The following is a 133,167-nucleotide window of genomic DNA, read 5'->3' on the forward strand; positions in this document are numbered from 1 at the left end:
TCTGATACCTGAGAACTCTTGTCTGTCTCCGAGGAGCGGATGCTGCAGGAGGTGGACAGCACCTGACATGACTATTATAAGGTAGTTGTTAAGAGATGGGGCTCAGGGGCCGGACATCTGGGTTCAGTTGTGATAGGGCAAATGATACCATGTCTCTAAGCCCCAGCAACCCTGTCTGTGAATCACGGACAATGTATGAAGCCTCTCTCAGAAGGTGGTGCTGGGGATGAAATGGAGTCATGCATTTAAAGTCCCGAGCACAGTGTCCAACACAGAGTAAAGTCTCAATGAATGCTAGTGTTTGTTGTAGTGTGGTGGGATTGCTGCTGACCTAACCACTAAGAAGAAAGGCAGGCCGCTCCCCCCAGCACTCTGGGCTCCGGGCCTGCCCCAGACCGAGGGAGTCAGCCTGGTCTCCCTGGCCAGCTCCAGGTAGGGCAGACCCCAGACCCAAGTCCCTGCTCCCCGTCCCTGCTCTGACACCTGGGACCAACAGCTCTGAGTCACTGCTATGGTCCCATGAGGGCATGTGCTAACCTGCCAGACCTTTGGACAGCATCTGCATGATCCAGGTGTGGCCAAATGGTGCCCTGCCCTTCTCAAGTGGCACCTGTGTGCCTGCCACAAGGCAGCCTCAGAAGTTCACTGAGCCCGGGCTGTGAAAATGCAGATCCAAGTAATAGCCCTAGGCACAGGCTCAGCTTCAGGAAAAGGCAGGCAGCCAGTCAGAAAGTGGAGCTAAGAGGCCAGGATGTGGATTCCGATGACTTGGGTTCTAATCACCTGCCCACTGCTTACCAGCTGGGGGTCTCGGGCATCTCCCTGAGCCTCAATGTCCTCATCTGTAAAATGTGTCTCGGGCATCTCCCTGAGCCTCAAAATGCGTGTAACAGCAGAACTCAACTCAAAGGTTTATTATAAAGATTAATCAGGCAGGTGCAGCTCGCTCTCTCTCGCTCTCTCTCCCTGTCTCTCGCCCGCTCTCCTATCTGGAGAGTGTACTTTTTGCTTTAATAAACTTTCCCCCTCGTGTTACTCATTCCCATTAAAAAAAAAAAAAAGATTAATCATGTGATACAGTAAAGCACTTAGCACAAGAACAAGTGATAGAGAAATGTGCACATGAGATAGCAATTCAGATACACATCAGGGTTCCTTCCCAGCCACCGTTCTAAGTGTGTGTGTGTGTGTGTGTGTGTGTGTGTGTTTTTAAACATTTTTTTTTAACATTTATTTATTTTTTGAGAGACAGAGAAAGACAGAGCATGAGCAGGGGAGGGGCAGAGAGAGAGAGAGGGATACACAGAAACTGAAGCAGGCTCCAGGCTCTGAGCCGTCAGCACAGAACCTGACGCGGGGCTCGAACCCACTAGCCATGAGATCATGACCTGAGCTGAAGTTGGAGGCTCAACCGACTGAGCCACCCAGGCGCCCCTAAGTGTGTGCTTTTTAAATATTGTGTTCAGAAAAACTTCTCGTTGCCTGTCTTTGCTGGCAACCTACTGTGTGCACCCACTAGGTGCTCAGAAATTGATCAAGTTGAAATCAAGTCCTCACTTGCCTCTGACTAACTGGGTGACACTGGGCAAGTCACTCCTCTCTGAGCGGACCCTTCTTCATCTGCAACACAGAGACACCATGTACCCTCACCTACCCCTCCACTCCACTGTGCAGCCTCACAGGTTGACCCGGAGAGCCTGAGCCAAGAGCGGCTCTTTGCTGTGAATGTGTTCAATCCCTCCTCAACTTCCTAGCCTTCCCTTCATGCCACACATGGCTTTGCAGAGTACAAAATTCCTTCATTGTTCTGTTCTACAGTAGAAGGGCCAGCCCAAGAACAACCCCTTGGTGTCAGAGACTCCTAGCCTCCAATGCTAGAAAGAATTTGGGACAGAAGAAACTAACTCCTCCCCAACCCAGACACCTGGGCCCCTTTCCAGGGCACACATTTGCTCTAAAGCACCCTTTCCAAGTGGCTGTTCTGCCATGGCTTGTACACCTCCAGTAATAGGAAGCTCACCTTCTTACATGGCCTCACTCCATGAGCCTAGTTGTATATGTTTCATTGAGTTGAGAGTTTCCCTGACCACTTCCACTGGGTCTGCCTTCTGAGAGCACCAGATCCTGCTTCCTGTCTCCACTGTAAGACGGCTCCTCCAGAGCTTTCCCTCAGGCTCCTCCAACCATGCCCCACTACCACCACACATAGGTATAGCCGCCAAGCCAACCTGGGTTCACATTTCAGCTCTCCCTTTCCTGGCTGTGTGACCTAAGGGAAGCCACTCTCCCCCTCTGAGCCTCAGCTTCCACATCAGGAAAATGAGGGTGGCTGTTTCCTTTCAGTCAAGTTAGTGGAGCTCCAAGATGGAACGTAATGTCTCTGGGCCCTCTAGGAACGTGACTCGATGCCACATGGCCCCTCTGGGCCCCCTGCCACTTCAGTGTTCATTCAATAGACAGGGATTGAACATTCCCTTTATGCCAGGCACTGTCCTTGGTTCTGGGCACCAGCAGAGTTGGAGGGGATCTGGGCACTCCTGCCCCCACAGAGGGATAATCTGTATGACAGCAGAATAGGCCAGGCCAAGAGGAAGGAAGGAAAGCCCAGGCAGAGGGAATAGTGTATACAAAACCCCACTCCAGAAAGAGCCCGGCCCTTTGGGGAACTGCAAGAACAAGGCTAGAACTCAGAGGCCATTTGTTCAGAAGACTGGGTTTCTTTTTTTTTTTTTAATTTTTTTTCAACGTTTTTTATTTATTTTTGGGACAGAGAGAGACAGAGCATGAACGGGGGAGGGGCAGAGAGAGAGGGAGACACAGAATCGGAAACAGGCTCCAGGCTCTGAGCCATCAGCCCAGAGCCCGACGCGGGGCTCGAACTCACGGACCGTGAGATCGTGACCTGGCTGAAGTCGGACGCTTAACCGACTGCGCCACCCAGGCGCCCCAAGACTGGGTTTCAAAAATGATTGTACATTAATACAGCGGAATACTATTCAGTGGTTTAAAGACAGCTCCATGTTCATGGCAGTACTGTTCACAGTAGCTGAGACATGGAAACAACCTAAGTGTCCATCAACGGATGAATGGATAAAGAAGATGTGGTATATCCACAGTAAATATCGTTCAGACATTAAAAAAAAAAAAAAAAAAAAAAAAAAAGGAGGGGCACCTGGGTGGCTCAGTCGGTTGAGGGACCAACTTCAGCTCTGGTCATGATCTCACGGTTCTGAGTTGAAGCCCCACCTCGGGATCTCTGCTGTCAGCACAGAGCTCGCCTCACATCCTCCGTCCCTTCTCTGCCCTCCCCCCACCTCATGCTCTCTCTCTTAAAAACAAATAAACATTGGGGCGCCCGGGTGGCTCAGTCGGTTGGGCGTCCGACTTCGGCTCAGATCATGATCTCACGGTCTGTGGGTTCAAGCCCCGCGTCGGGCTCTGTGCTGACAGCTCAGAGCCTGGAGCCGGTTTCCAATCCTGTGTCTCCCTCTCTCTCTGCCCCTCCCCCACTCTCACTTTGTCTCACTCTGTCTCTCAAAAATAAATAAATATATTTAAAAAAAATTTTTTTTAAATAAGTAAACATCAAAAAAAATTTTTAAAAGATGAGTTCTGAGATCTAATGTATAGCATGGTGACTACAGTTGACAATACTGTATCTTATCTTTGAAAGCTGCTATGAGAGTAGAGCTTTAAAGTTCTCATCCTAACAACAACAAAACGGTAATTATGTGAGGTGAAGGATGTGTCGACTAAGGTTACTATGGTAACATTTTGCAATTTATACATGTATCAAATCATCATATTGTACACCTTGAACTTACACAATGTCACATATATTTCAATAAAGCTGGCGGGTGGGGAAGGATCAGACTACTAATACATAGGACCTCAAAAATACTTTAACCTCTAAAAGGGGGCGGCATTTACAGAGCCAGTCATTCCATTAGCCTAAAGTTCTAAACACACATAACTAATCTATAGTGACAGATGAATAGTTATGTACAGAGGGAAATGATGTGGAGGGGGCAAGAGGGAACTTTCCGGAGTGATGAAAACGTTCTAGATCTTGATCAGGGTTTTAGTTATACAGAGGTATATATTTAAGAAAAATTCAATTATTGTAAGCTATACACATAAGATTTGTGCATTTTGCTGTACATCTGTAAAATATACTCTAAATTAGGCCTTAATTTAGATGCAGTTCTGAAGAAGGCAAGGGCAAGGAGAAGGGAGAAACATGTTTGTTGAAGGATGAACCAGAGTAAGGCAGAAAGCAGGCTCTAGGTGTCAGGGCTTAGTAGAGATCTTGGACCGCCTAGTAAAATCTCTTCCCCTCACTAATGCCTCAGTTTTCAAATCTATAAAAAATGGATAACTGGAAAAAAAAAAGGGGGGGGGGATAATATTTTCCCCTCACTGAGTTGGTAGACTTTAAGGAATAACCAAGTTAATTCACGTTAAGCACTTAGAATACTGCTTCGCACATGGTAACAAGTGGAAGCTTTAAAAAATTAGGTAGGCCTCCAGGCAGCAGGCAGAGGAGCAGAGACCTGGGCCGAGGTAAGAGGGCCCCCGTGGGGCAGCCTCTGAGGTCTGCAGGGACTACAACCACAGGCACGACCCAGCGTGGGGAGGGGCAAGCTGAGAGTTGTAGTTCTCGCCAGTCTAAAACAGCCACGGATGTGATGCGGGGCGACAAGGATCGGCTCCTGGGACCGGGGAATGCTGGGCCTGAGCAGGTAGCGGCCACGCTCTGCACCAGGCTGGCTGCAGAGATGGGCATATGCATCCTGTGGTCAGTGGAGTCTCCTAACGTCCCGAAAGAGGTATCAACGCTCCCAGTTCGAAGACGAGAAAATAGGCTCAGAGAATGGCCCAAAGCGGGAAACCAAGATCGGCTGACCCCAGTCTTTACTCTTTGTATACCGACCCTGCCCCCCTCAATCCGAGGCGGAAGCGAGGGTTCTTTGAACGGCCACGTTGTCGTGTTATCTTCCCCATTTCACAGACGAGGAGACAGAGTCCGTCACTCATCCAAGGTCACTCCGGCAGTAAGCGGGAGGCTGGGATGCCAGGCCTTGGGCGCTTCGCCCTTGCACGCCCTTTGCCGCCGGACGCCGAGGAGCGGGGCCTAGAGACGCCCCGCCCCCTCCCCCCTCCGCTCCCGTGCGCTTGGTGCAGTCCAGGTAGTTTCATACACGCGCGGGAGCGGGGGTGAAGCTGCGGAGCCGCCGTAGGCCCCGCGCGCGCGCGCGCGCGCGCCTGGGGGTGAGATCCGCAGACGGTTCCACTGCGCGGGGCCGGGGGGGGGGGGCGCGGCAGGCGGCTCTCGGGCCGCCGCGGGACCGGGACCCCGGGCTGCAACGGGGAGCGACTCGCCGGCCGTCGGGTTGGGGTGGAGCCCAGCCGCGGCCCAGGTAACGCCTGGCCCGGACCCTGCGCCAAGCGCCCCAGGCGCGAGGCCAGCGAGGACGGAGTGATAGGGGGCGGCCGCGGGCTGACAGAGTAGCGCAGGGACTTCCAGCGTGGCCTCTGCCTGCACCTGCAGGGCCAGAGCTCGCTACCCCGGGACCCGGAGCCAGAGCTGCTCCGCTCATCAGTCCGCCCGCTAGGTCCTAGTGTCCTAGTTTGGGGACCCCCTGGGAACTACAAGTCCCAGCGTGCCCTGCGCCCCGCACGTGACCCGATCGCCGCTCGACCCATCCCACCACCATCACCGGCGGGTTCCGGCTTCAGCGGGGGCACTGGCAGTAGGGGACGAGAGTTGAGGAGGTGCAGCAGTCCTTTGGTTTTGTAACGTCGGTCCCAAACATTTTACCAGCGCTCCTTGGGCCAGCCGCTGGGGAGCCAGAGCTTCCCTAGCCCAGCCCTAGAGCGGCTGCTTGTCCGGGGAACAGACCCACTGCAAACCCAGCGCCGTTGTTACAGCTTTCAGGATGTCAGAACGCCGAGGGGTCCAGAGAGGGTCTGTGTCTTGCCCAGGGTCACACAGCTTCCGCTGCCTGAGGATCACTAAGCTCGAATCGAGCTGGTGGGGTGGGGGCTTCGGGGCGGCAGTGTGGGCAGGACGGGGGTAGGAAGCTGGCCCTCTCAGTAGGGGAGAAATATAAGATGGAGGGAAAATGGGGAATTCGGTTGGACTCCTCTCCCTGGGTTTGCCAGGCGCCCGCACTCCTGCAGCCTCCGGTTTTCATCTCTGGACGATGTGATACTACCTGCTCCCACCTCTGCAGACCCTGGAAGTCACAGTGACCAGAAGTGCAGAGGGAAAGGAGTCAGAAAGGTGAGCCCTTTCCAACACCATACCCACAAAGCTCACACATTGAAGTGCAGACTCAGACCCAGAAAGTTGGGCGGGTACCGCGAAGATGCACACATAGAGCCACTATTGATTCACGGAGGTGCTCTCACCTCCGTTTTACACCTGGCCAAACGGAGCCTCAAAGAGGTGGTGACTTCCTCAAGCTCGAGGACCTAATAAGAGGCAGAGCCATGTTCCAAGCCCAGAGAGGCTGGCTTCACACGTATTTAACCATCAGTGTATGCCTGTCCTCCTCAGTAGCCTATAGTAGATGAATAACAGTGGTGCACACTAAGTGCTCAGTAAATGTCATCTGTCACTAGGGTCACTGTTCTGATTTTACAGGTAAGACTGAGGTGGAGAGAAGCCAAATAACTGATCCGAGTCAAAGCCAGAGCCCCAGATCCAGGAATACCTTTACAGACACCCCATCCTCCCCCCATGTCCACAAACACTTCTTTTTAGGGGAGCCAAAGCTTGGAGCTCAGATGTGAGGGCGACGTGTTCGGGCATGACCTGAGCAGAGAGGATTTGGCAGGGAGCCCATCAGTCCCCACCCTGGGTTGTGAGGCTCTGGGCTCAGATCTCTGATGCTCTGTGGTAGCTAGGAGGTCTGCATCCTGAGCCGGCTCTACCAGGCTGTGCTGTGTGTCCTTGGGTGATCCCTCAATCTCTGTGTTCTGCAAACTCCACCTGGGAAGGCTATTGGGCCCTGTGTCTGGAGGAGGATTTGAGGGGTCCTAGAAGAAAGGAGTGGGGTGCTTTCTGACCCTGAGGGAGGAATGGAAGCAGCCAGCTGTCCAAGCTCTTGGCTGGCGGGGTGGGGGGGGTCCCCTTCCGGGCCCCTCCCCACTTCTTCCTGCCAAAGTGGAATCCCTCGCATCTCAAGAGGAGGCTTGGGGGTGGAAGCTGGAATGTAACATCCAGTGTTACACTAGGCACTAGGAGGCACTAGGATTTGAATCCTCTGCTGCTCATCCACCTTTGAGCCTCCATGGTCTACTCTTGCCTTTGGACATCTGTGCTTTTGACTGTTGAGCAACCTTTGCGGACTCTGCTTTGGCATTTGTATTGGTTCTGGTGTGAGATTAGAATGTGATCGCAGGTTTGCCCCTTGATGGCTGAGGCGTATCCCCTCACCCATTTCCTCATCTGCAAAACGCTGGCACCTAGCTCTTAGGTCATTGGGAGGACCAGTGAAAAGATGATTAGGATGGGACTTGCTTAAACTGTGCAGGAGACCCTAGAACTCTAATTTCTCCACAGAACCTCACTGCAGATGCTTGGGTTAAGAGTGAGCCGCTCCCACCTGTGGCTTCTGGAGCCCACTGGGCCCCACTTCCCCAGATCTGAGGCAGGGAGAGGCACTTCTGAGCCACTTTCCTCAGCTGTGAGATGAAAACACAACGTGTCTTCAAGCGGGCAGGGGTGGAGTTGGGTGGAGTGAGGAGAATGAGGCACACAGGTGTGCAGGCCACATCACCACATTGGGATTCCAGAGCAGAGGACCTGGGGGTTAACCTGAGGGGAGATTTCACAGGAAAACGGACTCGTGGCTTCTCTGGAAAATCTGGTAAAATTGAGCCTCCTTCCCACTTCCTCCAGCGTGATTCTGCATGTGCCCAGGAAGGTATTTCAGATCAGGAGGAGATGTGTTACTGGCCTCTGGCCGTGGGGGATCCCTGAGGGGCTGTGGGGATTTGCTGAGGGCCTCTCAGGGGAGTAAGAGGGTCATCATGAGAGAAGACAGGGCAGGGTTTTCCTGGCCCTGTAGCATCAGAAGTAAGAGTCAAGCCCAGAGCCCCTTCCTTGGGCATCCACCACCCAGTGTGAGCCAGCCCCTGCTGGGGTGGGGGAGCAGCCCCATGGAGATAGTTAATGCTGTCATGATGCAATGTGGTAGCAGTCTTGCTGTGTAATAAGGAAGCCAAAGCAGCTGAGTGCCAGAAGACAGGTCAGGGGGGTTCCGAGGAGGCAGTCTTTGAGCTGAACCTCAAAGGTTGAGCAGGATTTTGCCAGAGGTAAGGGGTGATGATGTTTTAAGTAGAATGTATAGTCAGAGGTTTAGTAGCTTTAAAGTCCATGACTTGGTTGTGGGTGAATGCTTTCTCAGGGTGGAGTGGCCTCACTGTTCTCAGCGTGGCCTTGGGCAAATCATTTCACTCCTTAGGCCTCGGATCCTCACCCATAAAATGAGGCCTTCCAATGAAGACTGGATGATAGTGTATTTAAAAATTCTGGATCCCCTTAGACCAGAGGGGATTATGGAGACATGCAGCAAAATGACTGACAGGGCTGTGTGCGAATTAAATGGTATGAAGTGAAGGTTAGGGTAGGTCTAGGCCTGAGTTCAGAGATGAGGGAGTTCAGTACAAAATGGAGACCCCAGAGCTTCCTGTAAGAGGTGAGATGAGAACAGAGCCCCGAGGACAGAGAAGAAGAATAGACTGATAGAAAGGAAGAGGGAGGGCATCTCAGGCAGGGAAGGTCAGCAGGTGCACCATCATGGTTGTGGGAGAAGGACTGGGGAGAGGTGAGCCTGAAAGGGTGGGGGGAGTTTGTTAATTACAGCCCAAAAGGCAGGCAACAGGGAGCCATTGCAGGTTCTGTCCCTACAGAGGCAAGCAGGAGGGTGGTTTTAACAATGTAGCATCTTCCAATGAGGGAAAGATTTTCTAGTTGCTTTTACATAGTGGGAAAAATAAAAGGTTGGGAGGGATATAGGAGAAGGGAGAGTTGATGATAAGGAAGTGGGTTAGAGAAAGGTATCACCGTGTACTTTCCCATTCATTCTCAAGCACGCCTAGTTTTAACTGATGGATAGAGTTTGGCAGGTAACATCTATAGTACTGCATCACGAACTTGATCTCCTGTGCTTAGGCATCTGCAAACCACCCCTGGGTACCATCTTCCTTGCGTTGCTGGCTGCACATCCACAGTGCTGTAACAGATTGTTGCTGGTCTAAACAACACTTGGATAAGCATCTCTGTTCCCCAAACCAACTTCTGGATTGTTTCCATTGGATACTTTCCTGAAGGGAGATTTTCTGACTTTAAGGGAACTGATGTTTTAATCCCTTTTTTTTAAGTATGTTTTTTTAAGTTTTTAATGTTTATTTTTGAGAGAGAGTGACAGAGAGAGAATGTGAGCAGGGGAGGGGCAGACAGAGAGGAAGACAGAATTTGAAGCAGGTTCCAGGCTCTGAGCTGTCAGCACAGAGCCTGACGTGGGGCTCGAACTCAGACTGTGAGATCGTGACCTGAGCTGAAGTCAGCCGCTTAACCAACTGAGCCACCCAGGTACCCCTGTTTTAATGTTTACAAGATTTAAAACATACCTTTACAGTAATTTTCTTCACGATTTTCTATAGGGTATATTGTACATGTTTTTTTCTCTTTCTTTATTGTTATTTTTTCATCATGAAGAGTGTACTCTTTAACCCCCATACCCTATTTCACCCATCCCCCTCCCCAGATTGTACAGGGTTTTTTAAAAAGAGCAAATGTACACAAGCATATACAATACAAAGTCTGTCCTCCTGACCCCATACTCTCTTCCAGTTTTCCCTGAGGACAGTTGTTAGTTCCTGAATATCCTTCCAAAAATATTCTATGGAGATATCATATATATCCAATTTCAGAAAAATTGATACATACTGTTACATTCTGTTCAGGAAATTGCTTTCAATTTTTATTTTTAAATTTGGGATTATGAAGTACACCAAAGAAGCATAGAAAATGACACCACCACACCTCCAGTAGGCCAACACAAAGGTTTAACAAATATTAACGTTTTGCACTGGCATCTTGTTTAGGGCTGTCTTGCAGGTGGCCCTATGTCAGTGCAGCCCCATGCAGAAGAGTCCAGTTATTGGTTATTGCACACATCATTCTTTTCGGCCTGTGCCCAGCTCTGGGATAGAGTATTACTGACTTTTATTCTTAAATAATCGATGTGGAGGCAATACCCTACTTTGTATAATGTCTGCCCCAGTATTAGGCAAAGGAGAACGAAGCTCGGTTTTGGTTTTAATTCAAATATCTGTTCAGCCACACTTCCTAGCTGTGTGACCTGGGGTGAGTGACGCCCCCCCCCCCCTTGATTCTCTTTACCCATCTGTAAAATGTCGTGGTCATCCCTCCGTCTCATCGCTGCTGGGAGAAGTACAGTGGGAAACAAGACTCCACTGGGCTTAATTCCCCAATACCGTTAAAGCCCTCCGCTGGGGAGACTAAGCTCTCATAGCCACGCGCTGAAAGCACCCAGAGCTCCCGACGACTGCGGCTCAAGCTTCAAACTGTTCCCCGCCCCTTTCCCGGGCCACGCTGGGGGTGGGGCGGTTAAATGTCTCTGTGACGTCAGCGCAAGCAGGACCAATCACCCTGCCTCACAGGCGTTAGTTCGTTTGCCTGGGTTGCCCGCTATTGGTCCATTGGGCAATCCAGGCCCTCCCAGCTTTTTAAAGCTGCCGCGTAGTATAAACAAGGAGATGTAGGGCGGCCAGGCCATGATGTCATCGCGGCGCGGTAGCTCTTGGGGCTGACGTCATCTCCGGGGAGGTTGCCGACCCAAGGCTGTTAGAGCCTTCCTAACCCACTCGGGCTGGCTTAAGAGGCCGCTCCTGCCCCGTCGAAGGTCAGTCCCATTGCACTTCAGTGTCTCACGCGGCGCCCTGTCCCGGAAGAGAAGACCATGACACAGTAAGTCCGGGCTGTGGCTCTCCTAGCGGGACTCATTTCTCCGGCAGGGAAACTGAGCCTCAGAGGCGCGAATGGTTCGCGCGTTTGCATATCAAGTTCGAGTTGCAGCCGGTTGGCCTTGCCCAACCCGGGGTCTCCCATCTTTAGCTCAGGCCATGTGGCCCCGCCCCTTGCCTGTGGTGACTGCGGTCACTTTAAGTGCGAAGGTGGGGGCAAGAAGGAGGTTTTAAAAAAAATCTGGCCTCAAGATGGCGTCCTGTTAATCACGTGCCGAGTCGCCGCAAGTGATTGGCTCTCATGGCACCCGCGGGGCGGAGCTCTTGGCGGGGCTGCCGCGGGCAGCAGCCGGCTACTGTTTGCCGGAACCTCACGGCGCGCCCCCGCGAGCCCCCCTCCCGCCCAGCGCGCGACCCCGCCGCTTCGAATGTTGTGAATCAAATGTGGGGTTTGTTACATTCCGCTGCCGCCGCGGACAGTTCTTAAAGGGCCAGCGGCCCGCAGCTGCGCAAACCGGGCTGCGTCCTGCGCCGCCTCCCGCTCCCGGAGGGCCTGGGCTGAGGGAGGCAGACCGCGCGTGGGCCTCGCGAGGCAGACGCCGGCGGACCGACAACAAAGAAAGGGCCCCGGAAGGAGCTGTACTGCCCCCGGACCGGGGGGTGGGGAGGGGAGCACATTGTTCCGCAGGGCGGGGGCTCTTAAAGGGTCCAGGCAGCCCCCCTCCCCTCTGCCCAGCTTGGCCGTCCTAGATCGGGAACAAAGGAGCCAACGTGTGGCCTGGCGGCCGAAGGTGAGTAGGGGCCAGAGCCCCAACTCCCTATTTCCGCATCCCTGGAACTCCTTCCTCTCTCCCCTGGGGCTGGGGGCTGTGGTGTAGCTGGCTCTGCAGGGGTTAATCACGGGCGGTCCGGAGGGGGACGGCGAGACCTCTAGAATCAAGGAGGATTACCACCACCACCTCCCCCTCCCGCAACCTCCCAAGGCCAGGTCGAGTCTCCCTTCTCCGGAGACTGAGTGTTGCGGTTGGAGAGGAAGGAGCCGCCCCCTCCCCCTGCCACCGCCACTTCCTTTGTTGTTGCTTTTGTCTCACGCCGAGCACATGGTCCGGGATCCTCGGCTCTTAAAGTCACAGCGCGCTGGCCCCAACGCCGCAGTCTGGCCTCCCGCCCCCCCATGCCCTTCCGAGCACGGCACAAAGGAGTGAGAGGAGGACGTGGGAGACCCCTCTTCGGGCGGGTGTCTACATCTCGGGCCCCACTATCCCCGGGTAAGGGAGGCTGAGTAAGCTCCCCAGAGCCCCGCAACCCGCATCGAGTTCGCGTTGAGGAGGGGCCGGCCCCTCAGAACACTGGTTTCCCCTGCCCGCTAATGTGACCACCTGGTTTCTTGCGTCTTGTTTCTTCTGGCTTTATTTGGGCATTCTAAGAAGGGGAGATTTCCACCCCCATTTCACAGCTGTGACAACTGAGGCTCATGGAAGCAGAGAGATTTCCTTGATCAAGGTCATCTAGGGAACCTGGGCTGGCCAAGGACTCCTAGCCAGGAGCCTGATGGTCCTGCCCTCAGCTACCTCCAGGCAGCACATGTTGGGGAGCTCTGCTTGCCCACCAGGCAGTGGTGGCCTAGCCTGCCCCTTGGGGTGGAGGCGGCTTCTCATCCTGCCTGAGTCTACTCATGCTCTCAGAGGCTGGCTTTGCTTAACAGCAAAACAGCCCTTGTTCCTGCAAACATCACCCAGGGGCAAATGACTTGGCTGGGGCTCCCTAGACTAGGATTGGGATGGCTGTTTGGGGCCCTGGAAGTAGGGATTTGGCTACCTCCTGGGGGAGAGGGGTGGATGCAAAGTGTGGTTCCTGTTTCCAGGCAAGATTGGATTTAGGGATGGGACTCTCAAGACCCATTTGCCCAGACCTTAAGAGAGCACAGCACAGGACTATGGAAGGGCAGAGGAATTGATGAGGGTGGTTACCTGGCCACCCTTGCTGTTTGACCTTGAGCAAGTTGATAGCTCCATCTCTGGGCCTCACTTGCGTCACCACAATAGTGTTAGTCATGGGTGCCTGAAACAGAAAACTCTTGAGATCCCCTTTAGGGACTGGAAAAAGAGACTTGGGATAAGGTGGTTATTGGGGATACTGATGCTAATGAGAGAGTCAGGAGGTGGGGGCCTAGAGGGCTAGCCAGGCAAGACTAGTTCTGTTTCTCTGGCTTTGTGAGCTAGAGTAAGTTACTTCCTTTCTCCATGTCTCAGTTTCCTCAACTGTGAAGTGGGTGTGTCCCCTCTGTACAACTTGTGTTCTTGGTAGGACTTCCAAGAACCAGGTGCCCCTCACTTGCCAGCTGGAGTTTTCCCCTAGGGAGGCACATTTCCCAGCTAGCACTTAGAGCGCTTGAAGTGGCATCTCATTTTTGCTTGTGAGCCAGAGTCAGCTAGGAGGTCAGCCTATCTTAATTTCTGATAGTGATCATTCACACCTGAGCTTTGAAAATCACCTCTGCCCTTGAGCAGTCCTTGCCAGTCCATTGGGAAGTGGTTATTGGGCTGTTCCTATTTTATAGGTGAAGGAGCTGAGGCTCAGAGAGGGGAAGCGATGTGTCCAAGACTCTGGCCAAAAGTTGGGGTATCATGTGTAAGAATGCAAGGGTTGATGCTTTCACCTTCGGCACCATCATCTACAGCTGGAGGCCCTTCTGTCTGCTGATCTGGTTTCTCAGCTCCTTGCCACTTAACCTTTCCTGAGGAATGGGTGTTTTTGAAGGGGCTGGCCACAGAGAAGATTCCCATGTACCTGGGCCTCTGTGGCATCCACACCCCCCAGAGTTCAGCAGGGCAGCCTGGCACAAGAGAAACCATTGAAGCCACTGCCTGGATCGTGTCCCAGTGCACTCACAACTCTGGCTGACAGGCCTTGGACCTCACCTCTCTGAGCCTCAGTGTCCGTATGAGGGTTGCTATGAGGACTCAAGATGACCCATGCGAGGTGTCATAGTTATTATTGTTAATATTCCTCATCAATAGGACTGTGGGCTCCCAGGATCTCTGAGGTCCATTAGAGCACAGGTTCCCAAACCTGGCTGTGTTGTAGAAACTGCTTGTGAATTTGATAGAAAATATAGGTGTCCTTGTTCCCCAGCCTCCAAAGATTCTGATCCAGAAGGTCTGGAGTGGCCTAGGAGTTTATTGTTTCAGATATTTGGGGGGTTTTCTCTGAGTCTCTCGGCCTTTGTTTGCTAGGCTGGATTGTCAGCAAGAATCTGGAAGGCTGTGTGTGTAAGGATGTGCCCTTGGCCCACACCAGGGGTTACAAACCTAGTTACCTATGGTGGGCAGGTAGGGAATGGGCCTGGAGTGGCCTGGGGGGAAAGTTCATGCATGCTCTGAGTGAGGGCGCCAAGCAGAAATGAGGGCCTAATGGGACCAGATTGTCTCCTTTTTTTTTTTTTTTTTTCTTTCAGGGAAGGCCAGATTTTTATATAATCTCCCAATTGAAAAAAGATTTTTAATGTTTATTTTTGAGGGGTGGGGAGGGGCAGAGAAAGAGGGAGACACAGAATCCAAAGCAGGCTCCAGGCTCTGATCTGTTAGCACAAAGCCCAACATGGGGCTCGAACTCACTAACTGAGATCATGACTTGAGCCAAAGTTGGACACTTAACCGACTGAGTCACCCAGGCACCCCTGTAATCTCACAATTTTTAATCATGGGCACCGACTTCATTGTTGGTAGACTGTGGCCTTGGACCTGTGTGATTGGCTTTCTAGTGTACATTTCCCAGATCAGTGCTGAACACAAGCTGGTCACTGGGCCCTGCCTGCCTTTCTGCCAAGTGCCAGAACTCAAGTTAGATGGGAGAAGTGTGAATTACAGCTCTTAACACTTCCTGGCTGTGGCCTTGGCCAGGTGCTGCCCTAGCAAGTGAAGAGTTTCCTCTGCAGGCTGGTTTTTTGAGATTTAGGGCCCAGGCTTGTAAAGCTTAGCACAGAGGAAATGTTCTTGCCACTGTTGGCAGGAAAAAACAAAATGTTGAGGGTGTTGTGTTGGTACACTGGCTCCCAAGCTGTGTCAGGGAGGCAACACTGAAAGCTGGGTATCAGAGAACTCACCACAACCCTGGGTATCAGAGATGCATAGGAGTTTTGTCAGATGGAGAAGGGGTGGCTAGAGGGGGCCTTCCTGTGGCAGGAACAGCAAAGGGCTGGTCCTATTTGATGCAACCTTTGGCTTTGCAGGGCCTGATAGGTTCTAGCATTCTCTCTGCCAGGGCCTCATCCCAGTGTCTGGAGTAAATAAATTGTGGCCCTGCAGCTTATCCCACTTGGACCCCCAACTCCTACCCGAGAGGAGACCTGCCCCACCCCTTTTCCTCCCAATTTCCTCCTTTAGGTTCTCAGTTCCCCTTTTTTCTCAGCAAGCCCCACCTCCACTTGAGGGCTGTGTTATGCCCCCAGAGCAAGGGCTTGGCTGTATGCCAGATCCACCCATCTACCAGTGGCCACTTCCTTCATCACCTCCTGTGAAGCCCTTGGGCTGGACCCCTCCCTGCTGGCAGCAGGGTGCAGTGAGAGGCTTGTGGCCAGCTCACCTCCCAGCTTTGAACACTTGGACAAGTCTCTTCCTCTCTGTGAGCCTCAGTCTTCTCTTTCTTGAAATGGAGCTGACAGTGCCTTCCTTAAAGAGTAAATAAAGTCACATGTGGGTAGACACTGTGGGAGCTGGTTATGGAAAGATAGAAAACTAACTTGAATTTGGAGCCCCTGAGGGCAGGAACCAGGTCAGAACCTCTTACCTGGCAATACTGGAAAGAGAAAGCCTGATTGGAATTGACCCCGAGCCACCCCAGTAGAAGGGAGGAAGCTGGAGTGCCCTCCCAGGAACCCCAGCTTCCTGGAGATTGAAGTTGTAGACCTCCACACCAGGACAAGGTGCCCTGGGAACCCTACTGTGAGGGAACCATGCTGGCCAGCCCTCTGAACTCACCATAACCCTGAATGGGAACTTGACCCCATTTCATAGAGCAGGAAACTGAGGCCTGGGCTCCCTGTCCCTGATCTGTCATCCCTAAACCCCAGTGCCAAGAAGGCCAGACCCAGACAGAGTACACACTACACGTGGAGCACAGGGTGTGATGGACATCTGTGGCCCCTGGAATTGGACTCCTGAGATTTGATTCTGTCTCTGCAGTCCCTAATGGGGCAAGTGACTGGACTTCTTTGTGCCTCAGTTTGTTTATCTGTTTGCCTCCTAGGGTTGTGAGCCCTGGCCCAGCCCCTCTAGCCCTGTGCCACCCCTGATGCGACCATGGGCTCTGGCAGTGACTAGGTGGCCACCCTCTGCCCCTGTGGGTCAGCGGCAATTCTCTGTAGGACCCAGCAGTACCCCGGGCCAGCTCCGGGGAAGGTAGGAAGGAACCTCCTAGTCCTGCAGAGCCTAGAGCCCCTGGTGCTGGGGCTGTCAGCTTGGGTTGGGGAATAGGGGCTGGGAGGGTGGGGCATAGGGCCCTGAGCTTTCTTCCTTCCCCAGTGGGTAGTGACCTTGGCTTCTCTCCATGCTCTCTGAATGAGTGGCTCCCCTCAGTCCTACTGGGGCCTCCTCTCTGTGGTGCAGCCCCAGCCGCGAGGGCCCCCTGGCCAGCCTGCCTGCCCAGGATGAGCACTTACCCTCCCAGCAGCCACCGTCCCGACCACACCTCCCTGTAGAGGAGCACCGAGCCTCGGCTCCTGCCGGCAGGAGCCCCCGAATGCTGCACCCAGCCTCTCAACAGAGCCCGTTCATGGTTGATCTCCACGAGCAGGTAGGCAGAACACCCTTCACCTGTTTCCCCACCCTGCGGGCCCCTCCCTACCAGTCTCTAGCAAACCTGTCTGAGGACCAGAGATAGTGGAGCCCTGATTGCACTTTCCTTAACTCATTGCATGTTCAGTGAGGCATTATTAGCCCTGTTTTACAGGCTGGTAAATCGAGGCCCAGAGAAGGAAAGGGCCGCCTTTGGGACTACACAGTGGATGAGTGGTTAAGCTGGAAGCCCCTCCCAGGTTTCCCAGAGGGTTCTCTCTGCCCTTTAGGGCTTGGGGCAGGGGGACAGCCAGGTCTGTACCTAGGTAGGACCCCACTAGAGAAGGGAAGGGAGCTGGTCCAGCAGGGTTTTCTCATTTAGGGGCAGCAGCATGGCCAGGTTTCCTCCCTACAGTTCTTGGGTTTTCTGTCCACCCACAGGTGCACCAGGGACCCGTCCCTCTGTCCTACACAGTCACCACAGTGACGACCCAAGGCTTCCCCTTGCCTACAGGCCAACACATCCCTGGCTGCAGTGCCCAGCAGCTCCCAGCATGCTCCGTGATGTTCAGCGGGCAGCACTACCCCCTCTGCTGCCTCCCACCCCCGGTGAGTGAGTGCTTTCACCTCCTGCCCCACTACTACCTGAAAGCCCCAGACACAGGCCAGCAGTAGAAGCAAGCCAAGTTTATGATAGCCATCAAGGCTATCAGAGCATCTGCCCAGTTCCAGGCCCCAACACTGTTCAGTAAAGCATGTGTGCGCTCATGTACAGTTAGCACCTGGGGTTTAGGGACCTTCCTGCACCCCAGTACCTGCCTTTTGGTTTGGAATTGTTAACTAAGGGCCTTAAGAGTGTAGTGTCCTGCCTAAGTGGCCTCTAGCAGGGATGGGATGGTCCACAGGGCTTCTGTGGGGACCTCTCAATGAATGGAATGGCTCCTGGTTCTCAGCACAAGCATAGCCCCAACCCAGAGCCTAGAAGAACATTCTACAGTATACCCCCCACACCCCCTCTCTTGGCAGCTGATCCAGGCGTGTACCATGCAGCAGCTCCCTGTGCCCTATCAGGCCTACCCCCACCTCATCTCCAGTGACCACTACATCCTGCACCCCCCACCGCCAGCCCCACACCCCCAGCCTGCCCACATGGCACCTCTTGGGCAGTTTGTATCGCTGCAGGCCCAGCATCCACGTATGGTGAGTCTGGGCGATGGGTTTGATGCTATAGGGCATGGTATGGGGGGCGGGGCTTCCCTTGTTGCTGACTCTGGCTGACCCACCCTTGCCTCTTCCAGCCCCTGCAGCGGCTTGACAATGATGTGGACCTGCGGGGGGACCAGCATCCCCTGGGGAGCTTCACCTACTCCACCTCTGCCCCAGGCCCAGCCCTGTCCCCATCTATGCCCCTGCACTACCTGCCCCATGATCCACTGCACCAGGAGCTGTCCTTTGGTGTGGTAAGTAGCACCCCCACCCAGACTCTAGGGCGATCAGGAGACAGGCCCACTGGTCTGATCTGCACCTGGCACCCCTCTCACAGCCATATTCCCACATGATGCCTCGGAGACTGAGCACCCAGAGATACCGCCTGCAACAGCCGCTGCCCCCGCCACCCCCACCGCCACCCCCGCCACCGTATTACCCCAGCTTCCTGCCCTACTTCCTGTAAGTACCAGCACATCTGCCCCAGAGCCCTGGTGCTCTGGTCTCCTGGGGCCTCCAGTTGTTGGACCCAAACATAGCCCCAGGAGGTACCCAGGACCTCTGAAGCCATCTGGCATTCCCACTAAACCACACATACTCTCAGCACCCACCAGCTGGGTTCCTTGCTCTCCTATAATGTCCTGGGACAAACACTGGAGCCCTGGTGTGAATGGTGCAGAGCTCTGGGCTTTGTTTCACGGAGGGAGTCGGGAGCAGCTCTGCACCCCCTACACCTACTGACCTTGACCCTGGGTCCCCCACACCTGTCTCCCCTAGCTCGATGCTGCCAATGTCACCAACAGCAATGGGGCCCACCATCAGCCTGGATCTCGACGTGGATGATGTGGAGATGGAGAACTATGAGGTCCCGTGGAGCACTGTCCTGGGAGGTAGGAGCTTGGGGGACCTCTGGCCTTGAGCACTAATGACCCTACCCTCCTGTCTGTATCCAGGCCCTCCTGAATCTGGCAGAGCGGCTAGGAGATGCGAAGCCCCGAGGCCTCACCAAAGCGGACATCGAGCAGCTCCCATCGTACCGCTTTAACCCAGACAGCCATCAGTCAGAGCAGACACTGTGAGTACCGTGCCCCTGTCTCCTCCAGGGGGACCCCTTCCTCCAGGGGACTTTGTGCTATGTAGTGAGCCTCCCTCTGCTGTTAGTATGGAAGTAACACTCAGTGCCCTCCTTCTAGATGTGTTGTCTGCTTCAGTGACTTCGAGGCACGGCAGCTGCTCCGAGTCCTCCCCTGCAACCACGAGTTCCACACCAAGTGTGTCGATAAGTGGTTAAAGGTAACGCAGCCCAGGCCAGATCCTGGGTATTCCTCATGTGGTGAGGGAGGTGGGTGGACCTTGGAGGGTTTCCCCCCTTATCCTTGTCATCACCCAGAAGTTGAGGCTCTGTTCAGGGGTCAAGTCCCAGAAGTAGAATAGACCCAGCTGAGGTGGGGGACAGGCAAGAGTGGAGCCTGATGTGTGCCTGCTCCCCCAGGCCAACCGGACGTGTCCCATTTGCCGGGCCGACGCCTCCGAGGTGCCCAGGGAGGCTGAGTGAGGCCCACAGCTGCCCAGGATAACCCTGCCCGAAGCTCTGGAAGCTCGGGTTGGGGGGACCTGGGGAGGACGGGGAGGGAGTGGCCCAGGCCTGCCCCGTCATTCCCGCCTGCATCTCCAGAGCTGGTGCCAGGGTCAGCCCCAAGAGAAGCCCCTGCAATAAGCCCCTGCATTTGCCAAGCTCCAAAGACTCCTGCCCCGATATGCCTGCCAGTCTGCCCACCACGGAGCTGCCTGAGTGTCTCTAACTCAGTCTTCCTCCTGTTTGCCCTCAAGTCCGTCTCCTTTACCTGCCAGCCCTGGGAGCCAGGAGTCCATCCCCCACCCCAGTGCAGCTGGGGGAGATCCTCAGCCCCAGGGTGGGCAAAGGGAGCTCCATCCTGGGTTGCCTGGTCTCTTGCACTGAAATGGTGTGCCGTCTGACTGGGTGGCACTGACAGGTGTGTGGACAGATGGTGGCATGAGGCCATTTCCTGAGCGCCCCAGGCCTGGGTCCTCCTGTCTTGACCCCAGACAGATTCAGGCAGCCAGCCCCATGCAGGCTGCTGTGAGGGGTGGGTCTGGCTCCCTCAAGGACTGTCACCCCAGTCACAACATTCCAGCCCCACCCCCAGGCTGGAGGGCATCAGAGCCAGCCTCCTGAGCAGGTGGGAGACAGACTCTGAGCTGAGGTGGCATGTATCTTGAGGGGGCCTGGGCCATGCAGGGGAGAGTGACCTCCTGTGTTCTTCGTGGCCACCCCTCCCTGGCATTGATGGGGGCCAGACCCATGCCCAATCTCCCCTCTCTGTTGTTTTGCATGAACGTGAGGAGCAGTTTTTATTTATTCATTTGGCCCAAAATCGCGTGTAGGATTTGGGGGTGTGGATTTTTAAACAATTTATTTTCTTTTGGTTTAATGGGGGGATACAGGGACCAACCAGGACCAAGTGCCCAGGGGGCCAGGAATGGTCTGGTGGTGCCGCCTGGTCTGCATGCATGCGTGCGGCTGGGGCTGGGCTGGGCGGCTGGCGGTCACAGGTGGGGTTGGGGGGTGGTCTGTGCTCAGCTGATAACTGCCATGCACTGTACTGCACACGTCCCCAGAGCCTACCGGGACCGTACGCTTTTCAGGGCATTTCTCCCTCCAGCCAGGGCCCATCTCCCATCTGACTGGGCGAGTCTCCTCCTAGGAAGTCCCAGGAGGACAGGGACCAGGGAGGGCGTGGATCCCACCTCCAGGGGCCCCCTCCCAGCCTGAGCCCTGCCCTCCAAGGTCTGGAGGAGGCCCCCTGTAGGGTCTGGCTGAGCTCCCACCTTCTCCCTCCCTGGTCCCGTTCCTTTCCTGTCCTACCCCTAGCTGGGGTTGCTGCCCCTGAACGAACCGCGTGTGGGGCCGGCACATCCTAGCAGGCAGCCCCTGGCGCCTGCTGCCTCAGGGATGCTCCAACCACCCTCGTTCTCCCCGCAGCGGCCCTGGCTCCCTGCGTCCCCTCAGCCTGCCATGGGGCCCCATCAGCCTGGCCCCACCCCCGTGGAGAACCCAAAGTCTTACTGTATATAACTCCAGGTGACGTTTCTATATTTATAGCAGTGTTGAAACCCCACGTGTTTTACACAGAGAACCACCCTCTCCAAACCCCCCCTCCCTTTCCCACCCCAACAAAAGGTTTTCAGAATCCTTAAGGTTCCTGGGGCAGGCGGAAACAGGCTCTCGGATTGTGTGTCGGCTGCAGCAATGATTCCAACGAGCAGCTATGGGGGGGGAACACAACATTAAAAAAAAAAATCATTAAAAAAAGATTTATAAACAATTATTTAGGATGTTTGTGATTTGCCGACCTTGCTATAGATGCCATGTTACCAATGATTTCCTGTGGTGGGGGCTTGTCATTGTTTACTCTTTTATTTACCAACTTCTGGCCTAGGCATGACAGTGGGCACCATCCCCCAGCCCTGGCTGGGCCCAGCACCTGTGTTCTGTGTTAGAAAGGTTTTATATATATATATATATACATATATATATATATATATACATATATATAAAAATATATGTAATTGGGGGGCCCTGTTCCTTGCACATTTTACAGTTACCTCATTTTTCCCATGTATGTATTTGAGAAAATGCTAATATATAGAGAAAAAAATGGTTCTTAAAGCTTAAATGTGTGGTTTTTTCCATTCCATTGGATTCACATTGGTTTGTAGCATTTAACATAACTAGTATGTTGTATTATATATATGTGTATACTGATTGAAATTTTTAACAGATTTGTACTTTTTTTAAAATGAAAGTTGCTAGTTCTGCTTGACCAAGTAGTGCAATCATTATTTTTTTTAATATTGTTGCTGATTTCAGAGGGATATTCACTAATAAATGTATGATGTATATCAAGTATTGCCCAAGCTGCCTTTGGCTACCTGTGTTCTTTTGGTGGGAAGTGGGGGTAATAATGTCGGTCTGAGAGTGGGTAGGGGATAGGGATAAGGTGGGCAGAAAAGACTGTTCTGTGCTGTGGCACCTTGGGGGTACCTCCTGATCAAGAAGGTCTGCCAAGCCAGGTTAGTGATGACATTGTGGGCCATCTGCTTCACACTCAAATTAGGCAGGATTCTGTTGACAAGTGGCAGAATTCCATCTAACTGGTTAAGGCACTTGTTGGTCTGTCATTTACATTTTGGAGGTAGGTTCTGCCTCAAGCATGACTGAATCGGGCTCAGGCATAGTATAAGGAACCAAGACCTCCCCTCATTTTACAAGTTTGTTTTGAAGGAGCTGTTTCTGTGTGGTAGTTCTTGGTAGCTCTAGCTCCATTTCTTCTAGTTTAGCATAATTCCAGGGGAAAACCATTTTCCCCAAAATATTCTAATGGGATGGAGTCATTAGACGCAACTTGAATTATGAGTGCATCCCTGAGCCATGCGCTACCGTCTCAGGGAGCTACAACAGCATGATTGGCCTGGCTTGCATTACATACTCTCCCACCCACAGGCCCTACTCGGACTACGTGGACTTGAGTCCCTCATCCTCAGGCTCAGTGGGGACAAGGGGCTTGAGAACCACCCAAGAGACCAGGTTGGTAATGCAGTTGCATTCCTCTTACCCGTGATGGTGTATGGTGCTGCAGGGTTATCAGCTGACTTGTTAGCATGTCAAAGCAACATGGTCTGGAGCAGGAACAGTGGGCTGGGGTCAGGAGACCCAGGATCTGGTATCTGTGTGATGCCACTATCTGTAGCCTTGGTCAGGTCACTTTCCTTTCAGCTTCTGGATCATCTGCAAAATAAGGGACAATCAGTTGAGTGGTTCCCTATGTCCGTTTCAGAAAATGTGCTATGGGAGTGTGTGTGTGTGTGTGTGTGTGTGTGTGTGGCAGTTGGCGGGGGGGTTGGTTAAGAAGGGCTCTGTGGTTAAATAAGTTCGGGAAATTCCACACTAAAGGGTAACAGGAGCCTATATTGCAGGGCTTCTCTGAGCCTTGGCTATGCTGATGTGTTATAAGCTTCCAAGAAGTACTTCCTATGAGCAGTACTTCCTACATTTAGCTTGTTTGGCTACGGGCAATGTTCAAGTTGCATTTGCTGGAGTACACTGGGAAGTGCTGGACTAGACCAGTGGTAGCAACTGACTTCCCAGGGCCCTAGTCTGAAGTCTAGGGAAGTTGCTAGACTTTTTTCAATATTTCAAAAAACCTGTGGGGGAAAAAATAAAAACATGAACTTACCAGTTGATGCAAAAAAAATCAAAACAAAAAAAAAAACACACCAAAATTCAACAGTTATCATGATTAAAAAAAACAAAACAAAACAAAACAAAAAAAAACTCAGCAAGCTAGAAATAGAGGGTAATTTCAATGGGATAAATAGCATATACAAAAAACCCAACAGCTAACCATATGTAATGGTGTGAAAGACTAGGTGCTTCCCCCTTGAGGTCAGGACTAGGCAAGGTTATCCACTCTTCACTACTTGTACTCAACATCATACAGAAAGTCCTAGCCAGCACACTGAGATATGGCAAGAAAAAGGAAATAATATTAAGCCTACAGATTGAAAAGAAAATTGTCCCTGTTTGGAAATTTGATAACCTATAAATTATCAAGATCTCATGGAGATTTTAAAAATCCCAAGGAATATACAAAAAAACTAGAAATGAATTCATCAAGTCATAGATTACAAGATGAATATACAAGAATTATATTCTACATAGTAACAATGAACACGAGAATCAAAATTTGCAACACAATAGTACTATATAATCACTCAAGAGATATGAAACATATACATCTAACAAAACGTGTTATGAGATTTATATGTTGAAAATTACAAAACACTAGATGAAAGAAATCAAAGATCTACATAAATAGAGAAACATGTCATGTTCTTGGATTAGAAGACTTGGCAGTAGGAAGGATACTATTTCTTCCCATATTAACCTGTGAGTTTAATGCAATTCCTATCAAAATTCTGGCAGTTTGTTTTGAGATAGACATTCTTACTTCAACATGCATATGAAAAGGCAAAGAAATAAGTAGCAAAGACAACCTTGAAAAAACAAGAATAAAGTGAGAAGAATCACTCTACCTGATTTGAAGAGTTACTGAAGAGCCACATGAAAGCAATATGGTAGAGGGAAAAAAAAGTAGATCAATGGGACAGAATAAAGATCCTTGGAACAGACCCTGTACAAGTATGACCAACTAATTTTTGAGCATTCAATGAAGGATAGTCTTTTCAACAAATACTACTGGAATAGCTGAACATCCATAAAAAATAAAAAAGAATCTTGCCTTAAGTCACAACACAAAAATGAACTGAAAATGGATCATTGATTTAAAGGTAAAACATAAAGCTAGAAAACTTTTACAAGACAAGTGAAAATCTTCACTACGACCTAGGGCTTGGTGAAGAGATCTTAGACATGACACCAAACGCAATACATGAAAGGAGGAAAAAATGATAAATTGGACTTTACCAGAAATTAAATGCTTAATTTACAAGTAACATATCTGAAAAATGACTCATGTCAGATATATAAAGAACTTTTAAAACTCAAGACAATCCAATTAGAACATGGGCAAAAGACATGACACACTGAGCAGAGGATATTTCATTTGTTCAACATCATAAGCTATTAGGGAAATGCAAATTCAACTACAATAAGATCATTACACACCTGTAAAAACAACAAAAATAATAAATAGTGACAATATCAAATTCTGGTAAGGATGCAGGGAAATTGGATTTCTCATACATTGCTCTCATACAGCCACTCGAATATAGTTTGGCAAGTTTTTTTTTTTTTTAACATTTATTTTGATACAATCTATCATAAGTAAATAGAGGTTCCACTCTGCCACAGATGCATCTGTGAAGAGCCCTGTGCCATTCAACTGATGATCATCTAAATAGTGTCCCATCTTTTTATCTCAGTCACAGCACATACCTTCCATGTTATTTCTGTCCATTAATTGCTTCCAAATCCAGATGACCAATATAGTTCCTTATCCCTTAAGAAAGCTCAACATGATTGGTTCAGGCATTCCAGGATTTGCACCCCCTTAAATTGCAGGTAAATCATGAGAGGAATAACACTCCAGTGGGTGGCAAATTGGCTACCCTTGAAGAGCTATGCAGCCCCTGCTTGGCAACTCTTTGCTCAGCTTCACCATGGCAACAGCCTGGCAGTTTCCTATAAAACTAAACATATACTTACTAAATGACCCAGCACTCCTGGGCATTTATCCCAGAAAAATGAAAACATGTCCACACAAAAGCACGTACACAAATGTTCACAGCTGCTTTCTTCGTAATAGGGGAACAACTTAAATATCCTTCGATGAGCAAATGGTTGAATTATGACCCATCCAGATCATGGAATACTACTTAGCAATAAAAGAAAGAAACTCAGGGTGCCTGGCTGGCTCAGTTGGTGGAGCTTGTGACTCTTGATCTCAAGGTCATGAGTTCAAGCCCCACATTGGGCGTAGAGCTCACTTAAGAAAAGAAACAAACTATTGATACATGCAACAACTTGGATGGATCTCAAGGGAATTATACTGAGAGAAAAAAAGCCAATCACTAAGGTGACATATCTATCCATTTTTATAACATTATCAAAATGACAACATTAGAGAGATGGAGAATAGATTAGTGGTTGCCGGGGTTAGGGATGGTGGAATAAGGGTGTGTGTGTCTCACTTATAAAAGAGTAGCAGGGGTAAGATCTTTGTGGTAATGCAACAAAGATTGCTTCTTGATTATGGTGTGGTTACATGAATTTATACAAACGATAAAACTGGCAACTGCCCCCCCCACACACACACATACATAAATATGTATATATAAAACTGGTGAAATCTGTGGATATTACCAATGTCAGTTTGCTGGTTTATATAAGATGTTATCATTGAGGGAAACTAAGGGTTAAATAAGACCTTTTTGTAATAGTTTTACAACTTCCCATAAATCTATATTTATTTCAAAATAAAAAGTAAAAAAAGCCTGTGGGAAATGGATAAATTATGACATTATGAATCAGATTAAAATCCTATCATTTTTGTACTACACATAGAAAATCCTAAAGACTCTACCAAAAACTACTAAAAATAATAAAAGAATCAGTGACAGGATACAAAATTAACACCCAGAAATTGGTGGCGTTCCTATATGCTAATAATGAAGTAGAAGAAAGAGAAATTATGAAAACAATGCTATTTACAATTGCACCAAAAAGAACAAAATACCTAGGAATAAACTTAACCAAAGAGGTGAAAGAACTATCTCTGAAAACTATAAAACACAAATGAAAGAAATTGAAGATGACAAAAACAAATGGATTGGAAGAATATTAAAATTCCCATATTACCCAAAGTAATTTACAGATTCAATGCAATCCCTATCAAAATACCAACAACAGTTTTCTTTTTTTAACATTCTTTTTTAAATTTTTTAATTTTATTTTAATGTTTATTTATTTTTGAGAGAGAGAGGCAGAGACAGAGGGAGACACAGAATCCAAAACAGGCTCCAGGCTCTGAGCTGTCAAAACAGAGCCCGACGTGGGGCTCAAACTCACAAAACTGTGAGATCATGACCTGAGCCAAAGTCGGACGCCCAACTGACTGAGCCACCCAGGTGCCTCCTCTTCTTCCTCTTCTTCCTCTTCCTCTTCCTCTTCCTCTTCCTCCTCCTCCTCCTCCTCCTCCTCCTCCTCCTCCTCTTCTTCTTCTTCTTCTTCTTCTTCTTCTTCTTCTTCTTCTTCTTCTTCTTCTTTTTTGTATTTTAAGAGAGTGAGAGAGTGAGCAGGGAGAGGGGAAGAGGGAGAGAGAAAGAATCTTAAACATGGGACTGGATCCCTCAACCTTGGGATCATGACCTGAGCTGAAATCAATAGTCAGACACTAAACCAACTGAGCCACCCAGGTGCCCCACCAACAGCACTTAAACAAAACAAAACAAAACAAAACAAAAAACAAAACAAAAAACTAGAACAAATATTACCAAAATTTGTATGGAACCACAGAAGGCCCTGGATAGCCAAAGCAATCTTGAGAAGGAAGAACAAAGCTGGAGATATCACAAGTCCAGATTTCAAGATATAGTGCAAAGCTGTAGTAATGAAAACAGTACAGTGCTGGCACAAAAATAGACACATATTTTTCTCAGTGGAACAGAAGACCCCAGAAATAAACCCACAATTATATAGTCAATTAATCTATGACAAAGGAGGCAAGAACATACAATAGGGAAAAGACAGTCTCTTTAATAAATGGACAAACTGGACAGCTACATGCAAAATAATGAAGTTAGACCACTTTCTAACACCATGTACAAAAATAAACTTGAAATGGATTCAAGAACTAAATATGAAACCTAAAACCACAGGGACACCTGGGTGGCTCAGTTGGTTGAGTGTCTGACTTTGACTCAGGTCATGATCTCACAGCTTGTGGGTTCAAGACCCACATTGGGCTCTGTGCTGACAGCTCAGAGCCTGGAGCCTGTTCCAGATTCTGTGTCTCCGTCTTTTTCTGACCCCCCCCCCCCCGCCGCCATGCTCTCTCTGTCTCTGTCTCAGTCTCCCTCTCAAAAATAAACACTAAAAAAAGTTTTTTTTTAAATACATAAAACAAAAGAAACCTAAAACCATAAAAAGCTAGAAGAGGAAACAGGCAGTAATTTTTCTGACATCAGCCATAGCAACAGTTTTTTAGATGTCTCCTGAGGCAAGGGAAACCAAAGCAAAAATAAACTATTGAGACCACATCAAAATAAAAAGCTTTTGGGGCGCCTGGGTGGCGCAGTCGGTTAAGCGTCCGACTTCAGCCAGGTCACGATCTCGCGGTCCGTGAGTTCGAGCACCGCGTCAGGCTCTGGGCTGATGGCTCGGAGCCTGGAGCCTGTTTCCGATTCTGTGTCTCCCTCTCTCTCTGACCCTCCCCCATTCATGCTCTGTCTCTCTCTGTCCCAAAAATAAATTAAAAACGTTGAAAAAAATAAATAAATAAAAAATAAAAAGCTTTTGTCCAGCAAAGGAAACCATCAACAAAATAAAAAGACAACCTACTGAATGGGAGAAGATATTTACAAATGATATATCTGATAAGGGGTTAATATCTAAAATATATAAACAACTTATACAACTCATCACAACAGCAACAACAATAAAACTGAGTAAAAAATGGGCAGAGGACCTGAATAGACATTTTTCCAAAGACGACCTACAGATGACCAACAAACACATGAAAAGATGCTTAACATCACTAATCATCAAGGAAATGCGAATCAAAACTACAATGAAGTATCACTTTACACCAGTTAGAAAGGCTAAAATCAAAATGACAAGAAACAAGTGTTGGCAAGAATTTGGAGAAAAAGGAACTGTTGGTGGGAATGTGAATTGGTACAGCCACCGTGGGAAACAATATGGATGGACCTAGAGGGTATCAGACTGAGTGAAATAAGTCAGACTGAGAAAGACAAATACCATAGGATTCCGCTCATAAATAGAATCTAAAAAAATGTATTAAAAATTATTAAAAAGCAGACCTATAAATACAGAGAACAAATTGATGGTTGCCATAGGAGGAGGTGGGTGGGTGGGGGTCCAGCAAAATGGGTAAAGGGGAGAGGGAGATACAGTCTTCCAGTTATGCAATGAATAAGTCACGGGAATAACAGGCACAGCATACAGAATACAGTGAATGATATTGTAATAGCAATGTAATGGAACAAGTGGTAGCTACATTTGTAGTGAACATAGCATAATGTATAAACTTGTCAAATCACTAAGTTGTACACCTGAAACTAATGTAACATTATACTCAAACAAAAAAGAAATTAAAAAAATTAAAAATCCTATCGTCTTGGAGCACCTGGTTGGTTCAGTTGGTAGAGCATTCGACTCATGATTTCAGGGTTGTGAGTTCAAGCCCCATGTTGGGCGTAGAGCTTAAAGAACAAATAAATAAAATATTTTTTAAAATCCTATCCTCTTTGGGTTATAGTTTTGTTATTTGAAGGTGTGGCAGCAGGTGGCGGGGCAGTACGGTGGTAGGAGGTCATTCTGGTTTCCTCCCTTGTATCAAAAGCTCTGCCTGCCAGCAACTACAGCTATGCCTGGCCCATGGTAGCCATTCTTTGAAGAGTGAATGAATTGGCAGTAAAATGCATCTTTACTTTAATAATAGTTGGTAAAACTGGCAACATCCCTCCAAGGGGTACATGCCACAAGTTCTTGGAGGGAAGAAGGTGGAGCTCCAGGACCAGATGCTTTCTCACCACTTTGGCCTTGGCCTCAGTACCTCAGAATCCTTTGAGCTCAGCCTGTATACTGATGGGAAAAACGTCCTTCTCTGGGCACAGAGTGGGTAACAGCCTAGATACTGTATAAGGGAAGTTTAACTGCCACGGAGTCCTCAGCACCTTGTATGGTGCTTCCCATCTTGTTTGTGCTAAATAAAGTCATTCAACAAAACTGGCTGAGTGTTTCTGCCCAAAGCCACAAACTGTTCTAGGCAGTGACTGGGAACTCCAGTGAATGAGACCAAGTTCCTGCCTCCAGGAAGCTGGCATTCCAGAAGGAGAGCTAGACAATATACAAGTAAACAATAACTTCAAATTAGGGGCGCCTGGGTGGCTCAGTCAATTAAGTGTCTGATTTCAGGTTAGGTCATGATCTTGCAGTTCATGACTTCAAACCCCACACTGGGCTCTGTGCTGACAGCTCAGAGCCTGGAGCCTGCTGCAGTTTCTGTGTCTCCCTCTCTGCCCCTCCCCTGCTTGCACTCTGTCTCTCATTCTCTCACAAAAATTATTTTAAAATTTTAAATTCAAATTATCACAAGGGTCATGAAGAATTCAGGGGCAGGGGCACCCTGACATAGGGGAGGTCTCCCAGGGGAGGCGATGTTGAGATGAGACCTGAATGATGAACAGGAGCTAGTCAGGAGAAAAGCATTCCAGAAGGAGGGAACAGAATGTGCAGAAGCTCAGAGGCAGGAAGGAGTTTGGGCAAGAACACAGGATGAAGCTGAGGAGATGAAGTTGAAGAGAAGGGCAGGGGTCAGGTCCCAGAGGGCCTTATAAACCAGTGTTTCATTTGTTCCTCAGCTCCGAGTTGAGGTATATATTATCTTTGGTTTCTATATGAAGAAGCTGTGGCTCAGAGAGGCCCCAGTCTAAGTCCCAGGCCCAAGTAGAAAGTGGGAGAATCAGGATAGCCTGGTAGTCTTTCCACTCTGCATTCTCCAAGTCAGAGAACCCACTTCTGAAAAATCCTAACAGAGGCCTCCTTCAGCCTGTTTTCCCCTGCCACCTTACAACTTCCTGGATGCAACAGGAGATGGAAGCCCTCTGTCCCTCACACGGGTTCTTGGGAATGACAGCCGCAGAAGAGTCTTGGGTTTTTGTTTTATGAACGGGGAGACTGAAGTCAGACTGATTTCAGCCCTGAAGATAAACCTCCTTTGTCATTTCACTGGAAGATGGGTGATGACAGACGTTGAGGTTCCATGTTTGTCTTTCCCTCCTCTCACCTGTCTTCTCCAGCTTCCCTATGACACGGGTTGGAAGCAGTAGAACCATTATCCCAATCTAATCTCACTCTCATCAGCCTCTGCGTGTCCCTCCTTCCTTCTAGCCACCCCCAGGTTCTCATGGTTTACCCAACATGCCATTTTCACCCCTGTGTTGTGCATGCTGTTTCCTCTGCTTAGAAGACTATTCACATTTCATTAAGTGCCCACCATGCTGCCGAGTTATCCCTCATGGGATCCTTCTTCTGATTTCTTTACTGTAAAACTGTTATTACTTCCCTCATAGTTCCTGCTGAAGAACCTGAGACTCAGATAGGGGAGAGGACTTTCCAGAGATTCCGGAGAGTTGGGATCAAGCCCAGGTCCATCTCCCCCTGCAGCCCTTGCCCTTGAGCCACACTATGTTGTCTCAAATGCTTGAACTCCTCTCCTCCTGGTAAGCACGCTCCTTTTCCAAAGCCCAGTTTGAATGTCCCATCCTCAAGTGAGCTTCCCCAGATCCCTCCCTCAAGTCAGAGAAGAACACACTTCTACTCTGCTTCCTCAGCACACCATGCAGACAGCTTTCCCCATATGCCTCACCTGTTACAATCAATCTGGTTGGCTGCCCATGTCTCTGCTTCACTAGACCAAAAGTCATCACATACGCCAAATGCCCAGATCCTAGCAAAAGGGCAAGGACACAGTAGGCATCAGTGAGGGTTATCTGAACAGGTGATTGAATAAGTGAACAAATGAGCTGCTTGGAGGGAAAGCATATGGGAAGTTGACCCCAGTCCCAGGGCCCAGATGACACAGGCTTTGCCCTCTCTTTCCAGTGTCCAGCATAGTGAATTAACTGTTATCTCTCCCATTTCCAATTGTTTTTCTGCACGATGATACTTTGAACCACCACCACCCCGGCCTCCACAGTTCTGACAAGCTGGGGCAAACCTGTCGGCCTCCGCTGTTATTTCAACCTCAGATAAAGTCTCTGACAGAGAAGTGCATGCTGGGAAAGCCCTTCTAACAACAGAGGGCTCACTGCTGTTCAGTGCTCAACACAATGGCAGGTTGCTCAGCCAGAAATTAACCACATCTGCTGAGGGTGAATGGATTTATTTTAGCAAATGTATAAACATTTTATGTGATTTTAACCCAAGTGTATCCGGGGGGGGGGGGGAAAGCTGGAAGCAACTATGCCAAAATATTAATGTTAATAATTTTGGGTGATGGGACTACAAATAAGGGTTATTTTCTTCTTTATGCTTTTCTGCAATTTTTCAAAAGAAAAGGCTTTCCCCAATCTACTTGCCAATTATGTTTCTCCATCCCAAAGGTGGAAGTCCCAACATCCCATGGATGTCCTCTACCTCTAACAACACCTTTCCACCAACCCACCCTTTCTGAAACCTAGACCTCACCCTTTCTAAGATTTGGCTTTCAATTCTGGGACCTACCACATAGTCTTTCAACACATCAGTTTTTTTGGTTTTTTTCCCCCCCTTAAATTAGCTACAGTGGGTTTCCTGTTTGTTACCTGCAAGTAAAGATCTCTAATATAGGCACCAAAAGATAAGAGCTATGTGAGAAGATCCAGGGGTGTGCAGTTTCTATGTGTCTAAATTGATTTATATCTACACTCCTTGCCATGCCAGCACCTGTGTTATAATAAGCCAGAGTGTTATAAATACGATTCTGGAAGACCAGAATCACGTGGCATAGGCACTTGGTAGGCTGGCAATCAGAGGAGTTTGAGAAATTGACAGCTTATCTTCTAAACCATTTATCTTGAGTGTTAGTTGTGTTAGTACAGCTTTAGGCAGGAAGTGCATTGGTGTGTTTAGGGAACAATCAAGAGATCTGTGTGGTTAATTAGTATGACCATGCAGGGTAACAGAAAAACAAAGCTGTAAAGAGGCCCCAGAGTTGAAGTCCCCAACTTCTAGGCTGAAGAGCTGGACTTTCATCTGGGACAAAGGGGGTGCAGAGAGATTCTGAATGCCTGCATGTGCCCTCTGTTTTCAGAAAGAAAACTGGCAGCAGTGAAGAAAATAGACTGGCGACAGGTCCTGGCTTTTCATATCTACTCCCACTGTATATTCTGGTCTCAATCTCATATGGACTCTCTGTTTTCCCAGAAAACCACCTAAGTCTTCCTATATTCTAGTCTGCACTCTTTAAAACAGCTATTTCAAATCAAAAGTCTTCTTAGACCTCTGACCCCACCATCTCCCCACAATCTGACAGAGTTACCGTCACATATGGACATTTTCAACTTCTGCCTTCAAATCTACAAATGCACTTTCTGCTCCCATCCTTCCTCTTAAGGCCAACCTTTCCACCATCCCAGGGACATCTTTCTCTGTTATCCTTTCTCTATGCACCTTCAACATTTTTCTCTAAAATCTCACTGCTTTTAACACTTACACATAATGAAGTCTCTCCTATGTTAAATAACCTTTCCTCATTCATAATGCTTCTCCGGCTTGTCCTATTTCCTCCAATACCTTCCACTGACAAATTTCATGAGAGCTGCCTACATTCCATCTTTCCACTTCATTTCCCATTCATTACTTCTGCCTTCTGATACTGTACTCTACTGAAATAGCACCTGTGAAGGTCACCAGGGACTGTTTTGTTCCTAAAATGCTGTTGTCAGAAATCTGGACACTCCATCACCTTCCGTATCTAATCAGCCTTCAGGACCTCCTTGGTTATTGTGCCTTCTACATACTTCTCATTTCCATCATTAACGCTTCTCTATCCCCACACCATTCCTAATCCAAGACTCAATCATATCACCTCTTAGTCTTGCCCCATCCCATCCAATCTCCCCACAGTGACAGAATCAGCTTTCTGAAACCCAAATCTGATGTGTCTCCCTTGCTTAAAGCCCCTCAATGGCCCTCAAGATAAAGTATGATTCCCTAACCTAATTCACATAATCTGACCCCCAGGTACCAGGTGGGGAACTTTTCTATTTACAAAGATCTTGTAAGACACCAATGAACATGGCAATTAGGAGGTTGCAGTTGACTATAAGAGATGGTCAGTGGGGATGGAAGTTCAATCAACAGGAGGTTAAGGAAGTGGAGGCTGGTTGTGCAAGCTATCTTGGCAGGAAAGGAGATAGGACTGGGACCTGTGGGTAAGGTAAGATTAAGGTTTTGCAAGGGAGGAGATGCCAAACATTTTTAGATGGAACATGAAGAGAGATTCAGGCAAATGAAAAGATAGTTGTAAAGGTTCTGGCAATGATGACACAAATCAGAGACTGAGCCCACACTGCTGGCAGGAGTATAAATAACTTTTCTGGACTATAATTTGGAAATCACACAATCATTTAAAAAAGTAAAATTTCCAACCTTTGATTCAGTAACTTCACTTCTGGGATTCTTCTTCCCTGAGAAAACAAGCATGGGTGTGTACACTTAGCTACAGGGATGATGTTTATCAGTCTGTACTTAGAAAAGCAAAACAGGGGTGCCTGGGTGGCTCGGTCGGTTAAGCGTCCGACTTTGGCTCAGGTCATGATCTCGCGGTCCGTGAGTTCGAGCCCTGCGTCGGGCTCTGTGCTGACCGCTCAGAGCCTGGAGCCTGTTTTGGATTCTGCATCTCCCTCTCTCTCTGCCCCGCTCCCCCCCCCCCCCCCCCGTTCATGCTCTGTCTCTTTCTCAAAAATAAATAAACGTTTTAAAAAAAAATTTTTTTAAAGAAAAGCAAAACAAAAAAACCAAAACAAAACAAAACAAAAAACAACCTAAAATGTCGTAAGAGGATTTTGATCAGTTTATGGTACATCCATTCAGTGAAATGATGCATAGTCATTAAAAATATACAGATAAGATATGAAATGGAGAGAATACAATATTTACAATGCCATCCCATTTTTGTAGGAAAAAAAATGTTTTTATATGCAAAAGTCTGGGAAGACATACATTGGAATATTAACAGTAGATACCTCCGGACAATGTGGTATTGTGAAGTTTTATTGTTTATTTGCACTTCCTAAAGTTTATCATGAATAGGAATACCTGAATAAAGAAAACAATTTATAAAATCACATACACACAGTGAGCCCATTTATATGAGTTTAAGAACAAACAAAACTTCTATGGTGAAAGAAGTCAGAGCAGTGGTTATCTCAGAGACGCTACAGACTGGGAAGACACACAAGAGAACTTTCTGAGGTAATTAAACATCCTGCATCTCGTTTTTGGTGTACACATAGGCAAAATTTTATCAAGCTGCGGATTTAAGATCTGGGCATTTTACTGTATGTAAATTATATCTCCTTCAAAAGAAAATACACCCACAAGACAGAAGGGAAAGAGGAAGCAGTTAACATCACAGAGCAATTTTGGGGTGAAAAAGGAAGATGATGAAGTTCTGTGACAAGATCTCAATTTTCTCAGGAAGTAGGCTGTTTTGTAATGGGCTGTGAGGAAGATGCAGGTGGGCTTGGATTGAGAAAGGGGACACAGTGGAGCAGTGCCTATGCAGTAGAAATGCGTGGGGAGTTTCCTAGGGCTGGATCATAGGAGCGGGCATCAATCCCCAGGGCTCCTCAGTTTACTGTGGTATATGCCAGGACTCTGCAGCTTAAGGAACAAGAGGAGAGAAACCAAATGGTTCAGTTTCACTTCGTTAATTGTGACAGCGCTGGACTGTCATAGAGAGGGGGTAAAAAGCCAACAGAATTCTAGCAGGGAGAACTGGGAGGAGTGGAGAGGGACAGAAAGGCCTTGATGGCAGAGTAGAGATAGCAGAGTGGGAGCACTAAAGGCTGTGGTCAGAAAGGGTTTAGTTTTGAGGTCCTGAGGGTGAAATAGTTCAAAGTGGAAGCCATGCTCAAAGCACAGCACAGCACAGCACAGCTGGGACGGACAGGAGCAAAGAAAGCAAACATTTACCAAGCATTCATCTTCCACCACCAGGCACTTCACAGGTTATCAGGCCATTTAAGCAGCACCTGAACTTTGCAAGGATGCACCACCATGATGTTTACAGATGAGGAAACGCCCTGAATCAGTCAGTCAGCAAGCAGCAGTTTCAAATCCAGATTGGACTCAAAGCCTCTACTACATTCAGCGGCTACACAAGTCAAATCATGAGCAATAGGACCAGAACTTTAGAGAATCCACATACGTAGATATAAGAGTCACCCAGGTTGCTGGTGGAGAGGAAAAGTATCAGTTGTCAACATCTGGGGGAATGTCCAGTAGCAACCAGAACAGGAAAAAGTAGCCCAAGCAGATGGCCCATGCTTTGGGAGCATTGTCCTGGAAGACAGTGCATCAGAGTGGCAGAAGAGAAATAGAGATCCATATCCTGGTTCAAAGATTCGAGAGAAAATGAGCAGTATTTGCTTAAGGGTTTTTTGAAGTGGTGTCTTCAAGGGAAAATCAGGTTTCAGCTTAAAGAAACCCGGGAGTTTGGGGCATGATTCCAAGAGTTACCAAGAAGGGCAGACAGAAGAGGGGAGGAGTAGGGTTGGGAGACGGAGGATAGGCTCAGCACTGTGTTGGCAGGACCCGAAGTCATGAGGAAAAGACTTTGAGGGCTGGAGGCTCCACTGGGGTAAAAGCACATGGAGTTACAACTGCAACACCAGAAGCATGGCAAGGAAAAGTGTCAGGCATTACCTGATTGACCATAGGCAAAGCTTCAACTTAACCCCTCCGCTTTAACCTCTCCTCCCTTTATCTAGGGTGAATGGTTAGCAGTGGGCAAGCTACAGACTGTTTTGAAAACAGTAATAGGAGCTATTACTTACCAAACACCAATTGTATACCAGGTTAACTCTGCAGTAGCAATTCACTTAATCATGACTGCAGGGCTACAACCTACCCCTTTTTACAGATGATCAAACTGAAGCCTAGAGAGTTGAGGTTACTTGGACAAAATCATGGCCACGGCCAGGATTTCGAACCAGGTGTATCTGGCATCAAAGTTCTAATCTTCCTTTACTCTGTTCATTGATGGCAAAAATTTTATACATAAGCTTCACAATCGTGAAGTGTTCATTTTTAAAAGTGGATTGACCTAAGGTGAACAAACTCTTCTTGCAGACTTACTAGACTGAGCAGAAGACGTTCTAGTTCAGAGGTACATTAAAAATAAAATGGAAGCCACACTTCTTTGGATAAGCAACAGGGCAGATTCTGAAGGTAACAAGAATTCGTAGCTCACAGGAATAAGTTCTTTGCATGAAGTCAGACAGTGGGGGAGAAAAAGGCAAATAATTGAACCTAAAATTTCCTCTCGGAAATTAAAATACAAGGGTGTCTGGCTGGCTAAGTTGGTAGAGTGTGCAGCTCTCGATCTCGGTTGTAGGTTCAAGCCCCAAGTTGGGTGTGAAGTTTACTTAAGAAGAAAATTAAAAACAAAAAAAAAAAAAAAAGAAAGAAAAAAAATGAGAATACAAGCAACAATACCTTAGGAGGGGAGCTCCAATAATAGTCCAGACTTTGTCAGATCAAAGGTGACTCTTCTTTAGGGACTCATTCGCAAGGACGTAGATCTGTTCTAGCAGGAGACGTGACATCCCTTATGAAACTGACAGTTACAACTGCAAAAAAACATTCCTTCAAAACACACTGCCATGGAGAAAGGGAACAATGACACCTGTGTTGGGCCCTTCATATATATTTGATTTAATCTACAAACCCATTCCAAGATAGACAGTGTTAACTTCATTTACAGTTGGGGGAAACTAACGAACTTGTTTGAAGCCACAAAAGGCCAAATTTGAACCCATATCTATCTGCCCCTCCTACCTATCCACACTAAGTTGCCTCTTTTCACTGGAATGCACTACTGATTTATTTTAACTCCTTGCTTCTCTTTGATTCTCCCTTGCCTCTCAGCAATGCAATATCCTGTTCCCACCCCCATGGTTTCCCAAACTTTCCTTCATGAACACAGAAAATATCTACCACATCTCTCTTAAACAGAAAGACCCACAACTCATTATGACATTTTGTTATAAAACATTTAATGTTAACCTACAATACAATGTAAACTTTTATGAAAAAAATTTAAAGTACACTAGATTTCTTCAGTAAATTATCACGTAACTATTCAGGCGCAGTACAAGTTGGGGCACTGCATCCTTTATGGATGGATTTCCTGTTGCTGCATTCCTCACAAGTCCTAAAAAAGCCATTTGTAAAGTGGAGCTCCTTGTTCAAGCACCAGATAATACTCCCCTGATTTTGCATTCTGGGGTTATCACTCCTTCCCACAGTCATTTTCTGAAACTTTTTCCTTGGCCTTGGCACCATTAGCAATTTTCATAAAGACTGCTCAGTTGAAGATTATAGGTTCTTCTTCTTCTTTTTTTTTTTTTTTTTTTAAGAGATAAATATTCTCCTCTGGCCATTTTTTATCCAACCATCATAGTGGAAGCAAGCAAGGACAAAGTATTTGCCGCAGAAATTCTGTAGAAGTGGAAGAAAAGACCAGAGAGGCCCCACTGAGGCTGCAAAAATTCAACTGACTCCAATTGGAGGTCTTTGCTTGGTGATTTCCCATGGTTATTCAGCTGAATCTACTTCAGTTTGGGGCGTGCAGAACAAAACTTGAAACAGGTGTCTTCGTTAGGTTGACGACTTGCTGTTTGAACAGCTGAAATAACCAAAGGTGATTTGGAAATGAGCAACTGCTTGCAGATCATCAGCTTCTCAGTATTTTCTCCCTTGCAGGTCCCATTGAGTTCTCCGAGGTCCTTGGGAGTAACACACAGATTGTACTGACTTGAAGTGATAAAATGTGCATCCTTCATGGGGGAGGAAGGGAGATGGCACCAGGCAGCAGCCCTAGGGTCAGCAAGGAGACAGGAATGGGGTCTGAGCAAAGCAGGCCTGTTTTAACATGAACTAGGAAGGAACATGTGCTTCAGATAAAACTTCTTGAAACCTAAAGTAAATGAGTAGGCAATCCCAAGAGCTGTACCGACATAGACTTTTTCTTAATATTCTGGCATCTGACCTCCTTCACTGAACAAGTTTTGAAAGGGCAAGAGGCATAAAGTGCACACTGTAGAATAAGATGCAGACTGAATTAAGGAAAAAGATTTACAACTTTCCAAGGAAGCATAAGCAAGACAGTACACCCAAACTAGAGAAGGCCCATAATACCCTCCTCTCCTGTGTAAGGCTAGGGAAACAGCTATGAATTTGACAGGGAGTGAGGCTCTGAGTTAAGTGGAAGAATTCCTCTTTGCATGGTTGTCAGCAGGAAGCAGACGTCACATAAAGCTAAGTGGAGAATATGGTTTATCCTGGTATTCACTCCAGATACATTTTATACCAACAGACAGTGATCTTCTACTCATCTGGCCCTGAGGCAGCTAGGAGCAGAATTAAGTTTTCCTACAGATGGTGTTCTAGACACCTGTGCCAAGGCCACTGGGAAATTCCCAGGCTCCCCACCCTGTCCCATGGTGTTTATCCCAACCACTGAGGGTTGCAGAAAATAGAAGCCACATCACTGCTACCTTTAAGAGTGGCCCTTAGATTTTAGGTAAGCAAGAGAGAACGCCTTTGGAGACTGCAAATCTACCAAGTTATGCTTTATTTTGATATGAACCCCCAGCCTCACAGCATGCTAGGAACTACAGTTACTTTGGTAGCTTGCTGTGTTACAAGTCTGCACCAGTCTAGCTGTAGAACACTTTGGAATATTTGCCAGCTCATGCTGGCATCTATTAATACATGGCCTAACCCATGTACCCATTACTAGAAACTCAACCACAGAAGAGACATCCAGAGGTTAAAAAACCCTATTACTTAAACAGAGCAATAGAGGGAGAGGATTAAAAACTGCCTCCAGCAAGTGGCTACATTAGAAACTAAAATGTGCCTTCCAACAACTTGGAAGTTCAGGAGTTTGGTCTTGGCTCCCCTCAAAGTCTCTAGTTCTAACCTTAAACCACCATCATCACCACCACCACCACCACCACCACCACCACCACGACCACCACACTCCCACTGAGACAGGCAGGGCACTCTCATGGGGTTCTGCTGGTTCTACCATAGGCCCTGCTAGTCCTTTGGGAAGGCACCAAGCTTGGCAATTCAGGAAAGCTCAGGGATGGGCACGAAGAGCATGCATGTGTCAGAAGAGGAATGAAGAGCTGCTATCCTTTGGTTCAGATCCCATAATAACCACCTGGTACAGATTCCAAGGGACAGCTGCAGTCATGTGTATAGGTGAGTATACACGGGATTTCACATCACACGTATGGGTATATCTGTCTATACATAGCCTTTGCAGGGCAATGAATCCAGATTTCCTCCCCAATACTCCAAGTGGGGCGCACAGGTGGCAAGAAAGGACAGCAAGAGTTGGACCAAAAAGAACAACCTCTCTGGGAATGTGAGAGGGGCAATGGCAGAAATAAGCACAAACCAGCCCAGGGCACCTTTATTATACTCTTGTGGGCTAAGGAGCCCAGGGCATGAACTCATAGGCTTAAGAATTGGCTCTTTATCAAATAAAGTTAAGGAAAAAAAAAAAACAACAAACACCTACGTCAGCCTCATTCCTTTGGTCATTACAAAGCAACAGAAAACATTTAAAAGTTATTCATAAATGGTGGGAAGTTCAAGGAACATCTCTGTTCTGTGCCTTCTCTTCCCTCTCTTCTCCGGTGGTGGGAGAAGCAAGTCCTCAAGAGATGCTGCAGTAGCTGGTTGATGGGGAGGTTTTTTTCACTTTTATTTTCCATAAAAGCAAGAATGAATGAGAACTAGTGAGAATGTCCCCTTCCCCAGCTGGGACAATGACTGGGTTGGAGGTGAAGAGTCTCCTTTCGTTGGAAGGTGCGTGGTGCAGAGGCAGTAGGGAAGGGTGGGCTTGCCGGCGGGAACATTCATTGCTGACCTCGCGCGCACACACAGGTGGTGACTCTTTAGGCAGCATGGTTTCTGATCCTTCCTTAGGATGCAGCAGTCTTTTAAAAAAAATATTGTATTATAATAATAATAATATGAATTTCTCTCTCTTGTTTTTTTGTTTTTGTTTTTCCATTTCTTTTAGGGATTAGGGTAGGAGGGGAGAGGAAAAAAAATGTCATTCATCTGTAAGGTCCTGAACAAAGAGAACCTCTGTGTGGCTGAGTCCGGCCTCCTGCAGCGTGGGGGGGTTGGGCCACTCCTCTGAAGGGATGCAGGGCAGCACCCGCCGGGGAAAGTTGGCTTCAATCTGAAACTTTTCTGGGCTTTCTTTCAAGGAGAATAAGAAGTCGTGGATTACCTGCAGATCATACAGGAAAAGGGTGGTGAGAAAGACAAAGACAGACAACACAACTATGAAATCAAATATCCCTAGCTCTCTCCAGGATGACTCTGAGATATGAAGTAATCACATTACAGTGGAATTCTATTGTGAGGTCCTTCCATTTCACACAGCAAATACGTAGGGCAGTTCTTTGAAGAGATTACACAGCCAATGCCAGTCCTACTTCTGAACTGATTCATGGTTGTTGTTTTTTTTGTTTTTTGACAACTTGTTTGCTATAAAGCTAAAAATTTTTTACTTAGAAATAATTAGAGGGGTGCCTGGGTGACTCAGTCAGTTAAGTGTATGACTCTTGATTTCAGCTCAGGTCACTAGATCAAGCCCTGCATTGGGCTTTGTGCTGACAGTGTGGAGCCTGCTTGGGGTTCTCTCTCTCCCTCTCTCTCTCTGTCCCTCCCCTGAGCACGCTTCTTGCTCTCAGAATAAATAAATAAGCTTAAAAAAACATTGGCGCCTGGGTGGCTCAGTCGGTTAAAAGTCCAACATTGGCTCAGGTCACAATCTCACAGTTCGTGGGTTCGAGCCCTGCATCCGGCTCTGCGCTAACAGCGTAGAGCCTGCTTCAGATCCTCTGTCTCCCTCTCTGCCCCCCGCTGCTGTGCGCGCGCATTCTCATGTGCGCTCTCTCAAAAATAAACATTAAGAAAAAAATCAGAGAGTTACAGAAACAGAAGTACAGAATTTTCTTTGAACCAGTTGAGAGCGAACTGCCAACCTGACGTCCCATCACCCCCAAAATACTTGTGCATGTCTTATAAATAGGACAATCTCCTACATAACCATAATAAAGCCCTCAAAAAAAAAAAAAAAGCCAGGATATTAACTGGCACATTATTGTTGTAACATAATATATATTTATTATTAAAGTTTTCAAGTTTTGCTAGTTGCCTTTAATAGCAAAACGCATCAAGTTTAGGATTATGTGTTCCATTTCATCGTCACATCTTCTAAGCCTCCTCCTCTAGTCTGGAACAAATCCTCAATCTTTCCTTGACTTTCGTGACCTTTCACTTTTTAAAGATAACTGGTAACTTATTTTGCAGAATGTTTTCTCAATTTGTTTGCCTGATGTTTACTCATGATTAGATTCTAGATGTGTTCTTTGGAGGGCGTGTTACAGAAATGCTGCTGCATTCTACTAAATGCATCGTACGCAGTTGGAGCACAATTCCAATCTGCCCCAGTGCCTATAATGTGCACTTTGATCACTTCATTAAGGTGGTGATTGCCTCTCCACCGTCCAAATTCTTCTTCTCTTTGTAATTTAAGAGATTCTGTGGGGAGGTACTTTGAAACTATAGACATAGTGTTCCTCAAACTTTCAACTTATTTATACTAACACAGAGTCATGATTTCCTACTTTAATAGGTTATAATGTTATAATATTCCTTTTAATGTTCAAATTGTTCTAGATGGAGTCAGAAGGAGTCCAATCAAGATGGCTTCTGTGTCTTTATGGCAAGTCTCATCATTTTTTGAATAATTCCTTGCCTTCTGGCACAGGGTATTCCAGGCTGATCTTGTGTTTTCCTGCCCCAGCTCTGGAATCAGACATTTCTCCAAGGAGCCCTGGTTCTTCTTAATGGACAATGGTACTTAAAAGCCACGATCCAGGTGTTAGGTATGTTCATTGCTATTGGGGTGTTTCTGCTCCCAAGCACTCTCTGTGTAAAAAACTAGAGAATATGTGAATATACATACATACATTGAAATCTATATTTCTCTCTATATATGTACACAGAAAACCAGGAGTTTGCTTCCGCCTCCTCATCCAGTTCTGTCTTTAACACCCCACCCCACCACAGGCTACTCAGGCTCTGACTTCTGTGCACTCCTGTCCCCACATGTGGACACTCTCTTAATTTGGTCAAGATCTGACACACTCCATGTGGACCTGTCCTCTGTGAGAATGCCCTCCTCACCCTGCTGTGACTCTGATAAAATAAAAGTAAATTCTTAATGAGAAGTAAGGTGACATCAAGAAAACTCACATTACTAAAACCTAAAATGTGAGGTACCTATGGAATAAGCCACCTTTATCATCCCCAGTCTCTGGATGCCACACATTAAGAACAGGCACACTGGATCCACTCTGTGGCCCACTTTATCTAGCATGCTACTTCTACCAAAAAAGTCTAAAGGATGTGTTGTGGAGGGCACTGCTAACCTCTTTCTTTCAGGTCAATCCCAAAGATCAGGAACACAACATTCAAGTTACCCTTACTATTTTGAGGGAAGTTACATCTCATAAGTTTGTTCTCTTCTGTGTGAAGCAGTCCTTTCTTCATGTGTTTTAAACTGACCTCTTTAGAGCTTTTAAGAGGCTGCATACTTCATACATAACATACATACTCTAGAATTTAAGGAGTAAATCCATGCTCTTCTCTAAATCCACTCATGATTTTATAAACTCCTCATATTTTAATCTATCAATCTCGATCATTTACAGTTCTTGTCTCTCTTTGCAATTTCCATTAACCCTCACTCTCTTTTTATCTTGAGTGCATCAGACATGTACCAAATATTACTGTTATGAACCCAACATGGGCTTGAGAAGGGTGAAACAATATTTTGTTTCCTTTTCAATCTGGTTTTAAAATACTTAATCTGGTACAAAATGGGCATTTTCTGTTTACCACTAACAATGGACATCACCTCCAGAGGTCACTTTTAGTTCTAACAGATAGAAAAATGAATCCTGAGTATAATTTGGATTCTAATAAGTATTTAACAGAAAGTCAGCTGCCACTTTTCTGCCACTCATGAGACCTGGAGATTTTTCTATAGTCTATCCTTTTTTATCTTAGCATTTTACTATTATCAATAGCTGAGCTTTGTGCAAATGAAGTGTTTCACTGAGCATTCACTCTTTGAGATTATTTACAAAGGGCAAAGCTCGCAGGAAGACCAAAGTCTGCAAGAGCACAAAAACACTATAAATCATTACTCGGTTATATGTTAAAAACTCCATGAATGCTGAAGGCCCATACCACCACCACACTTCTCCTTTACACTTCTTTCCCATCTCTGAGTCTTGTCCCCACCTATGACCAAGTATTTCTCTCAGTCTGAGGTTTTCGTTGTTTTTTTTTAAAATAACTTTTACTGAGCACCTATTTAAGAGTCTTTAAGGATTCAATAGTTAACAAATGGGTTGGTTCCCCTTCTACCAGAAGCCTATTCTGTTCCACAATTCTAACAGATTTTCCTCCAAAACTCTCAAGAGAGTTAATTTTTGTTAGGTTTTTCACATACATAATGTGAGTTTGAGGAGTAGAAGCTCCACAGGGTTCAGGTGTACTATGATGTGAAAGTGAACATGGTGACAAGCCAAAATCCATATGCAAACCATTGTTAGGAAACACATCAGGGGAAGGGAATGAACATTTAGTGACCACCTACTACATGGTATGTAGTATGTGAGGCTCATTCATATTATCCCAATTTAAAAATCAAAAGTTAGCGATGTGAGCACCTTCCCTCAATATAAATAAATGCATGAATGAGAGATAAACAGGAAAATGAGAGAGCTGCTCACTTTTCTTTCGCCAGGATTCCTCCCAACTTTTTATCCTGCATTAGCGGAGTCTTACATTCCCTACTAGTCATAAGCTCCGTGAATTCCAGAACCATGTCTCACTCATCTGTATAATCCTTCGAGTGTCTAGAACAGTGACTGAGGTATCTTTAGTTTAAAGTTATCGGAGGGCAGACTATATTTCCATTTAACCGATGAGGTATCTGAGGCCCTGTAAAATACTCTGCAACTTGTCCAACGTTCTTTACTTAAACAGGAGAAATAATAAATATGCTACCCAGGTTCACTTGACTACAATGCATCCTCATTACTATTACATAGTTTATTCTTGACTACTTCGAGTGATCAAGGAAATGGCAGAATCTACTGTAGTTGGTAAATCTGGAAAGGCAACATACCAACTCTCAATATAAACAGAAACTTCCTTTTGGTTATAAATACCAAAACCAACAGTTAGCATTTGAGTCCTTACTAAGAGCCAAGCACAATGTTGAGCCCTTTACATATGAACTTAATCCTAACAATCCTATTAGAGAATACCTAGTATTATACCCATTTTATAGATGAAGAAATTGAATCAATGAAGTACACTGACCAAGAAAACACATCTCTAATCTGAGAAGCATGAAAATTTGATCCTCATTCTGTGAGACTCTAAGAGTCTCTGCTCTTAACTATTTCCCTACAGAATGACAAACACTATTTACCTTTAGATACCAAATATACAAGGCAGCCCCATAAAGTGAGGTTCCTGTGGACTAAATGGACAGGAATGGAAAGTGACAACTGCATGCAAACTGTACATGCATTTATATTCAGATGTGTAAGGTCAGTGGAGATAGAGTGAGGGGTTCTAGTGGGATCCTGAAGCCAATGTGAGCCAAGCAGCGTGGAAGAGCCTCCCACCTCAAATATACAAGTCTTTTGTGGAGCTTCTTGGTAAGGTACACTTTTTTCTCAGCAGAGCTCAAACATGATGAAAGAAAACCATAATAGCTGCTTTGAGTTGGCAGCTAGAACTGAAGGAACCCAATGGTTCATTGCACTCTTCTCTCTGTACACCCCTTCCTTTCCTGTTCATCAGCCCAGCAGATATGCCAACAACACTCTCAAGACTCTTCAAAAGCTTCCAAAATCTATAGCCCAGACCCTACATACACTTTACACAACTTAGGCTGTCCTTACTGTTAGAGACTGTGAGAAGTGGAATCGTCTCTCTACTCGAGAATCATTGGGTAATTTGAAAATGATCTTGACACTCTCGGGGTCATCAGGGGAAGGCTCCGGGGGCAGGCACTCCAACTTCCTTTCCTTTTCCTCTTGTAAATTCTGTATAGACACAAAGCGAAATTGAGGCTATGGCTCCAATAGGGAAAACAGAAAACAGCAATACCATCACCACGTAGGTTTACTGTGAGGCCAGAAGAAAAATTAATGACTAATATCTAAGACAAACTTCTTGGGAAAAGTCAGAAACACCCAAATTCAAAGTAGGATTGCATCACATGTATTATTTATTAACTATGTGAGGGCATTTATCTATCTATCCAAAAAAAGGCTTAAAAAATGGCTAAAAGGGGTGGCTGGGTGGCTCAGTCAGTTAAGCATCCGACTTCGGCTCAGGTCATGATCTCACGGTTCGTGAGTTCAAGCCCCGCGTCAGGCTCTGTGCTGACAGCTCAGAGCTTGGAGCCTGCTTCACATTCTGTGTCTCCCTCTCTCTCTCTCTGCCCCTTCCCTGTTCATGCTCTGTCTCTCTCTGTCTCAAAAATAAATAAACATTAAAAAAAAAAAAAGAAAAAAAAAAAAGAAAGAAATGGCTAAAAGACACTGGCTATAATCAAGTGGCAATACATGATGAAAGAAGATCACGAATGAAATGCCAAATTAGCTAACACTGGTGCTAAAAAAATAAAAACTGCTGTGAATTAACAGCATTTTGACTGCTTGTTATCCATTTATGCTTACTTTTCATGGAAGAGAGTTGTTTTGCCTTTTACTCACTGTTGTTTCTGTTTTAATAAACAAAAAAATTTTTTAAAACTACTTTTTGTGAAAATGCAGTAAATATAGAAATGACAAGGAGTGGGTAGCTGGCTAGCTCAATCAGTAGAGCATGCAACTCTTGATCATGAGTTCAAGCCCCACAATGCATGCAGAACTTAACTTACTTTAATAAAATGGCAAGGAGAATTAAAACACCCACAAATCCCATCATCTTCTAGTTTTTTTCCTTTCACACTTAAGACCACTTTGGGAATCACAAGGAGTAAAGACAGGTTCATTACCCGCCGACGTCTCTCCTCTGCCAACTTTTGTTGTTGTACTTCCTCTTCCTTCCGCCGTTTCCGTTCCCGCTCCTCCCGTTTCTTTCTTTCTTTCTCTTGGTCAGCCCTGAGAGAGGCCAGGTAGGCCTCATCCTGCTGTTGTCTCAGCACCTGGGTCTGGTTTCGTTCTTCCCTGTGGCCAAATCATAAGCACAGAAGGAAAAGAGCAATCTGTTTTTTCTTATATTGAAATTTTTGGGGGGTAAAAAGGTGACAATCTTGGTAGATGAGTATTTCATACTACCATAAAGGATTCCAAAGCAGAGCATGGCAGAATCTGAACAAGCCATCTTTTCCCCAGTTTAATTTGGCAAAAAAAGAACTGGCAAGCTTTTCAACTTCACAATTAAAACTATTCTGTTCCTCAATTCTAATGAATCAAACAGTATTATTGTTGAAAAGCAATCATCAAGATCATGTTTTACAAATAATACCCTTTTGAGTTACTGCATTTTTGTATATACTGCTTTCATAAAACCAAAACCACATCCGTGGATCTCGTAAGACTCAGAAAATGGAGAAATATCTTTGTTCAGAATTCTACTAAGAGAAAATATTGTAACGTTCTGGTGTATTTTCTATTTTCTCTCCCAAAAATTGTATATGTACATATACATAGGAGTGAGAGTGAGAGTGAGAGAGAGAGAGAGAGAGAGAGAGAAAGAGAAAGAGAGAGAGAGAGAGAGAGAGAGAGAGAGAGAGAGAGAAAGAGAGAAAGAGAGAAAGAGAGAAAGAGAGAGAGAGAGAGAGAGAGAGAGAGACCATAAAATTATAAGAAAATATACCAGAATATTAAAAGTTGTGGTAGGATTATGGGTGATTTTAAATTTCTTTTTTGTGCTTTTCTGTATTTTCAAAATTTTCTACAATTAACGTATAATACTTCTGTAATGGAGGGAAGGGTTTTTACAATTCCACGTATTTTATATTTAAGCTCCTTATATCATGGTTCAGCTATTTTAAATGACATGACATTATATATTCTTGAGCCCAGACTCTTGTCTTTATTTCAATTCACATCTCCAGGAACAGATGATCTGATGGGAGAATTATTTAGGTCAAAGTACATAAATATTTTAACACTAAACAGATAAGGTTTTCAAAGTTGCTTAAGACAGAGAAGTCAGGATCTATGGAGCCCTGGGTCAGCCACCCAAATTTACAGCTGGTTTCTGCTTGTTTCAGAGAGAAACTCCTCTGTACCTTTCAAGGCGTTCTGACACCAGGTAAGTCTGGTTTGCATCCATGATAAACGTCAACTGGTTAATAAGGTCATCGGGCTGAATGAGGCCTTCTAGCCGTCCCACCACAGTCATCCTCCGATCCTTCAGCATGATCATGGCCAGGAATGGATAGGTGTTCTCTCGTAAAGCCTGTGACACTGACACAAAGAAAAGCCAACAGATTAAGGGCAGCCCTCGGGAAGAACCAGATCAGCTCTTAGACTTTCCACCATGAGCAAGAGAGAACTGTTTTAATTCCACCTGGGAAAGAAAGGAGGTGTCATTTATTCTCTGCATACCTTTTTTTCCTCCTAGTTTCTTAACCTTTGTTGTTGGTATATTTTTGTGTCCCTATTTCCAGGTAATTTGATTAGAATAGGACAGACTTTTGTGGTGGGGTGGTTGTCATGATGATGCTAGGGAAGACTGCAGAGGTCAAGGACAGTGTCTTTTTGATAGGTAGGAAAGGATCTATAAAGAATCTGGCTACTGCTGAGCATAATTTTTCTCTATGTTGGGTATCAAGCCTAAAGCAAATAAGACTGCAAATCTCACTTTTATACTACTGGTGATCAACTCCTATCATCGTCTCTGCCTTTTCTTCCTCTTATTCAATCCCTTCCTTACTCCTCTTTTCATGTCTCCCTACCTTGCCCTCCATTAAAAGGGCTAGTTTTTCTGTTCCAAAGGAGTTTAGAAAGTTGGTCTTCCAAATAACCAATATTTTACCATAACAGAGTTTTACTTATGTTTTTCTTATGATTTGAAAGAGATTTTATAAGCATCTGTAAAAAAAATATCCTTAGACTCTTTCTATTCACTACCCCCACCCCAGAGCCATATTAGAACGGCAAAACGCACCCTGTAGGAATTTATCAGAGGTATAAATATCAGTTAGGGGTAAAAAATCAGATTCTAAAATGTAGGCAAAACATCTTTGATTCACTGTGCTAGGACCTACTAGCACAGTGCCTGGTCCACTAGCATGTACTCAAAAGCTGTTGAACAGAAGCAACAGTAAAGTAACTATGTTTCTTCACTGGATACCTTTATATGCCATACTGACTTCTAAAAATACTTATCTCCATCTCCAGGTAAGAGTTACTGTCAACAAAGATCTGAACTTTCTGAATCCCTATCAGTACTCAAGGTACTCAAACAACTAATTCATTGTATAAGAAGGTCTGTTAAAACTGCTGCTGCTGAGAGTAAACTCCTCACTAAAAAGCCATTTAGATTAAAAGCAAGTTTCTGCACAGGACTGGGTGTTTTTAAAACTAAAACAGGCCCTGGAGCACCTGGGTGGCTCAATTAAGCTGTTAAGTGTTCAACTTCAGCTCAGGTCATGATCTCAAGGTTTGTGAGTTCAACTCCCGCGTCAGGATCTCTGCTGTCAGTGCAGTCTGCTTAGGATCCTCTGTCTCCTTCTCTCTCTGGCCCACCCCTGCTCACACACGTGCTCTCTCTCTCTCAAAACTAAACAAGAAGACATTTTAAATAAATAAATAAATAAATAAATAAATAAATAAATAAATAAATAAAATAAAATAAAATAAAATAAAATAAAATAAAATAAAATAAAATAAAATAAAATAAAATAAAACAGGCCCTGGCAATGGTTACTTGTAAATAAAAGGCTGAGAGTCTGAGAGACGGAGCTTGCTAACTGTATGATCTTTGGTCAGTGGCTTAAACTCTCTGAGTCTGTTTCCTAAACCATAGATAATACAACCCCCATATCTCAGGATTACTGAGAGGATTAAATAAGATAATGTATACTAGCATTATGTCTACCACAGAATAATCATGCAATAAATGGCATGTTTTTCCAGATTATTCTAAAGATAGCTCAACAATCTCAATGAGGAAAAAGAAAGACAACTTACCCCTGTATCCCTCAGGTTTATTTGTGGAGCATGCCCAGAAGAGCATCCTAGTGTTTATTAGGGAAATAACTTCAGGTGCACAGAGTGTGTTGCTGAGGAGAGGGATGAAAAGGACATGAGAAGAACCTGCTTACTACAAAATATCAGCAAAAAACCACAAAAAAACCCACAAAAAAACAAAACAAAAAAACCGATCAATCCACTTACCGACAGAACTCATCAGAGTCCTGGTGATCATCTCCATGAAGATAAACCAAAAGAAAGCGAAGTTCTCGCTTGGCATCATTAAGTGCCTGTAGGAGACAGAAGACCACCAATTATTATGATGACTGTGCCTTGAGCTTTTAATTAGGCTAAGGGAACAAAAGGAGAATGAGGAAAAATGGTGAACAAGAAATCAGATTCCTGGGCTCCTACCTTCACACCCCTGGCATTTTTCCCCCTACAGAAAGTCCACGCTAACAAGCTTTAATGAAAAGGTTTTAGTGTTGTTAGGATTTAAACTGTATTAGGCACATGACAGTAGACAGGCTGACAAAGGAAAGTCCCAACAAATCACAGAAGTCAGCTGTTCCCACAGTCTAAAGGAAGATAAAAACAGAAGAATGTGACCACGTGAAAAGGGAGGTGAGAATTTTGCCACTTTACAGCTACAACATCTTCGTACATAAAAAATACTGCAAAGGTGAGACTGATCCCAGGCCACATACCAAGCAGGCACGAGAGACTGGGGGACCCAAATGCATTCTAAAGAGCACAGGATTTAAAAGATCTTCAAAGACAAGGCTAATGTCCAAGATTCCTGTGTATGCTTTTTCATTTGCTTAATCCTGAGCACATTACAATTCAGTAAAGATTTCCTGAATGACCAATGGTGATCTATCCTCAGGATCATAGCAAAGAGGGTGCAGGAGAGGTACCCATCTCATTCACATCTGCATTTCCAGCACTGAGCACACTGCCCGGGCATATAGTAGGTGCTTAATGCTTGTTGAGTAGGGTAGTAGTAGAGCCCCTGAGGAGACTATAGAGAAAAAGCCGATATGGGAGACTCAAAGCAGGAAGTACGAGAAAAGTATTTTTCTCTTTCACCAGATAGATTCAGGAATTCTGGAGGCTGCAGAATAGAACCACTGTTTGGGCTATGTTCACAGTGTTATTTCTACATTTTTCTCTGGCAAACTAGAGATATGCCTAACACCCATAGAAGTCTTAATTTTCACCCCCTGAGAGATAACAGTCAAAGGTCTGTGTGGCTTGGGTTGAAAGAGATGTGCTGCCTTGAGGCTATGCTCTATGCCCTTGTTCAATTCTGTGAGGGATCAAAGATAACTTGAGCTTTGCCTTCAAGGGGATCATTGTCTGCTATAGGAGATAAAACACAAATATAAGCAACCATAATATAAGGAAAAATGTGAAAATGCTTTAAGTTTCAAAAAAACTATGATAGCACCATAAGAAAGATTACTATTTTAGACTGCAAGGTAGGCCAGGGTAGGGCACATTAATCAGAAAGGATATAAGAAAGGAGTGATATGACCTAGCTGAAGGATGCGCAAGCTTCCATTTACCAAAAATGTGAGGAAGGCATTCCAGGTGGAGGGAAAAGCAAAAGCAAAGGCACAGAGGTAAAAAGTACAGAGTATGTACAGGAAATGGTTTAGCTGGAACCTAGGGTATGCAGAAACAAGTTATATAGGAAAGACCTCCAAAGGAGGTTTGAATTAGATCAAGTAGGGTTGGCTTTTTTTTTTTCTATAAGCAGTGAAGAGGTATTTAAGGTTCTTGAGTAAAAGAATGACATGATCAGTGCTGGGCTATGCTTTCCTTTGTGGATATAACCATATCAATAAATTGGCATCTATATGGTTCGTGGCACTGACCTGGCTGTACGTTCCCTGGTAGAAGACAGGGTGTGCCCTCCCATATTTCTCTTCAAAAGAGTGCATAAATGAAACAATGTCCCCAACGGGGTCAGTGACCCGGCTGCGAGGGTCAGGCCGTATAAAACGAAGAGCAAACCTGGGGAGGAAGGAATAAATATCACATGAATCGGCTTACTGTAGTGCATATGGAGTGGGCCAGTTTGTAAAGATTCCTACAACAGAGCCAGAGGCATGGCAGCAAAAGGAGGTGAAGGGTTTGTGAGTGGACCATCAAACCCGAGAGTATAGTCTGGCTCAAAAGGTGCAAAGCAGCAAGTGTTGTTCCATTGCCTGTTTAAGACGAATGCAAACTGCTAGGATTATAAATTCCAACACTGGTCTAAATAAATCCTGCATGCTTTTTGCAGAAAAATTCAGGACTAGAAAAATTGGGAAAGGAAGACACAGTCCAAAAAGATCACAGGTCAGGCTGTGCCCCCAGATTTTCTAGAATGGCACTGTCTAATAAGGTAGCCACATGTAGCTATCTAAATTTAAAGTTAACTAAATGAAATACAATTTAAAATTCAGCTCTTCGGTCTCGCCACATTAAGTACTCAGTAGTCATACGTGGTTAGGTGGCTTCCACACTGGACAGTACAGATACAGAACGTTCCATTATCACAGAAAGTTCCATTATCACAGAAAGCAGCAGTTCTACTGCTCTAGAAAAGAGCTCTGTCTCTTTCTTTTTGTCCTACTTGCCTCTTCCTTTCCTTTCTGTCATCCTGGGATTTTGAATTTTTAGTGCATACTCCCAAGCCATTCAAATTATGGTCAGGCTTCAAACCTGAACTTGTGCTCATGATTTACTTGCTTTTCAAGGGGTCAAGTAAAATCCTGCTTAATGATTTATGGTTGATGGCATCCATGAAGGAAGTTTATAAAACTGATCTAGAGTACACTGATAGATTTGGCACCTGGCAGCTATTGTCAAGTTAAGGGTGATTGATACCACACATCTGTTTCTAAAGAGCCTATCTTATCATAATTGTATAGCACCATTTATTTAGCCTTTGGGTTTCCACAGAAGGCAATGGACACAGTTCTGATAAGTCAATGTGCTACATAACATTAAACAAGTTGCTTGGATGATACAGTTGCATTAAAATTAGTCACACATGCCATGCATATTTTTTTCCAAGAAAAGCAAACAATATTCACAGATTTTCAGCACAGAAAAGGCGACTAAACTATGACACTTTCCTTACCCAATCTTGAGCCAATTCCTTAGCCCCTCAAATTCCCCATGTGTATACAATTTCACTTGGAATTTCTCCTGAGTAATCAAATCAAATTCACTTACACAAACATTCCAGAGCAAATTAAAAACAAATGTAAGAAGTTGTATATATGTAAGGGAGTGGTTAAAAATCTTTTAAAAGATTGATGTTTTGATAACTTTCTCTGAAATTAAGTATTTAGGACTATCTTACTAAGTTTTTAAGTTTTCAAATTTTGATGAATGAATGGATAAAGGCTGTAACTTTTTTAACTGTAATATATTCTCATGGCCTACATAATTCAGGAAAATCAGCTTTTTTTAAAAAAGATCTCAATTCAGTCTGTTATGATTTTAACGGTTTATATGTGTCCATTCTCAAATAAAACAGGATGCAAAGAGTACCAATTGATTAACTGATAACCAATAAGAACTTTGCTAAAGCAAAAGGAAGCCATTAAGCAGGCAGACTCCTAAAGCACCAAGTAGTCTTATCTGATCCTTGCACTTCTACACCTGCTGGGTCCTCATCTCCAGCCTCTGCTCCCTAGAGCAAGGCAAAGCTATTCCATGCATCAGGGGAAGCACAGGTTGCCCTGTATGCAAGGCCCAGACCACATATTCCAGCTTCATTGGTTGGCCTAAATGCCCATAAAACATTTTAGTAGTTCCCCATAAAGCCTAGGTGTGGGTTCATTTACTACTTAGTTATAGACCAGATGCCCCACGACTAATGCCAGAAACTTGGGCTCCTTTGACATTTTGTAGGCCTGGCCCCTCTCTGTCTTCCAGTACTGAGCTCTCTGAATGGCACATGAAGGAAGTGAGAAGAAAAGTGAAAGTGTAAAGCAAGGGGATATATATATGGAAGGGTGCCAGTGCCAGCATCCAATGGGCTGTCAGGACAGAGGGGAATGTACAGGAGTGTCCAGAGAGGTAAAAGTGTTGTGGGAGGTGTAGAGAAAAATGGGTAATCTAAGAGCAAGAACATTTTTTGGGATTATGAGTAGTCGGATATAGTTAGATGGTTTAGGGTAAAAGTTACAAGGGGTGTGAAGCTGGCAGATAATGGTGGTTAGAAAGAAAAGGGTGTGAAGATTCACTAGGGAATGTAAAGGTGACAGACATGGTGGGAAGAGGGAGGATAACGATAAACATAGGTAGACTGATCTTGAGAAAGATAGGCAAGACTACTTTACAGGGTTACTTTAAAACAGTTCCATTTCACAACATCTGTTATGTTTGAACAATTTAAAATATTGTCATACTACAGTATTAGAGTGTTCTGAAAGAGTATTCAATCTGATGATCAATTGGCAAGTCAAAACTGACAAAGCATAAACCTTACTATTCTGGTCTATGTTTCAGCTCCAAAGTCTACCCTGTTTCTACTAACATATAAATACAAATGTACATACCTAAATATATCAAGTATTGTGTAATAGGTAAACCGGAATGGAAGCATTATCAAGTAATAACCCCATCCAAGCAGCCCCTGAAATTCCAAAAACAAAGTTAGACACCATTCTCTCAATCTCCAATACTCTGCAGATGGCTAGTTCAAATTTTCACTCTTTTTTTGTTCTTTTGCATGATTCCTCCACTGCAATACAGTTCCCTCTTCCTGGTCACATCATCCTTCTTAAAGACTTATTGCCTTTCATCTCATTTCATCTAATACTATCAGATTTTTATTTTATCACATAATTTTTGTATTAAATCTGCTTCAGTGCTTCAATTCTGCAACTATTTATATTGTCAAATTTAATTACAAGTTTGCCTCCCTAAATCATAAGTATTCATTCTTTCCTTTTTAAATTTTTTTTTAACGTTTTTATTTATTTTTGAGACAGAGAGAGACAGAGCATGAACGGGGGAGGGGCAGAGAGAGGGGAGACACAGAATCGGAAGCAGGCCAGGCTCTGAGCCATCAGCCCAGAGCCCAATGCAGGGCTCGAACTCACGGACTGTGAGATCATGACCTGAGCCAAAGTCAGATGCTTAACCGACTGAGCCACCCAGGCGCCCCAATTCTTTCCTTTTCAAATTTATACATTAAAATATGGTATACAGAAATAACAATAACCACAATTACTACTTTGGACATTTGTATATAAATGAGAAATAATTACATAAACCACAATTATAAGCCTCCATATGGCCATTAATCTTAGTAATAATACTAATTATAATTTTAGCAATGTTGATTATTGCTGTTATTATTAACTATGTAGGGGCTCTATCATTTACAAAACATTTCTTATATGTCACATTGTGTTAACCTGAGACTTTCCCTGTGTCTATGGCCAGGGAGCTCTGGAGCCCCATGGCTGACATAAGAGTCCCAAAATAATGGCGGAAACATTAGACATATACAGAATTTCTTGAGTCATGTAACTGCTCTAGGAACTTGTTTTCTTCCACTTCAGAATACCCCAAAGCAACTACTTAGAAACTCCATTTTTAAAATGTTGTCAAGTATTCCACAAAAAAAGTATGATGGGGCGCCTGGTTGGCTCAGTCGGTAGAGTGTGTGACTCTTGATCTCAGGGTTCTGGGTTTGAGCCCAATGGTCAGTGTGGAGACTGCTTAAAAACAAAGTCTTAAAGTGTGATAACGGAGTAAATTCTAACTGCTGCAAAGTTAAAGTGAGTGCTTTCTTGGAATTCTAAATCCAAGTGTAAGAGTTTGAGTGTAATTCCAAGAGTAAGAAAGAGAAACTCTAAAAAGTTCTCTAGAGTTCATCATCACTATACATATCTGACTTTCCTAATTAGACTATGAGAACAATTTGAAGGGGGAGGACTGGCTCTTATTCATATCTGGATCCCCAACAGCAAAATACCTGGTACACCGGAGCATTCTTAAATGAACCACTTATCACCTCCCTGCTACTAGCCCTTCAAGATGAATTTTAAAGATACGGCTAAGGCTCCCACAAAGATTCCAAGTAACTTCCCTAGAAGTAGCTTACAATTAAGTAAAATGAAGCAACAAAGAATCCAGTAAACATTTTAACTTAAAATGGAAAGATTTAAGGGTGCCTGGCTCAGGTGGTAGAGCATACAACTCTTGATCTCATGGTTGTGAGTTCAAGCCCCACGCAAGGTGTAGAGATTACTTAAAAAATAAAATATTTTTTTAAAAAAGTGATAAATCTATTGAACATGCAGCCAACATTTTCAGACATGTAAATAAAATTGTGTACTCAAATAAGGTGCACAAACTTCAAATAACTAACAAAGAGCCAAAAATAAAAAAAAAAAAAAAAAAAAAGATAGTTACTGTATCAATTCATTGAAGAATCAAGTGAAGATGATAAACCCAACATATCTACCAAGAAGCCAGATCAACCTAATAGGTTTACATTCTGAATATTTCCTTTGCTTCTATCATACAGAGATCAACATAACCTAGTGGATGGACTTATGAAACAAACAAGGGGGAAATTCCAGCTATAAAATAACTTGCCCTTGGTTGTGGTCTTGAGACAACATAGCTGTAGATCCTGTGGTCAGCTGTATTAACTTGCAAGGGTCGGGATGGAGGTGGGTTGAAAACACTTGGTACACCCTCTTGTTCATTCAATCGGTCCTGTACAGCAGCCTGAGAAGAAAAAAAGAGCAGCAAGAGTTTCAGTGTTGCTCAAATCAACCTAAAAGTAACACCATTGCTTGGTACTTCAAAACAGGTTATATGATGAGTATATCTTCATAGACCTTTAACTTGCTTTGCTGGGAGGCAATGTGTGGTGATGGCTCCAGAATTCACAGTAGAGGAGTCCAAGAAATTTATCTGAAAGCTCCATTTGTGCAGTAAACACAACTGCTTTTATTCAGATGGTATGTATTATTTAGAGTGGCTGGGATCCAAGGTGCTTCACTGTGTGAAGGAAAGCCATCCACAGAGAATACAATGTAGGAAGTGCCCCTAGAGCGGTCTGATGGAGCAACTCTGATGAGCAGTGTTTGGTGGAGGGCTTGGCTTTGGAACAGAAACTTAGGTGTGAATCTTAGCTCCACCACTCACAATAGTCGCCTGGCTTATGAGCCTCAGTTTCCTCATATGCAAAAAGGAGAAACAGTATTTCTCAGGGTTAATTTGAAAATTTAGTAAGATGTACATACATAAAGATCCTAATATAATCCTGACAGAGGATATTCAGTAAAACGCCTTATTCTCTTATTAACTCTGCCCCAGAAAATGGATACTTGTCCCAGTGTAGTAAAAAATTTCACTGTGTCCAAAAAAAGATCTGGTATTTGGCTCTGGATTCTGGGAGATAATCTATACCTGATAGGGTAGACTGCCACCCCAGAAAGATCAACCATGGGGTTTAGGGTGGGGACTGTGGGTAATGCAGTATCAGTTGACCTGGAGACTGAGTTCAATCACAGGTAATCAATCAAAAACAATTATACTGTGTAAATAAGACCCAATGAAAACTCGACACTGAAGCTGAGGTAAGCTTCCCTGACTGGCAATACTTCATGCATAATGTCACAAATCTTTGCCAGAAGGATAATGCATTCTGACTGCATGAAAGAGGAATACTGAAGCTTTGTGCTTAGAACTCAACATTCTGCCTTATAGATCTCTTCCTTTAGCTGATTTTAATCTATACCCTTTCCCTACAATAAATCGTAACCATGAGTATAACAGCTTTTAGTTAACTCTTCTAGTGAATTATCAAACCTGAGAGTGGTTTTGGGAAACTACAGTTGCTGTAAGAAGTGAGGACTTGAGTGTTCTCTCACCGTGATAGTTGGCTTTAAATTTTGCAGTGTGGTTAACGCCAGGCAGTTCTCTAAGTTTTCATATTTTCAAGTAAAAAGGCACAATTCGATGTGGAAAGAACAGTCTATCAACAAATGATGCTGGGACAACTGGATGCTAACATGCAAAAGAATGAACTTGAACCCTTAAATCATATTATATACACAAATTAACTCAAAACACATCAAAGACGTAAATGTAAGAGCTGAAATTATAAAATTCTTAAAAGAAGACATAGGTGAAAATCTTCATGACCCTGGATTAGGCAATTGTTCCTTAGATATGATGGTAAAAGCACAAACAACAAAAGAAAAACATTAGATAAACTGGGACTTCCATCAAAACTGAAAACGTTTGGGGCACCTGGCTGGCTCAGTTGGAAAAGCATGTTGACTCTTGAACTCAGGGCTGGGAGTTCAAGCTCCACATTGGGCATGGAGCTTACTTTAAAAACAAAACAACAAAAAAACTGAAAACTTTTGTGCATCAAAGGACACTATCAAAAGAGTCAAAAGGCAACCCACAGAATAGGAGAAAAGATTTACAAATCATATATCTGATAAGAGTGTAGCATCTAGAATATATTAAGAACCCTTACAACTCATCATCAAAAAGACAATAACCCAATTTAAAAATGGGCAAAGGACTTGAATAGATGCTCTCCAAAGATGATTTACAAACAACCAACAAACGCGTGAAAAGATGCTCTATCATCATTAGCCATTAGAAAAATGCAAACCAAAACCACAAGATACTACTTCACACCCACTAAAAGGCTATCATATGAAAGACAGATATTGGGGTGCCTGGATGGCTCAGTCAATAAGCGTCCGACTTTGGCCTAGGTCGTGATCTCACAGTTCGTGAGTTCAAGCCCCGCAATGGGCTCTGTGCTGACAGCTCGGAGCCTGGAGCCTGCTTCGAATTCTGTGTCTCCCTCTCTCTGTTCCTCCCCCACTCATGCTCTGTCTCTCTCTCTCCCTCCTTCAAAAATAAATAAAAACATTAAAAAAATAAAATTTTAAAAGACAGATATTAACAAATGTTGGTGACATGTGGAGAAATTGGACCCCTTAGCCACTACTACTGGAATGTAAAATAGTGTAGCCTCTTTGGAAAGAGTCTGGCAGTTCTTCAAAAGGCTAAACATAGAGTTGTCATAGGAGCCAGCAATTCTACTCCTAGCTATACACCCAAGAGAAATGAAAACATACATCTCCACAAAAACTTGTACACTAACATTCCCTGCAACATTACTGATAATAGATTAAAGTGGGAACAGTCCAAGCGTTTATCAACTAATGAATGAAGATACTGTGGTATATTCATACAAAGGAATATGATTTGACAATAAAAAGGAATGAAGTACTGATACACACCATGACGTGGATAAATCTTGAAAACATAATGCTAAGTAAAATAAGCCAGACACAAAAGGACAAATACTGTCTGATGCCTCTTACATCAGGTATCTAAAATAGTCAAATTTTATAAAGATAAAATGTGGAATTGTGGTTACCAGAGGCAGGGAAAGGGGATAATGGGAAATAATCGTTTAATGGGTACAGAGTTTCAATTTGGGAAGATGAAGAAATTCTGAAAACAGATAGTGGTAATGGCTGCACAATAATGTACTTAATGCAACAAAATCATAATCTTAAAATGATTAAAATGGTAAACTTTTGCAATCCCTATCAAAATAACACCAGCATTCTTCAAAGAACTGAAACAATTCTAAAATTTGTATGGATCCAGAAAAACCCTGAATAGGCAAAGCAAGCTTGAAAATGAAAACCGAAGCTGGATGCATCACAATGTCTCACTTCAAGATGTATTACAAAGCTGTAATCATCAAGACAGTATGGTACTGGCACAAAAACAGACACTCAGATCAACGGAACACAATACAGAACACAGAAATAGATCCACAAACGTATGGCCAACTAATCTTTGACAAACCAGGAAGGAATATCCAATGGAAGAAAGACAGTCTCTTCAGCAAGTGGTGCTGGGAAAACTGGACAGCAACATGCAGAAAAATGAACCTAGACTACTTTCTTACACCATACACAAAAATAAACTCAAAATGGATAAAAGCTCTAAATGTAAGATAGGAAGCCATGAAAACCCTAGAGGAGAAAGCAGGCAAAAACTTCTTTGACCTGGGCTGCAAGAACTTCTTACTCAACACCTCTCCATAGGCAAGGGAAACAAACGCAAAAATGAACTATTGGGACCTTAACAAAATAAAAAGCGTCTGCACAGCAAAGAAAACAATCAGCAAAACTAAAAGGCAATTGACAGAATGGGAAAAGATATTTGCAAATGACCTGTCAGATAAAGGGTTAGTATCCAAAATCTATAAAGAACTTCTCAAACTCAACACCCAAAAAACCAAATAATCCAGTGAAGAAACTGGCCAAAGAAATGAAGAGACACTTCTCCAAAGAAGACATCCAGATGGCCAACTGACACATGAAATGATGCTCAACATCACTCATCATCAGGGAAATACAAATCAAAACCACAATGAGATACCACCTCACACCTGTCAGACGGGCTCACATTAACAACTCAGGCAACAAACAGATGTTGGCGAGGATGCGGAGAAAGAGGATCTCTTTGCAACTGCTGGTAGGAATGCAAACTGGTACAGCCACTCTGGAAAACAGCATGGGGGTTCCTCAAAAAATTAAAAATAGAACTACCCTATGACCCAGCGACTGCACTACTGGGTATTTACCCAAGAGATATAGGTGCACTGTTTTGAAGAGGCACATACACCCCAATGTTTATAGCAGTGCTATCAACAATAGCCAAAGTATGGAAAGCGCCCAAATGTCCATCAATAGATGAATAAAGATGTGGTGTGTGTGTGTATGGAGTATACACGGCAATCAATAGAGTATTACACGGCAATCAAAAAGAATGAAATCTTGCCATTTGCAACTACGTGGATGGAAATGGAGGGTATTATGCTAAGGGAAATTAGTCAGAAAAGACAAACATCATAGGACTTCACTCATATGAGGACTTTTAGATACAAAACAGATGAACATAAGGGAAGCAAAAAGAATATAAAAACAGGGAGGAGGACAAAACATAAGAGACTCTTAAATATAGAAAACAAGCAGAGGGTTGCTGGAGGGATTGTGGGAGGAGGAGATGGGTAAGGGGCATTAAGGAATCTACTCCTGAAATCACTGTTGCACTATATGCTAACCAACTTGGATATAAATTAAACAATAAACTTAAAAAAAATGGCAAACTTTTATGTTATGTACATTTTACCACAACACAAAAAAAGGCATGCAGTACGGATACATGCCACAACATGGATGAATCTTGACAATATTATCTTAAGTAAAAGAAGCCAGTCACAAAAGACCACATACTATGATTCCATTCATATGGCAGTATGGGAAATCTATAAATGGAAAGTAGATTAGTAGTTGCTTAGGGGCAGGGAGGGATAGAAGCAGCAGGGTAATAGCTAAAGGGCATGGGTTATTTTGCGGGGGTGGGGGGGGTTCTCAATATTTTAAAACATTTTTGGGAAAATATTTTAAAACTGATGGGGGTAATGGATGCTCAACAATGTGAATATACTAAAAACTACTGAATTTCACATTTGAAATGGGTGAACTGTTTGGTATGTGAATTACATATCAATAATAAAGCTGTTAATTTAAAACCCACAACTAACAGCAATTATTGTCAATTATAAATTAGAATTTGCAAACTTATATCTGCCACTGTAAACCTGCCAATTTCCTAATACCTCTTAAAAGCTTTTCTGATGAGTTTGGTGGTGCTTTTAACACATGAAATTATGTATATGGTAAAATGCAACAACATTTGGAAGATCTGTATTAATTCAGTGAACAATATTTTCCAAATAATGAATGCTTGAAGTAATGAAATCAAGCTACAGTCAAAAATCCTCACAAAGTGCAAGACACATCAACCACTTTTCAGCAGGACCTTGTGGGAGGGGAGTGACAAAGAAAGCACGAGGCCCAGGACAGCAAAGGAGAGACCAGATGTAGTCTTAACACTGATATGAGTCAAGTTAACCGCGAAGTCAACTGCCATGGTGGGAGGATACTCAAGCAGTCCTATGGAGCATTTCACATGCCAAGGAACTGAGAGCCTCGTGTCAACCACCAGCACTACCTTGCTAGATGCGTAAACTGGTGCTCGTGGTTTGGCTTTCTAGAGAAGACAACAATAGAGAAGTAATGGGAGAAGAAAGCAGGTGGCCGACACGAGATAGCTCATCTGATAGCTGCTGCCGCCAGTTCCATTTCTGACTCATGATGGTCTTTAAGGAACATTTTATTTTTGGGAAACAGATATGGGGGAAGTTCAACATGTGAAAGGACTAAACGTATAACTTAAGAAAAAGATGACTGGGGTGCCTGGGTGGCTCAGTCAGTTAAGCGTCCGACTTCAGCTCAGGTCATGATCTCAGAGTCTGTGAGTTCAAGCCCTGCATCGGGCTATGTGCTGACAGCTCAGAGCCTGGAGCCTGCTTCAGATTATGTGTCTCCCTCACTCTCTGCCCCTCCCCTGCTCATGCTCTGTCTCTGTCTCAAAAATAAATAACATTAAAAAAAAAAAAAAAAAGAAAGAAAGAAAAAGATGACTGGATCCAGCATCCTGAAGCCCACCTATCCCCAAATATTCTCTCCAAGTCAGGCTCAAGGCACAAAGCCAAAGAGGGGCTAGAGTAGCCAGGGGGCTTCAAGGATGCCAGGGGAGGTAATGAACTGACTAGATCTTAAAAGTTTTCATCACAAGAATAAAGTCTGTAACTATGTATGTTGACAGATAGTAACCAGACTTACTGTGGTGATTATTTTGCAATATATAAAAATAATCATTATGTTGTGCAACTGAAACTAATAACGTTACATGTCAATTATACCTCAATAAAAAACATTTTTTTAAGTTTATTGAGAGAGAGAGAGGATGAGAGAAGCAGAGAGAGAGAGGGAGACAGAGAATCCCAAGCAGCCATCCAGGTGCACCAAGAAAAAACATTTTTAATTAAAACAAATAAAAATTAAGACTAGACCTCAAAAAAAGAACTGAAGAAAAGTGATGCCTCTCAGAAAATTGTGTGTGAAAGGGTCTACTAACTACATTAGAAAGACCATTCATAGCGTGGCCTGGATGGCTCAGCCAGTTAAGCGTCTGACTCTTGACTTCAGCTCAGGTCATAATCTCACATTTGGTGAGCCACATTTCTTGATAAACACCTAGCTGTCAACAGTGGTTACTTCTCAGAAAGAAGGAATAGAAAGGAGGTGGGGGGTTGGATAGGGATGAAATGTAAGCAACAACGAGCCCCACACATTGGGCTCTGCACTGACGGTGTGGAGCCTGCTTGGGATACTCTTACTCCCTCTCTCTCTCTCTGCCCCTTCCCTGCTTGCACAGGTGTGCATGCATGTGTGTTCTCTCTAAAAATAAACTTAAAAAAAAAAAAAAAAAAAAGACAGTAAGAAACTTAAAAAAAAAAAAAGTGCAAGACAGATCAATAGATTTCAATGTAAGAGAATGGAAAGTTCCTTGGTATGGTTTCAAATTCCATATTACAACTAACCTTTGAGAAACTTATCACACTATCAAAGAACATCCATGGTTATCTGAAAAGGCTATTGAAATACTCTTCCCATTTCTAACTATATCTTGCATGAAACTGGATGTTCCTCATATACTTCAAAACTACGCATCACGGAGTGCCTTGGGTGGCTCAACTGGTTAAGCGGTCCACTCTTGATTTTAGTTCAGATCATGATGGTTCATGAGTTTGAGCCCATAACAGGCTCCCCTTGACAGCATGGAGCCTGCTTAGAATTTTCTCTCCCTCTCTCTCAAAATAAATAAACTTAAAAAAATTTTTTTTAATTTAAAAATAAAATTATATATCACAAGAGATCAGAGGCAGAAGCAGATAAGAAAATCTAGTTTTTTTCTCTTTATTTTTTACTTATTTTTAATGTTTGTTTATTTTTGAGACAGAGTGCAAGTGGGGGAGGGGCAGAGAGAGAGGGACACACAGAATCTGAAGCAGGCTCCAGGATCTGAGCTGTCAGCACAGAGCTCAAACCCACAGACCATGAGATCATGACCTGAGCCAAAGTTGGACGCTCAACTGACTGAGCCACCCAGGCGTCACAGTTTTTTTCTCTATTAAGCCAAACATTAAAGAGATTTGAAAAATTTATGTTAACATGTAATGAGTTTATTATTTTTAAGTTGAACTAAAAAATTTGTTTTAATTTGTAATATGTTAATATATCAACTGATATAACCCATATATAAAAAGGAGCTCTATGGAGGTTCCCAATAATTCTTTTTTTTTTTTTAAGTTTACTTATTTTGAAAGAGAGAGTCACAGAGAGAGCACGTGCACAAGTGGGGGTGGGACACAGAGGGAGAACAGAGGATGGAGATGGGCTCTGTGCTGACAGCAGAGAGCCTGATGTGGGGCTCAAACTCACTATGAGATCATGACCTGAGCCCAAGTCAGACACTTGACTGACTGAGCCATCTAGGTGTCCTGATTCCCAATAATTCTTTTTTTTTTTCATGTTTATTTATTTTTGAAAGTCAGAGAGACCATGAGCGGGGGAGGGGCAGAGAGAGAGGAAGACACAGAGTCTAAAGAAGGCTCCAGCCTCTGAGCTGTCAGCACAGAGCCCAATGCAGGGCTCGAACCCATTAACCGCGAGATCCTGACCTGAGCCGAAGTTGGATGTCTAACCAACTGAGCCACCCAGGCACCCCCAGGTTCCCAATAATTCTTAAGTATAAAGAGTGACACCACAAAGTCTGAGAACCTCTGGTTTATTTCGGGGAAAATATATATAGAGTTTTAGGCATAAAAGTATGTGGAAACAAAAAATTGTTAATATCACTATGTTGGAGATTTAGGACTAAAAGATTGCAGTAGGAAAGTGATCCGAATGGGATTTTTTTTTCATATTTCATCTTAGGCTTTAAACTTTTTAAAACTAGAATTATTTTAATATAGTTCATGTATTATTTTTATGAGTTACCGAAACAGATTTAAGTGAAAAAAGCTGTAAAGGTGGCATAATCCCACCTGTGTAACAAGAAAATTATACTTCAATTTATGTAGTCATCTAAATGCATATAAAAAGTCTGAAAGGTGGGGCATTGGGTGGTTCAGTCAGTTAAGTGTATGACTTTGGCTTAGGTCATGATCTCACGGTTTGTCGGTTCGAGCCCCACATCAGAATCTGTGCTGACAGCTCAGAGCCTGGAGCTGCTTCAGATCCTGTCTCTCCCTATCTTTTTCTGCCCTTCGCCAACTTGCGTGCACACATGTGCGCTCTCTCTCCAGTATATAAAAACATTAAAAAAAACTTAGAAAGTCTGAAAGGCTATACACTAAAACTTAACCAGCTATCTAAGAAGTGGTGGAATTAAGGGAGAACACTTACTTCCTTTTTTATTTATTTATTTATTTATTTATTTACAGCTTTAATTCTTTACGTTTTTTGGAATTCTTTGTGTGGGTATGCACACGTGCAGTTATTTTTGCAAAAAGCTTCTAATATTTTGATAAGTTGTTTCCTACTAAAGGATGGTTGACATTATACCAGGTAACTGAAAATCGATAAAGAAAAGCAGTGGGGTGCCTGGGTGGCTCAGTTGGTTGAGCATCCAACTCTTGGTTTTGGCTCAGGTCATAATCTCATGGTTCGTGGGTTCAAGCCCCAGGTCAGGCTCTTCGCTGGCAGTGCAGACTGCTTAAGATCCTCTGTCTCCCTCTCTCTCTGCTTCCCCTATTCCCCCAAATAAATAAATAAACATTAAAAAAAAATAAAGAAAAGCAGGGGCAACAGTATTAATATATCAAAGTAGAATTTAAAACAAAAAGCATCATCTGATATTAAAAGATATTATAAAAAAGCTCTAACAGCCACTTGTCTTTCTGTGTCAAATAAAGTAGTCAAACTATACAAGAGTAAGGAAGTATTTCCCCGAAAATAGACATAAAATGTATTCATGCTTTTTATCTGCACCATGGACTGCCCTTTCACAGCATGTACAAAAAATAAGCATTTCTTTGATATATTTGTTTTTAACACTGGAAAAGCATACACATATATTTCCAGCACATATAAGAAGGTCCGGAAGGACATACATTAAAACATCAGACGTGGTTATCTTAAGTGTGATTACCAAGAATTTTCATTTTCAATTTTATCAACTCTTGTGTTTCAAATTCTGGGAAGACATGTATTATTTTTATAATTAGAAAAAAAACATCATCAGTAAGAAATAAAGAAATCTATGAAACCACATTCAAGTTCATCATGTCCAGTAGTCTCATTAAGTAAACAGAAAAGAAATAGCGAATTTTAATTATACATGTAATAAGCTTGACTGAATACAGACACGAACCTTTATCCAATAAAAACCCCACATTTCTTGATAAACATCTAGTTGTCAACAGTGGTTACTTCTCAGAAACAAGGAATAGAAAGGTAGGGGGTTGGACAGGGATGACATGTAAGCAACTTACACGGGGTTTAAGTTTATCCATATTTGTTTCAAAGAAATTTTAAACAAGTAATGCAAAATGTCTGGCTTTCAGGAGCTGGATGGAAGGTACATGGTTGTTTCCCTTATCTCTGTATTTTCTCTAAGTTTAAAACATTTAATTAAAAAATATGTTTCATAATGTTAATGGAACATTATTAAGCTGTAAGGACCTCGGGGCGCCTGGGTGGCTCAGTCGGTTGAGCGTCCGACTTTGGCTCAGGTCATGATCTTGCGGTTCTTGAGTTTGAGCTCCGTGTTGGACTCTGTGCTGACAGCTCGGAGCCTGGAGCCTGCTTTGGATTCTGTGTCGCCCTCTCTCTCTGCCCCTTTCCTGCTCATGCTCTGTCTCTCTGTGTCTCTCAAAAAATAAACGTTAAAAAAAACACTTTTTTTAAATTAAAAAAAAGCTGTAAGGACCTCAATAAATACCTATATGAAATAAAATGAAACACTGATATGAAAAGGTAAACAAAAAACAAAAGAACAAGCTACTACAAACTCCAAATATGTTCCTAAATAACCCTTGGGTCAAAGAAGAAAATCAAAACTTTAAAAATGTATTTTCTTCTGAAAATTCGCAGCCTTCAATGCAAGGAAGAATACAAATAAATTAACCAAGCTATAAAAATCAAATGCTAAGAAAAAGAATATGAATCTACAAAAGGGTGAACAGATTTTTCTTAAAAAATAAGAAAGAAGAAAATAAGAACTGATAAATACAAGAGCTTTTTATAAACCAAACACATTAAAATAAACCAGTCTCCAGCAAGTCTCATTTTTAAAAAAGAAAATATAATAAAAACAATGAGAGGATAATAGAACAGATACAAAAGAGAGTAGAAAACATGCTACTTTGTATAGCCTATGCTAAAAACCTTGGAAATATCTAAGAAAAAAGCATCTCCTAGGAAAGCTCATCAACAAGCATGTAATGTAGCTAAGAGGTGCCTGGATGGCTCAGTTGGTTAAATATTCAACTCTTGATTTTGGCTCAGGTAATGATCTCACAGTTCATGGGATCAAGTCCCAAGTCAAGCTTCACACTGACAGCATCAAGATTCTCTCCCTCTCACTCTGCCCCTTCCCCGCTCACTCTCTCAAAAATAAATAAGGAAACTTAAAAAAAAAAATAAAAAGATGTAACAAAGAAATTGTGAATGATGGGGAAAACATGAAAAAGTTAACAGAGAACTGGCAGAAACAAAGTTTCAAGTGCTTTCTTTCAAATCTGCGCTATATATATACCCTTCTCAATTCATTTTATCAAGCCCGTGATCTAATAAAGCCACTTATGCTTGAAATAAAAATCTAATAAGGAGACAGCACAAAATTATCATACAGATCATCATTTCCTCTGCCTGAAATGCAGAAAATCCCCCCAAGATTTTCACATTCATCATCCCTTTTCATTATTTGGGTGTCAGCTCAAATACAACCTCCTCAGAAATGCCTTTCTTTACCATCCTATTTATTTTTTAAATGTTTATTTATTTTTGAGAGAGAGAGAGAGCAAGCAGGGTAAGGGCAGAGAAAGAACAGAGGATCTAAAGCAGACTCTGCACTGACAGCAGAAAGCCTAATGTGGAGCCTGAATTAACGAACCGTAAGATCATGACCTGAGCCAAAGTCGGGGACTCAACCAACCGAGCTACCCAGGTGCCCCTTCACCACCTTATTTAAAATAACTTCCCAGATCCTGTTACATTTCGTACACTCATCTTATTCACAGCATTTATTACAAATTGAAATTATCTAGAATTTCATGATATCTAGAATTTCATGGGAGTAGGCTATTAGTCTTGTTCTCTGGTATAATTCCAGAGCTTAAAAGTTTGTTGAATAACTAAATATAACTTAGGAATACATTTTCAGAAATCTAGCACCCAATTCAAATAACATACTATAATTAAAACACAGTAATCTCACCAGAGATCATATGAATATACTAAGGTTGGAAGACAATCAGCAGATATTTATTGAGAGTCTACGATGTGCTGGGATCAGTTTTAGATGCTCTTAGGAAGACAGCAGTTAACAAAACCAAATATATATATATTTCTACTTGCATGGAGCTTAAATTCTAGTGATTTGTCTCCAAACAACAACTAACATCACACTCAGTAATAAAACATCAGAGGCATTATAGGGTGGACAAGATGTTTGCTATTACCATTATTAATTGACATTGTTAGGACGTTCTAGCAATTCAATGATCAAGTAAAAGTAACAAAAGATCTATATACTGAAAAAAATCATTGAATTGCAGATGATACAACTACCTAGAAAATCCAAAAAAAAACACTACGAAATATGTAATAAGAAAGTTCACATTAAGGTATCTGGTTACAAACCAAATATATAAAAACCAACTTTTTCCAAAAAGCCACTGAGAAAAAAATAAGAGGGAGGGACACTACGCAGAAGGATCTGGTCACCATCTTTTATAAAATTTTATAATAAAGCTTTGATCATAATTTTTATCTTCCCCACAAATCTTTTTAAGATTAAAGAGTTGTAAATTTAAAAAATTTTTCTATGAAAAGAAAGGATTTCTGTTGTGGAAAAATACATGTCTTTGGTTCACTATCAAACTAGGGGAAAAAAATAGGCTCAGAATGAATCATACTATACCTCTATGTTCCAGTTATGCTGTTCCAAGGTATGGCGACATTGATCCATAGATTCTATGCCAGTCAGATCCTGAAAAGAAGGAAAAACCAAAAAGTTACTTAGGGAAAAATCATCAGTAAATATGTAGATATTTTTACCCCTAAATACTTATGAATGTTGTGGGAAAACTACACTGAAAAGTACTGAAGGTAAATGCTCCAGTATGGTAAGAACTTCACTGTTCAGAATTTATCCAGTCTGTTACAGCAGGTATTACTGCCATAGAACAAAAACGTGCAGTTTCTTACCCTTTAAAACTTCAAGGCTTTCAATTAAGATGATTATTGATTAAAATCAATTTCTCCTCTCAAACTGAAGTTTAAAAACTTAAAGATTTTGGGGCACCTGGGTAGTTCAGTAGGTTAGGCGCCCAACTTCAGCTCATGTCATGATTTCACGGTTCATGGGTTCGAGTCTCATGTGGGGCTCTGTGCTGACAGCTCAGAGCCTGGAGTCTGCTTCAGATTCTGTGTCTCCTCTCTCTGCCTTTCCCCTGCTCATTCTCACTCTCTCAAAAATATACGTTAAAAAAAAATTATAAAGATTTCTTCAACCACTAGGTCTAGAAAAATATGTTGAATATTGTTAATGTTCAACAAAAATTCTGTTAATAATACATAATAATAAAATAATGCAAGTTTCCTGCAAAATATCATCCCCTTTTTTTAGATTTTTTACTATTTTTGAGAGAGACAGAGACAGAGTGCAAGCAGGGGAGGGACAGAGAGAGAGGGAGACACGGAAACCAAAGTAGGCTCCAGGCTCTGAGCTGTCAGCACAGAGCCCCATGTGGGGCTTGAACTTACGAGCCGTGAGATCATGACCTGAGTGGAAGTTGGATGCTTAACTGAGTCACCCAGGCACCCCAAATGTCATTTTACCTACCGTCATATAACCTACCTTATAATATGAACTGTGTGTAAACTATTTTCTTTTAATTAAAAAAAAATTGAGAGAGAGCACACATGAGTGGGGAGGGGCACAAAGGGAGAGAGAGAGAATCCCAAGCAGGCTCCACATTGTCAGCACAGAGTCCGAGGCAGGGCTCGATCCCGTGAACTGAGAGATCATGACCTGAGCCGAGGTCAAGAGTCAGACGCTTAACTGAGCCACCCAGGTGCCCCAAAACATTTTATTAAAAAAAGTCTGTTGGGGTGCCTGGGTGGCTCAGTCAGTTGGGCGTCTGACTTTGGCTCAGGTCATGATCTCACAGTCCGTGAGTTCGAGCCCCGCACTGGGCTCTGTGCTGACAGCTTAGAGCCTGGAGCCTGCTTCAAATTCTGTGTCTCCCTTTCTCTCTGTTCCTCCCCCACTCATGCTCTCTCTCTCCATCAAAAATAAATAAAAAACATTAAAAAAAATTTTTTTTTAATAAAAAAAGTTTGTTACTCATGTTTCCCTATGAAAAGTATTTCCCCTACCCTCTTCTCCTTGGACTATTCTCAGGTTTTACTTTGTTTCTTCTCTGGCTCCTCTTCTACCCCACTTAAATGGAATTTCCCTATGGATGTGTCCCTGGTTTTTGTCTCTCTATACCTCCCTCCCTGGCAATCTCATATATATATATATAATATATATATAATATATATATATAATATATATATTATATATATATTTATATTTATATTTATGTGTGTGTGTGTGTATATTTAAGAGAGAGTGAGTGGGAGAGAGGGGCAGAAGGAAGGAAGGAAGGAGGGAGGGAGGGAAGGAGGGAGGTTGCGGGGGAGCGAGCGAAAGAGAGAGAGAGAGAGAGAGAGAGAGAATATTTTAGGATCCATGCTCAGTGGGGAGTCCAACATGGGGCTAACTCTCAGGACCCGAGCTGAAATCAAGTCGGACACTTAACTGACTGAGCCACCCAGATGCCCTGGCAATGTCATTTAATCCTTAGACTTCAACCACCCTTTCTATTCAGATGACTCCTAAACAATTTCTGGGCCCGCCATCTCTTCTGAAGTTTAGCAGCACATTTCCAATAGCCTATTCAACATTTTCACCCACATGTGGCATCAGTACCTCAAATGCATCATTTAAAACCACTACATATTTTAATGACACTATCACCCTCCAAAATATACAGGCAAAGGTGACATCTGGAACCTCAGCTTCATTTTTGAGTATTCTATTCCCTTGAATTCCACGCTTCATCAGCAATAAAGTTCTGGCCATTTTCTATATACATCTGTAACTACATTTCCCTTCCCACAGCCAGCATCTTTAATCAACACTTCAAGTGAACTGTCAAAATAACTTTTCTCTCTCCTTCTAACTATTCTTCCTATCATGTATATGTGTGTGCATGCATGTATGTGTATCATTCCTTGGCTCAAAACTTTTCAGTTGATTGGATAATGCATTCCGAAATCTTTAGCTTAACATTCAAGTACTCCTATAATGTGGCCCCAGCCTCTCTTTCTAGATTATTTTCTAACTGTTTCCCTTTTGGTGTCCAATACTTAATAAATCTAACAGTTCATATGTACATCTAATGACCAGAATTTCCACAAAGCTAAATCCTAGACTTTTTTTTGAGGACTAATACAAAAGCCAAATCCATCCATCCATCCTCTCATGTAACAAATGTCTATTGTTACTGTCTATTCTGTGTGTTATTTACTACGTCCAAGAGATACGGAGATGATAATGGAGATGATACAGTCTCTATCCTCAAGAAATTTCTCCTAACAACCAGCAAGCAACAGAAGAAAGACATTGATCTCAATCTCACAAAAATGTGGTAACATGCACTTCTGAATCAGGAGCCTAAGGTTCTTACATTGATTCTGACCCTGTAACCATGGACCAGACACATTTTAACTCTTTAGGATTTAATTCTAAAAGATTTTAGCTCCCTTTATGTGCACCATGAAGGACTTAGTTTGGGCTGGTTGCCCTTTCCAGAGCTTAAAAACAAACAAACAAACAAACAAACAAACACCTAGAAGTCTGTATTAGTTAGGTATGCAATTATTTATTTTTATTAAAAAAATTTTTTTAAAGTTTCTTTATTTGAGAGAGAAACAGATCAAGCAGGGGAGGGGCAGAGAGAGAGGTAAAGAGAATCCCAAGTAGATTCTGCACTGTTAGCACAGAGCCTGATGAGGGAGCTTGAACTCAAACTGTGAGTTCATGACCTGAGCCGAAATCAAGAGTCAGAAGCATGGGCTCCTGGGTGGCTCACTTGGTTAAGCGTCAGACTTTGGCTTAGGTCATGATCTCCTGGTTCCGGGGTTTGAGCCCCGCCCTGGGCTCTGTGCTGACAACTCAGAGCCTGGAGCCTGCTTCAGATTCTGTTTCCATCTCTCTCTGCTCCTCCCCTACTTGTGCTCTCTCTCTCTCTCTCAAAAATAAACGTTTAAAAAAAAAAAAAAGAGTCATGCTTAACCGACTGAGGCACCCCTGAAAATTTTCAAAGTTTATTTATTTTTGAGAGAGAGACAGAATGCAAGCTAGGGAGGGGCAGAGAGAGAGGGAGACAGAATCCGAAGTAGGCTCCAGGCTCTGAGCTGTCAGCACAGAGCCTAATGCAGGGCTTGAATCCACAAATTGCAAGGTCATGACTTGAGCCAAAGTTGCATGCTCAACCGACTGAGCCACCCAGGCACCCCAAAATTGTTTACTTTTTAAAAGTCCCACAACAAATTTTAATTTTTTTTAATGTTTAAAGTACCATGGGGCACCTGGGTGGCTCAGTTGGTTAAGCTTGGTCCAAGTCTTGATTTTGGCTCAGGTCATGAACTCACAATTTGAGTTCATGTGAGGTTGAGCATGGAGCCTACTTGGGATTCTCTCTTCCTCTCTGTCCCTTTCCCCCACTCACGTGCTCTCTCTCTCAAAAAAAATTTAAAAAATAATTTAAGACTAAGAAAATAATAAAATACTGTGCAAATTTCAAAACTGAAATTGAAAAACTCTATTGAGTACCACTGGCTTTGACAGCTCTGACAGTAAGGACTTTAGTTCCTGACCATTCTAGGCCTCTGACCAATTTGGCTACTGCCTTCTGGCTTATAATAGGCTCCTTCTTAACTTCCAATTTCCTCACAGCCTTCTGCAGAAGACTGCGATGTCCAGGGTTCCCTCCTCTTCTGTACATATTCTCTTTAAGAATTAGAGTCTACTTCTGCCTTCTTCTCAGGGTGTAATGGCCACTCAATCTTTAAAAACTAAAATTGTTTTCTCTCTTATGTACCTATTATTTTCTACTTTCTACCATGATTATTTATACTCATTCTATTGCCTTATCAGAGGATACAGGCTCCTTGAGAGCACTGTCTGTGATTCATCTATATATAATGCTCCCCTGTACTTAGCACACAACACAGTAAGGACTTTATAAGTTATAGAAAAAGTTAGTATAAATTAAACAGACCCTTTTTGTATAAGCTTTAATAACTGTTGCTATAAACTGAAACCTTTAGACATTTTCACCAGATCTCAACTTTTAAAACCCTGGGGCTTTAAAATCCCAAACGTTCTGACTACATGTTAAGCTGGCTGTTAAAAACACAAATTTGCAGAATCTTCCTGAAAATTAATAAGTCAGAGATGGAGATTTTTTTTTTTTTTTAAAGCTCCTGAGCTGATTCTAATGCACAGCCAGACTGGGAAATTCACGGTATTGCACAATTCTACGTAGAACCAGAGACTATATTATGTCATTTATTAACTTAAAAAATTTTTTTTAATGTTTATTTTTGAGAGACAGAGAGACAGAGAGCAAATGAGGGGAGGGGCAGAGAGAGAAAGAGAAACAGAATCTGAAGCACACTCTAGGCTTCGCACTGTCAGCACAGAGCCTGACACGGGTCTTGAACCCAGGAACTATGAGATCATGACATGAGCCAAAGTTGGCCCCTTAACAGACTGAGCCACCAAGGTGCACCACTTATTAACTTTTTAAAAAAGGAGTTAGAAACATTGCAGGAGAGAACAGAGTAACTGCACATCTTCAATACTGAAACACTTAACCTAATTTACAAGCAAAACTCTTTTGTAAGTGGTGAATCAGGGTAAACTGGACGCCCAAGTGAACAAGCCTGCTTTCAATCACTACTGTCGAGTATTGGAAACATGCACTAGGACTAAGCAATGCTAGACACACCTAGGACAGGTGTAATTTATTCATCTAGCAACAGATGTTCACCAATCCAGTATTCTAGAAATCCAGATACAAATATAATACTTGGTCTCATTCAGTTTACATCCTACTGGAGGCAGACTTACCAAAGCAAACCACACACACAGAGCAAATAAATGAACAAAATTTTAGGGTAGGGGATTCCTTTGGAATAGGTGTTCAAGGAAGGCCTCTACAAGGAGCAAACATTTCGGCAGAAAGCTGATGAAAGATTAGGGCCCAGCCATGGAAAAATATGCGGGGAAAGTATCCTAGGCAGGACAACAAATGCAAAAACTCTGAGACAAATGGATATATGACATTATGCATTTGTCAAAACCCAGAGAATTTTATGGCAGAGTGAATCTTAATGCATGTAAACTTTAAAAAATCGTTTAAAAGGTCAGAAGATCCTAGGATGGAATACAGTCTGTGACAAAAGAATTTAATTGTATTATAAATATATAAAACAACCTCTTTGAAGAGGGTGAAGGGGAGAGTTGCTGACCTAACTGTGGAAATGAGTGGGGTCTGAAAGGCTAAAGGCAAAAGAAACCGCACGTAAGTGCAATCTCTAGCTGATAAAGTTGTTTGCCATGGGGTATGAGTTCTGAAGCCACTAAATCTATATACATATACTGGAACTGAAAAATTAAGTAAACAGATGTGGGGTGGGGGGAAACAGTTTTCTCTGTGTTGAGGTGGGAAGTTACAGATAACCAAGGGGAGAAGGCTAGAATGATCCATGTGGTAATGGATTAGAGTTGGGAGACATCTGAATCAACTCATGTTTAGCTTAATATAGAATGGTTACAGAGAGAAGCAGATAACTGAGTATATATACATGTATGTCCCTGTTCCATCAGCTGAGAGGGCCTAGAGGCAACAACACACATTCCAGTAAGTAGCAAGCACACATAATGCTCAGAGTTTGGTTGCTAATACTATTCTCCAAAAAAAGGAACCAGGCTCCTTAGAGAAAGAAATGATCTTAGGACTGGGGCAGGAAATATATAGGATGACCTCAGAGAATTTCATAGTGCCAGAAAGTAAGGAAGTGCTCAAAAGAACCCCACAATGATGGGGGTATATAAAGAGATACAGGAATCAACCCAAATGGCTCCCAGTGGCCAAAGACGATACAATTTGAGTAACAAAATAAAGTAGTAATGGATTATAATCCTGAATACAAATTAAATATCCACGAGTCCATATAAATACATAACTGAATAACTAAATGGGGGAGAGTAGACAAACAGCCTATGCAGAACAACTCCAAATAATTGTGTGGATACTATCCCTTCAAGGAGGTGGAACATAATTCTCTACTCAAGTGTGAGCTGTGTGCAGTAACGTCTTTCCAAAGACTATGGTATGGAAAAGAACGGGAAAACATTAACTTTATAGTGGGGAAACCCAACAGACACTACCTCAACCAGGTGATCAAGGTCAATGTCAATGGTGATAAATCCTGTTGACAGTATGCATCCTTGATAAGATGTAATAAAAAAGCATTTTACCTTTGTGTTCTTCCTTCCAAAAATCCATAACCCTAACCTAATCATGAAAAAAGCATCAGGCAAATCCCAATCGAGGGACATTCTACAAAATACCTGACCAGTACTCCCGAAAACTCTCAAGGTCATCAAAAACAAGGAAAGTCTAAGAAGCTGTGGCAGCCAAGAGGAGCCCAAGCAATTTGGCTACTAAGTGTAATGTGGTATCCTAGATGGGATCCTGGAACAGAAACACATTAGGGGGCACCTGGGTGGCTCAATCAGTTAAGCATCACACTCTTGGTTTTGGCTCAGGTCATGATCTTGCGGCTCTGGTTTCAGGGGTTCGAGCCCTACATCGGGCCATGCACTGGCAGCACAGAAGTCTGCTTGGGATTCTCTTTCTCTCTCTCTCTCTCTCTCTCTCCCTCCCTCCCTCCCTCCCTCCTTTACTTGTGCTGTATCTGTCTCTCCCAAATTTAATAAATGAACTTAAAGAAAAAAAAAACTTTAAGAAAACATCAAAAACTAAGGAAATCAGACTGAAGTATGAACTTTATTTGATAATAACGTATCAGTGTTGGTTCAATACGTGTAACAAAGGCATGAAATAATAATGTAAGAATGTTGATAAGGAACACCCAGTGCAGAAAATATGGGAAGTTGTGTACTATTTTTAAAACTTTTCTGTAAATCTAAGTAGAAAGTTTACTTGAAAATGTTTAAAAAACAAAAGTAGGGGACACTTCTGAGACAGAATGAACTTAGCAAGTTAGCAGATAATGTCTGAGAAGTAGGCAAGGAAGAGAACATTCATCTAGGGCGGTGCTTCTCAGCCTAACTTGCGTATCAGAAGTACCTGAGAGGAATCTACAGATGCCTAGACCTCTACCCCAAGCAATTTAATCAGACTCTCTGAAAATGTAACTTAGGCATAAATTTTTTCCTAGGGGAGTGAGAACTTTCAGGTGATTCTACTGTACAGGGTTGAGAATCACCAATGAAGAGCTTTAATTCTAAATTCAATGGGAGTGCCATTCTGTCTGTGAGAAGCATTAATTGCAGAGGGCATGAAAGAGAACAAGACACCAGCTAGGAGACTATACAGATGTCTGTGAGAAACAGAATGGTAGTTTACGATGGTAGCAGTGAAGAGGGAAAGAAGAGGACAGATTTAGGGTATATTGTTAAAGCTAGAGCCAAAAGGACTGAATGATAAATATGTGGGGGTGGAAGAGAAATACTAAGATGAACCCAAGCTTCAGTGGAGGGATGATAGTGTTATTTACTAAGAATGAGGAAAACTGTTGATATAATTTTGTACATCTTTTTGAGAATCATTTACTTCTGGTAAAGCAAAGTGTTTAAAAAAAGATTAGGGGAAAAAGTAGAAACACACTGCCAAAGATGAATGCACTCTATTCTTAGATGTATCATATGGGAATGGACCGCCTGATCGCAATGCCAGCCAGCAAGATGGATAGTGATCTATCCAAAGGGTCAAACGCAAAACATGAGGAACTCACTTGCCACCCACTGTCTGAAAACAGTTGCACTCATAGCCTGGATAGGGTTGGCTACCTTTTCTCAGTTTCATATTTTTTTCTAAACCTAGGATAAATTAGGCAAAGAAAGTTTAAATACTAGAGAAAGATGGGAAAAAGGGAGGTTTCCCTGTGGTCCCAATCACTACCAATACAACTGGTTTACATTTTAGTATTTCCTTGTAATTCACTGCACTGCAAGAAAAGGATCTGGGATTTTGATTCAACCTCCATTCAAACATTTTAATTATAGATGGAACTGGTTAATGGGCGTTGCTTCTCTTTTCTAAACTGTAAGCATCTTGAGAAGAATCCATTTACTTTTGCTTTCTGATCTTCGTAGGACTCTTCTGGTGTTGTCTTTCCTGACTTGGGAACCAATCCCTCCACTGCTCCCTTTCCACTAATCAGCCCTGCCTCCCACATCACTGCTAACAATCACCGGTTGAGGAGTTTTCTATATTTTCTCTTCTCTGTGAGACACCTCTCTCCTAGATACACACAATTTTGAGCACTCCTACTTATTTTATCAAGTACTCTCTTATATATTACTCTTCATAACCATTTTAACGGTTATATAATATTGTAATTGGCCAAAACAATTTACATACAGATGTTACAATTGCTTCTGATTTCCCACCATTAAAATAGCACTTTGATGAATATTTCTGTTACAACGTTTCTCTGTATTCAGAATTTCCCCCTTTAGGATCCAATCAAAATTATGAGCCAAGGAGTATGCATAATTTTTCAAGTTCCTGATACATATTGCCAAAATCTACTTCGGAAGGACTATTTCAATTTAGGGCTGGTTTCAATGTGAGTCAAAAGCTAAGTATGTCTCGAGCCAGTATTCATTCTCATTTCAGTGCCAAAGTGAGTTGTGCAAAGCCAGCTTTGTTCGAACAAATATGGAAGTTTTGGCTGGAGACACTGCATTAGCTTTGTTACCAATTCTTTCGCAGCAATAACATGTTTGGCTACCGGCACTTATGGAAGATAGGTGAAACAGAGAAGTTAAAGAAATGATGGATTTAATAACCTTAGTCACTGGTTTCCAGTTCCTCCCAAATTAATTTCTTTAGAATTCAACAGGTTGTAATTCTTTTCATTTTTAAACTTACTTACTTACTTATTTATTTATTTATTTAGTAGGCTTCACACCCAGTGTGGGGCTTGAACTCACAACCCTGAGATCAAGACTTGAGCTGAGATCAAGAGTCAGATGTCCAACCAACTGAGCTACCCAGGCGCCCCTATAATTCTCTTTCAAAAGGAACTTTTTCTTAATTTTTTTTTTTAAGGCACTCTCTATGCCCACTGTGGGGCTCAAACTCATGACCCTGGGATCAAGAGTCAGTCTCCACTGACTAAGCCAGCCAAGGGCCCCTCTTTTTTAACCCTGCACTCCAAGGAACTTTTTTCTAATGTTTATTTTTTATTTTTACGAGGAAGCACGTGTGTCTAAACGTGGGAAGGGCAGAGAGGGGGAGAGAGGACTGAAGAGGGCTCTGTGCTAACAACACATAGCCCGTTGTGGGGCTCAAATTCATGAACCTCGACATCATGACCGGAGCTGAAGTCAGATGCTTTACGCAGGTGCCTCAGGAACTTCTTTTTAAACACTATATGTTAACTCTAACGGAATTTAAGATTTTTATTAAAAAAAATTTTTTTTAAACATTTGCACAGAGTGCAAGCTGGGGAGGGGCAGAGAAAGGGAGACACAGAATCCAAAGCAGGTTCCAGGCTCTGAGCTGTCAGCACAGAGCCTGACACAGGGCTCGAATTCATGAACTGTGAGATCATGACCTGAGCCAAAGTTGGCTGCTGAACGGACTGAACCACCTGGTGCTCTGAATTTAAAATTTTTAAAAAGGAACTTTTTAAAAAATTTTTTAACGTTTATTTATTTTTTGAGAGACAGAGAGAGACAGAGCATGAGCAGAGGAGGGGCAGAAAGAGAGAGGGAGTCACAGAATCTGAAGCAGGCCCCAAGCTCTAAGCTGTCAGCACAGAGCCCCATGCGGGCCTCGAACTCACAAGCCGTGAGATCATGATCTGAGCTGAAGTCAAACGCTCAACCGACTGAGCCACCCAGGTGCCCCAAAAGGAACTTTCTTTTGAGAAGAGAACTGCATCCCAAAGACACAGTGCAGTGCCTTAGCAAACAGTTAATAAACTGTGGAAACTGTCTGAACGAATAAATGAATGAATCCTGTTCTTACACCAATAATCAACTTTTATCTCTCTAGTTCTTTGTTTTGTTTTTTTTAGAAGATTTTATTTTCAAGCAACCTCTACACCCAATGCAGGGCTTGAACTCACAATGCCGAGATCAAGAGTCACATGCTCCCCCAACTGAGCCAGCCAGGCACCCCATCTCTCTCTAGCTTTTAAATACTGTTCCTCTCATTATCACTTACTCCTACTTTGTGTCAGAATGCTAGCCATCTTTAATTCATCTTCCTCAACAATCCTGAGATAGATATTGCCACCATACCCATCATGAGTTGAGATACGAAGACTCTTTGAAAAGAATTATGTGGGGGCGCCTGGGTGGCTCACTTGGTTGGGCGTCTGACTTAGGCTCAGGTCTTGATCTCGCAGTTCGTGAGTTCGAGCCCTGCATCAGGCTCTGTGCTGACAACTCAGAGTCTGGAGCCTGCTGCAGATTGTGTCTCCCTCTCTCTGCCCCTCCCCTGCTTGTGCTCTCTCTCTCTCTCTGCCTCTGAAAAATAAACATTAAAAAATTTTTTTCTTAATGTTTAAAAAAAAAAATTATGTGGAAGCATTCCCACACTAAAGCAGGTACACCGTAAGTACTCAAAGGTTAGCTAAATCCGCTAACCTTTATTTCCTAGTTGGCTTGCTTTCCAGTACTCCAGTTTACATTAAGATCTACTAACATCTGAGGTGACTTGAGATGGCATTGGACAAAATAGCTGCTGTGGCTATAAAGATTAATTTTAGTACCTGGATATTAACATTGGGACCTTCTCCCTCTAATCTCCCAGGGCCACTGTCTAATGTCAAAGCTATTACAAATCCCCTCCTGGGTAGGTCCATCCAGGTCTGTCTTACTGAGATATCCCTTGCTCCAAGATGATATTTCCCTCCTTCCTCCTCCCCTCAAAGCTAACTCCCCTTCCATTAATTGCTCTCCTAAGGATTTAGGATAATGCTACATTTAGTTACAGCTATTTACACAACAGTATAATTGACTTGTAGCATTAGTAAGAGAAAGGCAGTATGTATCTCTAGGGCAAAAAATATCCTGAACCCCAATCAATCTCTAACTAGTAAGATGCATAGAGGAAATTGGAGGGAAGTGTGCAAACTATTTCTATATCCTTCTCCTATTCCATCTTTGGTCTAACTTCCTCCTCTCCCAAGTCAGAAGACAACAAACAGGATGTCAACACCACCTGGCAACTCACTTCTGAAATACTGTGATCCTTGACTTAACTTTTAAGTATGATTCAAGGAAGGTATCACAAACAATAGATGATGTAGTGTTTTAACTAGATGTCTCATTCAACTATTTGGATAGGGATTAGGTAACACTCAAGATTACCCAAGTGTAATCACTGGAGTGCTTTCCTAAGAAGTGTTTCTCTTCCCACACCTCATCTGTTTATACTAAAACTGTAGGAGGTTGATGTGAAATCTCAGTTGAAATTTAAGTGCTCTCTTTCCTCAACAAGATATTAGCCAACCAGCTCCAACAGTACATTAAAAAAATTATTCACCACGACCAAGCGGGATTTATACCTGGGATGCAGGGCTGGTTCAATATCCACAAAACAATTAACGTGATTCATCACATCAACAAAAGAAAGGACAAGAACCATATGATCTTCTCAATAGATGCAGAGAAAGCATTTGACAAAATACAGCATCCTTTCTTGATAAAAACCCTCAAGAAAGTAGGGATAGAAGGAGCATACCTCAAGATCATAAAAACCATATATGAATGACCCAATGCTAATATCATCCTCAATGGTGAAAACTGAGAGCTTTCTCCCTAAGGTCAGGAACAAGACAGGGATGTCCACTCTCACCACTGTTATTCAACATAGTATTGGAAGTCTTAGCCTCTGCAATCAGGCAACACAAAGAAATAAAAGGCATCCAAATCGGCCAGGAGGAGGTCAAACTTTCACTCTTTACAGATGACATGATACTCTATATGGAAAAACCAAAAGATTCCACCTAAAAACTGCTAGAATTGATTCATGAATTCAGCAAAGTTGCAGGATATAAAATCAAGGCACAGAAATCGGTTGCATTCCTATACACCAACAATGAAGCAACAGAAAGAGAAATCAAGGAATCGATCCCATTTACAGTTGCACAAAAAACCATAAAATACCTAGGAATAAATCTAACCAAAGAGGTAAAAAATCGATACACTGAAAATTACAGAAAGCTTATGAAAGAAATTAAAGAAGACACAAAAAAATGGAAAAAGATTCCATGCTCCTGGATGGGAAGAACAAATATTGTTACAATGTCCATACTACCCAAAGCAATCTACATATTCAATGCAATCCCTATCAAAATAACACCATCATTCTTCACAGAGCTAGCACAAAGAATCCTAAGATTTGTATGGAACCAGAAAAGACCCCGAATAGCCAAAGCGATCTTGAAAGAGAAAACCAAAGCAGGAGGCATCACAATCCCAGACTTCAAGCTATACTACAAAGCTGTAATCATCAAGACAGTAATGGGACTGGCACAAGAACAGACACTCAGATCAACAGAACACAATACAGGACACAGAAATGGACCCACAAATGTATGGCCAACTAATCTTTGACAAAGCAGGAAAGAATATCCAATGGAATAAAGACAGTCTCTGCAGCAAGTGGTGCTGGGAAAACTGGACAGTGACAGGCAGAAGAATGAACCTGGACCACTTTATGACACCATATACAAAAATAAACTCAAAATGGATGAAAGACCTCAATGTAAGACAGAAACCCTTCAAATCCTTGAGGAGAAAGCAGGCAAAAACCTCTTGGATCTTGCCCGCAGCAACTTCTCACTCAACACGTCTCCGGGGGCAAGGGAAACAAAAGCAAAAATGGACTACTGGGACCTCATCAAAATAAAAAGTTTCTGCACAGCGAAGGAAACAATCAGCAAAACTAAAAGGCAACCAACAGTATGGGAGAAGATATTTGCAAATGACATATCAGATAAAGGGTTAATATCCAAAATCTATAAAGAATTTCTCAAACTCAACACCCAAAAAACAAACAATCCAGTGAAGAAATGGGCAAAAGACATGAATAGACACTTCTCCAAAGAAGACATCCAGATGGCCAAGTGACACATGAAAAAATGCTCAACATCACTCATTATCAGGGAAATACAAATCAAAGCCACAATGAGATACCACCTTACACCCGTCAGAATGGCTAACATTAACAACTCAGGCAACAACAGATGTTGGCGAGGATGCGGAGAAAGAGGATCTCTTTTTTTTTTTTTTTTAACATTTATTTATTTTTGAGAGACAGAGAGAGGCAGAGCAGGAGTGGGGGAGGGGCAGAGAGAGAGAGAGGGAGATACAGAATCCGAAGCAGACTCCAGTCTCTGAGCTGTCAGCACAGAGCCCGACGCGGGGCTCGAACTCACGGACCTCGAGATCATGACCTGGGGCGAAGTCGGACACTCAACCGACTGAGCCATCCAGGTGCCCCAATCTCTTTTGCATTGTTGGTGGCAATGCAAGCTGGTGCAGCCACTCTGGAAAACAGTATGGGGGTTCCTCAAAAAACTAAAAATAGAACTACCCTACAACCCAGCAGTTGTACTACTAGGCATTTATCCATGGGATAAAGGGAGTGTTTTGAAGGGATACATGCACCCCCATGTTTATAGCAGCACTATCAACAATAGCCAAAGTATGGAAAGAGCCCAAATGTCCATCGATGGATGAATGCATAAAGAAGATGTGGTGTGTGTATGTGTGTGTGTATATATATATATATACACACACACATACATACACATACATACAATGGAGTATTACTCAGCAATCAAAAAGAATGAAATCTTGCCATTTGCAACTACGTGGATGGAACTGGAGGGTATTATGCTAAGTGAAATTAGGCAGAGAAAGACAAAAATCATATGACTTCACTCACATGAGGATTTTAAGAGACAAAACAGATGAACATAAGGGAAGGGAAACAAAAATAATATAAAAACAGGGAAGGGGGCAAACCAGATGAGACTCCTAAAAATGGAGAACTGAGGGTTACTGGAGGGGTTGTGGGAGGGAGGATGGGCTAAATGGGTAAGGGGCACTAAGGAATCTACTGCTGAAATCATTGTTGCACTATATGCTAACTAATTTGGATGTAAATTTTAAAAAAGAAAAAAGAAAATTAAAAAGAAAAAAAGAAATTTAAGTGCTCTCTAAATTCCAATTGGATTGTTAGCTCTAGCTTGTTTGGGATAGATTATTTATTTGTTTAAAAAATTTTTAATGTTTTATTTTATTTTTGAGAGAGAGAGCGAGCATGAGTTGGGGAGGGGCAGAGAGAGAGGGAGACACAGAATCTGAAGCAGGGCTCAAACCCACAAAATGCGAGATTGTAACCTGAGCAGAAGTCAGATGCTCAACTAACTGAGCCCCGAGGTGTTCCTTTTTTTTTTTTTTTTTTTTAATTTTAAGTTTATTTGTTTATTTTGAGACAGAGAGCACAAGTGGGGGAGGAACAAGAGAGAGACAGGGGAGCACGAGAGAGAGAGAGAGAGAGAGAGAGAGAGAGAGAGAGAGAGAGAGAGAGAGAGAGACACAGAAAGAGAGAGACAGAGAGAGAGAATCCCAAGCAGGCTCTGCACTGTCTGCTCAGAGCCCGATGTGGGGCTCGAACTCAGAAACCATGAGATCAAGATCATGACCTGAGCCAAAATTAAGAGTCAGATGCTTAACCTACTAAGCCACCCAGGCACCCCTGAATATTTTAACTTGTTTTCAGTTATTCCCAGAGACAAACTTGGCAAAAACCAGGGATCTTTGTTCCCTCCTTCCTACTACACAGATACCTTTGCTTTATGTAGTAACAATACGCCTTCTCTGGTAGCGGCAGGAGAAATGGAATTTGAAGTCCCTTCACACCCAGCAATCACACTCACCCAGCCTCTGATCTATACCTGAAACTCTTATACTCAAATCTTTATTATTCACATTTAATTACTAAGCTCCCAAATTAAGTAACAGCAGCTTCCATTTACTAAGCACCTACTACTATGTAATAGGCACTGTAAGTAATAAAGCCTTCATTTTCCCCACTGAGAAAGCCAAGGATTCAAAAGGATAGGTAACCTAAGAATATCCTTGTCTAGGAATAACAACAAATGGTGGAGCTGAGACTGAAACCTAGAATAACTATATCCAAAGTCCAGGCTGCTTCCTATGCCACAATGCCTCCCATTTTTATTTGATTAATTCATACTATAAAACAAATTTTCAGGGGCACCTGGGTGGCTCAGTCGGGTAAGTGTCCAACTCTTGATTCTGGGTCAGGTCATGATCTCACACTTCATGAGATCAAGCCCCATGTTAGGTTCTGGGCAGACAGCACAGAGCCTACTTGCGATTCTCTCTTCCTCTCTCTGCCCCTACCCTGCTGGTGCTCTGTTTCTCTCAAGATAAACTTAAAAAAAGAACAAAAAAAAAAAACAAGTTTTCAATAAATCCTCAATTCAGAAAATTTCAGCAAAAGTTTTGAGAATGTCTGGAATGCTTTAAGTTTATTGATTGGGAGAGAGAACGCAAGTGGGGGGGGGGAGAGGGAGAGAGGGAGAGAGGGAGAGAGGGAGAGAGGGAGAGAGGGAGAGAGGGAGAGAGGGAGAGAGGGAGAGAGGGAGAGAGAGAGAACACCCAAGCAGGCTCTACACTGTCAGCATGGAGCCCAAGGTGGGGCTCGATCTCCCGAACTGCAAGACCTGAGCCAAAATCAAGAACTGGATGCTCAACCAACAGAGCCAACCAGGCACCCCTAAAACCTGTTTTGTTTTTGATTTTAGAGAGAGAGAGAGGCAGAGTCACACCAACTGAGCAAGCTAAGTGTCCCTGATCACTTCTTTCTTAATTATACTTATTGGTAGCTAAATATCAGCCCATAGATGTATATAAAAGTGTTCTCATTTATGCGTAGTGTCAACAATTTATTGGTATAGTTTTGCTCTACAAACAAAGGGTTTGATGTCAAATAAGCCTGGAAATGTTACATACCAAAATCCCCTTTTTGGGTATTCCCAATATATCTTTTAAATTTCTTGCTTTTAGGTAAAAAGAAAATTTAACTTCACAACTTCACAACTCCACAAAGGGAAAGATCTATTTTAGAAGAACACTATTAATATCCAATGAAGAGCTTTCCTGTAGAACTGGCTTGGGAATCACAGATTAGAGGCCACCACTGGATGTCAAACTAAATGGTCCATGTAAATCAAGAGATAATCCTACCCCCTAAACAGATTCTTAAATATTTGAGAACTGACTGGACACAATGACAGTACACAGGATGCTTTATGTGCAAATATTTGAATCTATATTAAAGTACCATTTGGATGAACATTTCCAAAAAACAATCAATAGTCTTAATCCAAGCAATTAAGAGTAGGTAGAACAAGCAGTTGACCTTTGTTGGAAAGTTAGAGGATACCAACATCTTCAATAACCCTTCACTCTAATTCTACCACTAACTAGCTTGGTGACTTTAGGCATCTTTCTGAGATTCAGTTTCCTTATTTGTAAAATGTAAATAAAAAATGATTAACTCATTGGGTTGGAAAGATTATACAATGCTCAATTCAGCTATTATAAGGAAACATGAAGAAAACATTAAAAATGCAAATGTCGTAAAACTTAGTTTCATGTGGACAAGTAAAAGACATTTGTACATCAAATGAGATTATTGTGTGGATTTTTTTTCCTTTCATTCTGTTAAGGTGGTATATTACACTTGAACCATTGTTGCATTCCAGGAACAATTCCCACTCGGTCATGGCATATAATCCTTTTAACATGCTGCTAAATTCAGGGGCACCTGGGTGGCTCAGTCAGTTGAGCATCTGACTCTTGATTTCAGCTCAGGTCATGATTTCATGATTCCTGGAATCAAGCCCCACAGCAAGCTCTGTGCTGACAGTGCAGCCTGCTTGGGATTCTCTCTCTGCCTCTCCTCTGCTTGCGCTCTCTCACTCCCAAAATAAATAAATAAACTTTAAAAAAAAATGCTGCTAATTTCAGTTTGCTGGTATTTTGTTGAAGATTTTTGCATTAATGTTCATAAAGAATAATGGACTCTAGTCTTGTGTCTTTCTTTGCTGGCTTTGGTAACAAGTTAATTCTGGCCTCAGAATCAGTAAAATGTTCCCTCTTTTTCAATTTTTTGGAAAAATTTGAGAAAAATTGGAATTGGTTCTTTATACAGTTGATAGAATTCACCAGTGAAGCCATCAGGTCCAAGGCTTTTCTTTGTCAGGAGTTTTTTTATTATAGATTCAATCTCCTTACTAGTTATAGATATATTCAGATTTTCTATTTCTTTGTGATTTAGTCCCCAGGAGATCTTATGTTTCTAGGAATTTGTCCACCTCATCTAGGTTACCCAATTTGTTGGCACACAACTGTTCATAATACTTTTATCAATTTTATTTCTGTAGGATTGGTAATAATGTCTCCATTTTCATTTCTGATTTTAGTAACTTGGATCTTCTTTTTTTTTCTTAGTCCACTGAGCTAAAAGTTTGTAAATATTGTTGATCTTTTCAAAAGAACCAACTTTTCAGGGCGCTTGGGTGGCTCAGTTGGTTAAGCATCTGACTTTGATTCAGGTCATGATCTCACGGTCTGTGAGTTCAAGCCTGGCATCAGGCTCTGTGCTGACAGTTCAGAGCCTGGAGCCTGCTTTGGATTCTGTCTCTCTCTCTCTCTCTCTCTCTATCCTCCCCTCCCCCACTCATGCTCTGGGTCTCTCTCTCAAAAATAAACAAACATGAAAAATTTTTTAAAAAAGGGGGTGCCTGGGTGGCTCAGTTGGTTGGGTGTCTGACTTCGGCTCAGGTCATGATCTCACCGACCATGGGTTTGGGCCCCACATCAGGCTCTGTGCTGACAGCTCAGAGACTGGAGCATGCTTCAGATTCTGTGTCTCCCTCTTTCTCTGCCGCTCCCCCACTCAAGCTCTGTCTCTGTCTCTCTCAAAGATAAATAAACATTAAAAAAAATTTTTTTTTATTAAAAAAAAAAAGAACCAACTTTTGATTTCACTGATTTTCTCTATTGTTTTTCTATTCTCTGTTTCATTTATCCAGGCTCTAGTCCTTATCATTTCCTTTCTTCTGCTAGCTCTGGGTTTAGTTTGTTCCTTTTCTAATTCTCTAAGTTATAAAGTTAGGTTGTTGATTTGAGAGCTTTCTTGTTTTTTTAGTGTATAGCTAAAAACTCTCCCCATCAGCACCTCTTGCTGTATCCCCTAAGTTTTGGTATGTTGTGTGTTTATTTTCATTTGTCTCTATGTATTTTCTAATTCCCCTTGTGATCACTTCTTTGATCTACTGGTTAAGAGTATGTTGTTTACACAAATTTGTGAACTTTCATTTTACTGGTTATTTTTCTAACTTCACCCAGCTGTGGCTGGAGAAGATACTCTGTACGATATATATCATTTTAAGTCTACTGGGACATAACTTATGTACAGAAAACCCTAAAGATTCCCCTCCCACCCACACAAAAAAACCTGTTAGAACTATCAAATGAATTCAACAAAGTAGCAGGACATAAAATCAATACACAGATTTCAGTTGGGTTTCTTTACACTACAATGAGCAATCTAAAAAGGAAATTAAGAAATAATTATATTTACAATAATATTAAAAAGAATAAAATATTAGAAATTTACTTAACCAAGGAGGTGAGAGACTTGTACAATGAAAACTATACAATGCTGGTGAAAGAAATTTAAAAAGATTTACATAAATGAACAGATATTAAGTTCATGGATTGGAAGACAATAGTGTTCAAATGTCAATACAGGGGTGCCTGGGTGGCTCAGTTGGTTAAGCATCCAACTCTTGATTTTGGCTCAAGTCATGATCTCACAGTCGTTGAGATCAAGCCCCAAGTTGGGCTCCACAATGACTGTGAAGCCTGCCTGAGATTCTCTCCCGCTCTCCTGCCCCTCCCCTGTGCACTTTCCCTCTCTCTAAAAAAAAAAAAAAAAAAAAAAAAAAAAAAAAGTCAACACTACTATTTTTTTATTTAAAAAAATTTTTTTAAACGTTTTTTATTTATTTTTGGGACAGAGAGAGACAGAACATGAACGGGGGAGGGGCAGAGAGAGAGGGAGACACAGAATCGGAAACAGGCTCCAGGCTCCGAGCCATCAGCCCAGAGCCTGACGCGGGGCTCGAACTCACGGACCGCGAGATGGTGACCTGGCTGAAGTCGGACGCTTAACCGACTGCGCCACCCAGGCGCCCCAAGTCAACACTACTAAAATGATCTACAGATTTAAAGAAATACCTACTAAAATTCCAATGACTTTCTTTTTTGGCGGCAGAAATAGAAAAACCAATCCTAAAATTCATATGGAATCTCAAGGGACCCCAAAGATCCAAAAGTCTTGGGAAAAAAAAAAAAAGGAAAAAAATTAGAGGATTCTCATCTCCTGATTTCAAAAGCTACAATAATCAAAACAGTGTGGTACTGGCACAGAGACAGACATATAGAAAGCCCAGAATTAAAACCTTACATGTGTGGCCAAATAATTTTTTAATAGTGATTTTATTTATTTATTTATTCATTGTAAATGTTTATTTTTGAGAAGGGGAGAAAGAGAGAGGGAGAGCTTAAGTGGGGAGGGGTAGAAAGAGGAGGTGGAAGGAGGATCCAAAGCAGGCTCAGCTCTGACAGCAGGGAGCCCAATGCAGGGCTCAATCTCATGAGCTGTGAAATCATGATCCAAGCCAAAGTTGGGATGCTCAACCAACGGAGCCACCCAGGCATCCCAATAAAGATTTTATTTTTAAGTAATCTCTATACCCAATGTGGGGCTCAAATTCACAATCCCAAGATCAAGAGGATCAAGAGTTGCATCCTCTACCCATTGAGCCAGCCAGGCACTCTTGGTCAGATGATTTTTGACATGGGTGCCAAGACCATTCAGTGAGGAAAGAACAGTCTTTTCAACAAATGGTACTGGAATACTGGATATCTGCATGCAAAAGAATGAAGCTGTACCCTTAACTCCAAAGATGAAGATGTATTTATACCTGTCTCCAGTTCCTGACACAGAGCTCCTAAAACTCTTGTAAGTTCTGAAATGATAAGAGTACTAGGAACATCTTCTGTTCTTTTTTTTTTTAATTTTTTTTTAACGTTTATTTATTTTTGAGACAGAGAGAGACAGACCATGAACAGGGGAGGGTCAGAGAGAGGGAGACACAGAATCTGAAACAGGCTCCAGGCTCTGAGCTGTCAGCACAGAGCCCGACGCGGGGCTCGAACTCACGGACCGTGAGATCATGACCTGAGCTGAAGTCGGCCGCTTAACGGACTGAGCCACCCAGGTGCCCCGGAACATCTTCTGTTCTAATGTTCGGACTTTGACCCTGGTTCCTGGCAGAGATCCTAAATCCCATGGAATTTCCTGGATGACAGCAGCACCTTTTGTTCTAACGAGGTGATCTCAGTGGGCTCCTGGATTGGTGCTGCTCACCACACAGACCAAGCCATGATTAGAAGCTTGAAATTTTCAACCCCACTCCCCATTCTCCAAGATAAGAGAGTGAAGCTGGAAATGGAATGAACAATTCATCATGCCTACATGATGAGCCTCCATAAAAACCTCAACAGAATGAGGTTCAGAGAGCTTCTGAGTTGGTGAACACATTAACACATTGGGAGAGCAATATATCCCAACTCTACAGGGACAGAGCTCCTCAACTTAGGACCCTTCCAGACCTTGCCCTATGTATCTCTTCATCTGGCTAACCTTCTGTATCCTTTATTATATCCTTTGTAAGAAACCAGTAAACGAAAGTGTTTCCCGGAGTTCTGAGTACCATTCTAACAAATTATTAAACCCAAAGAGGAGATCATGGGAGCCCCAATTATAGCTGGTCAGTATAGGTGACAGTCTGGGAGACTTGTGATTGGCATCTCAAAAGGGGCAGTCTTGTGGGACTGAGTCATTAACTTGTAGGATCTGATGCTAACTCCAGGTAGATAGTGTCAGAATTGAATTGAACTGAATCTAGAATTGCTTGATATCTGGAAACTCCATACATCTGATGTTAGAAGTGTGGTAAGTGTGGTAACAGTGTGAGAATTAAGAAGAAACACAGGAGTGTGTTTTCCCCTCTCATTTACCCAACACCAAATACAAAAATTAACTCAAAATGGATCCAAGACCTAAAATGAAATTCTTATAGAAAACAGGATGAAAGCTTCCCAACACTGGATTTGAAAATGATTTCTTGGATATGATACCAAAGACACAGGCTACAAAAGATAGACAAACTGGACTTCATAAAAAAGTTAAAAATTTGTGCATCAAAAGATATTACTGATAGAGGCAACACACACAATGGGTAGAAATATTTGCAAATCGTGTATTTAATAAGGGATGATATCCAGAATAAACAGATAATTCTTAAAACTCAACAACAAAAAAACAACCTGATTCAAAAATGGGCAAAAAACTTGAACAGACATTTCTCAAAAAAGATATGCAAGTGACCAATAAACACACAAAAAAACATCAACATCAAAATACAAATCAAAACTATGAGCTACCACTTCACACCTAACAGGATGGGTGCTATTTAAAAAACCAGAGGGGCACCTGGGTGGCTCAGCAGGTAAAGCATCCAACTTCAGCTCAGGTCATGATGTCACAGTTGAGTTTAAGCCCTGCGTCAGGCGCTGTTCTCATAGGCCAGAGCCTGCTTTGGATCCTCTGTCTGCCCCTCCCTCTCTCTCAAAAATAAATAAATATTAAAAAAAACAAAAACAGAAAATAACAAGTGCTGGTGAGGATAGAAATTAGAACCCTTGTGCACTGTTAGTGGTAATGTAAAATGGTAAAAACCACTGTGGAAAACAGCATGTGTTCCTCAAAAAATTTAAATTATCATATGATACGGCAATTCCATTTCTGGGTATACACCAAAATAACAGAAAGCATAGTCTCGAAGAGATACTTGTACACTCATGTTCACAGCAACATTATTCAGAGTAACTAAAAGGTGGAAATAATCCAAGCGTCCATTGACAGATGAGTGGATAAGCAAAATGTGGCATATACATTCAATGGAATATTATTAAGCCTTCCAAAGAAAGGAAATCCTGCAATATCCTACATCATGGATGAACTCTGAATACACTACACTAAGGGAAACAGACAGTCACAAAAAGACAAATACTGTATGGTTCTACCTATATGAAGTATCTGGAGTAGTCAAACTCATACAGACATTACCATGGTTGCCCGAAGCTACAGGAAGGGGAAAAAAAGGGGAGTTACTGTTTAATGGATTCAGCAGTCCCCTCTTATTTGTGGTTTTCAGTTACCAGTAGTCAACTGCCATCTGGAAGCAAATGATCTTCCTTTTGATGTGTCATCAGAAGGTTAATAGTAGTCTAACGAAACATCACAATGCCTACATCATTCACCTCACTTCATCTCATCACATACACACTTTATCATCTCACATCATTGTAAGAGTACAGTATAGTAAGATCTTTTGAAAGAGATCACATTCACAAAACTTTTATTATAACATAGTTATAACTGTTCTACTTTATTAATCTCTTATGTTCCTAATTTATAAATTAAATTTTACTACAGGTATGGATATACAGGAAAAAAATAGTATATATAGTTTGGTGCTATCTGCAGTTTCAGGTATCCACTGGGGTCTTGGAATGTATTCCTCATGAATAAGAGGATATACAGTAGTTTATATAATTACTGTATAGTTTCAGTTTACAAGATAAAAAGATTTATGGAAAAGGATACTGGTGATGGATATGCAATACTATATTATATATTATAAATTTGTTATATATTATAAATTTACTTAAGATGGTAAATTTTATGTGTATTTTGCCACAATAAAAATGGGGGATAAAAAGACATTTTGTAAAGTGTTGTGAGATGAGCTTGTACTTGTTTAAAAAGGTTCTGAAGTACTGTCATCAGATTATTTTCTGGAAAAAAATAAATTACTTTTCAATAAATTCTTATTCTATGATGTATTCTTTAACACAATTCCACTTAAAAACAAACAAAAAACAATTTGGCCTTATTCAACCTTTCCTAAAGTGACCGCATTACTCAGAACCAAGCAGAAAAGTTGGTTAGGGAGATGTGAGGGTATTATTTTTCTCTTCACAAGAAACATTACAAGACATCAAACTTGACCAATCCTCCAAAAGTCATCTGAGAGTCTGGCCTTCCCTGTTTCCTCCCCATGCTCTGGCCGACAAAATCTGCCACTATGCAAATGTTTCAAAATAGCTTGAAATCACATTTCTAGAACTTGCCATGCATAAAATGTGTGTGTATGTACACATAATCCAATGTCAAGTCACAAAATGTTAATTTATCACTTCAATTTCAAAACATAGAATGTTGTAAGATTTAGATACAACTCTTAAGCACTTATGAGCCAAGCACTATAATATGTGCTTTGTACTGATTCTTACAACCTTGTACAGTTAGAAATACTAGAGTCACACTGCAGATAATGTAAACTAAGGCCCAGGATTAACTGTCATACAGATCTCAAATGGCCAACCTCCTAATATGGAGCTCTTTCCCCTATACCATGCTGCATAGATGAGAATGTGGATAACTGGATTTTTTGTTTTCCCATTTCTCCTAAAAACTGGGATGCTTAATGCTGTTGGGAAATACTTTAACAAAGAGAAAAAAAACAAACATCAAGAACTACAACAGGGGCACTTGCGTGACTCAGTCAGTTGAGCATCCAACTCGGTTTCAGCTCACATCATGATTCAGCTCATGGTTCATAGGTTCAAGCCCTGAAATGGGCTCTGCGCTGATAGTGTGGGGCCTGCTTGCGATTCTCTCTCCCTGTCTCTCTGCACCCCCTCCTCAAAATAAACTTAAAAAAAAAAAAAAAAAAAAGAGCTACAACAAAAACCCTCTGGTTAAGAGAGATTTCTGGTGAATCACTCAATTCATTCAACAAATATTAATTCAGCATCTATCATGCATCAAGTACATCAAAGAAATCACAGTCCCAATCCCCAATAACTCTGTGGAGTAAAAAGACACATACGTAACTGTATAATTATGACAATGACCATACACCAGTGGTAAACAAATCCTAAAGTCTTTCAGGGGCCTAAGGGAAGATACAAAGTTCTGAACTGAAAATTAGCAGAAGAAAGTATTTGAGGACAAGGGGGGATTATATATACAGGCACAGAAGCATGAGAAAGAATGTTACATTAAGGGAACTAGAAAGTCCAGAAAGTATTAATGGAATAGAAAGGGAAGGGATATGGGGCACCTGGCTGGCTCAGTTCATACACATGCAACTAGAGCATACAACTCTTGATCTCAGGGTTGTGGGTTCAAGCCCCACTTTGGGTGTAGAGATTACTTAAAAATAAAATCTTTAAAAAAAGAGGGAGTGAGGTAGAATTATGGCATTGGACACTGAAGTATGGTTCAGATCATGAGATGCAAAGATTTCATGAAGTTCTAATCAATGCAAAGCAAATAAATCTTAAGAGAGTGACATGAAATGTTTGTTAGAAAGATTATTCTGGGGAGTGGCTGGGTGGCTCAGTCGGTTGGGCGTCCAACTTCGGCTCAGGTCATGATCTCTCGGTCCGTGAGTTCGAGCTCCGCGTCGGGCTCTGTGCTATCAGTTTGAAGCCTGGAGCCTGCTTCGGATTCTGTGTCTCCCTCTCTCTCTGCCCCTCCCCCACTCACTCTCTGTCTCTATCAAATAAATGAATAAACGTTAAAAAAAAATTAAAAAAAAAAAGAAAAGAAAGATTATTCTAGAAAAACTAGGGAAGCTGAAATTGAAGAGGAGAGAGACTTGAAATTAAGGCCACCGGTATAACGTTACTGAAATAGTCCAAAAGAAAAATAAAGTGTTAAACTAGGGGAGAGGCAAGGCAGATAGAGTAGATGGTTAAGAGGAGTGGATATTTTGTTGGACTTTTTTTTTAGTACTTCATTCCTTTTATTTATTTATTTTTTCTGAAGCATAGCTGACACACAATGTTACGTTAGTTTGTGTGTAACATAGTGATTCAGTAAGTCTATACATTATCCCATGCTCACCACAAGTGTAGCTACCATCCATCACCATACTACTATACAACACTGTTACAATTCTAATGACTATATTCCCTATGCTGTACCTTTTATCCTCATATTTCTTTAACTCCAAAAGGAACTTACAAACACTAAAATACTTAAAAAAATTCTCCAGATATTTAGCAATAAAGAGATTTTTCTCTTCAAAATATATCCCAAGACAGAAAATTTTTGAAATTTCTTTGGTGGGAAAAACCAAAGCCAACAAGCACCTCAGTGATTACAATAATTTCTGCTATTTATCACTTCTCACACACACTGTGGTTTAAAAACACACATACACAACTGGAAGCAGTTAACAACACACCTTCAATTTTATTACTTTACTATATTTTGCTGTTCATTTTAAGCAAAAATATTGGAGAAATGACAAGAGCTCCTGAATATGCGAAATGACTCTCAAATGGCCAAAAGAATATTGACAACATTAATCTTTATCAATATCCACCTCAAAGATTTGCTTCCAAAAGAATATCTGCAGTATAGGTAATCCTCCATTCAGAGTAATATGATTTTATACTACTCTGCCAATAACACTAATATTCCTCAAATCACTTAGAGGAGTACACAAACACTGATGCCCAGCCCATTCTGAAGAAATAACCCCAAACTTGAACACTTGAACCAACCTGTTCACAAATACCTGCACTTGTCATATAAAGATGTACTTAAAAAAAAAAAAAAAAAAAAAAAAAGAGCCAGTAAGCACTAAAGCAGTTTGTCAAAAAGCTTCCAAGAAGATTTAACTGTGTTCTTGTACAGGAAGATTCAACATAAAGATGTCAATCACACACCCCCATATTCATTTATGAACTTAATAAAATTTGAGTTTTGAGAAGTTGATTATAAGGTTCTTTAGGAAAAGCAAATAAGAAAATCTGGGAAAACCCTGAAAAAGAACAATGAGGGACACTAGCCCTCCAGATTAAAATATATTATAAGCCTCTGTATTATGAGTAGTACTGGCACACATAAGACCAATGGAAAAAAGAAAATCCAGAAACAACACACCCAACTACATATAAAAATTTAGTACCGATAAAGGCAGCATCTCAAACAGTAAGGAAAAATAGTTTAAAAAAAATTTTTTTAACATTATTTATTTTTGAGAGACAGAGAGAGAAAGAACACAAGCAGGGGAGAGGCAGAGAGAGAGGGAGACACAGAATCCGAAGCAGGCTCCAGGCTCCAAGCTGTAAGCACAGAGCCTGATGTGGGGCTTGAACTCACAAACCATGAGATCATGACCTGAGCCGAAGTCGGACGCTTAACCGACTGAGCCACCCAGGCGATGCAGGAAAAATAGTTTTTAAAAAAAATAGACATTATTGGGGCATCTAGGTGGCTCAGTTGGTTGAGCGTCTGATGCTTGATTTCAGTTTAGGTCATGATCTCACGGTTCATGGGAATGAGCCCTGCACTGGGCTCCACGCTAAGTGTGGAGTCTGCCTACAAATCTCTTACCCTCTGCCCTTACCCCCCCCCTACTAAAATTAAACCAACAAATGAACAAAAATAAACATGTTTCAGGGGTGCCTGGGTGGCTCAGTTGGTTCAGCATCCCACTCTTGATTTTGGCTCAGGTCATGAACTCACAGTTCACGGGACTGAACCCTGCAGCAGGCTCCACACTGACAGCGTGGGGCCTGCTTGGGATTCTTTTCTCTCCTCTCTCTGCCTCTTTCTTGCTCCATGTGCACACCCTCTCCTCAAAATAAATGAATAAATTAAAAAAAAAAAAAAGAAATTATTTCTTAGAACAGTTCCAGGTTTACAGAAATATTGAAAGTACAGCCCTTCCCCTCAAAAAACCTTCTATATGGCAATAAAACACCATATGCAAAGGAAAGACCTAGGAATAATATTTACAAGTTATTTCATGGACAAAGGTTAACATTCCTAATATATAGTTTTTAAAAATAGAGAAGGGGCAGGGACACCTAGGTGGCTCAGTCAGTTAAGTGTCCGACTCCGGCTCAGGTCATGCTCTGGCTCGTGGGTTCGAGCCCCGTGACGGGTTCTGTGCTGACCACTTACTCAGAGCCTGGAGCCTGCTTCAAATTCTGTGTTTCCTTCTCTCTCTGCCTCTCCCCCACTTGCACTCTGTCTCACTCTGTCTCTCAAAAAAAAATAAATGTAAAAAAAAATTTTTTTTTATAAAAAAAATAGAGATGGGCACCTGGGTGGCTTAGTCGGTTAAGCGGCCGACTTTGGCTCAGATTATGATCTCACAGTTTGTGAGTTTGAGCCCTACACTGGACTCTGTTCAGAGCCTGGAGCCTGCTTCAGATTCTGTGTCTCCCTCTCTCTCTGCCCCTCCCCCGATCACGTTCTGTCTCTCTCTCTCAAAAGTAAACACATCATAAATACATCAATAGAAATGAAGAGAATAAAAAGAACAACAAACTAACAGAAAATTAAATTAAAACTATACTGAGTTTGCCTCATACACTGTTAGTAGGAGCACAAAATGGTCCAATCTTCATGGAGGAAAATTTGGCAATATCTAACAGTTACATATGCATATACATAAGCATTTAACCCTCTGACCCAGAAATCTTTCTAGGAATCTATCCCAGAGACACACTAGCAAAAAATAAAGTCATGAATAAGGCTACTTACTGCCCTACTATTTGTAACAGTAAAAGATGAGAAATAACCCAGATGTCCATCACCAAGGAGCTATCCATACAATAGAGCTAGCACACAGCTATGAGTGAAAGAGAAAAAATTCCCTATAATGCTATGCAAGACTATCAGGAGGTATTAGATATAAAAATAAGATAGAAAAAAGTATGTAATGTATATTACTGTTTATCTTTTTTAAAAGGGGGAGCAATATATATATACATATATATATATACACATGTATATATATACACACACACACACACACAGTAAACAATGGAAAGATAAAGTTTTTAAAAAATTTTAAGTTTATCCTTCCTCTCTCTCTGCTCCTCTCCTGCTCACGTTCTGTCTCTCTCCTTCTAAAAAAAAAAAAAAAAATTTAAAAAAAATTTTAAGTTTATCTGTAGCAGAAAGGAACAAAGTATAAGAAAGGAATAGAAGTTCAATTTCTTTATAAAACATATTCATAAATATATTTATGTTTACATTATATATGTATAATATATATTCATAACTATTTCCAAGACAATTTTTTTTTTTAAGCAGCAGCAAGGGCGCCTGGGTGGCTCAGTCAGTTAAGTGTCTGACTCTTCAAAACAAAAAAAACATCCAACTTGATTTCAGCTCAGGTCACGATCTCAGTTTAAGTGCGAGCCCCACATCGGGCTCCACACGGTGTGGAGACTGCCTGGGATTCTCTCTCCCTCCCTCTCTCTCTGCCCCTCCCCTGGTCACGCTCACACTCTCTCAAAATAAATAAACTTAAAAAAAACTTTTTTTAATTAAAAAAAAAAAAAAAAAAGAAAAGCAGCAGCAATCCCTAAACATTAGAAGCTAAAATGAAATAAATGTACCTAGTTGGTGGCATAACAATAAACTATCCCAAATGACTTTAAAACACTAAACTGACAATACATCCTGTAAAAACAGGGACTTAAATTATTTTACATAATCATATTGTTGCTGCTAGTATGAGTATTGCTATTTTGAGAAAGTTAAGTGCTGATTATGTCATAAAGCAAAGGAATAATCATGTTGTCTCATTAAGATGTTTCTGGCATGAAGAAAGAAGACAGAGAGGTAAGGTGTAGGGCTGAATTTGAATTGGTAGCCCTCAATCTGATCTGGAAATATCAAATTGTTTTATTATGAAATAAATAAATACAAATATATTTGTGTGTCTGTGTATATATGTATTCTGAGTTCTGCCAACTAAAAAGTTCTAGACCAACCCAATAGCAATAAGCAGTCATAACTCTAAGACCTATAGCATCTAAATATTATTTCTTCCCCACCAAAAATGAGTTTTAGAGAACTGGCTAATTCTAGATCTAGGCATAAATTCTAAAACTTACTCAAAGATGAGTTTGAAACATCTTATGTCAGAAAGCCAAACAACTATCAAAAATTACTGGGACCATGGCAATAAGACAAAATTACTTAGGAACAAAAATACGAGGCTCTTACAAACTCAAAAGGAAAATCTCTTCTGTGTCTCTGAAAAAATAAATTGTGTAAATATTAGGATTTAGAAAAAGTCATCAGGGGTCGTCTGAGTGGCTCAGTTGGTTGAGTGTCCAACTCTTGATTTGGGCTCGGGTCAAGATCCCAGGGCAGGTGGGATAGAGCCCAGGCCACGATCCCAGGATGGGGGGGCTCAAGTGGGGAGCCTGCTTGGGTTATATTCTTTCTCTCTCTTTCTGCCCCTCTCCCCTGATTGAATTCTCTCTTTAAAAAAAAAAAAGTCATCAGGAATCAAACTAAAGAAACTCACAATTGTCAAAGATGGCACAATCTGAGCCTCAATAAGCACAATAGCAATAAGTTACAATACATTAAATATATTTAAATTCAAGAGTTCATACCAATACTCAATTTTTTAAAAACCTCACTGGTTACTTTTGGAGGATGCTAGGAAATCAACTCATTATTTAAAAACTACTAAATAACTGAAAGCATCAAATGCTTATCCTGACTTTACTATACATATACTATATAACTCAGTGTAACTAAACAGATGAAGGAATATATCTTTATACAGGAATCCCTATTAATAAATAAAGAAGAAATGAGAGAATTAGAATGTCTTCATTTTGTATGTCAAAAGGCTAAGTAAAAACTAATGAAATATATTAATATTAAGCTTGTGGAAAATGTGTTTAAGGATACTAACACTGGTCCCAACCTGTCTGTGGTTTGGGGCTGTTATCTGTCTTATAAAGCAAAGTAGAGGGTCTGTCTTCTGGGAATACAAAGTCGTCATCTCCTTTGAAAAAGCCTCCTACACAGTTGGCTTTGGCATCTTCTGGGAATAGGGAGGCAAACTAAGGCCTCATAAGTCTGGGTTTTCAGCCAAGGTAGAGAGAGAAGACAGTGCTCATAACCAGAAAGTCCAGAGCTGGATGGATGTAGCACCTCCAGGACTCATTACCATTTACCCAGCCTGGGCTTTATGATAGTCATAGAAGGGGATTCATTAACAATAAAATAATAAGTTTCAAGAAAAGAAAAAGGATACTAACACTGTAAGCTAAATTTGAATTTTTTTAAGTTTATTCATTTATTCCGAGAGAAGAGAGAGAGAGCAGGTACATGTGAGGGCGGGACAGAGAGAGGGAGAGAAAGAATCCCAAGCAGGCTCCTCGCTAACATTAAGGACTCAAGGCTCGAATCCAAGAACAGCAAGATCATGACCTGAGCCAAAACCGAGAGCTGGACGCTCAACCAACTGAGCCACCCAGGTGCCCCTAAATTTGAATTTTTAAGTGAAGAAATTCTACAAAATTAATTTGTCAACACTTTTAATTCTCAAATCGCAGGTTTAATTCTGTACATTTGAATAATATAAGACAAGTCTTCTGTATGTAAAATCTTTTCTATATCCTCTTTGAAAGGACTTCTACTCCTTCAAGTATATTTTGGGTTACTAGGCAAGTGTTTCTTATCTACTAACTTCCAAGTTTTAAAAGGGACAACAGTTTTGCAAATTCTCAAGTCCACCCTTTATTAAATACTCCACAGAAAAATAAACAGAAATAGAAGAGAACATGTGAAAAATTGAACATTCTCCAGGATTGGGTGGAAGCCTGCCCCTTTTATGTCCTGAGATAGGACAGAACGTGATCAGAGCCCATTTGGGCTGGGAGAGGTTTGGGCAGTTAGAAAGAAGCTCTCCCTCCTCTGAGTGCTGAGGGTGTGCTGGCCACTGTAAGACTGAAGTCACTGGCTGGCATTGACCCTGAGCCTTGGGACTACTTTTCCAGCTTCTGGAGGTGATGTGTGGCACTGAGGGGCCTGGGTCCACACAGTACCTATGCATCAGGCATTTTACATGCATTGTCTCATTTAATCCTTTTAAGAACTCAAAATACCCTTTCATGATAAGAACTTAAACTAGGAACAGAAGGGAGCTTCCTCACACTAATAAAGTACATGTGAAAAAAACTCACAGCTAAAATGATAATGTGAAAGACAATGCTTTTCCCTTAAGATAAAGAACAAGAAGAATGTCTGCTCTAGGGGTGTCTGGGTGGCTCAGTCGGTTGGGTGTCTGACTCAGTTTCGGCTCAGGTCATGATCTCACAGTTGGTGGGTTCAAGCCCCACATCAGGCTCTGTGCTGATGGTGCAGAGCCTGCTTGGGATTCTTTCTTTCTGGCTCTCTCTGCCCCTCCCACACACTCTCTCTCTTAAAATAAACTAAAAATAATAATAATAATAATAATAAAGAATGTCTGCTCTTGTCACTTATAGTCAACATTTTACAGGGAAATTAAGCAAAAAAAGAAAGGGGGGGGGCATCCAGACTGTAAAGAAAGAAGTAAACTTTTCAAAGATAATATGATCTTGTATATAAGAAATCCCAAGAAATCTACAAAAAAAAATAATAGAATAATGAGTTCAATAAGGTTGCAGGATACAAGATCAACATATAAAAATCAATTCTACTTCTATACACTAGCAATGAACAATGTAAAAATAAAACAGTTCCTTTCACAGAACCATCAAAAACAGTAAAATATTTAGGAATAAATTTAACAAAAAAGTGCAAGACTTGTACACAAAAAACTATAAAACATCACTGAGAAAGACTAAAGAAAAAAAAAAAAAGACTCCCCATGGTCGTGGATTAGAAGACTTAAGGGGCACCTGGGTGGCTCAGTCGGTTAAGCCTCCGACTTCAAGTCAGGTCATGATCTCATGGCTGGTGAGTCTGAGCCCCATGTTGGGCTCTGTGTTGACAACTCAAGAGTCTGGAGCATGTTTCAGATTCTGCCTCCATCTCTCTCTGCCCCTCCCCCATTCACGCTGTCTTTCTCTCAAATACAAATAAAAACATTTTTTTAAAGCCTTAATTTTTTTAAAGATGGCAATCCTCTCCATATTTATCTACAGACTAAACAGCAATCCCTATCAAAATTCAGCTGCCTTTTTTTTTTTTTTTACAGAAATTGACAAGGTGATTCTAACAATTTGGAAATTAAAGAGACCCAGAATAGCCAAAATAAATCTGAAAAAGAACAAAGTTGGAGGACTCATTTCCTAATTTCGTACTTACAACTACAACAGTCAAGACAGTGTAGTACTAGCATAAGAATACAGATCAAAGGAATAGAAATGAAAGTCCAGAAATAAATCTGTAATTATGGCTGACTGATTTTTCAACAGGGGTTCCAAGGTCATTCAACAGGAAAAGAATAGTCTTTTAAATAAATGGTGCCAGAAAAACTGAACACCCACATGCAACAGAATGAAATAGAATCCTTACCTCACATCTGTTAACTAAAAACAGATCAGACCTTATATATGTAAAACACCAAAAGATACAGATAGGACACCAAATGGACAAGCAACAAAAGGTAAAACAAATAAATCAGGTTCCATCAAAATTTAAAACTCAATAAACACCATCAAGAAAGTGAAGACAACCCACAGAATGGAGAGTATTTTTGCCAATGATATATCTGATAAAAGACTTGTATCAGAATATATAAAGAACTCTTACAACCCAAAAGCCATGTAACCCAATTTAAAAAACGGGCAAAGAATCTGAATAGATATTTCTCCAAGACGACTGACATATGACCAATAAGCACATGAAAAATGCTCATCATGTTAGTCATTAGGGAAATGCAAATCAAAATAACGAGATACTACTTCACACTTACCAAGATGGCTACAAAGATGGATGATTAACAAATGTTAGTGAGGGGGCGCCTGGGTGGCTCTTTCTGTTGAGCGTCCGACTTCGGCTCAGGCCATGATCTCACGGCTCATGAGTTCGAGCCCCACATTGGTCTGTGTGCTGACAGCTCAGCTCTGTGCTGACAGCTCGGAGCCTGGAGCCTGCTTCAGATTCTGTGTCTCCCTCTCTCTCTGCCCCTAACCCACTCGCGTTCTGTCTCTCTCTCAAAAATGAATAAACATTAAAAAAAATTTTTTAATAAAAAAATAAAAAAGAAAAAACAAATGCTAGTGAGGATGTGGAGAAACTGGAACCCTCACACAATACTGGTGAGGAAAAGAGCGTAGCTGCTTAGGAAAAACTGGCAATTTCTCAAAAAGTTAAACAGAGTTACCATGTGACCCAGATATTCTACTATTAGGAGAAATAAAAACATGTCCACACAAATATTTGTATATATTCATAGCAGCATTAGCAGTAATAGCTAAAATGTAGATGCAAGCCAAATGCCCACTGAATGCATAAACAAATGTAGTTTATTCACACAATGGACTATTATTCAGCCATAAAAAGGAATGAAGTACCAATACAGGCCACAACATTGATGAACCTTGTGACTGCTAATGGGCACAGGTTTCTTTTGGGGATGATAAAAATGTTGTAAATAGTGGTAATGGTTGCACAACTCTGTAAATATACTAATTGTGTATTTTAAAAGGGTTAATTTATGGTATGTGAATTATAGCTCAATAAAACTGTTATAAAACAAAAAGATCCCAAAAGACCAAACTAGAAAACTATTAGTAATGATCATAAAACATTAAGAAATTAGATAAAAGATCCAAAATCTTGGGGCGCCTGGGTGGCGCAGTCGGTTAAGCGTCCGACTTCAGCCAGGTCACGATCTCGCGGTCCGTGAGTTCGAGCCCCGCGTCGGGCTCTGGGCTGATGGCTCGGAGCCTGGAGCCTGTTTCCGATTCTGTGTCTCCCTCTCTCTCTGCCCCTCCCCCCTTCATGCTCTGTCTCTCTCTGTCCCAAAAATAAATAAAAAACGTTGAAAAAAAAAAATTTAAAAAAAAAAAAAAAAAAAAAAAGATCCAAAATCTTAAGATAAATGTACAGAATTCAATAGCATTTCTATTAGTAACCATTTAGAAATAAAGAAATGTTCTATTCATAAGGGACCAAAACTATAAAATACCTAGGAATAAATTTAATAAGGAACATATAAAATTTATTTTATTTTTTTAAATATGAAATTTATTGTCAAATTGGTTTCCATACAACACCCAGTGCTCATCCCAACAGGTGCCCTCCTCAATACCCATCACCCACCCTCCCCTCCCTCCCACCCCCCATCAACCCTCAGTTTGTTCTCAGTTGTTTTTTTTTTTAATTTTTTTTTTTTAACGTTTATTTATTTTTGAGACAGAGAGAGACAGAGCATGAACGGGGGAGGGGCAGAGAGAGAGGGAGACACAGAACTGGAAGCAGGCTCCAGGCTCTGAGCCATCAGCCCAGAGCCTGACGCGGGGCTCGAACTCACGGTCCGTGAGAACGTGACCTGAGCTGAAGTCAGACGCTCAACCGACTGAGCCACCCAGGCGCCCCTGTTCTCAGTTTTTAAGAGTCTCTTATGTTTCGGCTCCCTCCCTCTCTAACCTTGTTTTTTTTTTTTTTTTCCTTCCCGTCCCCATGGTCTTCTGTTAAGTTTCTCAGGATCCACCTAAGAGTGAAAACATATGGTATCTGTCTTTCTTTGTATGACTTCACTTAGCATAACACTCTCCAGTTCCATCCACGTTGCTACAAAAGGCCACATTTCATTCTTTCTCATTGCCACGTAGTATTCCATTGTGTATATAAACCACAATTTCTTTATCCATTCATCAGTTGATGGACATTTAGGCTCTTTCCATAATTTGGCTATTGTTGAAAGTGCTGCTATAAACATTGGGGTACAAGTGCCCCTAGGCATCAGCACTCCTGTATCCCTTGGGTAAATTCCTAGCAGTGCTATTACTGGGTCACAGAGTAGATCTATTTTTAATTTTTTGAGGAACCTCCACACTGTTTTCCAGAGTGGCTGCACCAGTTTGCATTCTCACCAACAGTGCAAGAGGGTTCCTGTTTCTCCACATCCTCTCCAGCATCTATAGTCTCCTGATTTGTTCATAAGGAACATATAAAATTTAGATAAAGAAAGTTACAAAAAATATTTTATTTTTAAGTTTACTTATTTATTTGGGGGGAAGGGGGTGGAGAATCCCAAGCAGGTTCTGCACTATCAGCACAGAGCCCAATGCGTGGCTTGATCTCACAAACTGTGAGATCATGACCTGAGCCGAGATCAAGAGCCAGACACTTAACCAACTGAGCCACCCAGGCACCCCACAAAAAATATTTTAAAGGATGTGTGATACATATGAATAAAGAGATGTACATGTTCCTGAATGTCAACCAGTCCCAAATTAATATACATATATTATGCACTTCCAATAATCCCACAACTGCACAAAACGATTTTTAATTATTTTTGTATATACCATCTATAATCATATAAATTTTTGTATGTAAAATCATTTTTGTATACAAAAAAGCTTGCAAACACCACCAATAATTTTTTAAAAAATAGGGAAGGAGTCCTATCTTTCAGATATTAAAACTTAATATAAAGCCTATTGTTATTAATTCAGTAGTGGTACCAGCAGACAGGTTGGTGAAACAGAATACAGTATGATAAAAAGGACTGGGGGAAGGGATGGATTATTCAGCTAACCTATTATCTCTTCTAGAAGAAAGTGAGCAATTTAACAAATGAAAGTGAAAAGATAACAAAATCAGAGATAAAGGATAGATATCATGAAAAATATTTGCTATACATATACATGACCAATATCCCTTTTTATATAAAGAACTACAAATCAATAATAAAATGTCAAATAATCCAACAGCAAATGAACAAAGGATAGACAGGCAATTTACACAATAACTGTAAATAGCCATTAGAAGCTTAATCAGGAGTTTATGGAACAATGGAATTCAATAGTAAAATAAGCACTTTTACTCTGCAAACAACTTGGCCAGAAAGCAAACTCCCCATACCTGGAGACACCTGCTAGCTCTTAAAAAAATAGAGGCTCATAAGTCAGTTCTTGTCTCCAATGTTCCTTATTCTTTCTTATTAGAAATAGGTTAAAACAAGTGTTTGCATTAGCTATTCAAACTTGACTGAAAAACAAAACCAAAAATTACAAACACCACTACCACTACAAATGCAAATTAAAACGAGAAGCTTAAAAATTTTAACTGAATCCACAAAACTTCAAAAAGATACTATCCAGTGCTGGCAGTGGTGTGGGGAAACAGGTCCTCTCACATCCTCTTGGTCAGAGTGTGAACTGCCAAAACTCCCTAGAAAATAATCTACCGATAGCTATTAAAATGTACAAAGTACGTTTAGACCAAGTAACACATTTTTAGGATTCTGTTCTACAGAAATAAAAGCCCTACTATATCAGCAACATCCCCTACATCCATAACTACATCTCTGACCACTTCCTTCACCTTCATGTTCTCACTGAAACTTGGCTTTTCTCTGAAGATACTTCTTCCTCTGAAGCCTTCTCTCTCCCATTTTCTCTCTCATATCTGTAGGTATGGAAGTGAGATGCCTACATTTACTCATTCCCACTTTTGGAGATTCTTCTCTTTCTCCTTAAAAAGTCCACTTTTGGGGTGCCTGGGTGGCTCAGTTGGTTAAGTGACCAACTCTTTATTTCAGCTCAGGTCATGATCTCATGGTTTGGGAGTTCGAGCCTCATGTCAGGCTCTGTGCTGACAGCGTGGAACCTGCCTGGGATTCAGTCTCCCTCTCTCTCAGCCCCTCCCTCACTCACTCTCTCTCTCTCTCTCAATAAATAACTTTTAAAAAGTCCACTTTTATGTAGAAGAGGTTAAGAGAATTATCATGAGTGATGATGTCCTGAATTTAGAATCATAGTTTTGACTTCCTTTGCTGTGTTTGCTTTCTTAAAACTACCACATAGCAATTGTTATTGGCCCTATTCATTTACCTATAGTTGAAAACAAATCAACACTTAGGGCTGGAGAGGCAGTGCCAGGTGGTAGGAAAGAAGAGAAAGAATCCAGAATTCTAGATTCAAATCTAAGCTTGTCACGACTAACCTTAGGTAAATTACCTACAGATCTTAGTTTACTCACCAATACCAGAACCTACACCATTTATTTTTTGAAAGGAATCAATGACACAATGAATCTAGAGCACTCTGGATAGAGTACGGTAGACCCCAGAACAACATGGACGGTGGGGGACCAAGCTCTATGCAGTTGAAAATCGAGACCTTTGGACTCCCCTAAATTTAACTACTAATAGCCTACTGTTGAAAAGAAACCTTATTGATAGCACAGCTGATTAACACATATTTTGTAGGTTTATATGCATTATATACTATATTCTTACAATAAAGTAAGCTAGGGGAAAGCAAATGTTATTAAGAAAATGATAGAAAATACATTTACAATACTGTACTGTATTTATTAAAAATAATCCACTTATAAGTTCAAATCCATGTTGTTCAAGAGTCAACTGTAAATGCTCAATAGATGTTTAAGTGACATTACTAACAAAAACACCTTCAAATCTCAAATTTTCTTATGTATTCTTGCTCCACAGATAATCTAAACAGTTTCAGGGCTTTAAATACTATCTACATGTAGATGATTTCCAAATTTGTATTGCTAGCCTAGATCATTCTCTTGCACTAAGTACTAATATATCCAGTTAGACATCTTCACTTAGATGTCTAATACAAACCTCAAACTTTACATAACCAAAACTGAGGTACTGAACTCGCCCCACACCCAAATGTGCTCCTCCCATAGCCTTCCTTATCCCAGTTAATGACTCTTCCATTTCTAGTTACTTAGGTCAAAAATCTGAGATATCCTTAATTTCTCCCTCTCTCACTTAATATACAATCCCTTAGAAAATCATCCATTTTACCTTCAAAATATATTCCGAATCCAATTACTCCTCATGACTTCCTACTTCATCCTGGTCCAAGCAGTTATGCATCACTGCAAAAATCTCCTAATTGGTCTCCTTACTCCTCCCTTCTTTTTAAAAAAAATTTTTTAATGTTTTTATTTATTTTTGAAGGAGAGAGAGAGAGACAGAGCCATAAGTGGGGGAGAAACAGAGAGAGAGGGAGACACGGAATCCGAAGCAGGCTCCTGGCTCTGAACTGTCAGCACAGAGCCTGATGCGGGGCTCAAACCCATGAACTGTGAGATCATGACCTGAGCCGAAGTCGGACGCCTAACCGACTCAGCCACCCAGGCACCCCATTACTCCTCCCTTCTCTTCCTTCAGGCTAACCTCAAGAAAACAGCTAGGGTAACCCTAATAAATCATAAATCCTGTCGTCACTACCTCTCATGCCTCACAAATCCTCTCATGTCTACCCAACTTGCTTCAGAGTTAAAGCCAAAATCCTTACAGTAGCCTCAAGGCCATCTGTGAACTAGCCCTTCCTTCAACTCTCTGACCCTAACTCCTACGATTTTCTTTCTTCTTCTTTTTTATTTTTTTAGAGAGATAGCACACAAGTGGGGAGAGGGCTAGAGGGGAAGGGAGGGAAGGAAAGAGGGGAAGAGAGAGAGAGAATACCCTAAACAGACCCCATGCTCAGCACAGTGTCTGATGCCACGAGCCTGGGATCACGACCTGAGCTGAAATTGACAGCCAGACGTTCAACTGAGCCACCTAGGCACCCCTCTCCTACTACTTTCTTCTTCCTTCTCTCAGCCACACTAGCCTCCTGGCCATTCCTGGACAAGGTCTCTTGAGGCCATGCCTTAGGACTCTTGTATGCCTTATTCCCTCTATCTGGAATCCAAATCCACATTTGTTTAGTACTTCCTCCAGATTTTCACACAATTAACACACTCCCAGTGAGGTCATCCCTTGATAATCCTTTTTTATTTTTTTTTAATGTTTATTTATTATTGAGAGACAGAGAGGCACAGAGTGTGAGCGGGGGGGGGGGGGGGGGGGGTGGACGACAAAGAGAGGGAGAGACACAGAATCCAAAGCAGGCTCCAAGCTCTGAGCTATAAGCACAGAACCTGATGCGGGGCTCGAACTCACAAACTGTGAGATCATGACCTGAGCCGAAGTCGGTCGCCTAACCAACTGAACCACCCAGGTGCCCCGATAATCCTATTTAAAATTAAAACCTGGGGCACCTGGGTGGTTCATTTGGTTAAGCATCAGACTCTTGATACAGGCTCAGGAGTGATCTAAAGGTTGAGATCGTGCTGTGCTGAATGTGGAGCCTGCCTATTCTCTCCCTCTTCCTCTGCCCTCCCCCTCTCAAAATAAATAAACTTAAAAAAAATTAAATGCCCTCCTCAAAATTCCCTATTAATTTCCCTCCACAGCATTTATAGTCACCTAACATACTATATATTTTATTTACTTTAATTCTTCTGTCTCCTCAACTAGAATGTGAGCTCCACAAGGGTAGGAATTATATTTAATTGTTGTATCCTGTGCCTAGATTATATTTAATCTAATTTATATTTAACTGTTGTATACGTGCCTAGAACTATACTAATAAATAAAAGTTGATTGAGAATTTTATATACAAGGATATTCACTGTAGCATTAGTTGTACGAAACCAACCTGACTGTCCCCCAATGTTTTAAAACCCACAAAGTATAGGAGTGCCTGGGTGGCTCAGTCGGTTGGGCGTCCGAATTCAGCTCAGGTCATGATCTCACACTCTGTGAGTTCGAGTCCCGCATCGGGCTCTGTGCTGACAGCTCAGAGCTGGAGCCTGCTTCAGATTCTGTGTCTCCCCCTCTCTCTGCCCCTCCCCTGCTCATGCTCTGTCTCAAAAATACAGATATTAAAAAAAAATTTTTTTAAACCCACAAAGTATTAACCTTAATAATGTTTAACATTCAAGTGCTTAATATTTTAGATATATTAACATTTAATTACTGAAATAACCCCTATGAGGTAATACAGTAAGGGCACAGACAAGGAAACTAAGGCAGAAAGGTTAAGTAATTTGCCCAAGATCACAAAGCTAATACCTGGAGAAGCAGGATTCAAATTCAGATTGTCTTACTTCACAGCCAGTCTTCATGACAACCTACTATGCTGTGCTGACTTTCAAAATTATAATACGATCCTACCTCTATTAAGACAAAGACAGCAGACTCTCTTAACCAACGAGAATAGGTCAGTTAAGGGTGGCTCAGTTGGTTAAGCGTCCAATTCGGCTCAGGTCATGATCTCACAGTTTGTGGATTCAAGCCCCACACCCAGCCCTGTGCTGACAGCTTGGAGCCTGGAACCTGCTTCAGATTCTGTGTCTCCCTCTCTCTCTGTCCCTCCCCTACTCATGCTCTGTTTCTCTCTCTCTCAAAAAATAAACATTAAAAAAATTTTTAAGTCATTTAAAGTGGGGAATAAAAATATTCCACACATTATTTTATTTCATTTAAAACATAAAGCACACACATTCATGCAGCAATCTTTTGACGAAAGCCTACCCTTTTCTTTAGGAAATGGGTCCACTGGGGTGCCAGGATGGCTCAGTCAGTTATGCATCCAGCTTCGGCTCAGGTCATGATCTCATGGTTCGTGGGTTTGAGCCCCACATCCGGCTCTGTGCTGACAGCTCAGAGCCTGGAACCTGCTTCAGATTCTGTGTCTCCCTCTCTCTCTGCCCCTCCCCTGCTCGTGTTCTGTCTCTATCTCTCAAAAGTAAACGTTTAAAAACAAAAAAGGGAAATGGGTCCACTGGCATTCTTTGGAGTCTTTCTAGCATAAATCATAGCCATAGACACGGATTTAATTTCTTGGAGTGCAAGAACTCCAAACACTTGCCAAGCAGAAAGGGCACAATACTGAATCTCAGTGATTTTTCCCAGAGTTATCTTTATACCTGTTTTGCCCTCACCTAACTGAACAGCTATTTTTCAGCAACTTGACCCTATAGACCTTCCCCAAAGCATTTAATTGTCAGATAAAGGTTTCAGATAAAAACTCCTGCACTGATATTTTATTGGTTTCTGTATCATATTTTTATGACAAATATAACCAGCACACAATGGTATGGTAGCAAACACAACTGTTAAGAGTACAACTCAACTGATGAAAGCAGAAATACTTGGGACATATTACAGAGAACATATTAGGAAATGGAAGCCATCTGTTCCAACTAAACAGTCAAGGGTAAGTTAGCATATACATTAAGCATGTATATCTGTATATGGAGAAGAAAAAAGTATACAAAGACACACAACAAACTGGGAATGAGGAGGGGGAATGAGATGAGATTTAATTACCCTTTTAAACAATTTTACATTGCTGACTTGCAAAAAGTATGCACTATTTGGGAGATTTTTTTAAAATAAAAAACAAAAATCAATGTGAATTGGGGAACAGTATCCCTATTTTATAGATGAGGAAAGATTTAAAAAAGTAGGAACATGCCCTAGGTCACAGAACTCATTAGAAGCTAAACTGAACAGCTAGTTCAGGTTTGCCCAAGTTTCCAAGCTCATGGCTTTCCTACAATACCAAATTCCCTGGCAAAAAGTTCAAACAGCTCACTCTATGATTTTTTAAAAATACATGAACAAAGAGCATCATATTACTCTTTTTCCTTTAGGTAATAAAGAGTCAGATGAAGCCAACGAGAGATTTTCAAAATGAATTATAAGCTTGATTCTACAGCCCAGAGTTCAGGCTTAACTTTCTATAATTTAAAAGAACAAAGATCAACCCTAATATTCATTTAAAAGGACAGAAATTTCTTATTCCTGTACAAAAGCAGAAAAGGATAATTTCTTCTTCCACTGGCCATGCATATAGCTCCTTTAATCCCTTCTCTCTGTCCAGGTCATCTTTCTCCAGGTGTTCAAACAGCAACCTAGAAGCAGTAAACCAAGGCACTAGAGGAGTCTGTTATATTTGGAAATTTAGGGAAGTGGATTTCAATACCAGTAACCTTACCCATACCAGCATTAACTCTTACTAAAAAAAAAAAAAAAAAAAAAATTTAATGTTTATTTTATTTTTGAGAGAGAGAGAGACACACACACACACAGAGCATGAGCAGAATCTGAAGCAGTCTCCAGGCTCCAAGCTGTCAGCACAGAGCCCGACGTTGGGCTCGAACTCACGAACCATGAGATCATGACCTGAGCCGAAGCGCTTAACCGAACAAGCCACGCAGGTGCCCCTGCATTAACTCTTCTTAAAACCTATTCTCTTCCATTTGGAACAGCTTGAAACAAATGTGTGCTTTATTCATAGTCCATTGGCTCCAAAATAAACAGGAGAAAAGGATAACTAGAAAAATCTAAGAAAACAGCAGACTGAGAAGCATGATAAATACACCCTAGGGAGTTCAGTCAAAACACATGTCACAAAAAAAGTGAAATAGAGGAAACCTAAGATTTCTAAAATATTTTACTTTTGCTAATTTCAATATATCAAATGAAACAACATACTGAGAACTAGTTCCCAGCAGTACCACCCTTTTCTGTCCTAACTCCTATGGATATTCCAAGCACACGCTCCATACTGTTAGTGAAGCAAACCTGAAACCTAGTATTATCCCATTCTCTAGTTGAAAAAACCTGTGATGGCTCCCTATGTATACAGATTAAAATTTAATTCTGCACAGCTTTGAAAGGCCTCCAAAATCTGGCTCTAATTCACCTTTCCAATCTTATTTTTCACTTCCAGATTTCTAAATCCATCACAGCAACACTCCACACTATTCCATCTTCATGCATTGCTCAAGCCATTTCCTCAGCTTTGAGCATCTTTCTGCCTACCACCTGTTGAAATTCTATTCCTCCTTCAAAATTAGCAAAGTACAGTGGAAAGAGCCCAGCCTTGAAGTCCAGACCCAGACCAATTAGATTTCTAATTCCATCTCCACTATTTAATAGCTTAATGAACTTAAGCAAACACTTCAATAGATGTGTTTCCTCACCGAGGAGCAGCCATATCATCTATGGCACTTTACAAGAATTAAGCACAATAGTTATAAACTATCTCGCACCATGCCTAAGGCATAATAAATACAAAAAATGCTTAACTACTAAGTCATCCTCCTCTCTTCTCTCCCTCCCACCTCCATCAATGTTCCTAACCTTCCCCTAATTCCCACAGCACTTTGTTTATACCATATTGCAGTATGAGCACTAATATACTGCAGGATACTCATTGTTCATGTATGTGTATATATATGTTTATGTATATGTGAGTGTGTATATGTGTGTATACACACACACACACACACAGCTCCTCCAATTATACAAAAGGTGGTTATACAAAAGGTGGTAACGGGTATGGATTTCTAAATTTCCATTTACAAAACGAATGGGGGTTAATTCCTTACAGAGTTATTAAGAGATTTTAAAAAGTTAAGGTATGTTAAATACCTAGTATAATGCTTGGCACCTCGTTAAGTTTCAAAGAATGTTTAATGGCAACTGAATGATGAACCTGATCCAGGAACTGTTTAAGGAACACATAAATGCAAAATGCATTTGCCTTAGTAAATCCAATTTCATAAAGCAATCTTTTTTTTTTTTTTTTTTTTTTAAGTAAGTTCTACACCCAACATGGGGCTTGAACTCATGACCCTGAGATCAGGAATTGCAGGCTCTACTGACTGGGCCAGTCAGGGACCCCTCATAAAGCAATTTTAATATAGCTTTAATCTACTACTCACCTCTTACTGATTTAAATGTCCAATGAAGACAAAATGGAGGTACCTATGTACTTTACCTCAGAAATACTACCACATATTCATGTCTTGCCACTATGAGACTAAATACATCATGACATATAACTCAAATCACCTCATAACACTTAATCTGGGAGCTTACCCCTAAAGCGTTGTAAGGGATAAGTTACATGGTTACCTTCCTACCCTCTACTAGGAAGAGGAAGCTGGTTGTCTGATGTTTATTCATTCTAATTTATATTGTCCTCAATTTCTTTACTCAAATCTCCAATCAAATGTCAACTATTTCTTTTTTTTTAACGTTTATTTATTTTTGAGACAGAGAGAGACAGAGTATGAACAGGGGAAGAGCAGAGAGAGAGGGAGACACAGAATCTGAAACAGGCTCCAGGCTCTGAGCTGTCAGCACAGAGCCCGACGCGGGGCTCGAACTCAAGGACCGTGAGATCATGACCTGAGCCAAAGTCGGACGCTTAACCGACCAAGCCACCCAGGTGCCCCAAATGTCAACTATTTCTACAATAGTTTTCTATTATACACTTCCAACCCACTGCTCAATTTAAAGAAAACCCACCTCAAAATTAATTATAGTGAAATCTAATCAAAGAAATTACAAAACAGTAGTAACTTTTTTTTTTTTTTAAAGACTTAATATCACAGCATTTGCATTCCACTCTCGGCTGTACACAGGTGGTACAGCACACAAGAGATCAGAAACCGTTTTGGAAAGAGGGATCTGGCTTTAAATCTGACACCACCACTCACTGGCTGTGTAACCGAAGTATGTTACTTCTTAAACCCCATGGCTCATCTGCGATACAGGGATTGTTAACAGCATGAATCTCACAGGGTTGTTGTCTTAAATGAGATCATGCATGCTATGCATGTGTTTAGCACAGTACTTACAACATCATGAGTACTCAAATAAATGGTATTTGAACCAGCTGTGCATAAGCACTAAGGTTCTTGGTAAATATTGCTGAATTAATGAATGTTTAACCCATTTTCTATTCGGGAATAAGTGTACCACTAACTTTAATTCTATCCTAAGTTAAATAATGAGTAATAGGAGCAATACCATTTAGCAACATTTCAGTTTACAAAGCCCTTCATATATCCATAAACTCATTTGATCTCCACAACATCCGTAGGGGGTAGACTTATTAAGAGAAGTATTTTAGAAACAAGGAAACTGATATCCATTATAATGGTAATAAAGAGACAAGGTTACCCACCCTGGTGGGTACCCACTCAGATTCTCCAGGTCAGAGACAAGTGCTTAGTGCCAAAAGTTCTTAACACGACAACCACTAAAACGAGGCAGATTTCTGCAAATTACCACCCACCTCAAGCACAGTCAATAACCGGAGTCCAGGAATAAGCCCAGGGTAATAAACCAAGTCAGAAGCCACTGATGACACTTACAATGTTGCATTGTTTCCTTACGTGGTGTCCTCCCACACCTTTAGGGCACGGGGGCCAGGTCTGCCCCCTCCCCCACCAGAGCGCCCAGTACAGGACCAGGCACCCGAGAGGCCATCAATAAATATTTGCAGAAATAGCATGGGATGCTGGTAGGTTTTCCAGAGACCCGAAACGAGGCCAACTCCTTGGTGGGGATTAAGCATCTCGGTAGGTCTAGAGTCGATGGGCGGAGAAGGTCCGACGGGTAGCCGGACTGGGAAAGATAGTTGAGGACAGGTGCCGCTAAGGGAAACCAGGGAAGCTGACCCGCTGAAGGGAGAGGAGAGGGCCGCAGCCCTGGCTGGAAGGCCGGGGACCGACAGAGGTTCGGGGCCGGGAGCAGCAGGGCAGTTGGCGTCTGGGGGGAGGGGGCCGCCGCTGGTCTGAGAAGAATCTCGGGCCCAATCTGAGGAGGTTTCTGGGCTCCTCTAGGGGCCCATTCCCCAGCCCGTGACGGCATGTGCTGCACCGAGTACTCGCTGCTACCTGAAACTGCAGCAGCTTCTCTGTCTGCTCCTGGGTTAGATCCCGCTCCTCAGGCGCCGCCATTTTGCCGCCGCCTCTACGCTTCTGACCCGTCCGCACCGTCACCCGCCGGAAGTGACCTCAGTAGCAACCACGTCCGCTCTGAACGGGCCGCCGGCGCGCAACTGCGCCTGCGCCTACTGGCGCAGCGTGAGGGTTCCCGTGGTGACAGTTCCTGCCGTCAGAGGGCGCCACTCTCGGGCCAATACCGAACGCTTCCGGAAATTGCCGAGGGACTGTCGGTACCAGTCGCCCTTACGATTTAGGCGGCGAACAGACCGGCCAAACGGAGACCCAAAGACTTCTGAATAGATCGCAAAGAGCCGAGAGGTACCGAGTGCTCCTCGAGAAGCTGCGGAAATTCCCGAACGCCAATTGGCCGATTTCGCCTGCTTCTTAACCATCTTCCCACAGTCTCCAATATTCCTGAATATTTTTTAGGAGATTGTGCCGTTCGGAAATATCGGCTGTTTGATGTCTGATTGCTTCCTTTACATTTTCAAAAGCTCCTGAACATCTCTCGGGAGATTCCGAAAGTCTCTGGAATAGTGGTTGGGTATTTTCTGAAGCCGACTTGAGCTGGAAGTTGGGGAAAGCCTCAGCCACGTGAAAATCGTGGCTTCAAATTCGCTTCCTAGGATTGTTTGGATTTGGCTACCTGGGTCTTTGTTAATGGCGCTGTCGCCAACCAGATGGCGACTCTGCTACCTGTCTCAGACCCACTGGCCTGTCTTCCCTGTGATGAACAGAGGGAAGATCCTGGACTGGGATCGAGATACTTGAGCTCAGGATCTAGGGCCCACCTGGCAAAGTGCTGGACGCCCTTGGGCAAACCACCTCCCTTCTGGGCTCCATTCTGCCATTGGTGGAATGAGGTTCTCCCAAAGCCACTGACATAGCGCCTCAGCTCATTCTCCTTGGAGGCCGTCCCTCACCCTTTCCACTGTCTTGTTTCTACTCTCCAATATCTGACTTCCTCTTCACTTTCCTTGCCCCTTCAAACTGCCACCTCTCTTTAGGCCTTTCTTTAGGCCTCTTTCATTTCCACCTTTTTCCTCCTGCCATCTGCCTCTGTTCACCCTCCAGAAGGCAGAGGGGTCTGGGTCTGGTGTATGCTTTTCCACAGGCTACCTGTGTGCCTAGAAGTCACTCTACCTCACTGTGGAATCCCACGCCTACACACTTCTCAGAGTTGATCAGGCAAGACAGGACAGGAGGTGCTTTCAAAGCTGAAGTTCTGTGAGGAGTACTTTAAGGGACAGAAGGGCACTATCTACTTCTTTCAAACCTGTGTCTTGTAGGTCTTAACCAGGTCTACACAAACTGCCTAATAATACTTTGGAATTCTTCTTAGACCTTTAGGGTAAATTTGGAAACAGACAGATGTGACTTGACATCAACTCAAAGCTCAAAGGAGACCTGGTATTATTCAACATCTCCTATAATGTTGGATCCAGCCAGACCAGATGAGGGATTGCAAAATCATACACTCGCCAGAGTTGTTGCGAAATTCTGACTTAAAATATAGTCCTTCAACAGACAAACTTTGTAGTTATATTAAACACCATTGAATGTTCTTCACTTCCTCAAAAAAAAAAAAAAAAACCCATATGTATATATACATATATATATACATACATTTCTTGATCTACCTTTCTGTTTTCTTTGAATTAAGACATGGTTACAAGAAATGTTTTACTTTTTTTTTTAACTCCACCAGTAAGAATTTGCCTCAGTGTAGGGAATACAATATGGCAAGCTGGAGAGTCCATTCCCTGTCCTAAGGTGGTTTCTGCTTTGTAGCTGTAGCTGATGGCTTCCATGTAAGGCCAGTATTGCTAGAACTTGCCATTTCTTTTTATAGGTAATACCTTTATTTTATTTTTTTAGGTAAGCTCTACACCCAACTAGGTAGGGGCTTGAACTCATGACCATGAGACCTAGAGTCACATGCTCTGATTATTGAGCCTGTCTGTCCCCCAAGAGCTTACCATTTTTAAAAGAGCACCTACAAATTTGGAGCTGCATATGAAATCTCCCCATTTTAAAAAGGTAATAACTTACTCAGATTTTAAGAAAACTACCATGTCAACTATAATTGCAAGCCACATTCCAGCCTATGAACTGCCATTCTGCCCCTCTGACCTAGATAGAATCCTGATGGTCTCTGTTTGCCATGGGAGAACGTGGCCTTGGAAGAAACCTAAGATTTTTTTGATAAGTTCAAGGGGAAAAGTATGGAAAGTGTAATTAATTAATGGCTTGTCCTCTCCTTTAAGAACAGTTTTTCCCCCTGAACTTTATTCTTTTAGAGCAGTGCTGTCCAATCAAAATATAATGTGAACCACATGTATAATTTGAAATACTCTATTAGCCATATTTAACACAAGTGAAATTATTTTTAGTAATGTATTTAAGCCAGTACATGCAAAATATTCTTTTTTTTTTTTTTGTATTAAGTCTGCAAAATCTGATGTGTATTTTACACTAAACCCACATCTCTACTTGGACTAGTCACATTTCAACTATTCAGTTGCCACATGTGGATAGTGACTACTGTATTGGATAGTGAAGTTTTAGAACATTCTGAAGATCTTTTTAATAGATTTATTAATTATATTAGTCTACAGATTTTTAGGAATTCACCCAACAAATATTTATTGAGTGCTAATTCTGAGCCAGACTCTGGACTGGATGCTACAATGATAAAGAGGGCATGGCTGCTGCCCTCTAAGAACACACAGTTTATTGGTAAAGTAAACAAATTTCATCACTCTCTGGAAGGATGTGTGGGTGTAGGCATGTGTGTGTGTGTGTGTGTATGGGTGTGATAGGTCTTTGAATCCCAGTTCTATGCCTATAACATACTAGGATTTGTGACTGAGAGCTATTTTAGAGAATTTAATGAATATATTTGTTTCTCTAATACTAATAATAGGGCTTTGTTTATGCCTTACCATTTTGTTCCTGATAAAGGACAAAATCTGTCCTGCCAAGTCATGGAAATCCTAGAACAAGCCTTCAATTTCTGAATGCCTGGAACATAACATATTTTCTATCAGTTGGGGACACAGCATCTTGATTGCTGAGTAAAGCAGACCATTGATGTCAGCAACAGTTTTTTGTTTGTTTGGCCTCCTGCCCCACCAAATTAATGAGAAAGGTAAAACCTGCTCCCAGGCTTCTACTAGGAGTATTTGGACTGACAAAACAAATCAGGCTTGGAGGCAAAGTTTTGGCTTACATAAGTCACCAAGCACATCTCATGCTCTTCAGGGAGGCCTGAGTACAAACTGATGCCACCATTAACTGTGTGACTTTGGCAAGTTAACCTCCCTAAACCTCAGTTTGTTTATCTCTCAGCTGTAAACAAATAGTCCTTACCTCATCAGGTCATGGCAAGGATTAATTCAAAGGGGACGTGTAAAGTCTATGACCTAATCATATCTACCTTGCATACTTGACAAGAGGATGGGATGGAATAATGGATTAAGAAAAGGCTTTGCCAAGGCACCCGAGTGGCTTAGTCACTTAAGCATCTGTCTCTTGATATCACCTCTGGTCTTGATCTTGGGGTCATGAGTTCAACCTCCATGTTGGGCTCCACTTTGGGTGTAAAGCCTACAAAATTAATTAATAAAAAATTTAAAAAATAAGGAAAGGCTTTTGTCAACGCTGAAGTTCTTTGCAGAAGTTAGCACTGTAGATTGATTCAACATGTGTTTGTTACTATCTTACAGTTGTTAGTTCTTGGGATGACCTGATATCAGTAATCTCCTAGTCTAGCAAGAAATTAACTGCAGTATCAAGTAGAAAGTGACAGAGACCCAAAAGTATGTAGTTGGTGGTAGACTGGATCAATGACATAGGTCCCCATCTCATCTCTCACCTGGGGCACTGTAATTACCTAGTAACTGGTCTCCTTGATTTTACTCTTATCCCTCTCCAATTCAGTCTCATCACAGCTGCCAGAAAATCTTTTTTAAAAACTAAATCAGATCCTAACATTACCCAACTCAAAACCCGCTATTGGCTTCCCATTGTCCTTGGAATGGAATCCAAACTCCTTAATGTAGCCTACAAGGCCCTACCCATCTGGCCCCTACTGGTTCTCTGACCTCATTACTGGGAACTCATTACTTTCAAACCTCCACTTCATTATTCTCATTTATACCTCAGGGACTTTGCATTTGCAGTGCCCTCTGCCTGGAACACTCTCCTTGGGTCCTTATGTGGCTGGCCCCTTTTGACATTTAGATCTCAGCATGTGTGTGCTATATCCTCAATGAAGACCTAAACATATTATGTTTTCTTCAAAGCACTTATCACTAGATGCTGTTATCTTGTTTACCTGTTTATTTTTGTATTTCCCTACTCTGCATCCCATGAGGATAACAGAGGCCAAGTTGGCTTCAGCCACCAATCAGTCCCCAGTGATGAGAACTGTGCTGGGCACGAAGTACAGGGTCTGTAAATATTTGGCCCAGGCCACATCCTTAGAGCAGGGCCTAATGGACTGGAGTGGGGGTGGGAGGCTTATGAGAGTAAAGCCATGGAAACTAAATGGGAAATTAAGCTACTGCCTGTAGGATATAGAGGGATGATCTTTAATTAGAGCATCTCAAATCAAAAGATACAAGAAGGACCACATCAGTTTTGGGTGATGGGGGAAAAGAGTGCTGATGACAGGTGTTCTTTAAAGCAGAGATATTTTATTGCTCATTTTAAAGCCCCATGCCCATAAAAAATTACATGATTTGTGAACTGCGAATGAGTTCAAACAACACCTCAGTTGGCAGAATGGGAAAGGGAGGAAAAGCAGGACACCTATTTACAGATAGCTTAAATAACCCAGATGCATTTAAATTGTCCCCACAATCGTAGGCTCTGATTCAGAAAGGAGGAGCATGTTTCTCAGAGGACAGAGTGTGGGTTCCACTGAACCGGGTGCTGCAGTTACCATCTGGACACCTTGGGGTCCTGATGGCTGTGAACCTAGACATGGTGGAGCTACCATACTGGCCAGGTAGTGCCTCTCATTACAATGAGGGGCCAGTGTTCCTGTTACACACAATGGAGTCAGGAGGAGTATGTCCAGTGCCCAGGGGATTCGCTAGAACATCTCATGGTAGGTACTTCCATACCCAGTGATAATAGAAAGTAAGCAATTGTAACAGCTACAACTTGACAAGGGAAAGGCACCTAAAGGCTCAGACCCTTCAGAAATGAAAGTCTGGGTTAGTCCACTGGAGAGCAATCCGGCCAGCTGAAGTATAAGCCAAGAGTGAGGGAATCTAGAATGAATAATGGAGGAAAAAGATGCTATGATTATCACTTACAGGCTTGAGACCAGCTGCAGCTTCAGAGAACTGTAGCTTATCTCCCTAACGTACTTGCCTTCAGTCTTTACAGAGACTCTGGCTGTAAAAGAGGGACTTTTGTAAGTGATTGGATTTGCACCGTCTTGGAAGGAGTGAAGGCATTTTGTCCCCACAATGGCAGAGAACCCATATTATAGTATGGGACTGGACATGATGAGGGGAAGGAGCAGCACTGAGCAGTACAAGGAGGGTTACTGTGTCGAACTCCTTAGGTTTTACCTCAGAACTTTGAACTCTCATCTATCTCCAAGGCTCTTGGCCTTTTGTTTCTCTTTAGCCACTTCTGTGGTGACCAACGCTATGTGGATTCTATCTAGCCAACACCCTGGTGACCATCTTACTCAGACACAATCCCACAGCACCTCACCTCACACATGCACCACAAGCGTCCTGCCTCCTATCCAAAGCCTGCCTATTCCTGGTGAAGCATGAAACACCATAGGCCAGCACAATGCCCATACATGCATAACTCAGAAGTGCAAAGGAATGGAGCAAAACCCTGACAAATAAGATATGGGATCTACCAAATAAAAGCCCATTTCCGGGGAGCCTGGGTGGCTCAGTTGGTTAAGCGTCCAACTTCAGCTCAGGTCATGATCTTGCGGTTCATGAGTTCAAGCCCTGCGTCAGGCTCTGCGCTAACACCTCAGAATCTGGATCCTGCTTTGGATTCTGTGTCTCCCTCTCTCTCTGTTCCTCCCCCACTTGCACTCTGTCTCGCTGTTTCTCTCTCTCTCAAAAATAAAGAAAGAATAAAAAAAAATCTTAAGGCTCACTTCCTGCCCTATGTTGAGCTATTCTGAGACGCAATTGTTCATATGCTTTCTGTGAGGACAAACCCCATGAATGGAACAACACACTTGCTATCAAGCAGCAGCCAGTTCCTTGTATTTGCCCTCCATCTTTCCCTGCCCCACTCCCCTGTTCTGTCATGCCATGCCGTGTTCCCTGGGATTGCACTGCCTGGTAAAGTACAAACAAGTAAGCTTTTGATTCAGGGAGGCCATGTTTTCTATGCAACCTGGGCTATGAGACTATGTATCAAGTTGGTGGCTCAACTACAGAGAAAAGAACAATTTCAAGTGAATTTGCCTATATATTCCTTATAGGTTGGGTTCTAAGAACAGAAAGAATAGTGAAGAAACCTTAAATGATACTTAGTAATTATAGTGTCAATAATAATATATTTTTTAAGATTTTATTTTTTTAAGTAATCTCCACACCCAGCATGGGGCTCAAACTCACAACCCTAAGATCAAGAACTGCATGCTCTACCAAATGAGATAGTGAGGCACCCCTCAGTAATAATATTGATGTTATTATTTAAAAGATTTTTCAGTGAAAGGGAAAATACATCTAAATTAGAAGAGATTAAGAGAAAATATTAAATTTGAATTAGAAATTATTTGGGGTGCCTGGATGGCTCAGTAGGTAGAGTGTGTGACTCTTGATCTCAGAGTTGTGGGTTTGAGCACATTGGGTGCAGAGATTACTTAAAAATAAAATCTTCAGAAGTACCTGGGTGGCTCAGTCAGTTAAGCATCCAAATCTTGATTTTGGCTCAGGTCATGATCTTGTGGTTCATGAGTTCGAGCCCCACATCGGGCTCTGCACTGACAGTGAAGAGCCTGCTTGAAATTCTCTCTCTCTCTCTCTCTCTCTCCCTCTCTCTCTCTCTCTCTCCACCTCTCCCCTGTACTCTCTCTTTCTCAAAATAAATAAATAAACTTAAAAAAATAAAAAAATAAAATCTTTAGGGGCACCTGGCTGGCTCAGTTGTTTGAGCATCCAGTTCTTAATTTCAGCTCAGGTCATGATCCCAAGATCGTGGGATTGAGCCCCACATTGGGCTCCGTGCTGAACATGGAGCCTGCTTAAGATTCTCTTTCTTTCTTTCCTTCTGCCCCTCTCCCTCCCTCTCTCTCTCTCAAAAAAAAATTTAAATTAAATAAAATAAATAAAATCTTTAAAAAAAAAGAAATATTAGTAAGAACACAATGCATTTTTCTCTTTAAAAAAAGAAAATGTATTTCCTAGTTCTGTTGACCAAAGAGGTCTATAAGAAGTACTTAACTACTGACGGGCCCAGACAATGGTTTCTGCATATCATTTCCCACTAGAAGTTTGTAGAACCCTTTGAAGAAATGACTGATTCAAGTCTGGGACAGGAAATTTACAGAATGAGCCAGGAATACCTTGCTGTACCAAAAAGCAAAGAAGGTATCAAATTATTACAAGGGCCCAAAGATGGGAAAATTTAAGCATCAAAAAGTCCAGGTATCAGATATGTTTATTATCTTTATTGTCTTGAGGGTTTCTTAAATGTACACACATGTCAAAATTTATCAACTTGGAAACTTTACATATGTGAAGTTTATTGCATGTCAATCATACCTAAATAAAGGTATCTACTTAAAAAGTATAATGCCTACAATAAGTTGGAACACATCAAATATCTATAAATACAGGAGTTCATTATGATCCCTCCCCTCCAAAAATAAGCAACCAACCCAACAACAACAGCAACTCACAACCAAATAGCTCATTAATCACTTTTGGAGACTGTCAGCATATCAACTAATTTTTTTTTTCTGAAAGCTGGCAATTAAGAGAAGTAATCAAGCATTTACTTGTCCTCTATGAACTATACCTCTAGGTAACTAAACTGATAATGAGTGAAAGTTCTTTAAAAATTTCCAGCTAATGACAAAATTTTCCAGGTGAAAATTTCCACCTTACACCTGTCATAATAGCTAAAATTAAAAAAAAAAATACACACCAACAAGAAATACAAGTGTTGGTGAGAATGTGGAGAAAAAAGAACTCTCTTGCACTGTTGGTGGGAATCCAACCTGGTGCATCCACTGTGGAAAATAGGATGCAGTTTCCTCAAAAAGTTAAAAATAAAACTATCCTACAATCCAGTTGCTGCTGTTGTTGAGTTGTTTTTTGTTGTGGGTTTTTTTTTTTGGTATCATAATGAACCCCTATATTTATACATATTCAATATGCTTCAATTCATTGTAGGCATTATACTTTTTAAGTACATACCTTTATTTAGGTATAATTGACATGCACTAAACTTCACATGTGTAAACCCAGTAATCACACTGCTGGGTATCTACCTTCAAAATACAAAAACATTAATTCAAAGTGATACATACACCCCTATGTTTATAGCAGCATTATTTACAATAGCCAAATTATGGAAGCAGCCCAAGTGTCCATCGGCAGATGAATGGATAAAGAAGACGTGGCATATATATATATGCCGTTATATATGCATATATATACTCAGTCATAAAATGGAATATTACTCAGCTATAAAAAAGAGTGAAATCTTGTCATGTGCAATGACATGGATGCATCTAGACAGTGTAATGCTAAGCAAAATAAGTCAGTCAGAGAAAGACACCACATGATTCCACTCCTATGTGGAATTTAAGAAACAAAACAAATGAGCAAAGGGAAAAAAGAGAGAGAGGGAGAGACAAACCAAGAAACAGACTCTCAACTATAGAGAACAAACGGATGGTTACTAGAGGGGAGGTGGGTGGGGGGATGGGTAAAAGAGATGACAGGGTTTAAAGAGTGTACACATCATGATCAGCACTGGGTGAGGTATGGAATTGTTGAATCACTATATTATACACGTGAAACTAATCCAACGCTGTATGTTAACTACATTGGAATTAAAATAAAAACTTAATAAAAATTTTCCAGCTAGTACAGAGATACTGAGAGAAATAAGACTGCCACAATTTTTAAACCTCAAATAAAATAATTGACTTAGGTGAAGATCACAAAGGTTGCTAAAACCTGAGGTGAAAAGCTGATCTGGAACTTTATTATTGATGGATCAGGCTGACAACACCTAAATCTGCTGATCAATTTTTTTTTAACGTTTATTTGTTATTGAGAGAGAGAGAGAGACACAGAGCGTGAGCAGGGGAGGGGCCGAGAGATGGACAGGCACAGAATCTGAAGCAGGCTCCAGGCTCTGAGATGTCAGCACAGGGCCCGACGTGGGGCTCGAACCCACAAACTGTGAGATCATGACGTGAGACGAAGTCGGACGCTTAACCGACTGAGCCACCCAGGCGCCCCAATTTTAATGTCACTAAGGGCAACTAAACATGACATGATGCAAGTGAATTTCCCAACATTATATATGAAATCGCCTTAAAAAAAATTCATGGCAAATCTGATCAAGCCTCTAAATCAGGGTTTCAACTTGGGCATTAGTGACATTTTAAGTTGGATAATTCTATTTTTGTGAAGGCTGTTCTGTGCATTGTAAGATGTCTAGCACATTCCTGGCTTCTACCCATGATGTTAGTAGCACCTATGCAAGTTGTGACAATAAGAAAGGTCTCTGGATATTGCCATATGGTCCCTCGGTTGGGGGGAGTGGAAATTGACCTCAGTTGAAGTGGGACTATATTTGAGGGCAGTAAAGAAACTGAAGGTCAGGAGAATAAGACAGGCAGTTGCAAATCTTAGAGAAGAAAATGTCAACTCAGTACTCAGGTATAAGGAGAGAGTTCCAGCACAGGCAGATGCTTTAGTTGGACATCCCTGCAGCCCTCATGTGGCCTTTGAGGGCCTGAATTTTCTAGGCAAAAACAGACAATTCAGAAACAAAGACAGATGCCATAGGAAAATTGTGAGATTCCAAGATCAGCAACTGTGGTGGAGAAATTCACCTTCTCTACCCCCCTGGGATCCTGTGCCCCATCTAGCACCAGCCAGGATGCACCAAGGGTGCCAGGGTCTCAGAATGCTCTCTCCATCTTTGGGAATGTGTGTTTCATTGTCAACCAGAAAGTCTTCCACTAACCCCTTTGGAGAAGAAAACTGCTCAAAAAAATGTCTCTGTCTAGTTTCAGCAACTCCATTAACTCCCACAGAAGCACATCCTCTAATGACAATTAACTCTTCCTTTAATAAGCAATGATATTAATCCTCTATGGACACATTTGTTTTTTCTTTAAAAAAAAAAAAGACTTAAGGGGCGCCTGGGTGGCTCAGTCGGTTAAGCGTCCGACTTCGGCTCAGGTCATGATCTCGCGGTCCGTGAGTTCCAGCCCCGCGTCGGGCTCTGTGCTGACAGCTCAGAGCCTGGAGCCTGTTTCAGATTCTGTGTCTCCCTCTCTCTCTGACCCTCCCCCGTTCATGCTTTGTCTCTCTCTGTCTCAAAAATAAATAAACGTTAAAAAAAATTTTTTTTAATTAAAAAAAAGACTTAAGAGATGTCTACTTTTCTACACTGACCATGAAGGAGTATTAGGATTCAAAATTACTCTCCCACTGTAAATAACTTGAAAACTGGACAAAATATGTGCTAACATTGTTTTTAGATATTGACAAGAGAGCACAGAACTGTGATCCCTGGAAGAAGAGAAACAAACAAGTTAAGCCCTATGATTTTCACACTTTCTACCTAAAGGAATTTCTAAACTGCTGAGTAGGAAAGGGGAACTCAAACAGAGCCCGTTGGTCTCAAGAGTCAAGGGGACAGAGATAAGAGTTTGGGGAGGTTGAAGTAGCTAGGATTTATAGGGCACAGTACTGGAAAGGAGGGAGATAGGTAGAGAAAGTATTCCAGAAATATGCAGAGAAGTTGGCCTTGAATCTTTAGCTAAATACCAATCTGCTTGTGATGATGTGATCTTATATGTAAAAAACCCTAAAGTTACACACACACACACACACACACACACACACACACACACACTGTTAGAACTAATAAATGAATTCAACAAAGTAGCAGGATACAAAGTCAACACACAAGTTTCAGTTGTATTTCTTTACACTAACAATGAACAATCTGAAAAAGAAATTCAGAAAACAGTTCCACTTATAATAGCATCAAAAAGAATAAAATACTTGGGAATTAACTTAACCAAGAAAGTGAAAGACTTATACAATGAAAAATACAAAACATTGCTGGGGCGCCTGGGTGTCTCAGTTGGTTAAGCATCCAACTCTTGATTTAAGCTCAGGTCATGATCTCAAGGCTTCGTGGGATATTTGCTGATATTAATATTGTTAAAATTTTTTAAAATTTTGAGAGAGACCGAAACAACCTGAGTGGGGCAGGGGCAGAGAGAGAGAATCCCAAGCAGGCTCTGCGCTGCCAGCACAGAACCCTACGCGGGGCTCGAACTCAGGAAACCTCGAGATCATGACCTGGGCTGAAACCAAGCGTCGGACACTTAACCGACTGAGCCACCCCCTCACGCTGATTTGAAGCCTGGCAACTTGGGCCCAATTTACAGGGCACTGAGTATATAATTGGAAAAGAAAAGAGTGAAGGTGCCTCATTTCAAAACTGAATTCCAAGATCTAAGTCAGACAAAATCAACCCACATTTCTGCTAAGGGTTTATTCAAAGAGGTGAACTACGGCTCTCTGGCAGCTAGCCAGCCAAGTTGGCCTATTGCCCTGGGTACTGAACACAGCTTTGTTTCTGGATTTAGGGTCGGGCTTATTTTCCAATTGTTAGGCACGACTGTGAGTGCATGGGAGACTGTGGACTCCAAGGTGCCTTTGCCAGGTAGCCAATCCATTTAAACCAGTGAACCCGTGTTCACCTAGTCCTTCCACCTTTGCCTCATCTCTGCAGGTGCTGTACAGGTTTTCACTAATTCACAGCTCTCCACCTTCCTCCTTCCCTCTCCGGGGTGACCGGACAACTCCTGGTGGTCATTGCTTCCCAGGAGAAGTGAGGATGAAGTTGGAAAAACTCAATCAGATCTAGAGCAGAGTGCCAAAACACAGTTGGGGGAGGCTTCAGCGAGCCAGAAAGGGAAAATCACTTTAAACATAAAGTCACATTTAATGGATGGCGAAAGAATACCAGGCAAGCACTGATCATAAGCAAGCTGGAATGGCTATATTAATATCAGACCAAACAGATTTCAGAATAAGGAGTATTACCAACAACAAGAAAGATCTTATCATCACAGTAAAGGAGTAAATTTATGAGAAGATCTTACAATCCGAACTGTATATGTACCTAATAACAGTCTCAAAATACTGAGAAAGCAAAAACTGGTAGAACTGAAAGGAGGAAAAGACAAATCCACAATTACTGTTGGCCATTCCTTCTTTCTCAGTAATCAATAGAACAACTATAAAGCAAATCAGTAGGGATACAGAAGGCAAACACTACCCACCACCTTGACTTAAATAATGTAAAATACTGCACCTCAAAAGTGCAGAATACATATTTTTTAAAAGCACACATGATAGACTCTATGCTGGGTCATAAAACAAGCCTCCTAAAACCTCAAATTATTAAAATTATGTAAAATATATGCACTGTAAAGCTCTCAAACATTTGTAAATTAAACAACACACTTCTAAATGACTAAGTCAAAGAAAAATTCATCATGGAAATTAAAACTTACTTTCACTTAAATTAACATTAAAATATTTGAATTAAAATACATATATCTAAGTTTGTGAGATGCACCTGCAGTTTGACAGTTTTAGCATTCGTGTTTGAGTCTACGATCCATTTCAAGATAATTTACGTGTGCAATGTGAGATGAGGATTGAAGTTCATTTTTTTCTATATGATATCCACTTGTTCAAGTTTTATAGGTCACCAATAAGAAAACAGTCCAGAGGCGCCTGGGTGGCTCAGTCAGTTAAGCAACTGACTTCAGGTCATGATCTCGCATTCCGTGGGTTTGAGCCCCGCGTCGTGCTCTGTGCTGCCAGCTCAGAGCCTGGAGTCGGCTTCGGATTCTGTGTCTCCCTCTCTCTCTGCTCCTCCCCCACTTGCAGTCTGTCTCTCTCTCAAAAATAAATAAACATCAAAAAATATTTTTTTAAAAAAGACTATGTAAATTATATGTCATTTCTCAAACTTTCACCTATTCATTCATTATAGCATCTATCGATTTTTGCATGATTCAGGTATTGTAATAGTTGCCAAATGATAATTTTCTAGCATTGTCATTCCTTATGCATTTATTAGTTGGCTTTCTACTACAAAGAAAACGTTTGTTTGTTTCAGTCTACATGGGTTCACAGACTCTTATTTTATCCCATGGACTGTGATACTTTGCTATCATTATTTCTTTTAGTGCTCAAATGGTCCAAGATTGGATCAGTGGGAGCCCCTTCAAGCTGGCTCCTGGTTTTTATCTCCTCATCATCTTTCTTGCTTTCTGGCACAACAAAATGTTCTAGGCTTAAGAATAAGCCATTTCTAGGGGTGCCTGGGTGGCTCAGTCGGTAAGCGTCTGACTTCAGCACAGGTCATGATCTCGTGGTTCGTGAGTTCGAGCCCCACATCCGGCTCTAGGCTGCCAGCTCAGAGCCTGGAGTCGGCTTCGGATTCTGTGTCTCCCTCTCTCTCTGCTCCTCCCCCACTCACACTCTGTCTCTCTCTCAAAAATAAATAAACATTAAAAAAAAAGAATAAGCCATTTCTAGGGATGCTTGGATGGCTCAATTGGTTAAACATACAACTCTTGATTTTAGCTTAGGTCACGATCTCACAGTTCGTGAGTTCAAGCTCCGCATCGGGCTCCACACTGACAGTGCGGAGCCTGCTTGGGATTCTCTCTCTCCTTCCCTCTCTGCCTCTCCCATGCTCCCTCTCTCTCTCAGAATAAATAAACTCAGGGGCGCCTGGGTGGCGCAGTCGGTTAAGCGTCCGACTTCAGCCAGGTCACGATCTCGCGGTCCGTGAGTTCGAGCCCCGCGTCAGGCTCTGGGCTGATGGCTCGGAGCCTGGAGCCTGGAGCCTGTTTCCGATTCTGTGTCTCCCTCTCTCTCTCTGCCCCTCCCCCGTTCATGCTCTGTCTCTCTCTGTCCCAAAAATAAATAAAAAACGTTGAAAAAAAATTTTTTAAAAAAAGAATAAATAAACTTAGAAAATATTTATTTAAAAAAAAAAGAAGCCATCTCAACAAGTACTCCTGGTACCTTTGAGTGGAAGATGAAGAAACCAAGATTTGTGTGCCAGGTTTGATCATCATAATGGCTACAATTTCTTCTCCTCCTCCACCTTCATCTTTATCTTCTTTTTTACACAACCACAGAACTATTATAACATCAAAAAAGTTTCTCCCCAAATTCCTCAATGTCAGCTGTTTGCTAGTGGGTATTCAAATTTTCCCAATTGTCCCATGAGTATCTTTTTATTGTGCGTTCGCTCACTTAGGATCCAAACAAGGTCAACACCTTGCAAATATGTACAGCACATGTACAAATGTGGAGGTGATAACAAAGTACAATAATGAAATTTTAATTGTTTAACGCAGTAAATGCCACGGGGCCCATCCCCCAGACTCAATACTTAGCAGCATTTGGCCAAACTTGTTTCATCCACACCCCTTCCACTGTCCTGTGCTTTAATTCTTTTAAAGCAAAGTTCACATGTCTTATCAATCCATCCATAAGTACTTCTCTAAAAGAGAAGGAATTCTTTTCTCTCTTTCAATAGAACCACAATATGGTTATTACAGCATAAAAAAATTTAACAATATCAATATCAGCAAATATCCAGTCAATAGTCAAATTTTCATGATTGCCTTATAAATTTTTTTGCAGTTGGCTTGTTAGAATCAGGATCCAAACAATGTCTCCACATTGCATTTATTTATGCTTAGGTCTGTTTGAAAAATCAATTTTATGAGGTCAAATTTATAATTGATAAAGTACATCCGGGTTAAGTGTACAGCTCCCTGAGTTTTGACAGATATGTATACCTATGTAACTACCAGCACACTCCAGATATGAAACATCCTTTACCCTAAAAAATGCTCTTGTGCCCCTTCTCAGTCAATTTACAACCCCTTGCCCAGGCAGCTACTGCCTTCTGTTACCACAGATTACTTTTTAAAAAAAAAAAAATTTATTTGTTTTTGGCAGAGCGCAAGTAGGGGAGGTGGATTTTTGGACGCTCAACTGACTGAGCCACACAGGCACCCCAAAATTTGCATAGTTTTAATATACCTATCTACAGGATCTTTATTAATTATAAAAGGAAAAATAGTTTTGCAGTGGAGAAACCTGACAGATACTACCTTAACCAAATGATCAATGTTAATATCACCAGTACCTGGACAAAAGCACATAATGTGCTTCCTGATATGATGCACTGAGAAGTCAGCATCACATCCACGCTAATCCTGCCAAAAATGTTGAAGCTAACTCTAACCATGAAGAAACATAAGACAACTCAAGTTGGAGGACCAAATAACTGGCTAGTAATCTTCAAGACATCAGTGTCATGAAAGGCAAAGAGAGGAACTGGTCCAGATTAAAATAGATCAAACAGATAACAATGCAATGCATAATCTGAGATTTTCTTTTCCTCTATTATCGAGGCATTTGGTAAAATCTAAGTTATGTCAATTAGATAATGGTATTATATCAGTATTAATATCTAGATTTTTATAATTATAATGTGGTTATGTAAATAAATGTCCTTATTTTTAGGAAAACAATGAAATATTTAGGGATAAAGGGGGCATCAGCTCTGCGATTTACTCTCCAATAGTAGGGGGAAGCAAAAAGGATGAAGGCAATGTGATGAAATGTTATCATTTGGGGAATCTCGATGAGAGGCAGGTGGGAATTATTTACAACTTTCTGTAAGTCTGAAATTATGTCAAAATAAAAAGTTGGAAAAAGGGGGGAAAAAAGCCTTGAAAGTCAAACCAACCAATCCAAACAAAACAAAAAAGAAATTATTCGTGGGAATGTAAAATGCTGCAACTGCTATGGAAACCATTATGGCAGTTCCTTAAAAAATTAAAATCGGGGTACCTGGCTGGCTCAGTCAGCAGAGGATGTGATTCTTGATCTATTCTTATGTTTACTTGAAAATTTCTCTTAAAAAAAGTTTTAAGAATTTCTCCACTTTAGACTTCATAAATTGAAATTTAGATTCTGTGAGATTGCCTCATATGTTTACTCAACTTTATTGATTTCTTTTGACTTTTATTGAGTTTCACAATTGAGTGGAGAATTAGAAAAGTAGGGTTGTCTTAAAAAGTCTACAAAGATGTGCATGGGGGCATCAAGGTACCGGGAAGCTCCAGCACATAAAAATGCTACATGGTTCAAAATATGACTTTAGTAATGATTTTTGGGATGCTTGTTTGGCTCAGTAGGTTAAGCGTCTGTTTTCAGCTCAGGTCATGATCTCACAGTTCATGGGACCGAGCCCCGGGGTGCGTAGGCTGCTTGGGATTCTCTCTCTCCCTCTCTCTCTGCCCCTCCTCCCCGCTCTCAAAATACGTAAACGTTTTTTTAAGAAGGAAAGGGAAAAAAGTCTTAAAAATAATGATTTTTAATATTAATGTAGAACAAGGAAGAGTAAGGTACAAGATCATTCTGTTGCAGAATAATCTAGACCAGTAACTTGTATAACTGTAAGCATGGAGCTAAAGGCTGCTGGCGGCTAAATTAGGAGGGTCAAGAAGGAAGGAGGAAGCTCTGCATTGGATTTTGCACATGAATATGCTATGTAGTGTTGCCTACATTACTGACTGAGGTCTCTAGGAATCAAAGAAGAATAGCCTGCTGAGGTCACAATGAACACAATGTTCATAGCTCTTCTCTAGCCACAAAACCTGCAGTGGACATTTATGGCTGGTTTGTTAAACTAGCAAACTTTCTAGGTCTTCACAGCACCTGAGCCTGGGGTTAGGGGAATAAGAGACATATGACGGCGGAGTAGTGTGCTTGGATTGGGTTGTGCAGGAACTTAAGTTTTTTTCTTTTTTACACTCCTTATAAACAACTATATTCTCATTATACGATTGAGGCCTACATCGAAATATTACTGAGCGAGAGAGAAATTCCCCTTCACCCTAACTCTGCTTCTACTCGCCACCCATTAGGGAACCACTACTCACAGTTTAGGGCGCATCTTTTCTTTCTCTTTTCCAGTTCATAGTTGACTTTCAAGTGTCAAATCAGAAAGAGAAAAATCCCAATGTCCAAATCTGATGGTGGTTCTCTGAGTCTCCCAGGGAGAGTTTTAAAGGTGTTTATATGTTTAATGTTTAAATGTCAGAGCACCTCACATGTGATGCTGTGATGGGCCATTTATCATCTATTGGTCTCATAGACTGTAATCTCTCCCTGGCCAAAGCTGGCTTTTTCTGCCACATTTTGGTGCCCTGGTGCTTGGCCAAGTGCTGGCAGGGAGGAGGCAGAGACTGTTTATTGAGGGTGGAGGGTTGGACCAGTGGCAGAACGCCTGGATAAATTAGGTCTGCCGTTCTTAGTCAGTTTCACACTTAAGGGACATTTAAGGGACCCAGCCTGTAAAGTAGAGGCCCAGTCAGGTCATCCAAACTCTGGCAGTCTGAGCTGAAGCCACCTTAAATAAAGAGAGATGCATAAGATATGTACTTTAGCAACAAGGCTTAGTGGGGAATGCTCTGGACTTGCAGGAAGGATGCAAGAAGCGGTGGGACGTAGGGTCTACCTCTCCAAGCCTCCTTTTCCTCCTCTTATAGAGCGGGACTCTCATAATAATGGGATTCATAATATCTGCCCAGTTTAGGTGAAGAATCCGCAGAATGACTCAGGAGGAAGGTCTGCGCAGCCACTACCCACCCGCCCCCCGCCCCGGTGCTCC

The 133,167-nt window shown here is 42.1% G+C and overlaps 2 protein-coding genes across 14 annotated transcripts; one reads left to right on the forward strand and one right to left on the reverse strand.

Moving 5' to 3' along the window:
• Positions 1 to 6,165: 6,165 nt before the first annotated feature.
• On the forward strand, positions 6,166 to 21,920 carry RNF44 (ring finger protein 44). 12 transcript variants are annotated; one of them, XM_042991771.1, is made up of 11 exons: positions 6,166 to 6,286; positions 16,249 to 16,400; positions 16,578 to 16,794; positions 17,217 to 17,384; positions 17,802 to 17,975; positions 18,074 to 18,235; positions 18,319 to 18,443; positions 18,759 to 18,846; positions 18,935 to 19,056; positions 19,175 to 19,274; positions 20,986 to 21,920. In XM_042991771.1, the coding sequence occupies exons 2-11, from the start codon at positions 16,294 to 16,296 to the stop codon at positions 21,076 to 21,078; spliced, it is 1,356 nt and encodes a 451-aa protein (XP_042847705.1). In that variant the 5' UTR covers positions 6,166 to 6,286; positions 16,249 to 16,293; the 3' UTR covers positions 21,079 to 21,920. The 12 variants fall into 12 exon arrangements, with proteins under 12 accessions (XP_042847705.1, XP_042847688.1, XP_042847727.1 ...); XM_042991754.1 differs by lacking the exon at positions 6,166 to 6,286 and adding an exon at positions 10,713 to 11,005; XM_042991784.1 differs by lacking the exon at positions 6,166 to 6,286 and adding an exon at positions 10,714 to 11,005 and having other exon boundaries at positions 16,608 to 16,794.
• Positions 21,921 to 37,510: 15,590 nt separating this feature from the next.
• On the reverse strand, positions 37,511 to 115,227 carry FAF2 (Fas associated factor family member 2). Of its 2 annotated transcripts, none has more exons than XM_007085515.3 (11): positions 115,129 to 115,227; positions 68,955 to 69,023; positions 56,433 to 56,567; positions 54,380 to 54,456; positions 51,698 to 51,836; positions 50,022 to 50,107; positions 49,815 to 49,906; positions 47,909 to 48,086; positions 46,667 to 46,838; positions 45,564 to 45,707; positions 37,511 to 40,795 (listed from the first exon to the last, which is right to left on the reverse strand). In XM_007085515.3, the coding sequence occupies exons 1-11, from the start codon at positions 115,189 to 115,191 to the stop codon at positions 40,613 to 40,615; spliced, it is 1,338 nt and encodes a 445-aa protein (XP_007085577.1). In that variant the 5' UTR covers positions 115,192 to 115,227; the 3' UTR covers positions 37,511 to 40,612. The 2 variants fall into 2 exon arrangements, with proteins under 2 accessions (XP_007085577.1, XP_042847767.1); XM_042991833.1 differs by lacking the exon at positions 115,129 to 115,227 and adding an exon at positions 69,339 to 69,360.
• Positions 115,228 to 133,167: the final 17,940 nt, after the last annotated feature.

Source organism: Panthera tigris, chromosome A1 (assembly GCF_018350195.1).
Source record: "Panthera tigris isolate Pti1 chromosome A1, P.tigris_Pti1_mat1.1, whole genome shotgun sequence".
Classification (NCBI taxonomy): Eukaryota; Metazoa; Chordata; class Mammalia; order Carnivora; family Felidae; genus Panthera; species Panthera tigris.

Excerpts from the sequence above, each read along its gene's own strand:
- RNF44 (XM_042991771.1), top strand. The coding sequence starts at position 16,294 with ATGCGACCATGGGCTCTGGCAGTGACTAGGTGGCCACCCTCTGCCCCT. Across the intron at positions 16,795-17,216 it reads TGGTTGATCTCCACGAGCAG|GTGCACCAGGGACCCGTCCC; the intron begins GTAGGCAGAACA and ends GTCCACCCACAG. Across the intron at positions 18,236-18,318 it reads AGGAGCTGTCCTTTGGTGTG|CCATATTCCCACATGATGCC; the intron begins GTAAGTAGCACC and ends CCCCTCTCACAG.
- FAF2 (XM_007085515.3), bottom strand. The coding sequence starts at position 115,191 with ATGGCGGCGCCTGAGGAGCGGGATCTAACCCAGGAGCAGACAGAGAAG. Across the intron at positions 49,907-50,021 it reads GACTCTGATGAGTTCTGTCG|CAACACACTCTGTGCACCTG; the intron begins GTAAGTGGATTG and ends CCCTCTCCTCAG. Across the intron at positions 48,087-49,814 it reads TAAACCTGAGGGATACAGGG|TGTCACAGGCTTTACGAGAG; the intron begins GTAAGTTGTCTT and ends TCTTTGTGTCAG.